Below are 144,179 nucleotides of genomic sequence, written 5' to 3'. Positions count from 1 at the left end.
TTTCAGTGAGAAAAGAACAGTGGGACTTTGGGGAGAGGTAAAACAGCATATCTTCACAAAAGCAGATTTGCTGAACAGTTAAGATTTCCTTGCTCAAATTCCAGCCTTGACACTTACTAACTTTGTGAATCTTGGAAAGCTATTTAAATGCTCCATGTTTCAGTTTTCTCATCTGTAAAAAGGGTATAATATTAGTACCCTAATATGCTGGTTTGAGTCTTTTGTGGAACCCATAAAATTCTGTTCTTAAAGCAAACCTATTCTTGTGCCTGTCAACCCATTGTAGATGGAACCTTTTGATTAGATTCTGTGAAGGGAGCTTTTGATTAGATCACTTTTGGTTAGATTGCTTTAGTGAAGGGACTTTGATTAGATTGTGGGACCCAGGGTGGTCTTAATAAAAGTCCTTTATAAAAGGAGAACTAAAAAGCTGCAGACACAGGAACAAAAGCTACAGAGACAGAGAGAAAGGTCCCTGTGGACAGAGATTGGAATCAGCACAGCACGGAGGCCTAGAAAGAGGTCTCTGACAGGCTGAGAGAGAAGGACAATGGAGAGCAAGAAACTGAAGGCAAAGAATCCTAGAGGAGAGAGAAGAGACAAACAGACCCTGTCATGTGCCCTATCAACCATATCTGAGCTCAGGGAGAAAGTAAGCTTGAAGGAGAAGGCAGAGACTGCAGATCCACCATTGTGCCTTGCCATGTGAAAGGAGTCCAGAATTACCAGTCGCCAATCTTCAGGAAAAAATTTCACTTGTTGCCTTGATTTGGACACATTCATGGCCTCTAAATCATGAACTTTTAACTAAATAAATTATCATTGTAAAAGTCATCCCATATCTGGTGTATTGCTCTCAATATCTTTTAGCTAACCAAAACACCTTTCATAGGAGTATTGTGAAAATTTAATGATCCATATATTTAAAACATTTATATTAGTACCTGGCACATGATAAACCTAAAATCTATTGTGATACAGGGTTTATAGAGATTAGAAAGTGAGGAAAACTATAACCTACCCTCTAATGTGTACCAATACTTGGCATAGAAACATAACTAATCCTACTTCACAATGTCATACCACCAAAACAGGGCTTCATATTGTCTTCATTGGACCCTATGTGTTTTGTCCTTTATGGGTCTCTTCCACCATAAAAAATACAAATATTCTATTTTATTTAATTGTTATCAAGGTAAATATTTTAATGTGTGCACACATATATAAAATTTTTCTTCGACTTAAAACTTTAGCATTTTTTTTCTGATTTTAATAGAAATTAAAACATTTTATTGGTCCCTGAAGGCATCGAGGGCTCTAGGCACTGTGTTTCTTGTGCCTGGTGGGGAAATCAGCCCTGAACCAAAGGCCATTATTCCCACTGAACTATTAAATATCAGATAGATTAAGAAACTTAACCCAGATTCACATATTGAATATGTAGCAGAGCAGCAATTTAAAATCAGATTTAACACCAAAACCTGGACACTTCCCTTCTCACCTCACTGCTTCTCCAGGGCAAGGACTTCTGAACTGGTCCAAGCTCTTTTCTTTGGTACAGTCCCTCAACCCACTCCAAGGCCCACCCTCTCCCTATTGGCTCTCTTCTGCTGGCATTCCTCTCCAATCCCTGACTGCTTCCTTTAACACCTCTCAGGAATTCTTCCATCTTCTAATAGTAAAATAAATAATTTCCTTTCAGTTAGTAGCTACATTAAAAACAATTCAAAAGACTATATCTTCACAAAGATATTAATGAAAATGGCACAAGTTCTCCATTCAAGGATATTCTCATTTTAATAAGAGAAGCCTAAAGTTGAAAGTGTTTAATAACAAGCATAACCTGGATCATACTATAGATTCAAATATAAAAATACCTATTGTGGAGGAAATTTTGATTGAAAGAAATTTTCCAAACTCCCTGATCTTACTTTATTTTAAAAAGTCTCCTTCATCCCCACAGACAACACATTCATTCAAACTCACCCCTTCTTTTCTTCAGTCTGCTACAAAATATGCTTTCTTGTATTTCTTTTTCACTCTGCCACCACCTCTTATAAAGGAGTCAACACATATTAATATTAGTAAGTGAAGAATAATAATGTCTAAATAAAGACTTCTCAGCTTTGGCATTATTGCCATTTGAGCCTGGACATTATCCTCTACCCATCAGATGTCAATAGCACTTCCTACCAGTTGTAACATCAAAAACCTTCTCCAGACATTGCCAAATGTCTCTGGAGTTGGATGGTCAAAATTACACCCAGTTAAGAAATACTGCTCTAAATTGTTGTGACTGAAGTACTTAGAACAACAAGGTATTATCAATCACTTTATAGAAAAATTCTATTAATTAATAGAGATTGTCTCCAAAGAACTTTAAGATCTTTAGAACAAAGCTGTAGTAATTTTGCTTTAAGACAAGGTAGGATCAGAAACAAAGTAGGAGACAGCAACACCTAATAAAAAAGAGAGTCTTTCTGGTAATTACACAAGAAAGTTGGCTGCAATCAATGACCAATAAAATGGGAGTAGTGTCTTACCATTACTCCTTACACTGGGGGCTGGATCATTTGGTCCTTTACATCTCAATGATTGTTCAGAAGCTGCATTCTTCTATGTTGTAAAACACAATTCATTACAATGCACTTGTATTATTATAATTAATATACAGTAATTATGTGTCAAGGAAAAATCACCAGTTTGGAAGTCAAAAGGTCTTAGTTCTCTGACTCCTGTTCCTAACTTGTTATTATTTATAGGATTTATTTATTTTTGCTTGCAGCCCTTTATGTATTCATTCATTCATTTGTCAAATTCTGGTGAGCACATACCAAGCAACAGGTGCTACCTTAGACATCTTTGGAAGCAAAGTCATTACAGATTAAATATTATCAATACATTTGATTAATTCTATTGTCAAGGAAAACACAGGATGCAGTGGGGCTCAGAACTGGGGCAACCTAAAGCCATAATGCCATCCTAATTGGTTAAGGAGGAAATGTAACATGGAATCTGAATGTAGGTCAAGGTTTTTTGTCTCATGATTGGGAGGAGAAAGTTTTTGTTTTTACTGGACATGAATGAAAAAGCGAGTAGCCTTAGTTGCTGTTTGCTGCTGGCAGCTAACCTACACCACAGGGAGCATCAGCCTTAGGTTGAGAAAAACAGGAATTGCGGAACAGAGAGATGAAAGGAAGCTTGGTACTTGATGGCATCATTAAATAACCAGGTAAACTCTCTTTTGAAGCTTGAAAAGCCCCCGTTGTTTTTTTGTTTTATATTAAGTCAATTACCTCTCTATTTAAAAAAAAAAAGCAATACATAGTGTGTTTACAACTTGGCATTAAAAGCATTCTATCCAATTCAGTCCTTCTGAAACAAAGATAGCAACACAGAGGTGGCAGTGTCATTTTCTCCTCCTCCTCCTCCCCTCCTCCAGGGAACTTTATTTTAGGTGGGTTAAATATCTCTCCTTGGTTGATGTGAAGGATGGAAAATTTCCATATGTCCTTTAGAGGAAAAATTACATTGATTTGGGCCAGGCTTCTAACATTCCCTTCTCTTCCGAAAGAATTCTGAGCGCTGCCGAATTGTATCTTATCTCTGCAGAACAAACGTACAGCTCTAAGCTTGCTGAGAGCTTGAGAACCTCCTAATAGGCATGGTATTAAAGACCTAGTCATTCCAATCCATACCTCATTGTTTCCATAGCGCTGACACTTACTCAGACCCCTGCACCCCTGACACCAAGATACAAACCCAAATAAGAATGGTTTTGATTGTCAGTCTCCTTTGTGAGCTGAAGAACAGAAATATCCTTAGGAAAAGAAAATATATGCTTTGGCCTGGAAAATATTGTTTCCTACAAAATAAGAAAGGAGGCTTCTGGGCTTTAAGGAAATTATAATAAAAAAGGATCTCTGCTTTGCCTGTCCTGATGCCCTGTCCTGTTACAGTCAAGGAGTTGACCCTGGTCTGAGCAGGACCCAGTGGGCTGGGTATGGCCTTTTCATCTGTGTGCTCTGCTTCTGTCAATTCACCTCGGGAACTTGGCAAACCATACTCCTGCTGCTTTTCAACCAGGCTGATGACTGACTCTCCAGACATTACTGTAACACCCCCTCTATATCAATTTTTAGGTCAGAAGGCTTTGAAGATGATTTATTTTGATCAAATGTAACAATATAGCATACTGTATTTGATATAAAGTATAAATTGTAAATTCCTAAAAATTAAGCCACATTTGTCATCGATGGTATTAGATGACAAAAGTCAAAATGTCAAATGACAGAAAAATTTATTCTTGGGGTTTGTTTTCATTCTCTTATATGGTGATATATCTTGAGGGTAGGGCCTTCTGGAAGAATCTTCAGTCCCTCAATCATTTACAGCAGTTTGTTTGGTATGTGCAGGGTACCATTTTTATGTGTTGATGAGCCAACTAAAACTATAAGGTATGTTTGTACTGTCAAGAAGCATTGAGAGCATTGAGTCCATTTGCAGGAATAGCAGGTACAATCATTTGTTAAAAAAAAAATCCAATCATCATTTAATAGCCTGCATCTTCCAAAAGATACGGAAGTTAAGAAAAGTTTCATGAAGGAAGACGGATTAGAGGAGGGTCATAAAAAATAGGAGAAATTGAAATGTGTAGAGAATATTAAGTGAGAGAATTACAAATCAGGGTGTAGAAGTGAGAACCAGATCAAAGATGTGAAAATGAGAATAAGTATAAAATATTATAAGGTATTATATAAAATAGCAAAATTAATAATGATAATAAATCACTTAAGTGTGCCTAGATTATGAGAAATAATCTATAAGATAATTTGCATATGTTGTATATAAGCCAGGCAGCTTTTCATTATCCATTTGCTTTACAAAATGATATAGTTGTTTTTTCTTAAATGCAAGTGGTACATACTCATTGTAAAATATTTCTAACATGGATAAAAATATAGGAAAGCAAAACCATGGTAGTTCTCACCAGTGAGATAATTTCTGTTAGTGTGGCCATGGCCATTCTTTCATGAATCTCTTTTGTGAACTCATATAAATAGATAAATGGGATTCTACCAAATCTCTGGTGTAGTAGAGTCTGTGTGTCTGTGTGTCTCTGTGGTGTACCTTTTGTAAAAAGCAATCCTTTCTGGAGGGGAGGTAGACAGAGGGTGATGAGAGGATTTTAATGTACCTGTCCCACACCTGTCCTACCCTACCCCTAAGTAACCTTTGCTAAAAGTCTAGTAGAGGATTGCTTTATAAACTATTTTACATGTCCATAGAAACACACACATACATACACTTCCAAACTCATAAACATACATCCGTAGAAAAGATTAGGGAAGTCATTTTCCTAAAATATAATCATATGTTATACAAATTACAATATCTTGCTTTTCCCATATAATATACACATCTTGAAAATCTCCACGTCACTATCTATATTCCAAATTGATGTCATTAATGGTTGTAGTCAAAGATTTATATAGACCACAATTTTTATAACCATTACCCTACTACTAGGCATTCACACTATTAAGAGTTTCTTTATATTATAAGTACTACTGTTAAAAAAAACTTTTCACTTGAATTCTTACATTTTGGTGACTTCTCTGTATAACATGTAACTTGGTTCTAAGTTGTTTATTGTTGTTTCTGTATATTTCTAAGTTTAGTAGAAAGTTAATTTTACTTATTTATTTAAATATTAAAATATATATTGACATATTTCAAGAATATTGTAGCAATTTGCATTTTTACCAGACAGTAATATACTTTTTTCCCCCTAATATTGAGCAAGATAATGGAAGTAAATGGATATAGAATTGTTACTGTATGTTGAATTTCCCTTTCTAGGGAAGTTCAGAATGTATTTTATTTCTTTGTATACCACCATTTGAAATCTTTTTTTACCTCATTCCCTTGTTTCTTCTTAAAATAGATTTATCTTAGACAAATAGATAGATATAAGAATATATTTTTATTTGAGTTCTTTTTATGTATTTAAAGAGTTATTATATTATATGCTACATGTAATATTCTGGAATTCATTTTTAATGTTATGTTGTAAAAATTCAACAAATTGTAGTATATAGCTAAGATTTGTTCACTTTCAACTGCCCTAAAATATTTTACTGTAGTCATATACCTGACTTTAAAGGGTATGATTCCAATGTTTCTCCAATTAAAGTGATGCTTGTAGGTTTTCCATAAAAACTCTCTATAAGAAAATAAAGTTTCATTATTCTATTTCTAATTTAATATGCAGTTTTAACACTGATTTATGTTGAATTTTATCAAATAGCTTTTTTCAAGTATTAGAATAATTATACATAAAATATTTTAATCTAAGAATTTCTGAATTATATTTTTAGACTATTTATCATTATTTTTATCCATGTTTATCTTGGTTAAATCAAAATTTTTATAGCATAAATTGGTTGTATAATCACTGTTGGGTTTTTATATCTAATACTATGAATTTTCATCAATATTTGTGAGTAATAATAGGACCTATAATTTTCCTTTCTTGCAAGATGTTTGATTAGTTTTGTTATAAGGATTATGTTCATCTGATTGAATGAGTTGGAAATATTTTTTCACTCAGTGTTCAAAGAGAAAATAGAAATGTAGATATTTTAAGTAGAGAGAGTTAATTAAGCAAATTGATGTCAGAAAACTAGAATTACTGGAGTAACAAAAAGAAGAAAGGGGAAGATGCTGGAGAAAAATTACAGGGAGAAGATGATATTAACTAAACGTTAGGAACATCATCTCTGAGCTGAGGCCCTCAAACATACATGTCATGCTGATCTACTGGAGACATTGCAGCAGCTACCACTGCTGTTGGCACTTCACATCCCCCAACTCATTGTTCAAAAGCAATCCAAGAATTCACATCCTTCCACTGCTGCTCAAATTACAGATATTTTTGGACCCACAGTCACCTATGCTAAAGCCCACAATTGCATAATTTGGCTGATGCGGAAAATATTGTCAAGAGCATTCTGACTTCCATTGACAAAACCTAACCAAGTACCAGCCAACGAGGGAGTTGAGAAATGAAACTTGCTGTCATCCATCTCCCTGGCACTTAAACGAGAGCCCGGAAAGGCAGGAAGGCTGCTGACTAGCAATCAGTCAAATAACTGACAGAGTGTATTTCTTCCTTTTCTTTTCTCTGGAAGATATTTTTATAGGTTTCAGATGATCGATTCCTTGGAAATCCTTCAATTTCTGACGCCTTCATTGCTGGAATAATTTTAACTACTCCTTTAACATCTTTACTAGTTTTAGAATTCCACATGCGATTTACCTCTTTTTTTTTTTTGGTAGGATACTTTTTTAAGGAAAATAGCCATTTCATCTAAGTTTTCAAAACCTCAGGCCTAAGTATAACAATATTTGCTGGTATTCCTCTACTTTTTAAATGTCTCTTTCCTATAGCTAAATTCATTTTTCACTAATGTCTTTATTATTTTTTTCTTGATCAATATTAACAGATATGGTCTATTTTGTAAGCTTACCAAATAACTACTCTTTGTCTTTGTTACTCTTCTCCTGTATCTTTTCTATTGAATCTTCACTGATGTGTGTTCTCATTGTGGTTTTGTACATTAAAACTACTGTAACCTGTTCTTATTTCAATTCAAGATTTTATTAGAAAAAAGTTGTTCGCCTTTGTCAAATACCCTTTTAAGCAATTTTCAGTATTATACTTGGTACTTTTTCCCTATGATTATGTGACTAACAATGTTAATAGAATTCCTAGTATTAAACCACACAGGACTAAATCTACAACTTGATCATAGTATTTATCATGTTATTTGACACATTGCTATATTAAAATGACAGGCATTTATTTAGAAATTCTATATCCAAACTTATCAGTGTGTTTATTGTCTGTATTTTATCTTTTGTTCTACATTAAAAGTGTTGATATTAAGAGTATGCTAGATACATAAAGTGGGCTGGATTTCCTTATGTTCCATTTTTTATTCAGCTTGAAAAACATCAGAACTATCTGTTAATATACTTGATCCCATAGAATTGTAAAGTTTCCCTTGGTGTTTTTCTTCAATGTTACCAATCCAAAATCATTTTTCTATAGCCTCTCTATATATTCAAGATATTCATAGTCTTGAGTGAGTTTTATTAGTTTATAATTAGCTAGAATATTAAGCTTTTCATTTGGGTCTTCAAATAGATTCACTTATATTTTCTTATAAGCTGTGAAACTCTTCTCTATCTGTGATTATGTTTTCTTTCTCATTCTGAGTTTTAAAAATCTTCATTTATCTCAAGCATTTTTGTGATATGTATCAAAAACATTCATTTGGTAGTGGGTTTGACTTAGACAGTTGAGCACCTGCTTTCCACATACAAGATTCTGAGTTTGATCACTGGTATCTCCTAAAAAACAACAACAACAACAAACAAATGAAAAAAAACAATTCAGAGGAGCTGATATAGCTCAGTGGTTGAGTGCCCAGCACTGGCTTTTCATGTAGGGGTTCCTGGGTTCAATCCCTGACCCCAATATCTTTAAAAAAAAAAGTATTCATTCATTGGTACTTTCAAAGAATTAGTTTTTAAATTTATTTAATATTTAAAATTATTATTTATTTTTTATATTTAAAAGCATTTCTATTTTCTATTACCAATATTAATCTCTTTGACTTCCTTTTTAGTTGATTATGTATTTGGTTAGTTCCTTAAGAAAAATATTAGTTTTCTTTACTTTTAACCTTTCTTTTTCATAATGAAGGCCATTAAGATTATACTTTTTTGCTAATTACAACTTTTATTATGTTCCATAGAGATTCTTTAAAGCATATCCTTTCAATGGAATTCCAGATAGTTTGTAATTTAAATTATAATCCTTTTTAATCCAATGATTTTATAGGCTCTTTCTAAATTTTTATGTAGTTAAGATTTTAGTGATATTTTATTATTTCATTTTTATATGTTTAGAGAAAATTGTAAAATCCATATTTTAAATTATTTTATTCATTTTTAAGGCTTTATTTCTGGGAAATTTCTGTTTGTTTTAACAAATTTGTTAGTGATGTTATTCACTTCCTTCTAATTCTTACTAATTTTTGTCTCCTTGAAAAGATAAGAAAATACAATATTATTATTGTGATTTTATCAAATTCTTTTTCCATTTCTAAAAATTTGGCTTCCATCATTAAGCTGCTGCTTTGTTTTGTATGAACGAATTTATTACTGCTTTATCTTTATAATAAATTTTGACTTATCACATTAGGCAATGACCCCCTTTATCCTTTCAAGGGCTTCCAATTTAAATTCGATTTAAATTCTACTCAAGTATTAAAGCTTCCTGTTCAGTTTTCTTTTAGGGTGTGCAAATGTGAGTGCGTCTTTGCCTATGTATTTTTTTCACCTTTTATTGATCACTTCTTACTTCTTTTTCTGGAAATAAAATATAGCTTGGTCTTTTTAAAAGCAATGGATCACTTTCTTTAATAGAAGAATTGAGACTATTCTTATATATGTAAAATCTGATAGACTTAATTTTTATCTTACTTCAAATGTGTTCACACTTTATTTACCCTAATTTTCTTCTTTTATTCTTTTGCTCATTTTAAAAATTTGAGCAAGTTATACTTCAATCCAAATTTGCCCTTGTAAATTTAGATGTTTTATTGCATTTTTCAATCTACTAATATGTGCAATTCCTTTAACACTCACAATCACTCATAATCAAACTTTTTTCTGCACTATTATATGAAAACATACTATTTTCCAAACAAAGGCGCTAAATTTATCTACTAATTCTCTATTTTGTCCAATAGAATAAAACCTTTAGCATAGTTATCACTGTTTTAGCTCCAGGTATGACTTTTAGGGCATTTTACTCCCCTTTCAATTAAAAAAAAATTAAACACCAAAAATTAACCTAGTGAGGGGAAACTCATCACCTAGCAAATAGGAACCACTGATAAGTTTGAGAAATATCTTATATAAACTAATGGGAAAAAACTCATGAAACCATGAAGGAAGAGGTAAATGAGAGAGAAACAAGTAGAAGTAGTTACGATCAAATTTAAATAAATTTAATTTAAAAAATAGAATTTGTATTTTGGAATATAGAGTTAAAAGTAATGTATTGAATTCACAGATGGTACAAGCAAGCATTATTGGTATACATGAAAATGTGCAGAGGCCTACAAGCAAGTCTACATCAATCAAGTCTTAATTCTTTCTGTTACTTACTTATTTTGTTTCACTGACCAGAATTACAAAAAGTTACATTTACTCATATTTCTAACTAGGTTCCATGTTAAAAACAAAAACCCAACCTATTAAATGATTCAGTATTTCCATGGTGAGGCTTTATTCTATAATCCTCATCCCTTTTTACCTCAACAGCCACAGTTTTTAGGTTCTACAAACCTTCTCAGGTCTGTCTCAAAATTCCAGGGAGTGTTATAAGTCAAAGGTCTGACAAATTCACTACTGCTTGCTTCTCTGCTATTAGTCCCTGGTTTTATTGTTGCAAAATAGTCAATACGTATATGAAGGTCAAGTGTTTGTTAATGGAAGAAGAGGTTTGTTGGTTCTGATCCTTGAAAAAGCTGTAACTGTGGACCATCCTTATATCATATTTACACTTCCTTTGTTTCATATTGATGGGGTCAACCACGGTATTTTAATACACTACCATGATTCCAAGATGGTCAAATTGAAAAGAATTACACTTCAAGGCATATGGGTTGCAAACCGTTCTCTGATGAGCTATATCTTTGTGCATGCATGTACACACACACTCACTTTTTCACTGCCACCCATACCTGTTCCCCTCCCCCTTCTCTCTTCCTATCCCCTCTCCTAGATCCACCTCCCCAAACTTTCCACAGCCATTTCATACCTTATTACAAGTTCAAATCTCATTTCTTCATTCACTTCACTTTTACATATTAGAAACCCCAGATGATATCATCCCATTTCTTAAAAAAAGTTGTTGATCATAGTGAACCTCAAAAGGAAAAGGTTCAAAGACTGCTTGAACTCCATGTATCCTCCTTATGGATCAGCTCTAACGCTAAGAGTCTTTGGAGATTGACTGACATTAGCCTAAGAACTGTCTGCCAGAGGACACCCACTCTATTACATTCTTATGTTTTCATTTGCATAACCCTGAAGAGTCATTCACAAGTTCTAGAAAGAACAAAGAATCCTAGGTAGGCAACTCATGAGTTCTTGAGAATTGAAGCAGTTGGTATCTTCTCAAGCTATAGCATTTAAAGTCCCACCCCACCAGGGAAAGTGGTGTCAACATACAATGAGCAGTTTTCAGAATACTTACTGAAATCCACACTCATGGAAATATGAAAATACAGCATTCATAAGTAAATTATAGGAATAAGTAACCTATAGCAATTCATCAGTAACCTAGAGGAATGGTTTTTAAAATGGCTTATGATTGCAGACATGCAGTTAAGAACTGGAAATACATCCTAAACCCTGTTATACAGGATTCAATTGACATGATCTTGATTTATATAATACTTGATGTTATACTTTTTTCATAAAATAAAAATGTATAAATGTCTCTTCCTTGAAGTTAGTCCTGAATATGTAGACTAAATGAGGACCAACAACATAGCTAATTTTGGGATATATTTCCAGGGAATTGTGGAGTTATATTTATCACTCCAAAGGAAACTTATTTCTAGAAACCATTAGACATTATGGTTTGAAAACAACTATAGTAGCAAGGAATAAAATTTATCTCTGCATATATCTTTTGTGGGCTGTTTGGTAAAATAAGCTCTGGAGATTTGGTTTGGGGTAAACTTAAATTTAGAGATATTTAGAGGAGTTTACCTAAGATTTTAGAGAAAAATAACTGAATATTCAAGGTGTTTGTATAATCAGACAGGGTGTTCTTCAGGCATATGTGAAATAAAACCAATAAAGATTATTTTACTCTATTGATGAACTAATGGATTATCAGTTTTCTGGAAAGAGGATATAAGACCAGGGTGCCCAGTTCACATGAAACTATTTTTTTATTTATTAACATTTTGCAAATTTTCTCAATGCTGTAGTATATCTAAAGAAAAGAAAATTTGTTTTTATTTAGACAATTCTAGGTCCAAAGCTGTGAAAACCACTTAATAGGTCTAAGCCTCAATTTCCTTATTTGAAAAATAGGAATCATAATACCTGCTTTGCTGTGTGAAAATTAAATTGCATAGATTATGTTCAAGTGCCTAATGAACTCCCTGGCACATAGCTGACACTTCATAAATGATTTTCCAGTCATCCTTTCCTACCATGTAGTTGTATAATTTCAAAATCCCAAAGCCCACTAAATTGGCTCATATTTTCCACTTTAAATGTAAGCAGATTTACCTGAGAAAAAGAAAATTAAACAAATCTAATTTTGCTTGGCTAGAACCTTATCCAAGAATCATCTGATTGAAAGAAATAGAAACTAATTCAAGTTAGCATAAAACGAGAAAGAAGAGTTTATTGGAAGCTTTGGAGCTTTCAAAAGAATAGAAAATGTGGGTCAGACCTGGGAGAAGCTGGTCACAACTAGCATGTCATTGGCTGTGAAGGTAACGGATTTATCTTCGCCATCTCCAGATCAGAGCGCTCTGTGTTGCATATGTTGACTTGGCTGCCCCCAATTAGTCTCATTTTCCAGGGCCCAAAATTTACTTTCTCATATAGAGCCCACATATAATTGATCTAGCTGCTCCTGGTCCAAATTGCCAGGCCTGATTCTGACTCTGCATTAAGTGACCACCTCTGATTCAATATTCCCTGGGTGAATTAGACAGGTGAGGAGGGAAATGGAAAGTAGGTAGCTAAGGATTGCATGGTCCAAGATTCCCTCCTCAAAGAGTGTGAGTTGGGCAAGTTATTTAGGAAGGGGATTGGGGGCAAGGAGGAAATATGTGTATGGGATGCTCAGAGGCCTTAAATGTTGTTACCAAGACCATGCATTAGACAAATTCTATATTTTTCCCAGTCTCTCCATCCATCTCTTTAAAGTTCAGAGCCATTTTATCCATTTCTTCCTTTGATGATTATAAGATGAAAAATATACTGGACATGGTCAATACAAGTTCTCACCTGAACCAAGTGATTTCTCTTGAAAATGATTAAATATAGAAATCTACTCTTATCATATGGAAACTTATTCTACCCTATAATTAAATGTAAATATTTTATCTCTATTTATATTCAAATCAGGGTATTTAAAAATGCATATTATGAGATGGGATAACCAGGACATTCTGTATTGCACAAATCAAACATTTTCTATGTCATTTCAAGTATATTAATTCAAAATCTAACAAAAGCATTTATTTCTCTTGCACCTCAGTGACGAGCTAATCTATGAAAAAAATGCAACATCTGCTAGAGCTATAAAACAAATGAAAAATTAATTAGGTATTTGAAAGTCTTCTTTCGAGACAATAGAATTTAGTCATGTCTTAAATCCTCTTATGGCTTAAACTGTGTGTTCAGTCTGGAAAAGATCTTTCCTTGTTTCCTGATCATTGTGTTTTAGATCATTTTCTTCTTCTTGGCTGGCCTGGGAGTTTTGGTTGGAGGAGTTGCAATGTCCTTCATTAAGTTACAAATGCCTCCTCAGCTTTCAGAAGGGTAACTCACAACATCTCCACTTCTTTAATGACATTCTGATTTTTAGATCCAACACTACTATTCAGTGTTTAGTATCTATTCTGCACCTATTTATGGTCAATATTTAATTCCTATCTTGACTTTTTCTTTTCTACATTAAGACACTTTCTAATTCACAAATACTTTTCAAAATACATATGCTAAATATTTTTAATCACCAGATAATATCATAGAAGGCAGAATTATACAAGTTGAAAAACACACAGCTTCTGGCTTCCACAAAGTTTGGACAATAAACGTTAATATGAAATACAGCGTGTTGAGTAATGTATGGAGGTTTGTGAATGCTATGTCAAGGTTTTCCTCTGATGGGTCATTTAACTCATTTCTTTGGGTTAGAGAAGGTGTCAGTGAGGAAGAGACTCCTGTTATTTGTTTGAAAACATGAGAGGAAAATGATTCTTCATGGGTGGAAGCTATTCCAGGTAGTAAACACCATGCTCAAAAGGCCCATCTTGTGAATGGCATGACATAATTTAGACTATCAAATAATTTTGCATAGTTGGGGCATAAAGTGACTGTGATATGGTAATGGAAAAACAAAACAGAACAAAACAGCAAGAACAGTGGGGTAAAGAAAAGGAAACTTAACTTTATCCTGGAAAACTTTTCAAAATATACTTGTGGACTAGGAGAAAGAGACTTTAATTTCTCTGAGAACTCCTAAGATTTACAGCTTTTTTCCATTTAGGGGTTTCAAGATGTGTTCCTCAAAGTTTGAGGTTCTCTTTTCCTGCCACATATGTGACTACAATTGTGTGTATCTCAGTGACATCTGCCCAACTCCATCACGGTACCTGCCCTGGGTCTAGAATTATATTCAAACAAAGACCCCATGAGCCTTATCATACAAGACAGGTGAGGTAGCTGGCTCCACAGTTTGTAGGTCACAATTCCTAAAGAAAGGTTTAATTATATTTCTTGAGAGCATGGCTGGTTTCATGAAAGAGAAACTTGTCAAAGCACCAAAAGATTGTCATAAAATTCACTTTTGTTGCATTCTCTCCTGTTCCTGGGAACACCCTAATAGTTGTCCTGAGGTAGCATTGTAATCCCTTTCTTGATGTTTTATCAGAAAGTAGTATCTGGGTAGGAAGCTAGAGATTGTTTGATGCTGAGTGCATGAGATAGAATGATTCTGGGTTTTAACTGCCTATTTCTGAATGAAATAGTCTTGCTCTAATGCCTGTTATTTCTTGCCAAGCACAGAAAACATTTGAGATTCAGATTTTGTTCTTTGTAATATTTAGAAAATATTATTTTTTAGGAAAAACTCATATGTTCTCATTATAGGAAATTTAGTAATTACAGAAAATTACACAGAAGTAAATTTTAATCCTGGCGTAACTGTTCAACTTCATGATGATTAGCTACTCTGATCCTTGGGGACTATTTGCGCTAATATTTTCCCTAATTGAGGTCAAAATGCAATTTGGCATTCTGTGTTTTTAGTGAATATTATAAAGAGAGAGCATTTTTGATATTATTAACAGATTTCAAAAAAAGTAAAAATTATGTTTAAAAAACGTTTATGAGGATTTGATGAAACAAGCAAGTTTTAGAATAATATGGTAACATTTAAAATTAAGCATGTGTGTATATATGTGTAGAACTGGGGTGAAATAGGCTTAAGTAGAGCAGGGTAAAAGGTAGGAGAGTGTGAGCAATTCTGACACTAGATGGTTTAGAAGGCAGTTCCTACAAAGTTGGAGGAAATAAATTATTTTTTTGGTCTTTACATTCTTCACAAACAATAGGAAATAAAATGTGAGCTGGAGGGGAACAGAAGGATGTTTTACTTCCTCTAAGATTTTCTATGTTGTTTTGGGAGTTGTGAGATAATCAACATCAAGAGAATGCTCTTAAACCATTTTCAAAACTAATGGACCTGATTAGAGACATTTACCTCCAATCTTGGACACAGTGTTTTCACCAAAGTTTTACTTAAAATTTCTTATCACTTTGGTTCATTATATACAATAGTATGTATATTATTCAGCTTTCTTTAGGTTAAGCTTCAAATAACAACAAAAGCAAAAATAAATTTCAGTGACTTACAACATAAAAGTTTATTTTTCACTTCTCTTATATGTTCTTCATGTTCTTGTAGCCCAGATCCATATTGTCTTTATTTAGAGACCCGTGTTCAAAAATCACCTTCAATCTGGGTGTGCCATTCTTATGGAAGAGTGGAAGAGTATGGAGGTAGCTGACAGTATTTTGTGATATTCTTAAAGCTCTGCTTTAGCATATCACACATTACTTTACTCATGTTGAATTGACCAAAGCAAGTTCATGGCCAAATCTCATGTCAATGGGATGTATAATCATCTTACAGGAAGTACTGCAATTCACATGTATTTAGTTGGAGGTATGTGATCCATTTAACAGGGATGTCAGAAAAATAAATTATCTCCACCAACATCATCACCCCCACTCACTTAAATATAGACTAGTGGGAGAAAGTCATAATAAACACAATTAACACTCCCATTAAGAAGAGGAGATAACAGGACACATACATGAGACTCTGGTCCAAAGCAATTGCAAAATACTCTTGTGCACATATTTGAAGGCCTGTCAACATTGGAGAAAGGGATTGTTTCTCGGTTAGGTTCCAAGTCTCCTTCTTGGTATCATCCTTTAGTCCATCGCACTCCATGGTGCTTTTGTCAGTGTTTTCATCTTCTCCTATGTACCCTTTGGCAAGGGAAGCGTTCCTGCCCTAGAGTTATGGGGACCACATAACCAAGATCTTCATCACTGAACAGGAAAGATTGACAGTAGTTTATTAGTCCCTTATACTCACAATCCAGAGGAGGATATCCCATGCCATGCAGCAACATACAAGTTTGCACTCAGGAGCAAAGCAAGCAATCAGGGGCTGTGGGAGGCAAGCTTTGCAGTATGAGGTGAGTGAGTTAGCATTGTTCCCTTAGGACAATGCAGTTGACTAGTTTGAATAATGTGTACCTTTGCTAGGGACTGAAACCCAGCTACTCAGAGATAAACAGATACTGCATTAGGTCCCTTTGATAGAGAGGATTGTTTGGCTAGGAAATCTCATTAGCAAGAGCAGAGGGAGGAGAGGAACTGGTGGTCAGTGTATTTGTGGCCTTTCTGGTTTGCCCCTGATGATGAGAATGAGTGTAACACTGGACCTTATTTTTTAGTCAAAACACCACATGGAGGGGAAAGAAAATGGCAGAACCATAAGATGACTCTTAAATTTTCTATGTATATCACTTTATTCTCATTGCACTGGCCAAAGCAAGTCAAATGGACAAACCTAGCATTAATGGAACATGAAAATATACTCCTCCCATGCAGAAATTCTGCAAGTCATACAACAATCGTTTGAATGTAAAATCCTCTGGTTTGTATGTATGGTGGGGTGGAGGTAGAGAGGGCACAGAGTGACAGAAAATTCCTGAAAATAATAATGGAATTTATGCCAGTGGGTATTTAATACAGTGTTAGAAAAAGTTTTGCATCTTTCTAAATGAACTAAAAAAAATCTTACTTTTTTTATATTTAAACTTAAAAGTGGAATAATTGACTCCAGAATAGGGAAATAGACAAATCCTCTAGTTTCTGAGCAGTTACTGTGATGCAATCCTTTGGCTTCTTTCTCCTCATATAGGCAAATAATATTAAAGTTCATATTAGAAGGCATATCCATTTAAAAATAACCTTGATCTACTTTCATTTTTACCATTGATGCCAGTTAGTTACTATAAGTTTGACAGTGCTGAATGAAAATCCATCCAATTAGATTTTATGTAGTTTACAAAGCAGTTAACAATAAAATGCTTTAAGGAAAAGGAGACAAGGTACGGTTAAACACTGCAGATACTCTTTCTGGTAACAAGGGTTTTCTAAGTTGTACATCCAGAAGATTGTTGTTTTTTCTTTCATATTTGAATTTGTTCCCCAAATCTAAGACAAATATATAAGAAGGTGGCTGTATATTTGTCTTCAAAACCTATAGCCCTACTTTAAATTTTATTTTATTGTTATTCTGAAAGATAGAGCTGGGTCAATAAAGAATTGAGAAAACTACATTTCCTAGAAGGTTCTGTCTTAAGGACACAAAGTAGTGCTGACACAGAGCATACTGGCTTTTAAAACTATAGAGACTGTTGCTGGTCAGTAATACATCTCAAAGGAAGGTGAGGTCAGAAGGAAAGAAATAGGAGAAACTCTATTATTTGATAGCAATAAAAGATAATCTCTCGAAAGATAGCATTGGTATAAGCCATCATATAAAACCCTTCATGTTCTGAATAGAAATAGCCTTTATCCCAGAGTTTGCTAACCCTTAATCAGAAGTCTGACTATGAAGTAAGAATTCTATCAAATATAGAATCACTTTCTGATATTAATTTCTGCTTTCAAATTCCATAATGGGAACTTTTGAAAGAGGCAATGACAGCATGAAACCATGCCTCACTAACTAAGGTGAATCTAATAGTTAATTGGTAAAATGGAATACATAATGTGTTCCTAGATTCATTCTGTGTAGGCTCAGCTGAGAGAAAATAAAAGAAACATTTGATATTATAAATGTCCCAGTTGATGTTTGCCCAGTGTTATCCACTTTTAAAAAATGTTTTTGTTTGAGATAAAATTCATATAACATAAAATTTACTTGCTTAGGTACATGATTTGTAGTATTTATTATATTCATACAATTGTGCATTCATTACCACAATCTAACTTTAGAACATTTTCATCACCCAAAAAGAAATTCTGTATCCATTAACATGTAATCCTCTCCCCTTTCCTCCAGCAACTCTCCACCAACAGTCCTAAGCAAACACTAATGTACGTTCTGTCTCTATAGATTTGCTTATTCTGGACATTTCATAAAAATGGAATCATAACATATGCAGCCTTTTGGAACTGGTTTCTTTCACATAGCATAATGTTTTGAAAGTTTGATCATATTTTAGATGGTATTAGTACTTCAATCCTTTTAATTGCTAATAATGGACCATTGAATGGATATATCACATTAGTTTATTTATTCACCATTGAGGAACATGTTGGTGTTTCCAACTTTTGAGTTTTAAAAATAATGCTGCTATGAGCTTGTGTACAAGTATTTCCATGACATGTGTTTTCATTTCTCTTAAGTATATAACTAATAGTGGAATTTTTGGATCAATATTAACTCTCTGTTTAAACTTTTAAGGAAATACCAAATATTTTCCAAAGAGACTGTACAAATTTACATTGCTCCTATCCACATTTTGTATCTACAAATTAAATCCTTCATTTTCATAAGCTTAACTTGTAGCAGCTGTGTGGGAATATCAATGAACTACCTACAGATCAGGGTCAAAATGTGTTTGATGGTGTAATAAAGTGAAGGTCAAAACAAATTAGCTTGGAAATCCCATAAGCCTCTTTGAGAGTGTCAGTAAATAATCTCCACAATCGCCATCATAACAATAAACTGTATAATAATAAGCTGATGTCCAGAGAGTTCCTGGTTTTCATTAAGACTTAAAAACCCCACGCTAAGGATGGGGGAAAGTGTACCTTCACCCTTATTACAGTGGGAAAGAGGGAGGCACTGAGAGCTCTTGTGATCTTGAGTCTGTCATTGCAAAATAAAAGGGAATCCCAGGGTAGAGACAAAGTTTATGTGGCAGGGAGTTGCTCAGAATTGTTTTCTGAGTTTTATCACTTTTTAAGGAGAAACTCTTCTCTTTTAAATAATTTGACAGTACAACGATAAGAATGGCATCTCCTGCTGCAGGGTTTACCTAAGATCCTATAAAATTGATTCTATAGTTACTTTTTGTTTTACCTTCCTAGGCAGCTAAAAGTAGATACCATGAAATGGATTGGTTTAAACGATGGAAATTCATTAGCTTATAGTTTTGAGGTTGATAAAATGTCCAGATGAAGGCATCAGCAAGGGGGTACTTTCTTCCCAAAGACTGACTGCCAGTGATCAGTGATCCTTGACTTCTCTGCCACATGCCAAGGCACATGGCAGCATCTGCTGGTTTCTCCCTTCTCCTCCAAGTTTTGTTGATATCAGTTTCTTGATTCTATGGCTTTCTCTCTCTTTCTCTCTATTTCACTTATAAAGAACTGCAGTAATAGGATTAAGTCCCATTCTGAATGAGATGGGTCACATTTTAACTGAAGTAGTCTCATCAAAAGATTCTACTTACAGTGGATTTACACCCACAGGAATGGGTTAGATTTAAGAACATGTTTTACTGTGGTAACTACAGCTTCACACCACCACACTTTCAAAGACGGATCTAAAACTTAGGGATGTTTTTTTATCAAGTTTAGAATTTAAAAGGAACACCTCCTTGAGGAATATCAATTAACTGATATTCAAGGTATAAAATTAACAGATTAACCAATTAAGTATCCCATTTTTTTAAAATATTATATTATTTGTCCAGAGGCTCTATAGAAACTGAAAGGGCTGAGGAGGGAAGAGTAGGGATTTGAGAGACTGACATTTTGCATTTTTAATAGCTCTTTTTAAAACTATGTGTATTTGAACTTCACACATCAACTTAAAATTTTTTTTTAATTTTTATTTAATTTTTTTAAAAGATGCATAGATCACAGAAAATGTTACATTAAAATATATAAGAGGTTCCCATATATCCCGCACCCTACCTCACTCCACTCCTCCCACATCAACAACCTCTTTCATTATAGTGACACATTCATTGCATTTGGTGAATACATTTTGGAGCACTGCTACACTGCATGGATTATAGTTTTCATTGTAGTTTACACTTTCTCCCCATCCATTCACTGGGTTATTGCAGGATATATAATGTCCTGCATCTGTCCCTGCAATATCATTCAGGATGACTCCAAGTCCCCACGTCACACCTCTTCTTCCCTCTCCTTGCCCTTAGCAACTTCTGTGGCCACTGTCTGGAGACAGTGGCCATCAATGATACAATTTCTTCCATTGCTAGAGTCATAATATTTCTATAGTAGAATGCCAGTAAGTTCACTCTAATCCATATTTTATTCCTCCATCATGTGGACCCTGGGATGGTGATGTCCACTCCACCTCTAAATCGAGAGGGGGCTTAGATCCCACATGGCTGATAGATGCAATTCTCCTGCTTGCAGTTGTGGATATTCTCAGTTCCCTAGTGTGGTGGTTGACCATCTTCACCTCCTTGTTAGCTGACCTGGTAAGTCCAATGAACTAGAGAGTAGGTGTTGCAACTCTGTTGAGGCTCAGGGCCCAGCTGGCACAGGGCCAGGCCAGCACACCTCATCTTTTAAGATCTTTGTACAAAATATATCCTCTATCACTTACAAATTATGAAATTGTTCCCAAAATTTTATAGTCATATCTTGCCTTAGTTTCCTACATTTTCCATGACAAAGAACCACAAACTAGGTGACTTAAAACACAGAAATTTATTGTCTCACAATTTTGGAGGCTAAAGTCTGAAATCAATGTGCCAGAAGGGCCATGCTCCCTCTGACCCTGAAGAGGGAATCTTTCCTAGCCTATTCTAGCTTCTGGGGTCTGGCAATTCTTGCCATTCCTTATATTGAAGATGCAGCTGATGTCTTCTCTGTGCCTCTTTTGAGAAGTACACCAGTGATATTGAATTACTGCCCTATCTAATCCAGTTTGGCCTCATTTGTGCTAATCACATCATGAAAGCTATTTCCAAATATTATCACATTTATAGGATAGTGGGTTAAAACTTGAACTTGTGATTTTGGAGGACACAATTTAAGCAATATAAAAGCTTTTGGTTTTGTTCTTTGGTGTTATCTATTTTAATGATTTTGCTTCACCTTACTTGGTTGGGCTGTATTTTTTCTTTATTAGAGAAGTTGTGGGTTTACAGAACAGTCATGCATAAAATATAGATTCCTACATACCTCCCTATTATTATCAACTTACATTGGTGTGGAATATTTGTTACAATTAATGAAAGCATATTTTTAAAATTATTAACTATTATGTATGGTTTAACTTAAATTTAACTGTGCAATGTATTACGGATTTTTAAAAATTTTATACAGTTAACAAATGTACAACCTAACATTTCCCATATTTTTACCATATTCAAATATAAATTTCAGTGCTTTCAGGTTCACAGTGTTGTACTACCATCACCACCATCCATTGGCAAAACATTTCCATCATTCCAAATAGGAACCCTGTGCATTTTAAGCCTTAACTTCTCATTCTCTATACCCACCCCATCCCCAGGTAACTGGCAACAGTTGAAGATTATATATGAATCCCCAAAAGAGAGATTATGTTTGTAAACTAATCTATTCCTCTGGGTGTGATACCCTTTGAATGCATTTGATTTAGCTGACATCTCGATTAAATTACCTGTTAAGATTAAGGCTTTGATTCAACTATGTCAGTAGGGCATGGCTCAGGGTTGAGTCTCCATGCCTTTGGTGGGCTGATATAAATGGACACTCACTCAAGAAGACACATGGAAGAGGAGAGAGCTTGGTTATTTCAGTCCTGCCATGTGACAGAAAGTAGAAGGCTCAAACAGGTATAGACCTGGGAAGAGAGATGAGCCATTTGCCTGATAGTTTGCTGCTGAAGAGAACAAAGCAGCTGAGCAACTGATAAGGCCTGGAAAGAAATGAACCCTATGTCAGACTAATATAGGAAACCCTGAGAGATGAGCCCTATGCCAGCCTACAGCTGAGATTGGAAGAAGCTAGGCCCACTGAGCCTTAAAAGGAAGAAGGAAGGAGACGAGGCACAGATTGCCCACCATCTTGCTTCAACGTGAGGCAACTGACTTTGGAGAGAAATCACCCTTGAGTTGGACTCTTTAGGGCCTTGTAAATGTAAGCTTTTACCCCAGATAAACACTCTTTAAAAAGCCACCAGATTTCTGGTTCTTTCCATCAGTACCCCTTCAACTGACTAATACATAACCTATATCCTCGATTCTGACTCTACGAGTTTGATTATTGTAATTATTTTATATCAGTGAGATCTTACAATATCTCTCTGGCTTACTTCAGTCAACATGATGTCTTTAATGTTCATTCAAGTTGTTGCATGCATCAGATCTTCATTTCCTTTTATGACTGAGTAATATTCCATCATATGGAAGATAGTTTGACAGTTCCTTAGAAAGTTAGGTATAGAATTACCATATGACCCAGCAATCCCACTACTGAGTGTATACCCATAAATTTTGAAAGCAGGGACTGGAGCAGATATTTTCACATTGACATACATAGCAGCATTGTTGACAATTGCCAAAAGATGGAAACAACCCAAGGGTCCATTAACGGATGAATGATAAACAAAATGTGATATATACATACATTGGGCTATATTTTTAAATTATATCTCCCCACCATTAATCATCTTATTTCTCCTCCCACTTAAAAAGAGTGCTACCTGAATGCAAAATTAACTCATCATCACCTTCACTGTAGTTCCTCAGAAATGAAATGTCTTTGCTCAGTATATCTGAGCTGCTTGTTTATGTGTCCACGCCTGCACACCTTTATTCAAGTTCTTTCCTTCCACCCCTGTACTTTTCTCTATGTCACATAACTTAAGGTGTAAATCTAATCCTGCCTATCCTTAAAACACTCAGTGCTGGAGAAGTCACAGACATACATTTAGAGACCACATTTTAGTCCCTGCCTATACACCCCTTCTTTCCTATTGTGTGCAGATGGTTTAATATTTGTCTATTCCATAGCCGAGGGAGATCTTAGGACTAAAGAAAGGTCCTGACCATACCTTAAATCTGGATATTGGGAACAAGCAGCTCCAGATTGTTATCAGGGCAAGAACTTTCAGTGGCAGGACCCCTTACCCCTGAGTCATATAAATATCCCTACCCTTAGCAACAAAGAATTGTCTCTCCCTTCTAACTTGAAGTGGGCAAGCAGAGCTGCCATCCAAACCCTGACCAAGCAGCTTGGCCTCCCTGGGGAGACCGGTCATAGTGGAATCTCTTCCTCTGTGTTTTTGGACACTTTGTGCCATGGAAGTAATAAAGCAATCATTTGCTGAAGGTTTCTGTTGTGTCTGAACTTGTGTTCTTATGAGAGCACCATGAAGCAAATAGTTCCATATTCAATGAAAGCAACAGTTGTTTTTTAGAAACCACCATTAAAAATGTATCAGTTTCACACTCCTGTCAGTTATCAATATCTGTCATGTGATATAGAAATTGAATGGCAGGAGTTGGTGTCTTTTTAAGAGAGTAGTCCTATCATGAATCATGTCCTTGGAATTATGGTAGGAACTCAAAAAATCGTGAATAAATATCTGAATGTGAATTGCATTTATTTTGTTTGAAACATGCACTATAATCAAGAAAGTGTTGGAGGTAACAACAAAGAAATAAATGTTGTTTGAAAAATGAAATATGATGAATATTGCCTTCTTCAACAATCTGCAAATTGTCTAATGGACAGTGATTTGTTTTATATTCAAACCTGTCAGTATAGTTTAGGTTGCTTCACCATAGAGAGTAGTGGAGTCTGGGTTTGTAGTCAGGGGAAGTGCATTTTGTTTCCAGCAGTTCTGCCGCTGATTAACAAAAAACAAAATAAACAAACAAAAACCAAAGCATCTGTGTTTGCATATTCTCATGACTTGTCAATGTTTTAAGATCATCACAAGACTTCAATGACCATTGAACTGCCTCACACAGTCCTGAGTATATGTGCTGGATTGGCAGAGAGAACAAAGTATTTCAATTTCTACAAGAGAATTCCACATCAGGTTCTTGCTCTTCTTTGCCTGGAAAATTGTTGAGAGGATAAAACTAAATATATTTCAGTATATATGAGCTTTTAAAATTTTTATTTTAATGTGAAATATATCTTAAATAGGAAAGTATCTTGAACTATGTGTACATTTAAAATAATATAAAATGATAAACCCAGCTGCCTGACACCCAGCTTAAGAAACTGAAAATTACCAGTAACTCAGATGCACTCTGTGTGATGTCTCAAATTCCATCCTCCTCCTATTCCTCAATTTTTTGCTAAAAATTTCCTTACTTGCATTTATAATATTACTACCAATGTATGCTTCATTTAACTTTGGTGGTTTATTCCATTTAATGAACTATTTTGTGCACATTATTCTGTGACTTGCTTCTTTTGAGCAACATTAGAGTTTTTGAATTTACCTATGTCAATGTATGCATTCACAACTACTGCTTTTAATATACTACAAGGTGTTCATTCTTTCTGTCATTAATGGGCAATTGAATTATGAAAAACACTGCAATGAACATCTTAGTATTTATCATCAAATGCATGTGTGCTAGAATAAGTACATGGTACATCACCTAAATTAAGATGCCATAAATAGTAAGATATAGACCATTATTTTATAAAATCAGTAAAGAAAAAGTCTTCAATGAAACTATATCATAATGCTTTTTTATCATGGCTTGTAAGATTGTGTTTAAATATCAAAATTATTAAACTTAAAATGTGTCTTAGAATCAAAGAAACAGAATACCTGTGAGTGGAATTGCTGAACCATAGACATATATCTTCAAATTTTCTAGGAAACAGTCCAAAAGTTTTCAAATGTGGTTGAGCTTACACACTCCCCAGCAGAGTATTAGGGTCTCTGTTGCTTTACTTTCTCTTTGTCCGTGACCTCTTAAACCATGCCAGTAATGCGCTTTAATTTTTTTTTAATACATTATTATTTCAGTGCTTCAGTGGTGTGGTAGTTTGAGTCTTTCTTGTGTGGACCCCAGAAAGTTTTGTTCTTAAATTAGTCCTTTCGTGTGGGTGTGACCCTGTTGTGGGTGGGGTCATTTGATTGGATTGTTTCAGTGGGGTATGCCTCGGGGTGGGTCTTGGTCCTCTTGCTGGAGTCCTTTATAAATGGGATGAAAAAAACCTCAAAAAAGAGAAAAACCCTCAGAAGCTGAGAAAAAAAGTCCCATTAACGAGAAGCTGAACTCAACAGAATACAAATGGAAAGGAAACCAATGGAGTCTGGAAAAGAAGGCAGAGATTGGCAGAAGCCACCATGCTTCTCACCATGTGTCTTGACAGATGAGAGGGGAATCCAAGATCCCCAGCAGTCAGTCCTCTGGGTCAAAAGCATTCCATGATAAACCTTGATTTGGACATTTTTACAGCCTCAGAACTTTATGTTTTCAAGTTAATAAATCCTCATTCTAAAACCAACCTATTTCTGGGATATGACCTTGACAGCTGTTAGCAAACTAAAACAAGTGGGAAACATCTAATCGGCAATATTGTCAGAAGTAGAAAGCTACACCAGTAATCTTCATGAGATAACATCTGTCTATGTTGCATCTGATGAAATCTTGCTTAATTAATTTTCCATCCTCATATTTCCTCTACCTCTACCACATGACCAAATCCTTTGAGTATTTTAAAATTCAGTCTAAACTTCAACCCTTTTGTGCTTACTTTCCAGAGACTCTCTGACAGAATCAAGCACTAACTCTTCTGGTTTCCAGAAACTTCTATACCTCCATTGGATTGTAATTATAGTGCCCAATAAATTGCAGCTTACATATGGGTTATTACCAAGCCTATTGTAGATATTTAGTGTATGCTTTCTGCATATTAGCTGATAACATGTTTAAGATTGGAAGCTACATTTTCCATTCAAGGGATTCTTGCAAACTGATGGTTAAGCCTATGGTATTAGTCTGAGTTTCCTTTTCATCTTTTGGCTGTATGGCTTGATTGGAATGCAATCTGTTCCTCCTTTCCAGCCTCTTCTGGGTGAAGGAGAGTGTAGTATTTTTATTTCCTATGATAGATATACACAAACCTGTAATTATGTAAATAGGTAAAAAATAAGAGAAAAAATGAGATCACTATGTGTTATAGAGAACACTCACCTTCATCTTGCAATTAATTATTGACTTTGCCTCCTTAAGAACCCTCAAATCAGTACCTTATTGCCCTTATCTTAGTACAAAACCCCAGTGGTTCTTACTGTGGTAGCACCAAACCAGAGACAGATTTTCATGAAGTAGAGCCTCTCATTCTCTTGGGTTCCTTCAAAGGTCCTGAATCGGACTGTTGCATTGTGTTGATGTATTCAAGCAAAATTTGCAAAAGTAGACATTCTGTTAAAAATAATGTCTCTTTTGTCATCAGTTCTCTCATTGCACGTTTATGTGGCTTGGTTTGATATGCTATGGGCATTTTGGAATTCAGCTAGGCAGAGATTAACACTAAGTATATATATGTGTGTGTGTATGTGTATGTATGACATAAAGCTCAGAATACACTAGGATATCAAAGACATCAAAGACAAATACATTAATGAGTAACAATAATTTAAATAGTATTTAACTTTGGGCACTGCACAAGAAAACTTGAAATGCTAGGAAATCTTAGAGTTTGTATGAAAGAAATTTGATAGCCATTTCACCAAACTTTTCATCAAAGCTAAAATATTTTTATGACATTACCAATAATGATTTACTAATCTTAAAGTAACTTGTCTACATCATCAACTTAAAAACAAAACAAAACAAAGTTCAATCATGCTAGAGGAAAGACTAAATTAACTTTCTCTTTTCTTTATTGAGAAATGTCACATAAAATGTCATTCAAAGAAAATGTAGCCAGACTGAAGGGAAAAAATGTTATAGAAGAGTGTTGGTAAGTATGTTCTATAAATAATGTGTTCCTTGTTCCTTTTCTGAATTTTATGATGTTTATAGTATACATCAACTTTTAAAAATTTGTAATTTGTTAGGATTTCTCTTCTTGTATGAAATAAATATTTACATATGGACTTAATATTCCTTTTTTTTTTTCTTAAGGAGTCCCTTCCACTCAATTATATAAGTTTCAGGCCGCATTAAAGTTAAAGGTACCCTTGGGCCTCTGACTGATTTCTCAGCCCAGATTTTCACTGCTATAATACATCCTCTACTGTTCTCCATTGGCAATCTGCAAAACCCAATGCTCCCTAAAAGGTTCATTTTAGGAATTCAGGAAATATTTTTGAAATGCTTGAATGAGTGAATAAAAGAATAACTGAAGGAAATTACATGTCATTCTCCAAATGTTTTGTTGTTGTTCCTCTCCCTTGTTAAGGGCTTTTGGCACAAGTTTTAAATATAGTTTACATTAAGTAGGTGCTAAATATTTGATAAATCAATGAGTCACTCAATGGATTAACAAACCTAAAATCAGTGATTGATCTCTGGGTTTCAGTTGCTTCAGTAAGTTTCCCTCCCATATTAAATTTTTCCTTCTACAATATTGGCAGAAGTCAGTTTCCCCTTTATTGCTTTTCAGTTCTAAATAGTTAAAAATCTTATGTAACATCCCTAACTTGCTTCTGATTGGAACTGAACCTGAAAGCCAAACTAAAAGAGAAAAAATTAAAATGAACCACTATTTCCCTTGTACATTTTTTCCTATAGCAAAAGGACATTATATTCCTTTCTCCTTTTTACCTGTGACAATTTCTTTTACATACAAAAATTAATAAAATTATGTAACAGCTGAAAGTTAGCTATTTCCTTGGTAAAGAAAGGGAAAAATCAGTTCAAAACTTTTGTTTGGATTGTTCCTCACTACAAGAAAGCAAGAGAAAGGATAATAAGTAATGATAAGACAGACAATTCCAGGATACAGAAAAATTTAGATAGCAGAAAGGTGGGTATAATTGCCGTTGCATGTTGAAAGATCAAATAAAAAGGCGTTGAATTCTGTTTTTAGGAGGTTTTTTCTCAGGAGGGTTTTTCTTCCAAGAAATCACTTTTAGACATAGTGTAGTACATAAAGTTAAAAAAAAGAAAAGAAAAATCATAATAATGAAAATGAGGAACTCTATGCTTACATCTATTTCCTTGGTCCTGGATAGACTTTCTCTTCTCAAATAATTTATTAAAGACTCAAGGCTACAGTTAGAATAAATACAATAAACATTTTTTATATATAAAAGAGCCCTTTTCAGAAGTTTTTGGGGTACATGGTTAAAGCCAGAATGAATTTCCTTAAGGAAATTCTGGAAAGCCTGTGGAAAGAGTGGGTCCTCATGAGACCTCAGGGTGAAGAAACCATCATCTTGAGAATGACTTTCAGACTTTAAAATCTAATGAAGTATGCCCTGCAGGTTTTCAGGTTTTCAGAACTGTTCTAGACCTGTGACTTGTGTTTCCATCCCAATAAGATGTTTTGAATATTGTAGCGTCTTTTTGGAATTCAGAGGATAGGGTGGAGCACTTTGATATTGTTTGAGAATTCCAAAAATAGATATTGGATTATACTTCTAAACTGGTCTGTTCCTCTGGTCATATTAGATTGTACTAAATTCAGAAGTTTCACTTTTACTTGATTAATTATGATTTGGGTTTTGATTCAACCACATCGCAAGACGTTGAGTCCCCACCCTCCTGGTGAGCAGGGACTCAGAGAAAATGACATGGCAGAAGAGAGTTTGAGTTTTGATGCTGGAGCCCCAGGAAGTAAATACACAGTAGAAGAACACAGAGGAATAGAGATGGCTCCATAGACATGGCAGAAGCTCTGGGAAGAAAAAGAGCCTGATAGTCTGTAGCTGACCTTGTGGAAAGAACACAACAACTTAGTCTGGAAAGAATTGAATCCTGAGGAAAGACACACAAGCCTTATGCCTACCTACAGCTGAGATAGGAAAAGGTTCTGGGTTCACAGAGCCTTAAGAGGAAAGAGGAAGCTGAACCCTCTCAGACATCACCCACTATCTTGTTTCAACACTTGGCAAAATACTTTGGGTGAGAAAGAACCTCTTATGGCACCTTGAGTTGGTCTCTTCAGGGCACTGCGACTATAAGCTTCTACCCCAAATAAATATCCTTTTAAAAACCCAACAGAGTTCAGGTACTTTGCATCAGCAACCTTTTGGCTGACTAATACACCTAATAAGGAAATTGTCGCATTAAATGATATGGTAATTAGTGCTTTGAAGAAAAGTATCTTATAAGGTTTTGCTCCAGTGTATTACACAACGAACACATGTTAATACACAACTTGAGCAATAATAGTGCCTGGTTGTAATGTAGCAAAAAGAGGGAAAGCATTGAGAGCCAGGGGAAAAAAATAGTTAAGTATGGAAATTCCACTGGCTTCATCCACTTAGCAAATCATAAAGAATTCAGGTGAATAGAATGGAGTCCATTTATTTCTTGTGGATATATACATGAGTTCCTTGTATAAGTACTCCTTTGACCTCCCTCTACCACTCTATCTTTCCTTACCTCTCATATAATAACTCTGGTTCTCTGAGAAAACTATAGAATTATTTAAGAAAAGTCCAAGGAGTCAAGCCATTTTTATAATTTATAACTACAAAGCTCCAGGATGAAACTGAGTATTTCACTTTGTAAAAGTGCTTTTAATATTTGACAATGAATAACTAACTTTATGGAAAGAGATGAAATTAAGAACTGGCAGGGTTATTACTCCTTATTTCATTTTAGAGGAAAAGCTTGTTATCTCTAAGAGTTTCACAACTGAGATGATATATGTGAAGATCAGCTAATTAAACTCTAAGGATATGCAAACATTAGTTATTAGTACTGTCAACCAGTTTAATGCTTAGAAAAATAATGTGAGAAAGTATTATCATTATCCCCATTTTACTCACAATAAAGAAATTACTTGCTTTCAATTATTAAGCTATTAAGTTTGTGAAACTAGAATTGGAATCCAAAGCCTCTTTCTAATATGCCAACCCAATATAAAATACTGGTTAGCAACACAATTAAAGAATAAAGACATTTTTATGATAATGACATAAGTATATTTAAAAGAGGACTTTATATTTTTTCTTTTGTCTAAGAGCTGAGTCTTCCAATTATACTACTATTATGTTTTTTTTCTTTTTCTTGTTTTGATATAGTTTCCTATAGCGATGAATACATCTTTAATTCATCACTACTTGGTAATATTTCTTTAAGGAGAGACTGTCATTGATTTTTTTTTTCCTCTTTGGGACTAATGACCTTTAATCTTATCCTCTTTTCCTGTTTTAGTAGCAAACTGGGGAGGTGATAGTGAAACAAATTTTCACTTGTCTTTCTTCTGCATCCAGTCATTGTAACTCATGCTTGGCAAGTGTCTGTCTTTATCTTAGTAAAAGGGAAAAAGAGGAAAGGAAAGGAAAAAAAGACTTGAGTACATTTTTCACCCTTTAGCTTGCCATTTGACCAAGGAGGATATCAAGTTGGTGCTGATTTCCTCAAGAGTACCTTCCTATTGCAAGATCTTTGTGAAAGCATGTTTCAGACATTGGCCCCAAAAGCTTTTGGGGGTATGGAAGGGCAGAAGAAGAGGCAGTTCCAGTTTCTAAAAGATAATCTTGTCTTTCCACCATTCCCCTTTTCTTACAGATGCTATCCTTTACATGCCATGTCAGAAGCTCCTTCAATACCAAATATAATTCTACCCGGCAATACAGTCTCCTGAATTCACTCTCAGAGAGATGAAGTTCAGACAGAGTCAACTGTGGAGAACCAAAAGACCTTATAGACAGTACAACCCTGTAAACTGAGAGAAAATACAGTAGATATAGAAAAACAAAATAAAAACCAAAGCACACGAAAAAAGTGATTCCTTGATTCTCTGTGTGTGTGTGTGTGCGCACACAGTCACATGTTTATTACTGATGATTGCAGGGACTGCACTGAACAGCTGAATGCATTTGAGTCATCCACATTCATGGAGAAATTATAATAATATTTTTTGAGAATTAGACATCCTAAAATCTCATCTATCCCTGTATGCTAATGAAATGCTTGTATAATATTGGTGATAAAAGGAATATGATTATTTATCCTAGGATAATAAACTATTTCTGATTTATACAGCTAGTTCATATTCATTTGTATACTATAGTTATTCATCATAGCCAATAGTATAAATAGACCTGATCTGGGTATGTTTATTCAAGAAAGGGATTTCTTAGGATGAATCAAATTAATCAGTGCACAATATGTCTGCTAGATTTGACCTGTGCAATACAATAATACAATGCTGTATCAGAGAATAGCAGGAATAAGAAATATATTAAATATTTTTCCGTAATAAATAAAGGTCTGTTGTATTTTTTGCTCAATTTTCAGTCACTACTGGAAATTTAGTGGGCTTTGGAAAAATAGAAATGGAGTGGGGGTGGGGAGGACGGGAAGTAGGTTTGCTCGTTTTCCTGAACCTTGTAACAGAATAAGGAATTGGCCAAGGACAGAAAACTGCAGTTGTTTCATCAACTCTATCCCACACATACTCATTTTGTCTCAAATGAGACAGCATATAAATCAAAAGAAGAAAAATCATGCTCCTATGGAAGAATATTATTCACATAATGAACTGAGTAAGAAATAACTGGGCCTACAGACTTTAGAGATATTGGGAATGAATTTGTAACCAATTCAATCCTTTGAAATTTTTCCTACAATTTTAAGCTGAAATTTTATATACTTTCTCCTGTCTTGTAAAAAAAAAAAATACAGCTACCTAATTTCAATAGGCATCCACTCCCTGTCTAGCACCTGGAAGTTGTAAAAAGCATGGGGGACCTGAGAACTTATTTCACATTTTAGTCACAGATATTAACTCAGCATGTAAACAAACACAAAAGCCCTGACAGCATGCAGCTTCCATGATTCTATGCTAGCTCTTTTTTGAGACTCTCTCTTTTTGGATTACATATATTACAAGCACAGGTATCAAAAGCACTTGGGTTAAGTTAATGAGGTTACTAATAACTTGTCTAAACTTCTGTGTAAGCAGAGCTTGGTATTAGTTAGAATAAGCAATGCTAACTGTGTCTAAGGACAAAATCCACAATCTCAAAGGAATCACACAAAAGAGTTTATTTTTATTTACATCACAGTATAGATAGGTTGGGCAACTTTCTTCCTCTTTTAATTCTACAAACTGGAACCTGTGGCTTTTACGATTGTCTCAGAAGGACAAGTGAGGATGGAGGATTATACTGAGTGCTTTTCATGGCTGGGCCTGAAAGTGGCTTAAACCTTAAAATGATTGCAAAAGGAACCTGATTGCAAAGGAAGCTGGGAAACATGCAGATTGTTGGTGAACAATCTGCCACATTCTGTCCTTGTCATCAAGTTTCCCTTTGTTCCTACGCAAAGTTCATCTAATCTCTGTATTCAGCTCAAGGTCTAGTCTCTGGGTGGATAGTCCTCTCTGACTGGTTTGTATGTGGCTCTTCTTGGTGATGTGACTTATCAAATAATAAGACAAAATTATGTGCTTTTTCCTTAAAATCACAGATATAATATTAACATATGTGAGAGGAATAGGGACAGAATAACTATAATAAAAACTCAAAAAAGAAATAGGAAGAAAGAAAGATACTAAGTATGCATTGGACCGTGATTAGAGGAAAAATCATATGGGGCAGGTATTGAAATGCTTCCCTTCCATGGCAGTGAGGGAAACTTGATTGCTACTTATGGGTACTCCCATTCATTTATTCCAAGTTCCCTAGCTTTATTATCTGGGAGTTTCTTCCTTGTAAATCAACTTCCTTGTGATCTCATCTGAAATGAACTGGAGGAATCGGCCCTCCTTAGATGTTGCAGAGCTCTCTCAGTTCACCTCCTGAGTTTGAAGAAGTCAAAGATCCAAGGGTATTTTAGTTCTTAAACAGTGAGAAACTTATTTGTACTCTGGTGTCATGACTTTTTGGCATTATAATTCTCTCCACAACTTGTCAGTCTTCTACCTATATTCATGCTTTCAGGCAATCTATAGTCCAGTGACATACCCTAAGTTGTCTTTGGGACATATGTGTAAAATTGTACTTCTTTGATTTCTCATCCCCATTCCTGCACTCAGATCCCTCACTCTTTTTCTCCTTCTTAGTTTAAAAGATGCTAATTTCAAGATATCTGGAAAATATGTTCTAAGTCTGCACCTTTAATCCAGTTTTTGCACTAAATCATTATAATCAGCTGAGATGTTTTGTAAGGTAATTGTTGCTCAAAGTCTTTTAATCCCATCTCATGTTTTGGAGTATAGAATCACTAGATTTTCTGTACCCTGCAAGGCCTTATCATTTGAAATCATGGCCAACTTTTATTGCTGCTTGCAAATCAGTTATTTAATTTCAGATTTCATCCATTCTTTATACTACTTTGGCAAACGCAGTTAATGGTAGGCAATAGTAGTATCACAGACTACTAAAGGTCTATTTTTCCATCCCTTTGAATTAATCGTAAATAGGCATGTTGTACACTTTCCAATTTATAGTAGACAATAGATTTTGTGAATGTTTTACAGCTGTATATTATGGATCACTGTCTTTCCTTCCTTTCTCACTGTCCACTGATTGGAACCTAAACTAATGCCTCATAAATTAAATTTTCATTTTGTCATTTCTTCATTGAAGTTGCCAAAATGAAGTATCAGGTAACATTACCTATGTAATAGGCAAATTCTGAGATACCAGTGCTTACCAAAATATTTTCTTTTCACTTCACAGTAAGCTGTGTGTCTGGTGATCTTATATCCATTAATGTAATTGCACCATCTGGACCCAAAGGTCACTTGTGTAAGTGATTAATCTCACTTCCATTCATATCCCATTGGTCAATATCCACTCTTATGGTCTGGAAATAACAGCAAGGCAGGATGGAAAGTGCAGAGGGATAATATAAATGTGATTAATACCAATATGTCTTTGAGATGAATCTCCTTATCAGTGTCCTGAGGACCTGGATGGAACACATGTATTATATGTAAGTGCTCACAGGTCTAAAAGCTCAAAGAAAAATCAATAATCCTAAAAACGCCCAAACCAACTTAAATTGGAAATTATGATTACCTAGCAAGTCTGAGTAGGAGAAAGCAGAAATTTTTTGGGAATCTTTATAACATAATCTCAGTATCCTCAAGAAGTTGCTCCTTCTCACTTCCAATTCTATAACTTATATACAGGACCAGAGACCAAATCAATCATTGGCTTTAGCTGCTCACTTTTAATGAGGGTCTGTCAATCATACATTCCAAAGAGATTTTGGGAAGAAAGGTCACCGTCTTCCTTTATTCAGCCCAGCTATATTGATTTGAAAGTATAGGGGGTTTGCCCAATTTTACCGGAATATGTTTCACTCATTTGAAAAACTGAAGCAGAATTACCCAGAACTAAATAGAGAATTCAAAATTTCCATTGAATTTATTTTACCCACTGATATAACATGTAGAATAAACTAAATTATGCAATGCTACCAAGGGTGTGTGTGTTTTGTTTGTTTTTATGGTTTTATTGTTGTTTTTAATGAAGAATTTGAAATGCTCATTTCCTCTAACCACGCCAACTTTGAGCACAAGTTAAGTTTTAGGCTAGCAATTGCAATTACAGCCATTGTGTCTGTTTCATGGCCTTCTCCAGTTGATCACCTGAGATAATAGTGATAATTCTGGTCATCATGACATATTTCTATCTTCCCAGTGTTTTGCTAAGCATATTACATTTATAATTTCATTCATCCATTACTAGAACCCAGAAAGTTAAGTGTTAGACCCAATGCAAGTCATCCTAGGTGCTTTAGTTTGCAAAACACCCCAGGGAACAATATGCCAGAAATGTGTTGGCTTTTATAATGGGAGTTTATTAGGTTAAAAGCTTACAGTTCTGAGACAATGGAATTGTCCAAATCAATGCATCATCAAGAGATGCTGCCTTACAAAATTGCAGCTATGGGAAATCAGGCACATGAAAGGGCATAATGGAGGCTCTGCCAGTCTCTGCCATCTCCTCCAGGCTTACTTTCTCCCCAAGCTCAGCTGTGGGTGATCAGGCATATGGCTTTTCTCTCTCCTCTCCTCTGGGCCTCATCTGGGACCTCTTTCCTGCCTCTGTGCTCTGTTGATTCCAGCCTCCAGCCTTTGGGACCTCTCTCTCAGGCTCTCAGGGTTTCTCTCTGTCTCTCCAAGTTTTTCTGTGCCTGCAACACTTTACTCCTCCATTATAAAAGAACTCCAATAGGAGAATTAGGACCCACCCTGGGCCACACCCTACTGGAACAACCTAATCAAATGGCCCTTAACCAATCTAATATAATCAAAGTTTCACAATAAGTTCAATTTAAGAACATTATTTTCTGTGGTTCATATAAAAGGCTCAAACCACCACACAAGGACCCCCATTTAGAAAGCAGGGTTTGGACATGATTTATCTAGAAAAGCAGGTACTCTTTCACCCATGAACTACTTCTGTCCTATTGTTTTTCCTGAAACAATAAACACCTTTTTTCCTGGGTTCCTGTGTTACTGTTTTCTCAACAGTCATTGAGAAACAATTAGAAAGAAAAACCTGCCTATTAGTAGACATGTTTACTTTGTTCTCCAGAAAAAAGGCCAAAAATAAAATTTTAAAGGCCCATTAAGCTAAGGCTGCTATATGAAATATAGATCACCAAGCTAAATATGAAATTCCAATAAATGACAAATAATTTCTAGCATAAGTGTGTTACAAATATCACCTGATATATACTAAATACAAAGCAGCAATTTTTTAATATTATATAGAATTCAAATTTTATTGGCCATTTTATATTTTTATTTGCTAAATCTGGCAGTAATACCTTAAGGAGATATTATGCAAGATTATCCCACAAGAGGAGAGAATGAAGGCAAGTGCTTCAGGGGCAAGTTGTAAAGAATGGGAGTGTTTTGATGGTTTCTATACATAGACAATGGGAGGAGATAGATATAGACTTTTAAAAAATGATAGAAAACAGTGTCCCTCTTCCATATACATGACCGGAAGTTAGGTTAAGGGGTTCAAGGGGGTTAAGGAGATTGAAAACCAAGAGCCTTTCCTTGGGAGCTGCAAGGTAGGCTTCCCATGTTCATGCTAGGCACAGAAAGAGCAGAAAACTCTTCAGGCTTGAACAAAGGAGACGAGAGTAGAGTGAAGGCTTTCCTTGACTCTTCTGGAAACATGTGTGTGTACATGTGTGTATGTATATGTGCAGGAGTGTGCATCCTTCTTCGGGAGTTACATAAGACCTTTGAAAATTTTGTGTAATTCAAGAATGAGAAAAAGGAGCATTATAAATCATGATATCCTAGCCAAGCAGATGAATGGGTCTTGGAATATATTAGACATGATGCAAAGAAATGAAAGGACATGTATTTCTTGAATCCTAGTGTGGTCGTCTAACATCCACTGTCAGGTTTTCCTACTGCAGTTCTCCCCTTTGAACTTGCTCCCAGTTGCCCGCTGTGGCAAAATACTCCGACTGTTTCTTTTTGTTGCAGATTTTTTTTTTCCTATTCAGTTAATTTTATACTATATCAAATGACCTGGCATCAATTTTAATGACAATTAGAATAGCTTCCTAATACAAGGATGTCTTCTAATTTTCAATCCCTTATTTTTAGAATGTCGAGTCAATGACTGTAAGTGCTTTTTTTACCCAGAATCACCATATTGCCATCTTTTAAAGGGTCACAGATCCAGCCCATTCACAATACATTCACCTCAGGGCAATTTCTCCACCAGAACTCTCTCCAAATGAGATTGTGACTGTTTGCCTCTACTTTTTTAGAGTTTGATTACAGTGGCCTAGGGCCTCTACACCGTTGTCCAAATCTCTTCTCTGTGTGGTCCAAGGAAATGAAGAATTTGAATCTAAGGATTGTAGTTATCTCAAGAATGTCATAGATATTTTTGTATTGGGCAAAGTGCAGTGTCTCATTGTATTGCAGAGTAAGGATCTAAAGTCAATGCTGAAACAGTTATCATGAATCGTTGAAATTACCTTGAAAAGTCCTTAGCAAATCTTGTTGGAAACTGACATACTATCTTTCAAGGCAGTGAGTCCAACAGAGCAATTTGTCCTTAGGTTTGGATTAGATTAGACCATTGTTTCATTAATTTAATATCAGGTTTACTAGCTAGTTTAACATTAGGATATGTGTTATATAAAATGTATGTATCTTTAAATACTAGAAGTCTGTTCAGCCAGGTAAGATTCTTGCCCAGTGAGAGTGGCGAGGACACTGAGGTAAACCAAGAATAGGAAAACTGGCTAATCTCAACTTATCCTAACTCAGGAAGAGAGAATAGGAGGATAAGATAAGAGCCTCATATTCTACAGCTGACATGATTTAAATTTTTACTCATTCCTCTCTTTCTTTCTCTCTACAAAGCATATATAGTTGAATTTTTGTACGTTAAATGCATATATAATGGGATTTCATCCAGATTAGTTTGCCTGTTTCAGAGCAATTGCTATTCATAGACAATTTTGAGTCATACCATATTCCTTTGAATGCAAATACCATTCAAAATAGAGACTCATCTTGCAATTGCATTCTGATGCACTGCAAAATTTCAGGAAATATGTATAAAGAGTCAAGAAAAAACTTAATGTAACTTATGTAATACATATATATATATAAATGCACACATATATTGCTTGCTATATTTAACCATAAGCTCAGTGGAATTGGAGAATGAGTATATAATGGCTTTATGGAAGAAAAGTGTTATATAAATCAGAGGCAATAAGTGCACTACATATAAAAAGTTCTAGTGCAATGTTAAAATTTAATAACTTTGGACAAACCTATGACAGAAGCAAACGGCAAGCATCATGTGGCAGCATATTTCATAGACTCTAATGTGAATATTTAATGTCCTTTTATTCAGTGCTTACTGGAAAGCACCTTTTATTCGGTGCTTACTCAGAAAGTAATGTATTATTGGCCCATTAGTTTTCATAAAAGTGATGGTCAATGTTAAACTTACCTTCCTATAGTTTTGTAGCATTGCATTTTTCCTGATCTCTGATGATGACAATTTTTCTACTAGCGTTTTTCCAGAAGGATGCTGCTTCTGCTCCTCTATTTTGAATACTTGACAACTGTGGCAATTTGATTTTCAGACTACTTTAGATCTTAACCAATCTCTTGTTATTTTATTCACCTATTTCTATCTATTTGTGCCTCAGGTAAGTTTTGGTTTGCTTATTTGTTTAGTATGTGCTGAATATCTACTATGCCTAGAAACATTTCTAAATGGCAAAACTTAAATTTATTCATCCATATCCCATTACAAATTTTCATAAAGTTACTTTTTTTTGAAATTTAAACTATAATAGGTATTGCTTTATCAATACTTATAACTTTCTGATAATTCATCTGGACTGTTTGGTACAACTGTAGCTCATTTCGCATTAATTAATCTAATTCCTGTGGGCAGAATAAATTCCCATATTATACTCCATTTAGTCTAATATATGAGGGGTTAAGATTTAAATGCATTAGGGAGAGGAAACTAAAGGAAGATTTCTTTCCGGCAGAAAAATTATAGAAACATTAATGAAAGGCTACTTTACAGAGTTATGGGCAATATTAAGGGAACAAACAAAAAGTGTTGAGGCACCAAGGGATTAGCAACATAGGGAAATAATTACCACCCCAAGACTGAAGTGACAAAGGAGGGAAATTGAATTCTCAGAGTCCAGTGAGAGTGGGAAATTGGGAAAATGTAACTGTGGTCATGAGGTAATGCAGCTCTTGCCAGAGATGTGGCCTGATGCAGGAAGGCAACAGGGAAGAAAAACTGCATGTGTTTTTCATTGGCTGATTCCAACTGGAAACCAGTGGCAAGGGCATGTGGAGATGCAGTCTTCTGGGTTCATCCTCCTGGACACTTGACAGGACAGAAAATGGTGGAGAGGGTCTAGTAGGGGCAGAAGGGATAAACGAAGAAGAGGCCTGACAACTAGTTTCAAGGATCCCTGTAGTTATCTCCTTCAGGGGTAAGCTTCACATAGACTATGTCCTTCAGCCCTTCTCCCTTCTGGTTTACAATCATGCAGTGCCTGTAGCACCTGAGCACCTCTATGCCTTCTCAAAATGACCCTCCCAGTCATGGGATGAGGGGCATGAAAGTGGTCTACTTATTAACCCTGTTCAAACAAGGAAATGCAAAACACTTCAAGTAAATGGCACTTAGCCTGGAGACATTCCACTCACTAACATTTTCAAACATTAATTTAAAACAGAGTCTATTTCAGTCTATCCCTCAGTAGTATCCACTTCCTCCTACGTGGCATCTCCAAGGTCATCAATAACAACCATGGACTATTACCTTGGGGACACTATTCCTTCCCAGTTTGAAATATTTTGGATTTTAAAAGACTTGTTCCCATGCTAGATACCGATCAGTCATTCTAATCCTTGAAGTTGACTGGCCATTCCACCCTAAAGAAACTTCTCCCATGCATAGTGTTAGCTATTTGTCTCTGATCTTTTGGTTCACTTCCAGAAATCCATGGTCAGTGCTGGTCTAAACGACTAGCTCACTCTACCAGTATTCAAGGAGGCAAAGGAGGTGAATAACCAAAACACCCATGCACCAGGCCTTCTAGAAGAGCCTTTACTGGGAACAGACATAGAAAAAAGCTGTCATAGATATGCAAATTCTTCATTTAACTTCTCTTAAGCAGTGGCCCAGGATCCTTCTGGGCCAGATATCAGACTTTGGTGAGAGATCCTGCCTTGAGTTGCTCTGTATTTAAGCAGTGTAATGACAAGAAGTATATGAATTCTTCTTCTGCTGTGAATGGCATGTATCAGAGCATAGGTCTATACCCCGAAATCATCCTTATCATGGTTGATAGGACATCAGCCCCTCTCTACCATGATCAAAGGTCAGTTGCAAGTGTACAATACTGCAGAACCAATGGTATAGCTACTAACTCACATTCTACAAGATTGATTATTTTAAGAACTCAGGTGTAACCAGTTTTACAGTAGCTATACAGAAAGCCATCTTCTGTAGAGCCAATAGTGGGAAAATTAACCCTTACCTCTTCTTTCTCTACACTTATTTTTTGGGTGCTTATGTTAAAAAACGTTTAAATTAAATTTTTAAAGGCAATAAAGATTAAAAACTGGTTTTAATATTTTATCAATATTTATATATTACAAATATATAAACAAATTATGTTTATTCTATATTTTAAGAATATTAAATGCTATATAATACTATAATAATCATAGAAACCTAATCTATTTAGATCAGTAATTTCAATGTTCTGTTGTCATTTATTTATGACATCCTTTCTTGTAGGTAAGTAATAATGTGGTTGAATCTTACAACTGTCTATATTTTAGATCATAGTCAATATTTTTATAAAATTTCTGTCAGTCAAAGGATAAACACATTTTATAAGAAATTTTTCTTCATTATAGAATTATAGAGATGACCTGAGTGTGTGAATCTAGTAATTGTTTTTACCCATTCAGAGATACTAGGAGAAGGTAAGTAACAAAGGATACATATTTATATTGTCCCTGACATCCAGGTCTAAGTAAATGTCTCTTACAAGTCACTTGATGATGATTGTGGAAAGCCTGAAATATCCCTTTGTGTCATTGGAAATTTAAGATAAATGTCGAAAACCAGGATAAACATGTAATACACACAAAAAATCGGAGAATGCATCATGTGGTTATAGCTATTCATTTCAGGATGATGATATTATCCTTAAAACAGATTAAATACTCTATGATTTATAAAGTTAAGAAGAGTGCATACTATCAATTCTGTACTTATTCTTTCAACAAATATTTATTGAGTTAGTGTAGCCAACTGTGTCAATTTGCTTGGACCCGAGAGGGTTTCTGGGACATGGAACATTCAATGCTAAAGCTAGACAAGTCTCAAGACACCCTAGGTGCACTTTACAAAGCTCTTATGTGCCAGTCATACAAAAGTTCTATTCTTATGGAGCCATGTGCTAGTGGAAGGAGACAACTAGATAAAGAAATAAAATACTATATGTTGGATTGTGATAAAGGCTAAGGAAAGACAAAATATATATGAAAGAAGGTCCTTTTTTGGGGTAGAGGGGCCAAGAAGGGTTCATTGAGAAGGGGCATTTATATAAAAGCATGAAGGAAGTGAGATATCACTTATGCTGATAGATGGTAGAAGATGCAAGAGGACAAGAACAAACAGCAACTAAGAATTAGTGAGGTAAGAATGTGCTTGGTATGTTCCAAGGACATCAAAGAGGGTACCCGAGCATGAGCTGAATGACTGAGGGATATCTCCCTGAGATAAGGTCAGCGAAGTAACTAGGCCAGAAAACATTGGAGTATATGGATCATTGGAAAGACTTGGGCTTTGGAACCTTTTGAGCAGAGCTATGACATGCTTTGACTGACTTTTGGAAATCATTCTGACTGCTTTGCTAAGAATAGACTATGGAGCTGGGAAAGAATGAAAGAAGAGAAATGTGTTAGAAGGCTACTGCGATAGCACAAGTCAGAGTTGATGATGGCTTAAATCAGGATGGTAAATGTAGAGGTGATGGGGACAGGTCTGATTCTGGACATATACTGAAGGTAAAGGGGACAGATTTGCTAATGAATTAGACATGATATGTAAAAGATATAGAGGAATTGAAGATGGCTCTAATGTTTATAACCTAAGCAACCAAAATAATTGAGTAGATTTTATTGAGATAAGGGAATTTCTTTCATTTTGTATGAGAGAAATAGGGCTGAAGGAGGTCAGGGGAAATCAGAAGTTCAATTTTAGGCATATTAGATACCCTTTAGACCTATTTGTGGAAATGTTGAATAAGCAGGTGGCTATTCAATCTAGAGTTCAAGGGAAAAAGATGAACTTATTAGTGTTAAAAGCCATGAGGTTAGGTGAATATAAATATAAAATAAAAGAGATACGAGGACTGAATCCTAGGGTACTATAACATTTAGAGATATGACAAGACAAAAAGAAAAATAGAAGCAAAGAATTTAGAGAAAAAGTAGAAGAGTATGCTGCTCTGAAAACTAAGGAATTATTTCAAGGAAGAGAAAGCAACAAATTTCATCATATTTTACTGATGGGTGAAGCAAGAAAAGAACTAAAGATGGCTTAACAGTGTGGAAAAAGGCTGAGCAATGTGGAGGGCATTGGGGATTTTAAAGAGATCAGTTTCAGTGGAAAAGCCTGATTGAAATAGATTCAAGATAGAATGGGAGGAGAGAAATTGCAGAGAGTGAGTATATAAAACTACTAGGTGTTAGCTGGAAAAGGAAAGAAGTGATGGAGACAGAAATTTGGAATGAGAGCATGGTTAAAATAGAAGTTTTAAGATGGGAGAAACAATGACATTGGTGTATGCTGTTGAGAAAGACTCAGAAAATTGGAGGGAAGTTGATGGAGAAGCAGAGGGAAGGGAGGATTTCCTTAAGTAATATACTTAAGTTGGCGAGAGAGTGCAGGTGTTAGGACAGTACACTAGTCTTCAAAGCAAATAATAGACTCCTCCTCAGGCTAAGAGAGAAAGGATTTATGAGAGATAAAAGGAGACTCACAGAATTAGTAGGCAAGTCGGTGAAAGAACACCCAAATTAGGTGTTACTGGTCAGCCCCAATAGAGACACCAGTGCTGCTGCTCTGACCTGCAAGTAGCAACTGGAGCTTTGGCCACTGCTACCCATGCAACACTGTGCACATCTGCCACTACCCTTGTGAGAAAGGACTCTACACAGTATCTGCTTCCTTGGACCTTTCTCTAGATCCAAGAACAGTAGGATTAGGTGAGTTAATGTCAAATATAAGTCCAAATAGCTGGAAGAGACATGGGAGAGAGAATGAATGTCTGGCTTCTAACTTGAAAAACTGTGTGCTTAAATGGGGACAATTCCCCAAACAAAGGAAAGATGCTCAAAGGTACTGAGTAGTCAAAAAGGCTTGATGAATGCCTGCTATTGTTTGGTACTAATATTTCAAGGCTGAAAACTTCCTTTAATTTTTGAGTAAGACAAGTTGCAATGTATACCCACAATTACACAAATTCCTAAAACTGGATTGGTTAGCATTAGAGATCTTATTTTTAAACTCAATGATCTGTTCTTCCCGTCCCCTCATTTAAATATACATATATATTCTTATCTCCATAAGGCATGAAATTCAATCAGAACTCACACATGGATGAATAGCAAAAAAACCTTAGCAAAATTTACCCTACCATTCTACATCAACTGGCTTAGGCAATTTAGGTTCAAAGTAAACACAAGATGTTAACCACATTTTCAGATGCAATGTTTGTGCTTGCCTGCTTGCTTTATCTCTGAATGATGATTCCCATTCCTAGAGCAATTGGAAAAATCCCTAGCCATAGGAGACCAATTAATATATATTAACAGGATTTTTTAAAGCCTTTATGCAACCCAAGCAGTATCAAATAGCTCATTATTTTGCTCAGTAATCCCTCCACCTAAAATTCCTTATTTAAACTTTATATATTTCTATTTAAAGTCTCCATACCAGCAACTGAATTAATATATTTGCATAATAGAATGTCTCTCTTTGGGATAATAAAATCTTATGTTTTATACATTCAAAACTTTTAAGCAGTTGTCTATTAATTTTTACTTCCTAACAGAATATAAGACTACAATTAGAATAAAAGGATATTTTCTGGTACAATATTTAAAATACAATATGAGAAGGGGATTTATTAAATTTGGAAATAAAAATTTGCAGAGTCAATTAAGTTGGAACTCTGGGTTCCAACTTAATTGTTAATGACTATTCTGGTATAATAACATTCACTCAGCAGCTTCAGTTAGCTCAAATATTCCCATGGAGAAGTGAGTAGACATTATATGCTCAAACGAGTCATGTTAACCCTGTAAACACTCAGGTACCATTCCATGGATACATTTTTTGCTAATGACTTGGAAGGTTTTAGCTATTCTCCCAGCCAGTCTCCACTGAAGAAAGCTCACTGTTCAAAGACAAAGCAATATCCTCTCTCCCACTACTCATGCCATCAACAACCCCACTTCCCCATTTCCCCATCCCCTGCTTCCTGGGGTCAGTACAGACTGAACATGAGCAGTGATTATACCTCTCAGCAGGATCAGTAAGACACCCTGGGATCAAACCTACTCTCAAATTAACTAGTAGACACAACCCAAATCTCAGCAAAACTAGCAACCAGAGTGAGAATTGGACTAGACTGGGAAAGGAATGACAAAATTATGCACTTGAAGTTTGAGAAATTTTCTAGTGTCAGCTGGTGGGGAAGGAAAATTAGGAAAGGCTAGGAGGGCCAAGGACCACTCAGAACTCTCTGAAACCTCAAGATCTATGAAATCATGGAGATACGTTTGAAGACATCTCTGTTTCTGTTTCTAAGTGGTATGAAGGTCCCTACCATATCAAATTTTATCCAGTTCCAAGCCCCTCATCTTGTACACACACATGCACACATGAGCATGCACAGCCTATGAAATTTAGACATTTATATTTGTTTTGGGTTAATACACACATACACTGTGTGTGTGTATAAGTTCAACTAACTTATGGAAAAGCTGACGCTTTTGGAGCCTGCAGACCTATGTATGAATCATGGCTCTACCAGTTCTTATTTGAGCAAGTGACTTAATTTCTCTGTCTCAAATTTCTCATCTGAAACTCAGAGTGAGCAGAAGACAAAATTGTGTCATGTAGTAAAGCAACTGGCAAGCCATAGAGGCCAAATAGAAAGTTAATTATCCCCCATTCTCCCTGCCATCTGGAATTGAAAACTGTGGGAAGGGTATGAGATATATAAAGAAAGCATTGAACTGCAGGAGGACAATTTTTAGTAGAGAAACATAATGTGGAAGACAAAAGAGCTGCACAGAATTTAGAATGATGAACTTTGAATGGGGAGTGTTTTTAGATATAAACAAAAGTTCATCCGGAGGATCATGCTTTGTCAATATCTTTCCCACCTTAGGGATGGTAGCATGTTTGCTTTTAATGAAGGATTTAAGGTTGAGAAGGGAAAGAAATGACAAAACATTTTCTATCTACCCAGGAGGTGGAGCTGGAGTTGGGAGGAGGTATTCTGTAAATGGACATCAAGACTGACAATGCCTTTGTGCATTCACTCATTCTAAAAGTATTGGGTAAATTCCATGGCTGAGCATGTGGTAAGAGTTGGCGTTATGGGGAGTAGAGACATTAGAACCCTGATATTGTGAGCTTACAGTCTGTGCAATGGCCAAGCTCATGGCCCATCCAAGAGTGGTTATCCATGTAAAATGCTGCATACTTCAGGCAATATGAGGATTAGGAAAATGTCACATCTTATGGTCAATGATGCCTGGAAAATTGAAAATACAGTTTTGGGAAAGAAATAATGTAACAGGTTGACTATTAAAAAAAATACCATCTGGTAAACTCTGTAGTTTAGCTTCTTACAGATGTCTGGGAGCTGGCAAACACTAATCACCCAACAAGTTGCATAGACATAGTAAGGAAATCATAGTAAAGAAAATGTTGTAAAGTTAGAAAAAGAAAATAAAAAATTAGTGAGTAGAAAAGGTAGACCATAGTAATATTTAAGTCACAATTTCGAGGACTGTGACAAACTATAGAAGGGAATAATCAATGGCTAAAATGATTGAAGTTGGAGGCGGACTTGGCCCAGTGGTTAGGGTGTCCGTCTACCACATGGGAGGTCCACAGTTCAAACCCCGGGCCTCCTTGACCCATGTGCAGCTGGCCCATGTGCAGTGTTGATGCACACAAGGAGTGCCCTGCCATGCAGGGGTGTCCCCCGCGTAGGGGAGCCCCATGTGCAAGGAGAGCTGCCCAGTGCGAAAGAAAGTGCAGCCTGCCCAGGAATGGCACTAAACACATGGAGAGCTGACACAACAAGATGACGCAACAAAAAGAAATACAGATTCCCGTGCCGCTCACAACAACAGAAACGGACAAAGAAGAAGCAGCAAATAGACATAGGAAACAGTCAACCGGGGTGGGGGGAAGGGGAGAGAAATAAATAAATAAATAACAATCTTAAAAAAAATGATTGAAGTTCTCTTGATAAAAGGTTTTCTGAGATGGTGGCAATGAAGGAAGTGAATGAATATGGATATTTGAAATAGAAAAGAAAGTCAGAAGAAGAAAGTGAAAATACTAATCAAAGGTGAGAATGAAGAGGGAAGTTGGAAGAATAGCATGAGAAAATTATGAGGCGATTACTTATTCTACATGTTATTTTCTAAGCTATACAAAAGAGGTTAATAAGAATTGGAAAATAAATTGGGAATATTACTTCCACATAATACTATAAAAGTTTCAGGATATGATAATTATTAATTATAATTAACATAACTGCTGATAAGAAGAAAAATTGTGCACCTCGACTTCCATCTGCCACACGACAGATACCCAGACTGATTATTCAGAGTTGGTAGAGGATTGGGTAGGACACAGAAAAAGGACAGTCAATCCGAAGGCGTTTACTTATTACACACAGAACATATCAAATGTACAGAGGAATAGTTAGTATGCCTCCCTACTTCTGAGTAATTAGTGTGTCCTTAATTCAGGAATGGATGCCCAAACTGATTCTATTTATACTTGAATGACGGTGGTTTAGCTCAATCAGAAAGACCCAAAATCTGGTCATGAAACAATATTTTGACAAAGGGAAAAATCTAGTAGAGGATAAGTAAATTGTTTGTGGATGACAGCTGGTATTAATAGCTCACTTTGCTAACTATCAGATCATGTTTTCTTTTAATAAATCTCCAAGTGAGAAACTGGTATTGTACTTTCAGTAGTGTTTTATTCTCTGTGATGGCATTAATGTAACAGTAAAGGGCCAGAGGGTACACAAGTGAATGCTTAAGTGGCAATATAAATTCTTCAATAAAAGAAATAATCCAAAAATAGAAGATTATTGGTTTAGGAAAAGAGGATCAAGTGGTACTTTAGAAAAAGTTAGTCTTCCATAGTTAGTCAGGGATTTTCATTGTCTTTTTGACGTAAAAGGGGAAAAATATGCCCAATATAAATAAGAAACATTACCTTGGTGAATAAACAAATTTGTACCTAAGAGCAAAGTTGCCCATTAGAACTTTCAGCAATGGTATCTATGGCCTGTATTTGTATTGTCCATTACAATAGGTCACTAGCTATATGTGGCTATGGATCAATTTAAATGTGGTTAGTGGACTGTGTGACTAAAATTTTCATTTTATTTAATTCTAATTAATTAAAATATTAATAGCTACCTGTGGCTAATGGCTGCCATTTGGGCTTGATCATCTTGATTGTGTTTTTGTCAGTCTTTGTTTTCTTAGTGAGAAATGGGAATCTGCTAATGAACAAAACTCCACTGGAGCACAGACACAGGAGTAGCTCTTTACCTGCCACATGTATGTTTAAAGAACCCCTGCCCTAATATCATTTGGTCAAATGGAGAAATTGTTATCCTTTGGTATTAACTGAAAGCTAATCACCTCCAGTTATATTTAACTTCCCATATGGAGAAAGCTTAAATATAGACAGTTTAGGCAGAGTGAAAGAATAAAATACAGAAAGGGGTGGTAAATAAGCCTTAAAAAATGCTAAAATTTATGTAGTGATAATTATTTCTCAGACTATTGTTTATCTGGGGATTTGTTTTTTCCATATTTATTTCTGGATTCCTATTTAAGCTTATAATTTGAGTTTTAACAAATAGCATATGGCAATATGTAAAAATATTTTCCACAGGCTATAAAAGGCCATTTTCTTTGCTTTTTTAAGCAAATAATAGCTACATAGTGATTTCATGGGGTTATTCTGCATGTTGTTTAGCTTGTAGTTTTATTGATATTTCAGTATTACAGATGATAAATTCATAAATCTTATTATTATTTTTCTTTTTAGATATTGCCTTGGACTACTTTATCCTTTGCTATTCTTTTATAATATTTGGTATATTTTAAGTCACCTCTCATCTAAATGAAGCTTGAATTAAATTAGGATGACTCAGTAAAAATTAAAGAAAAAAATGAAAGAAACATGCATGGTATAAACTCTCAAATGTTATATAATTAACATTTTAACTGACATTCATTTTCTATATGAAGCTGATATTTATTTCTGGTAATTCTTACTTCCACAAACCCTTCAAAAGCTTTGCTACCCATTCAGTGGTATAGGAAGTGGGTGAAAGAGAAGGTCAATAGAGAATAGAACATTTCTCAGTAGAACCAGAGGTTACCTGCTTACTTTCCAGCCAAGACTGGCATTACACTCCAGAGCAGGGACAGACCATTCACTCTGAAAATCTACTTGTTGACATTCAAGAATGATGTCAACAACTGATTTCTTGCAGAAGGAATTTGAAGATATTTGATTACACCTCAAAGGTTTCAAAGGTCTATGAATTTCCCCTCTAAGTTTCAATAAGCACTGATACAATGCCATATAGACCCATCTCTTAGAGCTGTGAAAAGCCTGGTGTGTTTTCTTAAAAATTCAGTGGAGGGCTGAAGTCTTACTTCAGACCCCTGCCATGCTGGCAACCTAATAAACAACTGCCTGAATCTTAAAGAAAATAGTCAATGGAGTCTGACATTGAAAGGTAAGGCCCACAATCATGAATTTTAAATTCTCAAGATCCTAGAAATAAACAGGTTCATAAAACTAGTTCTCTTGGTGCCCAGTCCTCTAGTTTCCAATAGTTCCCAAATATAGTTATAAGGGAAATGGAGTTGGAAACCAAACCCTTACTTAACATTTCTCATTGTGTTAGGTGATGGCAGGGGAATGTGCTAATGGCACCGTAGGGTCAAACTTCTTAGTTTCAAACTTCAGGCTTGACCATCTACTAACACCTGGGGCTCTGGCAATGACAATTTATAAATGCCTCTGTAAAAAGGGAACGATAATTAGAATGCCTTCCTCACACGGTAAGTGCAATTTAAAATTAACTAATGCATGGAAACACTTAAAAATGCCTGGCATTTATGAAAAAACGTTCTGCACAATACATGCTATTAATGTTCCAAATATATGTCTATGCAAAATCAGGTTTGAATCAGTACTGGTTCCAGAGGTTAATATAGAAGTGTCAAAAAGAAGCATGTTTTACCAATTCCCTGATCACCTCTGATCCCTCATGGATTCTTGATTAATAAAAGTCATGGTACCTATTTAAAATCATCCCAGAAGATGCCATACCCTTGTTTTCCTTACAACTCTATTTGATACTTTGAAGATCATGGACTTGATGGAGTTTTCATTAAGAATGAGTTGCACTGCAGTAATAGAGACTCTGCTAACAAGCTGGATTTCCCATTAACCTTCTGTGCAGCAAAAATCCTTAGGCCAGAATGCTATGAATTGAGTTCACGAGGTTTTCCTTGTTTGTTTTCCTATTCTTCCCAATCATACAAGAATGGACATATATTCCCTAAATTTGTTTGTTAAACAATACTTTTTGGAAAAGATCATTCAGCATCAGGTGAACACAAACATGAAAGGAGAAGATTTAAATAAATAAATAAATATATATATATATATATATATATATATATATATATATATATATATATATATCATCTCTGATATATCATCTGCATTCAGAAAACAGCAGACTGGCAGTGTCATCACCATGAGGGGCAAGACAGTCATTGGGACAGTGAATGTTGTTTTCAGCAGGGCAGAGCTATTTTAAAAGACTTTGTAGAAGGAAATGTCATTTGCAGAAAATCAGGAAAATTTCATAGTTTTTATTTTGCATTCTATTGTTTAAATACAAATGAGGTTAATGGAAGTATTCTCAACAACACTGGAAAAGTTATAACCAAAGATAGCAAATGTTTTCTGTCTTGAACTGAAAATTTTGAGAAAGGATTAAATTCTGGGTATTCCCTTCCTAACCATAGAGCTTTCCCAAGAAGAGTACTAGGGAAAAAGAGAAAACAGTCAATATGTTCATGTGACTTTAAAATATTAATTATAACTTTTACATTACAGAGACATGGTAAAGCTTTACAAATGGAGAAAGTAAAGAAAATAAATAGTCAATGATTTGCCTCAAACCTCAATGTTATTTTATCAATAGAACCAGAACTACACTCTTCTGACATTACTTTAAAACTTTTCATGAAATTTACATTTAATCATTTATCAATTTCATTGCCCATTTTTTTTTAATCCCATGAGTTTCTCATTCTTGATTTTTTATGCATTTCTCAGCTACCAGTTTCTGGTGTGTTTCTCGGGAAGAAAATTAATGGCACATTTTCTGATTGATTATATATCTTTCACCCATTTTGTATATGAACAGCTATTTGTGTATGTATTTCTGTCAGCATCTGTCTTTAAAAATTCTGTAGGTATTTCTGCATGAATTTGTGGTTTTTAGCCATTCCGAACATAATTCGTTTTAGGTATTACTTGTTTGTAAATAGATGCTTGGAAGATTATTTTTTCTTTTCCCTTAAGATTCAAATATTTCTCCAGCCATAGGTAAGAGCTGATAACATTGTATTAATTTTTAAAAGATTTATTTATTTATTTATTTATTTATTTCCACCTCCCTGCTGTTTTTACTGTCTGTGTCCATTCGCTGTGTGATCTTCTGTATCTATTTCTCTTTTTGTCTTCTCTTCTCCTCTTTCTCCTCTAGGATTCACCAGGATTTGATCCCGGGGAACTCTGATGTGGAAAGAGGTTCCCTGTCAATTGTGCCACTTCAGTTCCTTGTCTCTGATACACTTCACCTTGACTCTCCTCTTTGTCTCTCTTTTGTTGTGTCATCATCTTGCTGCATGACTCACATGTGTGGACACTGGCTCATGGTGCAGGCACTCAGCTGGCCATGCAGGCACTGGTTCACCATGGAGGCACTGGTTCACCATGTAGGCACTTGTGCAGGCACTCAACTCACTGCACGGGCACTAGCTCACTGCGCTAGTTCTCATGTAGGCACTCAGCTCGCCCCACAGGCACTCAGCTCATGTCACGGGCACTTGGCTCACCATGCGGGCACTGGCTTACCACACAGGCATGCTTTCTCCTCTTCTTTTTGAAAAGGAGACCCCAAGGATTGAATCTGGGTCCTCCTATATGGTAGGCGGAGACCTTCTCAATTAAGCCACATCCACTTCCCTGTATTAATTTTTAATAATACTCTATGAATTATTTTAAACTGTACTCAAAAGTTTTTTTACAAACTCAGAAAAAAATGTTTTCAGCACATTTTTGAATTATGCGTCTCTGCCAATTGTACTGCTCATCAATCATCATGTTTATTTAATCCCTGTTTTCTTTACATTCTAGGAGACTCTTTATATGTTTTCTTTTACTTCTTTGACCCTTTTCCAGCTTTTTTGTGTCTTTTGCTGTCATGGATGAACATTATAAATCTGTTACTCTTTTTAATTTCCCTTTCATTGTTTTCTTATTTCCTTCAAAAAGTATGCTTTCATTTTGATTTCATTTTGATTCCTTGTTACCTCTTATATATAGCTTTCTTAATTTATTGTGATAATGTACTATTGCACATTTTTCAGGATTCCAGGCATACATCTTCTCAATTTGTCATGTTTCCTTTAGCAAATCATGTTCAGTGATGTGCTCTTCAGAAAAACATTCTTTGGTGGAAAAATACAGAAAATATTTCTTATTTGTTTTCCTTCACTATCATTTCAAATCCCTAATTCAGTCCTTATATTCTGTTTATTCATCCTTGAATGGCATGAGATCTGTACAGCATTTGGCAGTATTCAGGCCAGTAAGTATCCTGAATGTTCCTTGTTTTTTATGTGAAGATGGGAAGCTTCCCCTCCTCATTTTCATCTCTAAATATAAAAATATTATGCCTAATATAGTCATCCATGCAGGTTAGTTACCCTTGGATCTTCTGTAGCCTGAATTTTCCAGTTCTCTGACTTATACTTTAGAGGTAGTATAGGTTTTCAGCATCCAGTTTGCACTGTTTCCATGTTCCTATCTCTACCCCCACTTACAAAAATTTTCATTTAGGTCCCTAGCATAAGAGACTATATTCATCCATTTCTATTTATTAACCTGCATATTGAGAGCTGTAATCTGGGAAAAGGGAGGTGATTTAAGCTTCATGTATGTATGTATGTATGTATGTATGTATGTGTGTGTGTGTGTGTGTATATATATATATATATATATATATATATATATATATAAAATGAGAATAACCTGGAGAACCCTCATACAGATTTTGTTAAAAAGAGTGGTTGTGGTGAAACAGGATCTTAAGGATGAGATTTCTGAGTTGATTCTGGGGATTTTGGAATTGAGCTCTAATATAATTAGGTTAGAATCTAGTAATGACTTTATTTCTAATGATTAAGATGGTACTGATAATCCAGGACATGAATTGGCAATAGAGATATACCAAATATGCTATCAGACACTGCTACTCAGATGCTTATAAGAGTAAGGCTTTGTTTGACAGTGTATTTGATACTTTAACTAGGTTTTGTGTGTGTGTGTGTGTTTTCCTTTTCCTTTTGTTTTTATAAAGTGTATTTATTTGGAGTAGGAGCTTACAGATACCAGGCCATAAAGCATAAGTTACTTACTTCCCTCACCAAAAATCTATTTTCACGTGTTCCTTAACTAGGTTTTGTGGAGTCAAAAGTATAATGATGTTCCCATATATACTGCAAACAGTTATTAAAGAAAAGAATAAGCTCAAGGATTCAAATTCCCAGCTAATGTGCCGCATGAAGGACATGAAAGTTTCTATATGTGCCCTGAAAGAAACTCATTTCTTATAGGTACATAAATGAGATTAATGAAAACCATGCCCAGAGTCTAATTGTGCAAGTGGCTGAATTATAATGTAAATTGAATTCCTAACCTTACAAAGTGTCTGATGCTAATGTTAGGGCACTGATGTGGAAGACATGGAATCCTGAAAATTGTAATGGGAATATGGGCTAATAATATTGTTGTTAGGGGCACTGAAACCCTAGGTTCTACTGAGTCTTCTTTGCCAGATAAACCTATAAAGGTCTACCCTGAAGAATAAATCACCCCAACTCACCTCAAGAGATTAACTCTGTTGTCCCTAAAAAAAATCTTATGCCTGCCTCTCCTAAGGAAACAATCCTAACACATCTGTCTGAAGAGAGTAACCTTTTTATAGCAGATGAAACTGCAATGGAAATGCCCTGTGGTACTTAGCTTACAAGACACTGCCAATTCTTTTCATAACCCACCCTTATGACCCCTCTTTTCTTCCAGACCTATAACTAAACTGAAGTCCCAATAGGCCCCTAAAGGTAAGGTATAAAATATGACCCATGAGGTGGTGCACTACACTCAAAAAGAATGCATGATTAGCCCAATTTATATAGACAGAAATCAGGGAGATATATCTGGGAATAGATATTAAGAGTATGGGATAATGGTGAAGGAAACTGAAAAATGTGTTGATATTGACCCACTAAGCAGAGATTCTGGATTCCATATTATAGTCTGAGGGTTAGAAAGGGCTCTAACAAAATCCCCACATTGGTTCCAGTTATGATGAGGGCTGTTCTGGTAAGAAATGCTAAGTGAAAGCTACTATAACTGCTTCTTCTTAGCAAAATAGTAAATCAAAAGCAATGCCATATTCCTGGAGGGGTTATAGAGATTAATTCTATGATCAAGTACTGGGAAGACACTAGGGTGGTGATTCCTACTACATACCCATTCTCCTATCATATGTGATCTTGTAGGATGTCATCAGATCTTAGTAAATTTCACCAGATAGTGACTGCAATTATAGCTACTGTTTCAGATGTGGTATTATTGTTTGAGCAAAGTTACCTTTTATGCAAGTATTGAGCTGGTAAATGCTTTTGTCTTGAAATCTGTTATTAGGACCACTAGAAACAGTTTACTTTCAGCTGGTAAGGCCAGCAATACATCTTTATTATCCTACCTCATGAGAACATGAATTATCCAGCCTTATGTAATATTCAGGTACCTAAATCACCTTTCCCTTTCAAAAGACATCACACTGGTTCATTATATTGATGACATTATGCTGATTGAACTTAGTGAGCAATAAATAGCAACTACTCTAGAATTATTGGGAAGGTATTTGTGTGTCAGAGGGTGGGAGATAAGTCCTACAAAATTCAGGGTACTTCCAACTTAATAAAATTTCTAGATGTCCAAAGATGTGGGACATGTCATGAAATTTCTTTTAAAGAGAAGGATAAACTTCTGCATCTGGAACCTCTTACATCCAAAAAAGAGGCACAGCATCTAGTTGGCAACATATTCCTCATGTAAGTGTATGACTCTTGCCTCATGTAAGTGTACGACTCTTGCCCATGAAAAGTTCCTGTTTTGAGGGGGGACTGGAATAAGAGGACAATCTGCAACAGGTCCCGGCTACCATGCAGACTGACTTGCCACTTGGGCCATATGGTCCAGCAGATCCAATGGTGCTCAATGTTTCAGTGGCAAATGGAGATTCTGTTTGGAGGTTTTGGTAGGTCCCTATAGGAGGATCACAGCACAGACCCTTAGGATTTTGGAGCAAAGTCCTGACATCCTCTGCAGATAAACTATTTAGGTTGATGCAAAAGGAGTTGCAGTTTCAGACCACGAATTTTTAAATCAATATAACTAGACTCAAACACATCTTTATTAATCAAAGTAGGAATCATTACAATCAACACATTTTTGCCAGTGAGAAATTGTTTGTTTATTTCTAAAGTTTGAGAAAAGTTTGCTTATTCCTGTAGTGTAAAAATCCATGCTTCAGGATTCAACAAACTCTTGAAAAGCATTTTCTGTATCCTGTGGTCATGAAAGTTGTCATGATATTTGAAGAAGTGGTAGTCGGTTGGCGAAAGGTCAGGCGAATATGGCAAATGAGGCAAAACTTCATAGACCAATTTGTTCAACTTTTGAAGCATTAGCTGTGCGACATGCAGTCAAGTGTTGTCATGAGGAAGAATTAAGCCCCTTCTGTTGACCAATGCTGGCTGCAGGCATGCAGTTTTCAGTGCTTCGCATTGATTTGCTGAGCATACTTCTCAGATTTAATGGTTTTGCCAGGATTCAGAAAGCCGGAGTGAATCAGAAAGGCAGCAGACCACCAAACAGTGACCACGACCTTTTTTTGGTGCAAGTTTGGCTTTCCGAAGTGCCTTGAAGCTTCTTCTCAGTCCAGCCACTGAACTCGTCATCACCAGTTGTCCCATAAAATCCACTTCTTATTGCATGTCACGATCTTATTGAGAAATGGTTCATCATTGCATAGAATAGAAGAAGACGACACTTCAAAATGACAAGTTTTCTGATTTTCTTTCAGCTCATGAGGCACCCATTTATCGAGCTTTTTCACCTCTCTAATTTGCTTCAAATGCCAAACGACCGTAGATCATGTTGAGTTCTTCTGCATCTTCTCATGTAATTGCAAGATGATTTCTCTCAGTTTGTCATCAACTTCTAATGGTCAGCCACTACGCTCCTCATTTTCAAAGTTCTCGTCTCCTTTGTAAAACTTCCTGAAGCGCCACTGCACTGCACGTTTCTTAGCAGTTCCTGGCCAAATGCATTGTTGATGTTACTAATTGTCCCCATTGCTTTATGACCCATTTTGAACTCAAATAGTAAATCACAAGAATTTGCTTTTTTGTCTAACATCATTACCATAGTTTAAAATAAATATAAAATAAACAGCAAGTAATAACTCATTAGCAAAAAAAGTAAAGTCAAAAAAGCACATCAAAATGATGTATAACATAACATTTATTCAAGAATGTATGCAAACATCAAACAGCAAATTTCAACATTGCAAAACAGCAATTTGTTTGTACCAACCTAATACCTTCCTTTTATGAAACATCTTTTGTCCTACTGAGTCTTAGGAGAGATTGAATTCTTATATCTTGTGTCAACAAATTATCATGAGACCTGAGTTGCTAATCATAAATTGGATGTTTTCCAATCTACTGTTTTAGTTTCCTAGACTACTCAAACAAATACCATGGAATGGATCAGGTTAAACTGTAGGCATTTATTTGCACAGTTTTGAGGCTAAAAAGTCCACAGCAAGTTAATCAAGGCAATGCTTTCTTCCCAAAGACTGGCATTCTGAGGCTGCCAGCCATCCTTAGTTCTTAGCTTATCACATAGAAAGGCACACGGCGACATCTCCAAGTGTTGGTGTTCTATTCCAGCTTTCATTGAGTTCAGTGTTTTGCTTCCATAGTGTTCTCTCTATATATTCATTTGATTTATAAAGGACTACAGTAATAGAATTAAGTCCCGTCCTGAATGAAGTGGGCCGTATCTTAATTGAAGGGACCTCATCAAAAGATCCTATGTACAATGGGTTTACACAACAGGAATGGAATATATTTAAGAACGTGTTTTTCTTGAGTACATATAGCTTCACACCACCACGCCTACCAAGCCATAAAGATAGGTGTCCACAGCAGTACTACACCATAAAATGGAAGTGGTATATACAAGATTGGGTTTGAGCAAGCCCTGAAGGCACAAGTAAGTTATACGAGGAAATAGGCCCAAATGCCCATGGTCCTTCTTCTGCCACATTACCTTCTCTTTCCCAGCCCATATCTATAGCCTCTTGGGGCGTTCTCTGTAATTAATTGATTGAGGATTAATTGAAGATAATTAATTGAAGAGAAAACTCAGGCCTTGGTTTACAAATGATTTTGCATGATAAAGAGTTGCAACACTAAACACCAATTCTGGGACATCCTTGTAGGACAGTGGTGAAGGGAAATCCTTTGGCCCAGTGGGCAAAACTTTGAGCAGTGCACCTGGTTGTTCACTTTGCTTGGAAGGAGGCATGCTTCATGGGCTGTGACCAATGGTGGGACTGGATGGTCAGGGACTTTGAAAGAATCATGTTTGGAAACTTGGTCACAAAGAGATCTGGAGGAGAGATACATGGATAGACATTTCTGAATGGATGAAAAATCTGAAGACATCTGTATCCCATGCAAATGCTCACCAGTGAATGACTTTAGCAGAGGAGAATTTTAATAACCAAGTGGACAGGATTACCTGTGAGCCTCTTTCTCTAGCCACTCTTACTCTTGCTCAATGGGTTCATTAACAAAGTAGCCATGGCTGTAGGGATGGAGGTTAGCATCGGCCCACAGCAACAACTTCCACTCATCAGGTCTCACCTGGTTATAGCCACTGCAGAATGCCCAATCTACGAGCAGCAGAGAACAACACTCAGAGATGAACACTCGATCCCTGATATTGCACTATTCCCAAAGGTGGTCAGTCTGCTACCAAGTGGCAGGTTGATTGCATTGGACCACTTCCATCATGGAACAGGCAGCATTTTGTTTGTATTAAGATTAAAATAGACACATATACTAAATATGAATTTGGCTTTCTCCACATGCAATGCTTTTGCCAAAACTACCACCCATGGACACATAGAATGCCTTATCCACCCTCATGTTATTCTATACAGTTTTGCTTCTAATAAAAGAATATACTTCACAGCAAATGAAGTGTAGAAAGCCCATGATCATGGAATTCACAGGTTTTACCATGTTTCCCATCATCCTAAAATGGCTAGACATAATAGTCAAATGGCCTTTTGAGGGCTCAATTATGGTGCCAACCGGTGGCAATGCCTGTATGTGTTCTAACTCTATTGTGCTATTTCTCCCATAGCCAGGTATCACAATTCTAGGAATCAAAGAGTGGAAATGGGAATGTTATCATGCATTATTACCCCTACTGATCCACTAGAAAAAGTGTTACTTTCCATATTCACACCCACAACCTTAGATTTTACTGGTCTACAAGTCAAAGTTCCAAAAGAAGTTGTGCTTCCACTAGGAGACATAGCAATGTTTCCACTGAACTGGAAATTATGCCTACCATCTGGCCACTTTGAGTTCTTCATGCCTGTGAATCAACAGGTAAAGAAGGAAATACCATACTGGCTGGGGTGAGTGGTCATGATTATCAAGAAAAAATAAGACTGCAACTACACAATGGAGGTAAAGAGGAGTTTATCTGGAATACAGAAGATCTCTTATGGACTCTCTTATTACTACCATGCCCTGTAGTTAAAGTCAATGGAAAACTTCAACAACCAAATACAGGCAAGACTAATAATGTCTCAGAAATTTCAGGAATGATGTTTTGGTTCACCTAACCAGCAAAGAACTGGAACTAAATGAGATATTTGTTGAGAGTAAAAGGGATATGTAATGGGTAATGAAAGAAAGTAGTTAGAAATATAAGCTATGCCCACATGACCAGTATCAGAAATAAGGCCCGAAATGGTTAAGTCTTTCTTTCTTGTTTTGTTAAGTATATGTTTGTATATATAAAGCAAATATCTTCATTTTATTCCTGGTCTTACTCCCTTATCATATATTGTAAGTTGCAATAACTTTATGCCATAGTTATTTAAGTCACAATATATCAAGTTTAGAGTCAGTATTACCAAGTCCTTGTATCCTTTTCTCAGGGAAAGTGTTAGTACCTTTCTGGTTGTATAGAAAACTGTTGAATTAAGTTGGCTGGAAGTATGACTGGAGTTATTTTTATTTATAAGTTAATAATGGTTTAAAGGTGGCGGACTTGGCCCAGCGGTTAGGGCATCCGTCTACCACATGGGAGGTCCGCGGTTCAAACCCCGGGCCTCCTTGACCTGTGTGGAGCTTGCCCATGAGCAGTGCTGATGTGTGCAAGGAGTGCTGTGCCACGCAGGGGTGTCCCCCGCGTAGGGGAGCCCCATGCACAAGGTGTGCGCCCTGTAAGGATTGCCGCCCAGCACGAAAGAAAGTGCAGCCTGCCCAGGAATGACACTGCACACACGGAGAACTGACACAACAAGATGACGCAACAAAAAGAAACACAGATTTCCATGCTGCTGACAACAAGAGTGGACAAAGAAGACGCAGCAAATAGACACAGAGAACAGACAACTAGGATGGGGGGAAAGGGAGAGAAATAAATAAATAATTATTAAAAAAAAAAAAAAAGAATGGTTTAAGGACCTGTGTTTGAGTAGAAAGGTGGCAAGGGGTGAACTGAGATGGTTAAATTCAAGTGTCACCTTGTCCAGGTGTTTGGTCAAGCAAGCACTGGCCTAGTTACTGTGAGGATATTTTTGTGAATTTAAATCATTAGTCGATTGTTTACATTTATGGCTGTACTACACCTACAATCAACAAAGGATATTGCCTTCAGCATTGACAGAAGCCTCATCTAAATAGCTGAAGGCCTTAAAAGGTGAACTAATGATTTCAGCTGTTAGCTATTTCCTATAATAAATCTCATATTTACATACACATAGCCTGTCAATTCTATTTCCCTAGAGAATCCCAACTGATATGGTCTGGCTTTTAGCACTATACATGTTTCAATATAATTTGATATTTTAATATTCCACCTAACCCAATCTTTATCATTTCACATTGTAAAGATTTACTAGAGCAAAATAACAAATTTAAAATATTTATGAAAACTAAAATCAAAGTTAGCGTAATTTTTCACTTTAAAAATTTCAACCAACAGATGATATCTTTTCACTTATGTAATATTTGTCTTTAAAATAATGTTCTCACTTAAGATTTTTAATAAAAGATCAGAATAGAAACTTTGAACTGAAAGGAAAAAGGCTATTTTTGTAGTTTGCTTGTTTGTTTCAAAAATAATATAGCACAGTGTTGTTGGTGTCTCTTATTAAAAAACCTATAACAAAATAATTTATGGACTTAGGCAATAAAAAATAGGTCCTGCAGAGGAGAATTAACATGGAATCACTACAGAAAAAACTAGTTTCCTATGTCTTCAGAAATATTCGTGAAGTGTAAATCTAAGGAAAATCATATTGAGATTGGAACTGGAATAAATGGGTTCAATTCTGACTCCACCTTGGGCAGGTTACCTGACAGACCCAACCTGCAATCTTCTAATTGACAACAAAAGAGAATTCCAAACTCAGACTTCTTTCCAGCACTTTTGTGAGATTAAATAAAATATTGCACAGGAGAGCTATTTTTAAATTGCAAAATTCTATGCAAATATAAATTACCTCTGCTATTCTTAATGAATAAGCATCAAGACCTTGAAGATAAGAACTGGAATTCTTGGAGTGAAAAGGAGAGGTAGATAACAAGATAATTTTAATAGTATTCCTGTGAAACTCAGTGTCTAGGACTGTGCAGCAGCAATCCCAGGCAGTAAAATTGCTTGTAAGATTGGAGAACGTCAGAAATATGATTCTTTCCTTTCTGTTGCTTCTGTCAGTTCTCTCATTTAGCATGACCTACAATGAGGGACTTTGAACCAGCCAGCCTCTTTGTACACTCACCAATTAGCTTAAACAGTGCTGAGGGAGTTAAATTTCTAAAGCCCAGTATGAACATGCCCTTCCACTGACCAGCAATAACCAATGGCTTCTCATTGCTATTGAAAAATAGTCTCATCTTTTCAGTCTAATGAAACTTTGAAGTCCAACTCAATGTTCCATGTTTACTTTCCACCATTCCATCATGCGAAATCATCCCCTAACCAAGATCAATTTCTCCTTTTTAATGAGCATGCATAGCTTTTGGTTGTTTTTATTTAAGAATGATAGGTAGTATTGACCATGTGTAACCAACAAGTGTTTATTTAACTCTTGCTAAATTGGTACATTGCACATTGTTAATTGCACATGGAAGAAAAGAAAAGGAAATTTGAGGACATATTTTCAAATTACTTAAACTTGGGTTAAGCAGATGAGAATTGCTCAGAAAGAATAAAATATCATAGATAATAATAGATAAAAATATTAGCTTAGATCACCAGGTTTATTGAAATTTTAGAGAAATAAGGTTGATGAGGGGTGACAGGAAGTTTTGGGAGTAAGTAAGACTTGAGTTGGAATTTGAATGATGAGAAAGATATACAGCTGTATTACTAGCATATAAGCAGACATTCTAATTCAAAAGAAAATATAATATGGGCAAGATTATGGTGGGGATGAACAGCCCAAATATATTTCTTTCAGTCTTTTATTTATTCATTAATTCAGCAAATATTTACTGAGTACCTACTATGTGTGTATTAGGGTTCCTTAGGGAAACAAAACTGACAGGAGATAAGCATATATATATATATATATATATATATATATATACACACACACACACACACACATATATTTACAATGTAAATATTATGAGTTTTTCATTAAAATTGGTGCATACAATTGTGGGGATAGGCAAGTGCAAATTCTGTAGGGCAGGCTGCAGGATGGAAAATCTAATGAAGGTTTTTTGATGAATTCCCCAGGAGAAGCTGGCTGACTGAAACAGAGAGGGAAATTTCGCTTCTGGGTTTTGAAACCATGACTTATTTTAAGGACTTCAATTGATTGGATAAGGCTTCTCTCATTGTCGAAGGCAATCTACTCAGGAGATTATAGATGTAATCAGCCATAGATACAGTCAACTTACTGATGATTTAACTCCATGAAATGCCCTCACAGTAACAAGTAGGCCAAAGCTTGCTTGACCAAACAACTGGACACCACAATCTGCCAAGTTGACATGTGAATTTAACCATCACAATGTGCCAGGCATTTTTCTGCCCACTAGGAATTGAACAGCAAATAGAAAAAAGTCCTTGCTTTCAAAGAGCCCATATTTTAGTGTGGGAAGACTGACCAAAGCAAAGAAACAAAAATATGTAATATGTCAGGTAAAGGTAAATGTAATGAAGGAAAATTCAGGGATGACGTTGGAGAGTAATGGGGGTTGGGGGGGCATGGAAGGCCTCTCTGCTACGTGTGTGTTCCAGAGAGAGCTGTGAACATGGGGAGTGGGTCATGTGCATATCTAGGAGAAGGTTGGCCCAGGGATGTGAAATACCAAAGACCTGAGGCAGAAACATGCCTGAAAAGTTCCAGAATAGTTACAAGCCTTCACAAGATGTGGTAGAGAAAGCAAGGGAAAAGAGGATTAGGTGACGAGGTCTGAGAGGTTGCTGAAAACATGATCACTGAGGACCTCAAAGGCCAGTGGATAGACTTTGGATGCTATTCTGGGAGAAATGGGATGTTATTAAATGGCTGGGATGTTATTAAATGGCTGTGAGCACAAAATTGACTGTATCTGACCTGGGATTAAATCAACCACTCTGGCTGCTGTTGAAATAGATCTTAGACAGAACAAGGAAGAAGAAGAGAAAGCACAGAGGAGAGCCCAATATTCAGGTGGGAGGAGCAGAGGGTATAAGAGAGTGATGAGATGGTAAGACATGTCCTCCAGAGGTTTCATGTTGCATTTGTTTTTTTTTTAAGATGTATTTATTTATTTTTTATTTCTCTCCCCTTCCCCCATCCCCACTCCCCATTGTCTGTTCTCTGTGTCCATTAGCTGTGTGTTCTTCTGTGTCGCCTTGCATTCTTGTCAGCGGCACCAGCAATCTGTCTCTTTCTGTTGCATCATCTTGCTGCATCAGCTCTCCCTGTGTGAGCACCCCTCCTGGGAAGACTGCACTTCTTTTGCATGGGGCGGTTCTCCTTGCAGGGTGCACTCCTTTTGTGTGGGCCTCCCCTATGTGGGGGATACCCCTGTGTGGCACAGCACTCCTTGTGTGCATCAGCACTGCGTGTGGGCTATCTTACCACACAGGTCAGAATGACCTGGCTTTGAACACTGGACCTCCCATATGGTAGGCAGATGCTCTATCAGTTGAACAAATCTGATTCCCTCCTGTTGCCTTTCAGTTCAAACAGCACTCCCTTCAGTTGGTGTAAGGCTGAGTAGTTTGATTCTCTCCACCAATGTCACCAACTACATCATATCTTCGCTGCTTCTTGTTCCTGTCACTTTCCACGCTGTGCTTTTTTTCTGTTCAGCCTTCTAATGCAGGACCTCTTTACATGTTATTTCCTTTTCCAAAAATATTTTTCCTATCATTATTCATCTAGTTGAGTCATTCTCATATTTTAAGTTTTGATAATTCAGAGAAGTTCTCTTCAATCTGACAGAATCAAATTCCCCTAATGTAAGGTCTCAATAGTGTGTTGTATTTACACTTCAAAGCAGTTCCCATTATTGTCATTTTGAGTCTATTAATGTGACCCTTTGATTATTAGGTGTCTACCTGGCTAGATTGTGAGCACAAAAAGGGGGAAGAAAGTATGTGTTGTGTTAGCTCACTGTTAACCAAATCAATGCCTGCTGAGAAAGTATGAACAAATTGCAAGTAGGGGCTGAACCAGATCATGCAAAGAGAACTATTTGGCATGAGAATGCATGGATACATATCAGTTTTTCATGTTAAAACTGAAGGATTTTGGTTTCTTGTGGTATAAAATTCAGATTTTGAGGATTAACTGGCATAACAGATTTTAAGTTTTCCTCAGGCTCTAAAATTTAACACAAATAAGTATCATCACTGACAACATTGATGCCCCTTTTGATTATGGCATAATATTTGCATAATTTCAAGAAATTGAGTAATTACAATTACTTCTTTGATTTTAGATTAAGAATGAGGAGTTTGCTCCTAAGAGGAAAAAAAAATGTAAGTATGCACAATAGAAGAAGAGTAGGTTACCAATTAAAATGGGCAAACTATATAAAGAAAATTGATACAAAAACTTGAGAGAAGATGGGGGTCTCTTGAAAAATTTCAGTGGCTCTGCATAAGGCAGAGAGACCTGGTGCCTCCCTGTGGCTATTTAAGGGATATGTGCTCAGGGACCAGGATTTAGTGACCTGGAAACAATTGTTACTGAATGGTGCCTAGATAATATCCAGAAGTCAAGTCGTTGAATAGATGTCCCAAATTTGTGACAAGAACAGTTCTTTTGCAGTTATTTAGCACCAGGCAGGATATCAGGGTGGGGCTTTTTTCCAGAGTAGAGGACAGTGTTCATCTAGTAGTCCTCAGATATCTAGGAGTCGCCCCAAAAATATTTGACTGAAACAATAACAAGGAGAGTAAAATATTCATTGCAAGGGTTAATTCAATTAGCATATTGCAATAGCGTGTTTGTGTATGTTTGGGAGGAGGGATGACAATACTGAGGAAAGGAGCAAATCACTACTTGCTATGAATAAAATTTTGATAGGTAACAGGGTAACAAGGGAATAAGAAGAAAAGTGCTGGAGAATACACAGATGCTGATTTTTTCCTTTTGACCCACATAGGAAACATAATTTCAATTGATACACTTAATTACATTATAACACCATTGTGTGAACACCACATATTTCAACTCTCCTATAGATTTATAAATCCCCCATCTCATCAATGACCTTTCCTCTTACTGCCACTAGAAGGACTTATTGATTATTTTGAGAAATAAATCAGTGAGAGTGTCTGAGGAAAAAGACATAAGGAAATGAGAGCATAATAAGTATGAATATATACATTGGTGTCACAGGAATTTTGATATGCAAAATTCCTTTACCATAATAAGCCATGCAGTGATATATGGTGTACTGTACATGAATGCTATATGGAAAAGCTCATAGCTGTGTGAACAACACTAGAAAATAGTCTGGGAGTAGGAAAACCTGTGTTCATCTAACTAGTACAAATTAAGATAAAATAGAACATAAAGCAAACAAACAAACAAAAACAAAACAAATGATACCCCGAGTCCATTTGCTAGCCATCCTGAGCTTTCTTACCTCAGATTTCATGGTTAGCAGCATCAGACTTCAAACAGATTCACTCACATGGTTTGAATTGGAGTATTTTCTCCAATACTCATTCTTTCTGACTCTTACTATTGGAAATTGAGCAGCATATCCCCCAGAAAGAATATCATGACATTATTTATATCCAGAGAGAAAGAATCCCTTTTGAACAATGCACACGCTCTTTTGACCTGTTCTCTATTTCCTTTCTTCTTTCGGTTTTTACTCATAGAATTATTGCAATTCTACCAAATTTCCTGGGAAATGGAATCTCAATGAAACTTTCCATCTGGCAGGATAACATTTTGAACCATGAGGTAACAAACCACTTTTAGTTTCCAAACATGTACTACTTATTATTGTCATTGATATTTTGCTATTGACAATGATAGTGTTAGCTGCATGAAATATAATATTACCCAGTACAACAATGAAGAAGAAAGGAAGGAAATAACTTTAGTCAGGGGCCAAGGAGGGCTTCCTGTGTGTTTTATAATCCAAGAGAAAGCACATGGCACCCAAATTGTGACTAGCCAAGGGGTCACTTGCATTGATTTCATTCTCTTTATTTTTTCAGAACTTGTTGTTAGCCTATGGCTTGAACTTAAGTCATTTTTGGAATCTTAAAGATCAGGAATTGGTGCAGTAAAAAGTATGGGAAATAGTCCACCTGGAGATCAACCTCATGACAATGAATAGGGGTTCAAAAAAACATCTAAAAGTTATTGGCAAGCTGCATAAGGATCAGATTAGCATAAGGGACTAAAGTTCATTATAACTAGACAGTAATATGTGTAGGGCAGGGATCACCCTTAAATCTAATAGCAATTCTTTTCCAAAAAATCCTTCTGCTTTGAAACATAGAAGGGATAAGTTGGAAACTTTGAAGAGGCGAGATCTCTAAAGTGCTAGGCAGTAAATCATGTCCCATCAAATAGACAGGTTCTTTCTCCAAGCTTGGAACCAGAGGGTATTCAGGAGACCAGGCAGAAGCTCAGGAAGAACTGGACGGAGTTGGGTTTAGAAGAGTATAGCATCTGGTGGTAAGTGGGCTCTCAGGCCCTAAGACTGGAAGACACATTGATTACATTTGATTACATTTACCATGAAGTGTAACATATTCACAGGTTCTGGATACTCAGACTCTGATATTTTCTGGGGATCCTTACTCAGCCTACCAAGCACATATGTCTGCTTTCATCACTTTTGTTCAGCAGAGTATTGGAAGTTCTTGCTTCTGAATTAAGGCAAGTGAAAGAAAGAAACCATAGAGATTGGAAAGGAACAAATAAAACTGAATCTTTTTGCAGGTGCCATGATAATGACTATGTAGAAAATCCCAACATATCTAAAAAACCCCTCCTAGAACAAGTGAGTTTACCAAGGTCAGAGGATAAAAGATCAACACAGAGGATTCAGTTACATTTCTATGTACTAACATCATATTTGTAGGACCTGAACTCAAAGGTACGGTATCATTTATAATAACTCAAAGAAAATGAAATGCCAATGCATAAATTTAACAAAATATGTGCAGGATCTGTAGGCTGAGAATTAAAAAGTATAGAGTAAAAAAATCAAAGAAGGCCTAAACAAATGGAGAGACATATTAGATTCATGAATTGGAAGAATGAACATAGTAAAGATGTCAAATCTACCAATATTTTTCTATAGGTTAAATGCAATTCCTATTAAAATCCCAGCAAAGTTTTTGGGAACACAGACAAGACTATCCCAAAATTTCTGTGGAAATGCACAAGACTTTGAAAGCTAAATAATCATGAAAAAAACAAAAATGTGAAGAATAACTCTGTGATATTAAGATGCGCTATATAGCTACAGTAACCAAGACAATATTGTATTTACAGAGTAATAGGCATATGGATAAATGGAACAGAACAAAAAGAAAAAAACAGAAATAAATCCACAAAGATGCAGAAGCAAATCATTGGGAGAAAGATAACTTTTTCAACAAATGGAAAATGAAACAATTGGACATCCATTGGCAAAAAACAAAACAAAAACAAAACAAATTTCAACCTAATTCTAACACCTTATACAAAAATTAACTCAAAACTGATCGTGGAATTAATGGAAAACATAAAACCTTTAGGAAAAAAATAGGAGGATATTTCTGTGATTTAGAAGTAGGCAGAGTTCTTAAACTAGACAACAAAAGCATAAACCATATAAGGAAGAATTAATAAATTGTATCTTATCAAAATCAATGTTAATAGCAGCTTTATTCATATTAGCCAAAATATATGACTAATACAAATGCCCTTCAAAGGGTAAATTGTTAAACAAACTGTGATATATCCATACCATGAAATACTACTCAGTGATAAAAAGGCATGAACTGTTAGTAGATGCAACAAATTAGATAAATCGCCAGGAAATTACACTGAATGAAAAAGGTCAATCACAAAAAATTACATAGTGTATGACTCCATTTATATAATTATATTTCTAAATGATAAAATTATAGATATAGAAGATAGATTAGTAGTGCTGTGAGTCAGAGACTGTGGCAAAGAGGAAATAAGAAGAAAAAGTGCAACTTCAAAAGGGCAATAGGATGAACCTTTGTGATAATGGAATTGTTACAAATCCTTACTGTATCAGTATCAAAATCCTGGTCATGATGTTGTACTATAGATTTTGTTTTTGTTTTTGATTTTAGGAGGTACCGGGATCGAATCCTGAACCTCATAAAGGGAAGCAGACCCTCAACCACTTTAGCTACATTTGCTCCTAGTTTTGAAAAACAGTTACCATTGGAGAATTGATAAACAAGCACAGTATCTATCTTATTTCTTACAACTGCATGTGAATCTAAATATTTCTTAAAATAAAAAGCTTATTTTAAAAAAATGAGATGTTTATGCTTGATTTTGCACTTTTCTCTCCATGTGCTTATCCTTTTTGTTATCCAGATTCTGTAATCCATTGAAAACTACAGCAATCATGTTTATGTTTTGCACATTCTTGGATTTATTCATGATTTTGTTTCTAATTTCAATGGGATTTTTTCATTATTTATTTCTCATTGATTGTTGTTGCTACTTTATAGCATTATATTTAGTTTACTTCTTTCCTCCTTCCCACTCTCCTGTCCTCCTTTCCTCTCTCAATCCCTCCCCCCTTCCTTTCTTTTATTCCTTTTTAACTGCATGACCAGAGATGTGATTGAAACACTCTTCTCTGTTTAGCGTATTTTAATATGTCCAGATTTATGTAAACCTATTTATGTATACATTTTTATCCACACATCCCACCCCCATTTCTCTGACCCCTACAGGCAACCACTTTAATATCTTTAAAGTTGGTTTTTATGTTTCAATATTGTCTTTTAGGGTCTGTGTGTATTTTAATTGCTTAATAGGTCTTATTATCTTTTCTACTTATGCCCCTTAAGTATTAGTTCATAAAGATCCCTCCATGCATTTAATTATTCTATTACTTTTCATTGCTACAACATAGCCCATGAAGTGCATCCACATTTTATTTGTACAGTCTACCACTGGTGGGCATCAGATTGCTTCCAACTCCTCACCCCTACAGAAAAAGATAAAAGCTACAATCAGCATCCTTGTATGTGTTGTATGTATCTCTTTATGAGCTATTGATATTTTCCTTGGGATACATATGTGGGATCAGAATGGCCAAATAGTAAGACATAGGTACACTAATTTGGCTACATGCTAACAAATTGTTTACCAGAATAACTGTGTTAGTCCACATCTTCCCCCAAATATGGTGGCGCTTTTATCAGCTATAAAAGTAGATACTTTTGTTGTTTTGATTTACATCTTTCTAATTATCAATTGTTTTAAGAATCTGGCCATATTCTTTTTAATTTTGCACAAGAGGGTTTTTTGCACATATCCTATTCATATCTTAGTTCATTTGTCTAATAAGATCAATGTCTTTTTCTTGTTGATTTTATGAGTTCCTTGAATCCTTATCAATTTTGGACATTGCAAATATATTTCCCATTCTGTGTCAGTGATGTTATCCAGCATTTTCTTCAATAGACAGAAATCCTTGTTTAATTAATCAAAATCATCAATTTCTTTATGGCTTGTGATTTTAAAAGCTTATTAAATGTCACTCCTAATTTCTAAGACAATAAGGTATTCTCAAACTATTAATAACAATATAATTTTAAATTTAATGAGCACATATTTAATTCACATAGTATCCATCCTTTTATGTAATCTAGTATTTTTTCCATATCATGAATCAGTGTTCCATTATGTCCTGATTTATTTTTTTTATAATAGTACTCCTCTTGTGCATATTAATCTGTTTCATTGGTTAAGTTGTCTGCTTTTTGTTTAAGATCAAATATTATAAGTTATAAATTGACCTTTATTTCTTCATATAAATAGTTCAGTAAACCTCTCCAGTTACTAAAAAATATCCAAAAGGAACTTTAACTGTGTTTGCAATTAATTTACACATTAACTTGGGGAGAATACTACCATTATAATATTAAATTTTATAGTAAAGACCCTCAAATTATAGTCCAAATCGCCCCTGTTGTCTATTTTTGTGTGTCCAGTTTTTATACTTTTAAATGGTTGAAAAAAATCAAAAGGAAAATACATTGTGATGTGAAATTTATATTAAACTCAAATTTGGTTGCCATAAATGAGTTTTATTGGCATACAGTCGCACCCATTTGTTTATATATTATCTATGACTGCTTTTCTGCTACAAGAGCAAAGTTGAGTTATCCTAACTGATATTATAGACCAAAAGTTTAAGATACTTTTTATCTGGACCTATATATAGCGTATAAAAAGGTTTGATGATACCTGTCCTAGAGTATGACTAGATCTCCTTATATTCAAGTATTTTCCTTTAGTAGAATTTAAAATTTTCACCATTGAGCAAATTCTTAGAGATTTTATAGCTTTTGATGTCATAGCTAAATAGTATATTATTTTTATTATATTTTCTAGATAGCTATTGCTGTTACCAAGAATTGCTATTGATTTTTTCATTTGTTGTTATATATAATAGCATTGTTGAACTATTTAATCATTTCAAATGATTTTTATTCTATTATATTTTGTAGATAGATGATTGTCTTGTTCACATATAATAAAAAAAATTATCTTTCTTCCAATTCTTGACCTCTATTATCTTCTTTTTCTTAAAACATTGTCCAAAACTCAATATTATGCTAAATAGTAACAGCACTTTTTTTGTTTTTGCTTTGTTTTGTTTTTAGTGACAGTGTTGACAGGCATTATTGTCTTGTTGGCTGAATTTAAAGGGATTATATTGAAAGTTTTTCTTCTAAGTCTGCACTAAGATTTGAGAATACAAATTTTATCAATTTAAAGAACCCCCAATCTCTTCCTAGTTTGTCATAAATTTTTATCTTAAACAGGTGTTGAAAGTAATAAAATACTGAATATGCTGTGATCACGCTATTTTAAGTCTATTAATAAGGCAAACACCATTGACCTTCTCATGTTAAAATATCCTTGAACTTATGAGATAAGACAAATTTTTTGTTAGATCTGCTGACTAACCCTCATGGTGCAGTTTCCTCATATTTTTATTGCCTTAACTTTGGTCTTGATTTTTTTGAGATTATTTCTTCTATGTGGGTTGAAGAAGTGTGCCTGGTTTGTACAGATGTACTGACTTAGTGACATTTTTGCAATAGCTTCTTTGCTTAGGATTTCCACTCCCACCAATTTAGATAAATCTAGACTTGACACATAAATGTGACTTTCATTTTATTTCTCATGATTAACTTCTCCCTCTCCTTTCCATCCAGAATCCGAAACCAAGATAAGAATTCTTGTATATTTAATGGCTAAATGGCTGGGTTTTTTTTTTTCATTCCTTATGATAGCAGAGACAATAATTCTATCAGCTTGTGAGTTTACAGATATGGATTTCTATACCTGTTTCTAGTCTGCCCCCTTTGATTACTGTTTTATATCTTGACTGGTTATATATTTAATTTTGTAGTTATATTTTATCTGGCATATCTCTGTTTACATCAGGAAAAAGCAGCTGCGTTTGCTAAGACTGCTTATTGAAGGAACAAGTTCAACTTGAACTTAACCTTGGAAAAGTCACTTACTTCCTTTAGGCCTCATTTTTCTGAGTCTTATGATAAAAGTTTTGAATTAGATATGCTTAGGATTCTTTCTGAAAAATTCTATAAGCCAGTAATTGTCAATGAAATAACTACTGGAAAAAGGAATATATGCCAGATCTTTTAAAAAATCACAAAGTGTATTCAGCAATTAGGAGAATACATATTGTCTCTTGCCCTAAGACCATTTTTATCAGTATTTATAGAAATATGTATCTATTGTCAATAAGTAGATTTGGTGGAAGAAATCATCTAATGAAAGGCATGGAAACAAGGAAAAGAATTTGCAGGAAATGCAATTTGATGGACACATTTGCACCTGGGAAAATCTGCATGGATCTTCTCCCTCCCAGTCTTCGCTCTGATAGATAATGACTTGTAATTTTTTTTTTTTCCTTTTCAACAAAGGTGGATGAAATTAATACCCTGTCAAGTTTTCTCATTCTTAAGTTATTTGAATGCTTCTTCCAAGCAGTCAGGGAGAAGTTTACTTAATCCACATTAATGCCACAGTATTTCTTCCACACATCCTTGTTTTCTTGTGGGTCTATAAAAATAGGTGGAAGCATGGCCTTGCACTGTCTCAAATTATATAAGAAGGTTTTGGCTTCTTATATAATTTGAATCACACCAATATATGGAACAAAATATCCACCATCCCTGCCCTAATGCAATGGCTGCTTCAGACTGGGGGCAAAAACCCTGTGCATTTGAGTACATTGCCAAAGAAGCGCTAGGACATTTATCTCTTTAGATCCTCATAGATCCACATTTTGTACAACAATTGGAAGCATCAGTGTGGTATTTGGTATTGAATTTAATGAGGTAAAAGGATACTGAAATCCTTTGATTGGATCCTGTGTAATTTTTTTTTTAAGCCATTTCCATCATATTGGATGTAAGTGACCCAAATTGCATTCTGACCCAAAGAACAGAAGTAGCACTTAGTCTGACAGGCAATGGTTTAAAGATGGTTAGATTCATAGATGGGAGAAATGAACAATAAGGGTGGTGAGTTAGATCCAAGATGTGGGGCAAGTTTAAAGGTTAGTGCTAAGGAATGGAAACTATTCATCAGGCAGTGAAAAACCATTGAATATTTGCTGTACAAATGAACAACAGGAACTGTACTTTAGAAAGATTAATCTATTGCCAATATACAACATGTATTGGAGAAGATATTAGTCCACATTGTCCATATTGACACAAAACTAAATCTATCAATTAAAAATTATTAGTTTTATTAATGAAACCCTTCCAATTAATTAGCCTATAAGACTCAGATGTTTAAGTCAGAGCTGTGAATCTACTGCTTTCAAATATATAGGTAGAAGTTAGATTCCAGATTTGATTTTATCTGTAAATCTTTTGTTATTTTTGTTTCTGTTCCAAGTGTACAATTTTAATATTTCAGTTATTTGTCTTTCTTGAAACTTGGTTAATATTCTTATCATACATAATTGAAGGATAAATGTCAGAGTTTTTCTTTAAAAACAAATCCCAATTAAAGTGAGAGATGTTGGAAATAGGCACAGGCTCACTTCATTTATTATAACATGTTCTGACCTTTTCATTATTTTGATGGTAATTATTCCAAGTTTTTGCAACAACAAAAAAAACTCAGATCGTTAGTGTTTTCTCAGAGTTCATACTTTATTATTCCTTTTTCTCATATTGAATACTGTTAACTTTCTTATATATATTTCTACTTCTTTTGCTAATAGATAATTTATTGGTTTGCTCATTTAATTTCAGAAGAAAAAGCCAACAATTTTAATTGCTTAAGTTCAATGTATTTCTATTGGCATCAGTTTTAGTATTGATACTGTCAAATTTTTACTGGGTTTTCACTTTTTTTCTAGAACATTATTAAGAGTTACTTAAGAGAAATATGGTGTCTTATTCAATTTTCTGTAGTATATAGAATATCACCTGACACATGACATTATTTTGCTTTATTAAAGAATGTGTACTCATATCTTCATATCTCCATGTAGCTACTTTTATAATGCTGTTGGAGGTTTCTAAAGAGTAGTCAAGGTTTTTCATAGTTTGTATCTCCTGCAGCCCTAGTGAAATATTTTTGCAAACAAATTTGAGTAAAATAGAATCACTTAAACTTTGTTTTATTTTCTGCTTCTGTTTGTTTGGCAATGGATAGTTATATTATTTTGAGGCATGTGAGTATCTAACAGAGCTAGTCAGCATATTTTCTCTTCAAAGCATCAAATAAAAACAAGCAAACTGGGAAGTGGATTTGGCTCAATGGATAGAGTGTCTGCCTTCCACATGGAAGGTCCAGGGTTTAAACCTAGGGCCTCCTGACCTGTGTGATGAACTGGCCCACGTGGAGTGCTGATGTGCACAAGGAGTGCCGTGCCACGCAGGGGTGTCCCCCATGTAGGGAAGCCCCACATGCAAGGAGTGTGTCCTATAAGGAGAGCCACCCAGTGTGAAAAAAGTGCAGCCTGCCCAGGAGTGGCATAACACACACGGAGAGCTGATGCAGCAAGATGATGCAACAAAAAGAGACACAGATTCTTGGTGCCACTAACTAGAATACAAGCAAACACAGAATACACAACGAATGGACACAGAGAGCAGACAACTGGTGGGGTGAGTGGGGAAGGGGAGAGGAATAAATTTAAAAATAATAAATCTTAAAAAAAAACATGCATACCTGAAATACCTCGTAACACAGACAAACAAACCCACAATTCTCTTGTTTCTGTATAGTGATAAACCATTGGTTCAATTTGGTTTGCTGATTTGTTAATAATTGCTCAACTGTACAAAATCTTAGAAATGAGATCAGACTAGTTCCAGGATAATGAAGAAAACTAGTTGAGCAGAGAATTGGTACAAATTTGTGTTTTCTGTATGCACTATTGAAAAAGAGATGACACAGAGATACTCACATCTAAGTCAAATAGAAAGTCAGTATTTCCAGAAGAATATAACACCCTCTAATGAATAGTAAAGTCCTCAAATTAAATAAATAAAGAAATATTAATTCCAGATACAAGAAAGGGGTCAGGAAAGATTGTGTTGGTGGATATAACTGGTATTCAGAAAGAAGAGCCAGATGTACATGACAAAACGATGTAGCAAAGTCTATAGCATACAGAAGCTGGGAGCAATGAGTGGGCAAATGCCTATCTAAAGAGAGTTTTATGCAAATGGTTTACTTAGCCACAGAAGAACCACAAGGACTGAGAAACGGAATCTAAGGAGGAACTGAACTATGGCATACATGTGAAAAGTGCAACTTTGACCAGAGGCTTAGCAGCAAAACACGTGGTGGTTGCCTAGTAAATGATAAATTTCTGAAATCAAAGAAATTGGCCACATTTTCTAGAAAATAACATTGAATGAAAATCTGTACAAAACTGAAAATTTTCTTGGGGGTAAACCTGGAATTATTACACTCAAAGACATGTTTAGAAGCATGTGACCTAAGAGCACCAAGAGGCCCATCCAGAATAAGACTATGTACCACCTGTAGCTGATAGGAGTGAACCCACGTGGGTCTACTGACTCTGTTTGGCTTTTCACATGTCATCACTCTTGCTGATCCTTGGGGAGGTACCTTGGTATGAGACAGAGGCCCAGACATAGAATAAAGGGTTTTGTTGTTCTTTCAATCAGACTGGAGAGTAAACCTTATAACTCATCAAAGGAAACAGTAGTGCTCTATCAGAGATCTCAGTGGAGCATGTACATCCAGGAACTGAATTTTAGTTTTGGCAGCTTCACATCAACTTATTTTGAAGAAATGGATGCAAGGACAAAGTAGGTATTGTTGACTCACTCAGTTTGTTGCCATGTCTTGGGTTAACCCATGAGCATTCTGAAATGAATAACTCATATTTTGTAAACTACTGTCTCCCCTGTAAGTCCAAATTTAAGTGGAAAACAGCCCTCATAGTGATAGTGCCATTAGCTTATGGAACACCTAAGAAATGCCTTTGTTGGAGTAGGCATGTGGAATTATTTGTAAGATTTAATCACGAGCCACATAAATTACTACATATTTCTAATTTTCAAACAATAATTTCGAAGCAATTTGATACATATAACCTACACATCTCTTAAACTGGAGACAAACATTTTCTGTAAAGAGCCTGATAGTATATAGTTTTGTCTTGGTAGCCATATGATCTCAGTCACAACTACTCAACTCTGCTGTTGTAGTGTGAAACAATCACAGAAAAGGTACACATGAATAAGCAAGGCTGTGTGCCCATAAAACTTTATTTATAAAAACAGGCATGGGATGAATTTCACCCACTGGCTATAGTTTGCTGACTCCCTTCCTAAACAATTACCCATGTCTCAAGTCTTGGGAGGAGCATATATCCTATCGTGGAGGAAGAGGGTATAGATATATTTGTTAATGGATCAACATAGTTACAATGAATTATGTTTCTCATATATACACACACATCTATATATATATGCATACATCTATACTTATATGTTCATATACACATATGTACATATACATTTGTGTATGTATGTAATATAGATATTATATAATATATAATACATATGTATTATTTAGATGTATTTGGGTTTTTTACCCCAAAATATCTTTGTGTTGATGAGAGCAGATCAAGGGGCAATGCTAAAATTCCAATGCTTTCAGTAGTGTTGATCAAAAAGCAAGATTTTACAGTTTACTTTGTTTAGTATCAAAATCTCTAAAAACATGAAAATACATAAATAGATCAGCAAGTGAATGTGCCTACATATTATCCTTCAAAATCTGGGCATCTCTGGTCAAAAACACATCTTTTTCTTCCCTGATATAAGTTTCTTATCATTACGGTATAAGAACTCCCTTCTCTGACATTCCATTGACACTATTCTCACTCCAACACCATTTTCCACTTTCCACTTCTCTGAATGTATTTTTAATTGCTCCACTTTGTAAGTGCAACTGAGGGTTGAAGTGCATTCAGGACATGTCCTTATGTAGAACACACATATTTTGAATACTTGTTTCTCACTTTGGTAAGAATTCATGGCATATACAGATATGCAGCTATTAGCTCTCCCCATGTGCAAGAAATTCCTCAAGCCCACATAAGCCACATGTTTTTATTGTACTTATTTGTTAATAATATTTAGGTAACAAACACGTATATGTGTGTGATATGAGAGTTAACTTTACAATAATGGGGTGGTAAAGTTGTGGGAGTTGGGGTGGGAGTATAGCTAACCCTTTCTCCTCACAAAACTTCTGGTAGCTACCATTTTCTGCCAAATGTCATCTAAGAGGTGTGCATTACAAACTGATGTAGATCACTTAACAATACAGTTTGATATCTATGATGACAATGTTCTGCAAACTTAATAACACCTACTTTTTAGTATGAGAAGCCCAAGTTTGGGGGAAAAAAAAAGTCAGTACCTCCATAATCCTTCAGATACTAAGCATTGCAAAACGGTTACTTGTTTTTTCAATTGGAAAAATAAATTATAACAATTCCTGACTTTGGATTTGCAATTTACAGCTTCACAAAAGCCTTTGGTACACATTCCTCTGTTTGATCCTTGCAATGAAGATATGGAATAAACTTCTGGAATTTGGGTAAGGAAGAGCCACGTGCAGGGTTGTGGTAATTTGCCGCTAACTCTACTCTTCTTTCCTTTTCATATCTACTCCCTCAAACCTTGCTTAGAAATAAGGCCTTGAATTAAAAGATGCTTCACTTTTGCCAACAGTATCTGTTGACATCTTGTTTGGTTTGGCCTAAAAATTTTCAGGGGAGACAAGACAGGAAATCTATTGTCACCTTGCTCATTAATAAAGGGAAGGGATAGCTGCTCTAAGGTTAAATGAAGGGCAAACAATGTTGATTTGTTTTCGAAAAATTCAGGCATTGAGAGAATTGTTAATATCCTATTCTATTTGATTCAAACAACTGTGTTTAGTTGCCTTGGATAATGAGGAAAAATGGAGTCTCTTAAATATAGCCCTTTGCTAAAAATAGACAATCCATCTTAAATTTAATTATTGTCATTGTCAAAGCATAGATTCACATAGGCAGTGTGAGTGTTCCTTGACTGGGAGGTTCACACCTGGTTCCAATTGCAGCTCTGGTACTCATTAAGTGTGTGGCTCTGGTTGATTAATTTAACATCTTCAGGTCCCTCTGTTCTCTGGAGTATCAGTTCTCTCTCCTTAATGGTTTTCGATGCATCTCACTTTTCCGCTCTTACTGAGGCTGCCTTTATTCAGAAATTCATGTTTTCTTACTTGGATTATCACAGGAAGCTCCTCTCTGACTGCCATTTTTCCAGTCACATTTCTTTATGCACCTTATTCTCTGCTAAAGGATCACTTAAAGTTACAGTTTCAATTAAAATCTTCCAAGGGTTTCTTGTATTTTCAACGTGAAGGTCTAATTCTTTCACATGGTATAAAGGGAACTGCAGGAATTGGCAATGCCTGTTTACTACCTTTCCTCGGGAAGTTTCCCAACAGTCCATTCATGCCAAAATGAGTACATTTTTCTGAATATGCCCGATTTATTTATTCCTAGAACTTAAAATTCTATATATTATATTCCATCTGCCTTCCATCTCCATAGTCACTTAGCTCATACCTCACTCCCATTTTCCAACAAACTCAGACATCACCTCCTCCTGGCTGTCTGTGCCTGTCTGATGATGCTATACCCTTAGAGCCCTATAAAATTACCATAAAGCTTTTCAGAGGGCATTGATGGGAAATATGCCCTTTCTGCTTTGAAGCACTCCCCCCAATAAACTGTGGGCTTTTTGAGAGGAAGGCCTGTGCTCTCATTTCTATTTTTCTGCAAAGTATCTGATAAATGGTGGCATGCAATAAATAAATATACGATGAATAAACAATAAAATTGGGCTCTAAAATCCCACCCTTCTATGAAAATCTGTGAATGTATACTCATTCAAAAACCATTTTATATTCCAGGTCGGTATTTTATCTCCCCTTTTGTTCCAATAAAGAGAGATGTCATCCACCTAAGTCTTTGCAGAATAGAAAGGAATGCTAAATCTGTACCTGATATCAAGAGGTTGCCAATACCATATTCCCTGCATCAACCCCCCCCCCCCCCACAGTGTCAGTTACACTCAACATCCAGAAGATGCACAGGTATGTAGGTTAATAGATGCCAATACAGTTCATCGAAGATAAAAGGCAGAAATAATGAGCTTAAAAGCAAGAGACAAAATGAGAAACTGATAAATGGAAACTTCTTTGAGGTGACTAGGATTATGTTCATGAAATATTTGCCATTCCATTCAATAAATGGAAAAAATTAAAGAAAGAATGAAGAACGGTTCCATATTTTAAATGATACTTGAGAATCAAGGGATAACATAATGTAATTTGGGATAAGAAAATTTCAGAGTAACATAGAGGAAAGGGTAAGTGGTTTGGAAGTTAAGCAATATGAATTACCTTCCTACATGTGTGGCAACTACTGTGTGACCATGGGTTGATTCCTTAATGTTTCTGTGCTTCACTTTTTTTCTTGGCTTGAACTGAGGGGCTTGATTTATATAATTCTGATTTCTTGGCAGTGTGTCTTTCTATGAACCTACAAAATCATGCAGCACTAAATAATGAATCTAGGACACTACAAAGAATGACTGGTTCTCTCCTGTGAGAAGAGATGGAAAAATGGGATGGAAGACCAGTTAACCCAAGGGCTGTTTGGGGAAGAAGAATAAGAACAGAAACCAAAGTCTTTGTGAGATCCAGACAAACTCCTTATCAGGGAGAGATAGCCAGTTTCCAGACAGAACAGGTTGAGAATTAACAAAGGAAGTCAAGATTGGTACTGAACCCCATCCCCTTTCTGATGTCATGGGTCTGTCTGGGAATCATAAATCTCCCCCTTGCCACAACTTCCTATGATTTTGTAATTAGTAGAGATCTCTTGCCGCCTTCTTGTCCTATTGGCTCTCTGATATTCTGTGGCTATTTCCCTACCCCACACATTCCCACACATCTGTATCTTCACAATACACTGAAAGGAAACATAAGGTCTCTGATCTCTGATACCTTGAATGACAAAGTCAAACTCAGCTTCCCCGCCTTACCTATCCAAATTTGCTTTTCTCTCCTCTTTCTTATTTCTATTACTAGATATAACAATATCTAAATTTACAGCATGACCTTCTTTATCCAGCATCAACAAGGAATGAATTATGTTGAAGAGTTAAGTTTTCTAGCTCTTGACAGCCTGCCTTTTTATTTCTGGAAGCCCTTTAATATATACATGTATTTTAAAGAAAGCAACAGATGGTTTGATCTGATTGTGTTAAAGGATTGATCTTTTTTGTTCCACAAGGATTGTGGATAAAGATTGATTAGCATGTTTAAATCTATATATGATCATGGAAAACTATAGTCCTAGGCGGGATAGCATTATTTTGCCCTTCACTATATTGTCCCAGTTTGTGCTGCGTTTTTCCTTAAATACTTTTCAGCCTACTCTTATAAGCTTGTAAATTATGTGTGCCTTCCCTTAGTGGCCTGCTTTCTCCCTGGTTTCCTGATTTTGAGTATTTGAGTGCTGGAAGAACAAAAAATAAAATAGCTCTGAGTGAAGTACACATGTTTCTGTGTGGTGAGGCTCTTTTTCTTATCACCCATCTTTTAATAAAAATTAAATAAGAGAAAATAAATAACCATAGTCACCTTTTATTAAATCTTTATCATGTTCTAGGCACATTATTGGGAGAAATGCTGTTGATGTGGTCTATATCTGCCTTAGAATAATAAATAAATTGAACATAATGTCTTGAATTGAAGTTTAAGATGAAGCAAACGAACAAAATAAAAATGAAAAGGCAAGGGAAGCAAGAGATTAACATAAAAGTGAATTAAAAAAAACAAAATTTGGACTACTCCCTCACCTACAACCTGCGTAGGTCAGCAATTTTTTTTATTCTGTTTTCCACAAGTTCAAGGAAAAGCAACTTGCTTTATTTCTGCAGTTGCTTAGTTATAGTTGGTTACATCTGTCCATAACTCTGTAGCACTCATTTTAGCTTAACAGTAATAACACCCATAAAGTTAGGAGAAATGATTTGTAATTAAAGACTTAAATATTTTAGCAGGCTACCCCAAAATGCTACTTAAGTGTTAAGTGCAGTAGAATAATCATGTATCAGGCTTTTCATTTTTCATTTGTTAAATAAATTGGCATATGTTACTTTATTTTCTATTACTAAAAATACAATATATCTATTGAAATTGGAAGGTGCATCCATGGGATGGGTTAAGCATTTTTTTAAACTAACTTTATCACATATTTTTTACTAGAACTTTGTCATATTTCATTTTTAGCTGATTCTGAATTGTTTTAATAATAAATTCCTATTTAATGCAAAGCACAAGTTATCATAAACTTTTCTCTAGAGGAAAGAAATCTCAGCTGCTAAATTGATATTGCTCTTACAGAAATTTTGCTGAGAAAGAGAATAACATTGAAGTTTGCACACGGTCTGTGATCATTAAGAAACTTCATTCTCTGGACATCACCACTAAAATCTGAGAGGTTAGATAGGACCAATAAGAAATTCATCCTTTCCGCCTTTCCTGTTGCAAGGGGGGCATTAGAATTCAGTTGAGAAATCAACATTTAAGAGTATAATTAATATATAACTAGTAGTTCTGAATCCATTTTATCAGCTCCATTTATGAAGAGATTGCACAGTTAATAATTTCCTGTTTGTTTCTGTATGCAATTGAAAGTAATATCAATGAGTAATTGTGATATGCTATGGAAGTTTATGAGAATTTTTGTGAAAGAATACAGGAACACCTAAGTTTAAATCTTGGTTTTGTCATTTTCAAGTTATGCTGTCTTTAGCAAGTTACTTAATATCTCTGAGTCCCAGTTGCCATTTATAGAATGAGACCCCAGACAGCTATCTGGTAGGATTTGTTTGAGAATTAGAGTTAATAAATATAAACCTTAGAACAGCGCTTGACGGGTAGTAGATGTTTAATAACCCCGTTTATTATTGCTATCATCCTTTTTGTTCTTTCCCAGTGTATCTAAATTAGCTTGATTTCCATGCATCATAGTTTTGTACTGAATTGTGTTGTTAGAGGGACATTTATTGATGATTTACATTTTATGCTATAATTCACTTTCTGAAATATTTCCTCAAATATCTATGTGAATAATATTAGAATATTATGCTAATACACTTGTGATTTCTTATTTTAATGAGGCAATTTTTTATATTAGAGGACCTAGAAGAATCCCAAGACTGTATTTTCATAAACTGAAATCCTAGTTGCTATGAATGTATTTTTTTAAATTATTGATAAAAATAACTTCAACTGGATGAAAATGTACATTGATTTTTTTTTTTCAGTGTGGGAAAGTATTGCATGGGCATTGAAATCTACCCATCCCCTATGGCAACCATTCTCTCTTAAAGCTTTTCCTTTAGGACTTAGGGGATAGTTAAGAACCCAAGGTGTAACATATAATAGGAGCATAATCATTTTTTAAAAGTTGTTTTAAATTCATTCTGTTTTTTTTGATAATCATTACGCATGCACAAGATTGATCTAGAATTTTTTTCGTGTCAGCAGTTCTCAAATATTTCAGTCTTTAAGCCTGTGTTAATGGGCATAGCAGAAACACTCTTTTCATGTTTCTTCTCTTGAATTAGTTCGCTCTAATTTCAATACACCTTCTAAACCACCAGACTGATTTTAATCACAACCAATGTACACAGAAACATCCACGCAAGCTTTCTCTCTTCACCCAGAATCTACCACTCCTACCAATCAAGCACATGGCAAATCACAAGGAAGGAATGTTACCCTGTTACCAGTCCTCCAAGATGGAAAACATTGACTTAACATTAACCCCACTTTAAATCACCCTCTGTATTCTTCCAAAGGCTAACACACTTATTCCTTCAGACTGGAATCCTGTTTTGGCTTTTGTTAGCAAGATACTCAGAGCAGAGATGATTTTTCAGTGTTTCAAGTGTTTCTCCTAAATACCTGCATCGAAGTTACCTGCGATGCTTATAAGATATTTCAATTTCTTGGCCACACTCCAGTCACCAAAATCAGAATCTCTAAGGCATTTTAATTTGCATATTTGTTGAGCTCACCTTTTTCTTTATGTTCACTAAACTTGGGAACCACTAAGATGTTTGGATGCACTTTGTAGACAAATTTTGATCAGCCATCACAAGTGGAAACCTTCACTCCTATTGCTGGTTCCATGAGAAAAATATCAGAAGCTCTGGCTCATGTGCAAATTCTGCCTGTTGACACATGCCTCCTGGGATAATAACTGCAGAGTTGCAAATAGGCCGGGCTTAATTTCTGAATGTAAATGATTATATTTTGATTATGTTTGTTTGCTCATTAAAATATTACTGTGGTTTTTTCATTCATTAAGCAAATCTTTTGTAAGCAGCTATTTTTTCTTGAGTCTTCAGGATTTGCATTGTAATTACTTATATATGCTTTCTGTACTTTCCATTAATGTTATTAAATACTAATATTTATGGAGCATTTATCATTTATGGACACTATTCTTAGCATTATACATGCTTTGTAACATTTGATTTTTCCAACAAGCCTGCCCAAATTTAACAGATGGGAAGACCAAAATTTGGTTAGATTCAGTAATCATGGCCAATATTCTGTCAGAGCTAAGATTTCTATTCAAAATCTGTATGATTCCAAGTTTCACCTTTCATGATTGTTTGCATTATATTATTATTTCCTCTCCATATTATAATTTTTTAAAAGAGGGAGCTGTAGAAAGAGTTGCTACAACAGGTTCAGGTCAAAACGCAAACTTTCAGCAAATTAGCTCTTTATTAATGGATAACATTAAGAATCCAGAAAGGCAAAGAAATTTTTTATTACTTACATAGCACAGAGTCCAAAAGAGCAGGGGAAGAAATCCTATGGTGACCAGTTTCCCCAGGAGGCCAAAACTTCTTGGGTTGGGATTGATTGATGGCAGTTCCATATATTCTATTTCACATCAGAGAAGAGAGACAAATCTATACTGTCTGTGTGTTAATTTTTATCCACCTTGTGGGGTGGGAATCCTGCCACTGAGAATTTCATCTTGATAAGCACCTGGGGCTACTTGTTCTCAGTTTCTGCATTTAAAATCTGATGAACTTTTCACTGGATTTAACATTTCCCCAGCTGCAGCATGGCACACAATAGAAAAAGAGGTGGGGATAGCTGAAGGGTAGAAGATAACCCTTCTTTAGCTTATGTTTGGTTTGGGATTGCCCCAGGAAGAAGGTGGAGGTAGGTAAGCTCTGGGAAATGGCCACTTAATAAAAATATGTGAATTACCTAACAGACCTGTTTCCAAAGCTTTGTATAACCCTCAAATAGCCTTCTTAACATCACACATTCTGCATAGTAAATTCAAGAAGACAGATATTTACTATCTCTATTCAGCAAAAGTCCCTCCCCACACACACCTTATAAATGTGTTCTGGTGACTGGTTCAGTCAGTATAGTTTGGGGTCTATAGATCCATTCTATGTCATTTCTGATTACTAATCTCAAAGATCCATTTTTTTCCCCATAGTAAATAATCCTACAATAATAGTGACAGTAAGATGAAAGCATATATACTTTTTTTGTCATTTATTCATTATTACATTCAAAAAATATGATGTCCCCATATACTCCCCAACCCCCTCACCCCACTCTTCCCCCCATAGCAACATTCTCCTCCATCATCATGAGGCATTCATTGCATTTGGTGAATACATCTCTGAGCATTGTTGCACCTCACGGTAAATGGTCCACATCATAGCCCGCATTCTCCCACATTCCATCCAGTGGGCCATGGGAGGACATACAATGTCTGGTAATTGTCCCTGCAGCACCACCCAGGACAGCTTCAAGTCCCGAAAATGCCTCCACATCTCATTTCTTCCTCCCATTCCCCACCCCCAGAATCACCATGGCCACTTTCTCCACACCAATGCCATATTTTTTTCGATTACTAATCACAATAGTTCATGAATAGAATATCAGTAAGTCCACTCTCATCTATATTCTATTCCTCCATCCTGTGGACCTTGGAATGGTTGTGTCCACTCTACATCTATATCAAGAGAGGGCTTAGATTCCACATGGATGCTGGATGCAATCCTCCTGCTTTCAGTTGTAGGCACTCTTGGCTCCATGGTGTGGTGGTTGACCTTCTTCACCTCCATGTTAGCTGAGTGCGGTAAGTCCAGTAAACCAGAGTGTAGGAGCTGAAGTCTATTGAGGCTCAGGACCTGGCTATCATATGGTCAGTTCAGAGATTCAGGTCCCCTGGGTATATATTAAACCCCAGCACCAACTACAATTCTGGTAAAGTAACAGGAAAGGCTTGTGAAAAAAGATCACATCTGAGTCCAGCTCCATCACAGAGAAACACAAACTCCAAGGAAAGCATATATACTTAATTCACAAGCTAGCTATTCTGGTTAAATGAAATGTCAAGATAAGTGCTTATAATAAAGTGAAACATAAGTCAATGAATTCAATATGATTTAATTAGTAGCATGGTTAATGCTCAAAATCCTACATGCTTTCTTTCATTATGTCTCTATGTTAATAATATTACATCTAGAACCACATTGTTTCAATAGATAATTGAGTAAAGTGACTAAGTGATTGGAAATGTATAATTAAGAGTAAGACCGAAATATTAGTGAGCTAAATCCACCTCAATTTAACTGATGTGCCTTAAGTGAAATTTGCCTAAAAGCAAGGCTTTGTGTTATTGATTCAGAGTTGGAATGTAATTGTAGAAATTAAAAGATATATCCCCTAGTCTCCCAGAAACCCAAGCCACTAAGACACTTTCAGTTCCAGTGTTCAAGATGATAATTTGATTTGTTCAGGAAATGGTCATTGGAAACTAATAACAGGAATTATTAAAATTTGACTGTTCACTTTTAAAACCTCTTTAGCCCCTGCTCTCTAGTAAGGGCTGTTTTTGGCATTTTTTCTTCCTGGTTTTAACCCAGGTCGAAAATAAGCATTTAATTACCCTTCTACAGAATCTATGTTGGGTGGCCAAATGCAACTATGGCATCAGAAATCTTGGGAAGGATTTTGACCACACCTGACAAAACTCTGTTTTGTCTAAGTAACTTCCTGATTTTAAATTTATAGAAGAAGGCAAAGTGGCAGAAGTCTGGTTTGTAGCCTTGGTAGAATCAGCAACAGGCTGGGGATCCTGGACAATTGACTTCATTTCTGTTTTGCACTGTTAATCATCAGTGAGAGGGGAGAGCAAGAGCAAGGACTCTTTCATCTCAACGAATTTAGAAGGCAGTATGTAGATTTTGAAGTATATGCCACAGAGTCAGGCATTTACAATGAGGCTTTGCACTTTTTAATTATGAAGCTTCAGCTTTTTCATTATCATAATAAGAACAATACATTTTTTTAAAGGACAGTTGAACGACTTAAACACTACTGTCTTTAATGTTGTAAACCTTGGGGTTTTCCAGGGAGCCCTTAATAAACAACATCCCTCTTCCCTACCAGGCTCTGAACATTTTGAGAAATAAGGCGATAATGTGGAGGCCAAAATATTCTTAATGTCCATAGGAAGGAAGTAGCTTGAGAAAGAACCAAATGGGTCTCCTAAGTGACCCCTAGAATTAAGTAAATTTGACCCTCCAGCCAAAGGCAGAGTTGGAGCTGGCCAGGAGTTACCAAGTGAGAGTCAAGGTAACATTTGCTAAGGGTGGAGCAGAGGAAAACTCATGCTTTCTTGATGTCATCTTGCTTCTAAGAGAACTAAAAAGCAAAGCAGAGCCAAACATGCACACTTCACAAATTGCCAATCAGAGAAGTCACTTTATCTTCCCAAGGGCAGGATGAGGAAAACAATGGAGAAGCCAATAATTATAATAATTATAATGAAAAAAAAAGCTCTAGAAGGAGGCAAAAAAAGCATGGCTAACTAATAATTAGTGCCTAGTATCTGATTTTTGTGTTTATTTTTTGAAACGTTTCATTAGTTTATTATTAGTCTTTCATCTATATGAGACAAAATCTTCCTCAGCTTTTAAATTTTCTGATACTTGAAAATTCAAACACAAAAAATAAGTTTTCACATTCACAAAAAGAGAGCATTCAAGATTTGCATTAGTCAGAGTTAAAGTAAAAATTGATATTCCCAAGAAGCCCCAGTAATGTTTTTTTCACATTTTTCCTAAAAAGAAAATTCTAACTAACAGCTTGAATTTACAGATATTTTCATAGATTATAGAAACTCATACTGGACTCCAGACTTAAACTTTTCTTAGTTTCATATTCTATGAAGCTAAGTAGAATTTTTCTTTTCCTACAGTAACAAGGTGTTCAGGAGGATTAAATAAGACAATGGGTAGAAGAGAAGTGCTTCAAAATTGTCAGAAGACTCACAAATATTCAAATATTTGAAGTTACTTATGGATGGATTTCCAGACTTTTTTGGAGCTTATGTTCCAGGATTCCTGTATTCTTCACTCATTCCATCTTCATTTCTTCTTGATAGAAAAGGCACAATTACAAATTCATAAAAAGATAGGAAAATTGTCTATTGTGAATATTGATGGAGAATAGACATGAAACAAATTATGAAGGAATGATCCTATGAGAAAGCGTTGTTACTTTGTCTCCTGGATGTGGAGGGGAGTGGTACTTGACAGAGCGGGGAAAAGAGACACCGATCAATGCTCTAAATGTTTGCCAATCTGATATGATTAGAGAGAGAAAAGTTTATCACCCTTAACCCACATTTTATTCTAGTGAGCTCTATCCAGAAGGGGGATAATGCGGCTCCTCTAAGTCTATGCACGCTCATTTCATCCTCAAACCCTACCACAGCTACCCTAAGAAAGAAAATGAATAATCCAAGTGAAAAGAGAATCGAGTTGTCCCAACAAGAATTCTTTTAGCAAGAATAGGCGAGAACTTCTGAAGAACAGGCTGGGGCTTCTAATCCTCCCACAGAGCTATCACAGTCCCAGGCAGAAGGGGGAAAAAACAAAGATCTTTTCTTCCCTGCTCTACATGAAAGTTACAAAGATGCCTTCTGATTGGAGGACACACTGTAATTTTGTTTTAATGTCTTCAGTAGAATGGTGCCATTTAGTTCAGCTTTTAATGTGGCCTTAAATTGCTGTTTTATTATCCTTGTTGACATTCTGGAAGCATGAAATTAGCAAATCACATTAAAGAAGCAAACAAAAAAAGCAAGAAACCTCAGCCTAGTTAAACAACGCCAGCATAAGCCAAGTATTTGAATAATGCTCTTACCCTAAAACACTGAGCATATATTTATTTGAAGGTTTCTTTTTCCATAACCAATGAATTAGTTTTATGAATAATTGCATATGCCATTATATTGAAAATACGTGCGCCTGTGGTGACCTTGAAACAATGCTTTACCATTGTATTGCATAGAAGAAAGAAGGTAGTTTTGTGATACTTCTGCCTCCTTCTGAGAAATAAGATTCCTCTTGACTCCACTCGATGAAAGCATCCTGTTTTAAAACACTTGTCAATACCTTCACAACTCCACCCAGTACGAGCACTTTCTGTTATGTTACAACACAACAGTGATAATTTTATTTTAGAGAAAAGTAATTTTACAGTTAGAAAGTGAAAACTATTTCAATAAAAATATATTCTGTATTATAATTAAAAATATAGCTAATTATGGATTTTAAACAAACTAAGTGCCTTAGTAAATTGACAAAAAAAATAAGTATGTTTACATTCTCTAGTCTTATTAAATAAAGGAGCTATCTCAAATATTAATTTTAATGAAGTGTGATAAATGGCAGATTTTTATGGTATTCCTTTTTACCTTCGGCTTTCTGACATCTATATCCTCATTCTAACAGTGTCTGAATTTCATCATGAGAAATTTGCTAGGCCAATATGATGAGCCTATCATTGAATTTGAGTCTTGAGGAGATCAAAAGAATCAAAAATTCTTAAAGTTCTGTTATAGCAAGTAACAGTGTTCTAGCATAGCGTAAGTGCCAATCAGGCCGGACTTGAACCTTAACTCTATCACCTACTGGGGTGTCAAGGAAATCAGACACCTGTGAAGCTACTTTGTCCAGACTTTGCCTACCCCCACCTCCTTTTTTACAGAAGTCACAGACATATCCTAAGTGGCCATCCTCTGGCCAACTGCAAATCTCACCTCCTTTTCTACTGTGTGACACAACCCTGGGGGACATGTTAAGTCTGATGAGAAGACCTGGCCCGACCTTAAACCCAGAAAATGGGAACAAGCTGCCCTAGATGCCATCAAAACAGGAATTCTTAATGGCAGACCCCTTCCATGAGGTGGACGAAAACCACACTTAAACAGTATAGATTGTCTCTCTTCTCTGACGCAAAGTGGAGCATTGGGAGCTGCCATCTATTAACCCAGCCACAGTTTTCAGCCAGCCTAGGAGACCCACTATGATGGGACTCCTCCCCTGCTCTTTGTGCTCTTTAATTGACAAGGAGATTACTTGCCCTTTATATTCTTTACTTTGTTCAATTGGTAAAGTGATTCTTTGCTGAAAGCTTTAGTTGGGCCCTGAATCTGTTTTCACACAAGGCACTGTTATAGCAATTCACTCCACCACAAGGGTTGTGAAAGGTTACTTAATCTATTTGCATTAGTGTCCTCATTTATGAATGGGAAGAATAATAGCACCATGTTCACAGATTGTGAAGATAAAATGAGATAACCATGGTAAAACACTTAGTAGTTGATGAATGTTGGTTCTTGGTGTTATTTGTGGTCATTCCAACAGTGATAACCCGACCATTCTGTTTCTCCATGGTACCATTTTTGTGGTTCCTATTCCCTAGCCACTCAACCTGCCTAGATGCCTCCTTATTTCCAAGTCAAGTTCTCCATCTTCCTGTTGAGTCTAGGAACCCCTGGCAAACTTCCAATAAGTTATTTATTGTTTAATTTATTCAGAGTTGTTTTCTGGTGCTTGCAACCAAAGAACTCTTTCTGGTATGCTTTTATGTTTAGAGATTGTAGTTTCTAGACAATTCCAGATTAAAAGATAGCAAACTGAAAAAAATGGGCAGATAATGATACTGAAATTTAAAGCTTCCCAGTAAGTCATATGCAAACGCCATATATTAAAATTTGGAAAATATGCCTTGGTTGAGTTCTCTGCAAAATGACTTGGTTAATTATCAGCTACAGCCAGTCATAATATATATAGTATATAATAAATAAATTTGGATCTGTGAGATATATAAATATATTACTAGGCACTGTTTCTAGAAAAAAGCAATACAACTAAGGTCTTAATTAAAGCATTTCATTTTTTTAGGTCCTGTACTTAAAACAGGAAATGAAGACTCTTTATGGGAGCCCAGAAGACTAAAGGAAAAACAATGTGATTCCAACTGAGGCTCCACTTAGTCAGCTACTTGGTGATGCTTTGGACTGAAATAAATAGGATCACAGGTTTTGATTCTCATGGTCACTTTGAACACTAGGTGTTAAAGGGTGTGAGAATTTTTTTTTAGTTTGTGTTAATTTAAAACGGTTCTGAAGTAGCATGTCTTCCATTGATACTTTTTCATTTCGTAATTTAATTTTCCTTTTATTCATTTTAAGGGAAATACAACAATTTATCAGATTTATAGTAGAAATACATTAAAATGAAGAGAATATAGTTCTTATCTTCATTCTACCACTGAAGAAAAACATTCCTATGGCTTTTGGAGTGGGGTAAGGTGTCTGTGTTAGTTGCTTCCTCTGAAAAAAGGGGATAGTAAAAAAGGCTTCATCAGCATCACTTTCTTTACAGAATTACTGTGACTTATAGGAAAGCAGACAGCTAAGTCTTCTAGTCTCATCTTATAAAGCAACAAAATATCACTGGTAGATAAATAGGATTCTAGACATTTATTTGAATAGGATTATTCTTTGTGCTAATGAAATGATTAATAACACAAAGTCCAGAACAAAGACAGTGTTTTTACTAAGTACTTGTACAGTATTTATGCCAACTGCTCCTCTAGTCACCTTCAAACTATAACTAATTTAATCATACCAACATATAAGGCAAGCACTTTTTATTATCTACATTTTCACAAATGAGGGAATTATGGCCTAGAATATTAAGTAACTTGTCTTAAGAGCAGCTCTTAAGAGGTGGGACCTAGATTTGAATGCAGGAATTCTTGCTGCAGCCTCTGTGCTCCGAACCAATATGTATCCCACTTCCGGAAACATTCACATGGGTAGCATAGCTCCCAAACAAGGGAAGTTAATCCAAAAGATGTAATAAAGTTTTGACCTAGTAGACAACTTCTTAATATTCCTTCCAGACTGTGATTTATGATGCCTTATACTTGATATGGGATATTGAAAATATTATGATGGGTGATTGGTGTGAACAAATCATGTAGGTAAAACTCTTTGAGGGCTTTAACCTCTCAACTCTAAGTACTAACTGTGCTACTTGTACTTCTGTGTCTTGGAAAATAAAAGTCAAGATGGTTGGATATTGGCAGTTTAGTATTTGAACTGTCAAGTTGCAAGTGACAAAAATATGTTCTTTCAGGAAGTCTGTTACAGCTATTGACATTCAAAAAAAAAAAAAAACCAACAAAAACTAAAACCAAATAAACAGAAAACAAGATTGCTGTCCAAAGCATCTAACAGGAGCACGAATCTGAGCTTATAAAGAATGAGCAAGTATGTAGTGGGGATGCAGGAGGCAATTTTTTTAGATTTTTTGGCTCCTCAAGCAAATACGATGAGATAGGTAGCCTTAAATAGTGGGAATTTACTAGCTCACAGTTTTGATGTAGGGAAGAAGTCCAAATCAAGGTGCCATCAATATGATGCTTTCTTTTCAAAGACTGGTGTTCTGGAGCTGGGTACTGGTGATCCTTGCTCCTTGACTCCCTGTCACAAAGCAAGGGACATGAATGCCCTTCCCGGCCTCCCCCTTCTCTACTGGGTTCAATTGACCCTCGGCTTCTTTCTTCCCATCGCTTTCTCTCTCTCTCCATCTGAATTTTGTTCTTTTTATGAAGGACTCAAGTAACAGAATTAAGATGTAGGCCACATCTTAACTGAAGTGAATTCATCAGATACTCCTATATACAATGGGTTCACACCTACAGGAATGGATTAAGTTTAAGAACATGGTTTACTGGGGTACGTACAGCTCCAAACCACTATAGCAATCAATGCAACAGCAACAACAAAAAGGAAAATTAGTCTCATGCACTATGTCTATTTCTAATGGTAGAATATAGACTATGGGCTCTGGGAAAAATAATGGATTGCATAAAATTTAACTGTTAAGTGTACGTAGGTTAAATCACAAAACATTCCTAAACTTTTTGACCAATTCTTAACCACCTGTACTCTGAATAAATGAATGTATACCAAGTTTCAATTTATGAAATTATAAGAAAGGCCAAAGAAGGGCATACTATGTTCTTGGTATAGTCTTCTGAAGTTCTCTCATCTAAGCAGAATGCACACCATGATTTACCAATATAGTTGGTTCTGTAAACATATTTAGACTATCACAGCCCTTCACCCAAGATTTCAGGGGGTAAGTATTTTCAATGAATGTCCCCAGTTCCTGCCCAAAGTCTTTCATGCTTCACAATGCAACAAATATCCATTCAGGACACATGGGCATCCATTTATCATATTTCAAGAAAAATTGACTGAATATCCATCCTAAGTGAAAGACTGTGCTGAAGAATACGAGTTATCAGGAAGCACAAAACAACCCTGGTGGACATTACAATCTAAGTGGAGGCAATTTACATTTTTTAAAAAGTAAAATTTAATTAACAATTTTGAAAATACTATAAATGAAAAAAAAATGTGCTCTACCTAAAGAGTAATTGGGAAAGACAGAGGTCAGAGAAGGCTTCTCTGTAAAAATAACAGCATTCAATTATTGAGGATTTCCTAGCACAAAGACACCCCAACCTTCCAAGTAATTAGGCAACTCAATTTATTTGAAGGAGTACGGGTATTAAAATTAAACAGGAGTTAATCTAAAGAGATTTGCACAAGTCATTTCACCTCCTCGTGCTCAGTTTCCTTATCAGTAAAATGGAATTAATACTACCTTGTAGGATTGGTAAGAGAAGTCAAAAATGTCAAGTACCTTGCATATAGTAGACACTCAAAAAATTACAGAAGTATAGCTGCTATTACTTTCATTACTATCAATGATAACAACAAAAGTACATTTGTTGAGTCTTTGGCTATTTACCTCTTTAAGAATATAAAAATGAATATCTTTATGCTAATATATTGACTTCTACTGGTAAGATCTATTCACAGCCAAATTACCTCAGGAGAAACACAAATATGGAAGCTGTCATTAATATTGTCTCTTCATTGTCAAATATGAAAAAGTCAGCAAGACTGACAGTTTTATTGGGAAGTTAGAAGACAGAGTAAGTAACTCTGATTTCAATGCTTTATTAGTCTCTGTGTTAATTGTCTATGAAAGTGTGGACGTGAAAGATAATGTGCTTGTCATCACATAAGTCCCATATGATTTTGCAAACAATTTCACTGAAATAAAACATTTCAATCAAGTTTTATGAATTGATTCTTGCACAATAGCATCAAATGCAGCTATTCTATTCTTGAAATTTTCCATCAGAGAAAAAATTCTGGCAATTCTCTGTCTGAGCATCATTCAAAAATGAAAATGAGTTTTTAAAAAAAGCCTTCAGTATTTTTAAGGATGAATCTGTAAGTTGCTGCATTCAAATTGTTACCTTTAGGCTTTAGAAAGTAACTGGAAGGATTAAAAGCAGGGTTTCAAGAGTTTTGAATTAGACATAAATAGGAATTACCAACTATGTGAGTGTGCATATTGATGGGACAGACAACCATAAACCAGGTTACAAGTGATCTGGGAACTTGGGTTGGCCACACAGTTTGCAAACTTTTGTGTCCTAACTTGTAAAAATTGTATCTGAGCTCCTTCTCAACTTAGAGGTAGAGAGGACATCGTCCTCAGGATGAAGGAATAAAATATGGATTAGAGTGAGTTTACTGGTATTCCACTGTAGAATTATTGTGACTCTAGCAATGGAAGAAACTGTAACATTGATGTGGAGACAGTGGCTGCTGGAGTTGCTGAGGGCAGGGAATGGGAAGAAAAGTTGTGATATGGGGGCATTTTCCGGACTTGGAGTTGTCCTGGATGATAATGTAGGGACAGATGCAGGACATTATATCCTGCCATAATCCACTGAACAGACTGGGAGAAAGTGTAAACTACAATGTAAACTATAATCCATGTGGTATAGCAGTGCTCCAAAATGTATTCATCAAATGCAATGAATGTGCCGCACTGATGAAAGGTCGTTGATGTGGGAGGAGTGGGGGTATATGGGAACCTCTTTTACTTTTTAACATAACCGTTTGTGTGATCTATGTATCTTTGAAAAAAAAAATGGAGCTGGGAGCTGGCTGAGTTTTCAGAATTTCCAATTCTGCCAGGAAGTCCAAAGGAAGTTGGTCAAAATGTGATCCATGAAAACCTGCTTCAAAACTACTCACAGAGATTCTTAAAAGTTTCTCAACTTCAAGAGTTTTGGAAATAGATTCTCTTAGTAGTTCCCAGCAAGCTGCTTTCTAAACAAATTGACCAGGTCTTTCATATGCATGCTAATCTGGCACTCAGGTAGATAACCCGGAGCTGGGTTACCAAATCCATCCTGTGTGATAAAAGATACCAGAGATCATGCAGTTCCAGTGATCACAGAGAGCACGATTGCAGGGTCTTTTGGGTCAGTTTTAGAAAGGAGAGAGAAGGTAGATGTTCCTGAACTCAAAAGCAAGCAGCTTTCAAGAAATTTAGACTGTTGCATAGTCATGGACACACACCGCAAGGATAAAGGTCACGGCCTGGAAAGGACACCTGTAATCTCTGAAAAACTACTTTCTTAAAATGCCCTTCCTGATCTGGCTTGCACATTAACTTCCATCCAAGGAGGATACATGGAGTAAATAATTTCAGCTATTTGTCCTGCTAATGTGTATGTCTAAAAATGTCTAGTGTAGAAAAATATATGCCCATAATTAAATTCTATGTCTGGCATCTTTACTAACCTGAATAGGTCTTTATTGTAAAACGTAGACTAGGCAATGCACTTTCCCTAAAGGTACATGAATATCTTTCTGTATTCATATTTTTCTGGGACAATTCTTTTTTCAAATTGTATCAGTCATCTTCCCCATTTTATATCCTTATATTTTTCAAACAGAAAACCAAATTTTTACTTCCCATTCTCTCTGTTCCTTGGCATTAGATGTTAATCAGACTGTTTGATTTTCTGATTTCCAGTTACTCCTTATTTTGTTACTCTTTTCTTTTCTTTGTCCTTTTTCTCTTCTCTCTCTCCATCCTCCTCTCCCTTTCCTCCAACTTGCCTTTCTCCTTCCTCTCCCACCTCCACTGCCTCTCCCACACTTTTCCTTATTCTTCCCCAGGACTCGAATTCCCTGCCCTGTCTTCTGAAGAAGGGAAACTTTGTGGGAGGGCTCAGTTTCAACACGGATGAGCAGGCATTGGAAGACCACTTCAGCAGCTTCCGGCCTATCTCGGAAGCGGTTGTCATTAAGGACTGTGAGTCTCAGCCGTCTAGGGGTTTTGGCTTCATCACCTTCACCAACCCGGAGCATGCCTCAGATGCCATGCAGGCCGTGAATGAAGAGTCCCCGGATGGCCGCGAGATCCGTGTGGACCACGCGGGCAAGTCAGCCAGGGGAACCAGAGGGGGCGCCTTTGGGCGTCGTGGGCGTGGTCGCAGCTACTCTGGAGGTGGTGGGGACCAAGGACATGGGAGCAGCCGGTATGGCAGTCGGCCTGGAGGATACGCATGTGGATATGGAAAGTCCAGAGACTATGGTGACGGAAACCAGGGTGGTTATAACTGCTACTCTGGAGGAAATTACAGAAACAGTTACAACTGAGATGAGGCATGCACACATAATGTAGATGCACAAGGAATAAAAATGCTTCTGATCCAGCATCGTCCTTCCAAATGGCTGTACTTATAAAGATATTTGGAGCTGCACTGAAACATCTTTGTTTTAGTACATTAACTTCTCTTTTTGAATTGAGCTCCCAGGGTAGCCTGTCAAAGACCTTTTAAAAAGCTCCATATGTTTCAAAAGATTTTCCTTCCATTTAAAGACAAATTCTGGGACATTGTTAAGGTCTGGGTGTTTTTCTTTTGCTAGTTTTTAGTCTGGGCTCTCAGGATTATTGGTTCCAGCAAAAAAAGTTTGGTCAGGAAGATATTTTTTAAAAATTAATGCACATCTAGGGACATTTTAAAAATTTGTGCACAATGTTTTCTTAACAGTTAGGAAGCAGTTTCTGAACGTACCTACAAGAAATCTCCATCAAGAACATGATTGCTAAAAGATGCTTTTTGACTCTGTCATAAGACTACCACCCTGATTATATATAGAAGAGCTTCCTTAAAATGTTCGTGAATGTCTTTTTTAATACCGGAAGAAAGAAATATTCTGTTGTGTCTCATAGTGTTTAGGATGCCCTTCATGGAGCTGATTAAAACGATGGAATTTGAAAAAAAGAAAAGAAAACCAAATATTTGTTTCAGAAACTCTGACCACCATTTTATATCAGACATATGGAAATACTTTATTTACAATCAGTACTTCATTTTTATCCAAAATGGTTAATTATGGAGATCAAACCTGAATTATCCAGTCATTTTGATGTTCAAATACTACATATATTTAGCTTTGTATGGACTTGGGATTGAAGTTTTCCATTTTTATCCGGAATTTGGGTAGGATATGTACACAACTGATCTTTTCCGTGGATTTATGGGCAATGATATGTTAAAGCAGATTCTCAGTCTTGGCTTGTGTTGAGAGCTTAGTATCTCTAATAAGATGTGGGGGACACTTTTGTAGTAGAAAACCGTAGCTCGGGGCTACGTTTTCTTAGCTGCGGTTTTCTACTACATCTAATGTATCAGATTAGCCTTGAGAAGGGGGCGGGCAGGGGCGGCGGAGGTGCGCCTGCCGCCGCTGGGCTCCGCGGGGGGCGACGCGCACAGAGACGGCCTGTGGCTCCGCTGGCGTCGGCGATGCTGCGCGCCCAGCCGAGGAGCGCGGCCGCCCCAGCCTGAGCCGCGAGGGCTGCGGACTCGATGACTCCTTGCAAGGGACCCGGAAAACCTTCGGCGGTTTGTAGGTTTTGCCGCTGAACAGGCAATCACCTGAAAGAAAACCCTACCACCCACAGACACCTACATGGGGACCTTTCGGCGGTAAAGACGTAGTGACCCACCGTCATCTCAGGGTGGGGACCAGACCTGTGGCTTCAGTGCGTCTCCGGGGCCGCCTGGACCAGAAGCCTGGAAAGTGACTTCAGGCAAGGCCTTCCCCTCTCTGGCCCTCGAGCTCCTTTCTTGTGAAACCGGGAGAGGAAGGCTGACTTAGACGGCTGTTGCCAGCGCGTGGTTATGGGACGGGTCGTCCTGTCCACGCTTCTAATTACTAACACCCGGTCCCTCATGAAAGGGCCAGTTACACCGCACCTCTAAGAGGGACGGCGGGAATGAAGGAAAGGAAGACAAAGCGCAGACTCTCACATCCTCCCCTGCTCAAGTGGGTAAAAGAACCCTGTCACCCGCCCGCAGCTGCGACTTCCCACTTGGGGCCATCGGTTTTCACCCTGAGCCCGCCGCGCTGTCTGCGGGGGCCTCCCCTCGTACTGAGCCCCGGGACTGTCTGGATGGCTCGCCCCGCCGGGCCCCACTTGCCCGGGAGGCGGGGTCCAGAGTCCAGGCTTCTCCAGAGTCCTCAGACCAGGGCGCGGGGAGCCGCCCCCGCCCACCGCGGGGGCTCCCTTGCTGATGCGCAGCTCCTGGGACTCCTCACCGTCTGCCCGAGCTGCCGCCTGCTACCGCGCTGGGCATGAGGTCATCCCCGCCCGGGGCTGCGACACCAGGTGTGCTTCCACCCGATTCCCCGCGAGGGCTGGGAGCCCGAAGGCCCCAGAGATGTGGCAGGTACTCGGGGGCTTCCTTGCTGGTCTCATTTAGTTGCCTTAGCAACCCTCTGATGAAGGGTGTATTGTTCCCGGTGGCAAGTGAAGCAACAGGAACTCAGCGAGACCAAGCCACACTCGCTCAGGGGCCAGGGGTAGTCAGTTCAGATGTTGGACCCATTCTCATGCACAGACATGGCCATTTTAGGGAGAGGAGCAGGACACCTGCAGCTTCGCCAGGCTCCTCTAGGAGAAAGGCAGCCCCACCACCCCACAACGAAGAGAAGAGGTCCCTGGGAGAGGAGCATCTCTGAGGAGAAAGTCGCCTAGCAGAAGGCAGGGAGTAGAGCCACGGGGAATTGAGACCCAGCAGGTGAGAGAAGGGGCCACCTGGGGGTGGGGTGCGGTGTGCCTTGTGTTTGTCTAATCTCCAGAGGGAATGGGGCTAGGAGATCTTGGAGGCAGAAGAGTGGAAGGGGCTGAACTGTCCAAGGTGCCCTGCTGTGAGCTGGGTACTGGATCGTAGCCATGAAAGAGACAAGCACAGTCCCTTTGTCATGGGCTCACTGTGAGTGGGCTGGCACTGGCTGGGTGCCTGATTCAGCCAGCAGGGAGTGAAGAAATGAATGACTGAATGAAGTCACATGGCCTTGAGTTCCTCTCTCCATTGATGGGAGGATGTGGATGGAATTGGTGGGCTCTGAGCATCTCTTCACACACTGGCCCAGGGCTCTAGGATTCTGTGTTGCCTCATGCTGTGTGGCACACTGGAGTGGAGGGAGGAGGTGGGATTTATTTGTTTATTTTCTTTTTCATCATAGTAGATTTTGTTTGTTTTTCATTTTAAAGACCTTGTGGATTTAGTCCCAATTACTTATATAATCTTTTATTTAAAAAAAAAGAAAACTTCCTTTCTCCTATCCCCATCCCCCAGTAACCTCTAATTTTTCTTATCTCTGCAAATTTGCTATTTCTAGTCATCTCTTATAAGTATCCTTATGTGCCTTGTTTATTTCAATGACCATAATGTCTTCAAGGCCCTTCTATCTTGCAGCATATCTCATTATTTAATTTTTTATGGCTATATACTCCATTGTGTGATGTGCCACTTTTTTTTTTTTTTTTTATCCAGTCATCTGATGAACACTTTGGTTGTTTCCACCTTTTGGCTATTGCACTTATCACTGCTCTAAATATTGGTGTACAATATCTGAAACCTTGTTTTCACTCTCCTAGATATATACCTAGAAGTGGGAGTGGTGCATCATATGGTAATTCTATATTTAACCTTTTGAGGAATTGCCATGTTGCTTTTGAGAGTGGATGCACTGTTTTACATTCCCACCAATAATACACTAGAGTTCCAATTTTTTTACATCCTCTCCAACATCAGTTATTTTACATTTTTTAAGTAATAGACATTCTTGTGGTCATGAAGTACTATTTCATTGAGGTTTTAACTTACATTTCCCTAATGGCTAATGATGTTGACATCTTTTCATGTATTTATTGGCCATGCATGTATCATTTTTGGAGAATTGTCTATTCAAGTCCTTTGCCCATATTTTTTTAAACAACAAAAGCAATGTTAATTTTAATGCTTAATACCTACAGTTAAAATGCACTTCAAAATTTCCTCTCTCAAATAGCAGAATGCTGTAATTAAAATACCATTAAAAAATGAAAGATATGCCTTAAATCCAAGCTCATCTTGCTTTAGTAAGAATAAAAATATGAGTCTCAGCAGCATCTTTTCTTTCTCCTATTTTCTGTTAGTACATTGTTTCTCCCACACTGCTTATGAATATCCTGTCATGCTCTGCTTTTTCAAGTGTTTGTGTGTAACAACATCCTTGCCACTTAGTGTGAAGTACTGTCAGTTCTATAAGGTGCTCTATGTCTGTTCCCAGTTTCCACAACATCCTTTAGAAATCAATACAAAGCCGCCAGTTGTGTTAATAAATCTGCAATTAAAAGGTAATGAATTTTGAATGAGAAATGATTTCTTTTAAGTGTGACTGAGGACTACGCATTAATAGTGAAATGAGAGAAGGACAGTAAAACTTGACTTCAAGTTTCAACTCTTGACTTTGTCCTATGGTTGCCATGATCTTGCAATTTATTTTTAATGAGTCTATACATTTTTCATATCCAGGTATATCTAGGCAAGAAATACCTGGTGAATTAAATGCAGCATGAAGTTTATGGAAATTGTTAAGGTCAAAAGGTCAATTTAGTTAATAAAAATATTTTGGCATAGATTATAAATTTAAAGATTAGGGTGTCCCCATCTTAGACAAGTTCTAATTGGGGTAATTTTATTCTTGAGTTCCTATAGTAATTTTTCTAGGAACAAAATTCCTAGTCCAGGCTTTAAATAAGGCATCACATATTACTGATTATTTTCTCATACTATTAAATAGTGCTTAACATTTATATCTTTTCATATAGAAGACAGGAGATACTTTTCATGTCTATATATAATTTTCTTTGTCCAAGAGCAACTTTTGTTCCTCTTAGCCTCTCCCAAATGAGTTAAATATAACCCATTTTAAGGGTCATGTGGCACTTTCCCTGATCTTCCACTTCACCTCACTCCACACCAGTCACCAGCCTTTAAAGTAATGGAGTTCTGGAATATTAGAACATCTACCAGTCATCTCCTGTACTCCCTCAGTCCCTCCTAGTTTTGTGAAGCATAGACTATTCCTTCAATCTCCTCTTTAGCATTTTACCTTTTAGTCCACCCAAATACCAACAAACCATGACGGTCATCTTCTTAGAGTATATTTTCCTTAATTCTCTCTACTCAAAATGTTCAGTAGCTTCCTATCATCCAATTGAAGTATTGTCATCAAAACCTCTGTAAAAATACCAACTATCTCCACAGCTTCTCCTGCCATTCCCTTTAATTAAAACAAGTAATGAGTGGAAAAAAGCTGCTCACTTTCATTCCCTTCACTGGCATCTCCAAGAATTTTATCATTCTTTTCAGGTCTAACTCACAGCCGTGCTTTAAGTTTCTTCCCAAAGCAATAACCCCTGCACATTCTCTGATGCCTCCAATATGCCATGCTTATCTCAGCTAAAAGACATCTTTGCTTCCTTTGAACCCCTGCATAATTTTAACTGTCAGTTAATTAATGGCACTAGCATTTTGTATTATTGTGAGGCATGCTTTATCTTCATAAACTATAAGCCCCATGAAGGAAAGACCATGCCAGATTTGTTTTTTTTGTTTTGTTTTGTTTTGCTTTATTTTTTTTGTATTTAACAAAGTCCTGGGCACAGCATCTTCCACATAGAAGGACTTCAATACATTCGAACAATTCTCTAGTGAAGTACTGATAATAAACAAAGCAATTATAATAAACATCTGTGTTTTTTTTACTAGAAGTTAATCTGTCTATACTTGTTCATTTTACTTATACATTAACCCTAACAAGGAATGACTTCTTTTTTATTGAAGTACATGTCATAATTGAATCAAATTAAGTTTCCTTAATGTATAAAGGATTTTTTATTCCTATTACCCTTAGACCTAAAGGCTTATTTTCCTGAGGAATTTTCAAACAAATTAACTTTCAAGAATAAAATATTGAAACTGCATCACACGTCATGAATGACAATACAATTTTAAAGCAGTAGCATTCAATATTGTTCTTGCCACAATTATATCTATTTGTGAGACCTATAGAAAGACTTCATCATTCCCAGAGTAGATATCTGCTCACATAACTCAGAACATTGACTTCTATCATTCAAAATGCTTCCTGTTACATAAATAATGAATATTCCATTCGGGGGGGGGGGGGGAACAAAGAATATTATACTCAGGTTCCCAGCCGTTCAAAGGAAAATGTCAGTTTCTTCCGTCTGTGATAGAATGAGGAAATAAAAAATAGATGATTTATACTGTCAATCGTGCAACCATATTGAATAATTTCTAGAATATAATAAACTGTAGTTAGGGCAAATCTGTAGATGCTGACCTTTTTATTACCTGATTCATTGTGCTACACACAATTTGAAGGGAAAATGAGCTCATCAATCAGATGATAATGTTTACCAGCCTATAGCTTTCTTCTGAGATAATGATTTTAAGTAGCAAAACTGCATGAATAGTTTTGTAGGTATCACTTGGATAAGGAGTTTGCCTTTACTATGTGACTCACTCACAGGCAAACAGACTTTCATACTAAACACTGACATTTTCAGCTTCCCCAGTCTGCCCAATCACAAATGCAGAGGGGCTTGAAAAATTCAAAGTCTCCACAGTGATTTGAAGTCAAAAGCTTTTGTTTAGGAATTCACTGGCTTCTATGTGGGAAGCATGCTCCACTGAGATGTGTAATAGTGTTTTTAAGAGTGTGAATTAAAGTAAAGACATGTCTTTGATTTGGAATATTGTAATTTTGCTATATCTGAAAACAAAATTGTCTCTCATGAAAAGATATCCAAGCATTGGCTATCCTCAATTCAGCAACTCTCCACTAGACCATAACTATCTGGTAAGAATCTGGTTCTAGCCTTCCCATCTCTTTCCCTGCCTTTTCTTGCCTTCCAATGTTTCTCTACAAAACAACAACAACAACAAAAAACAGCTACTAGTCTAGTATTTGTATTACATTATTTTTAATGTAGCTTCTTTACTTCCTCACTCTTGATCAAAAACACTAATAGTCTCCTATTGTTCAAAAAAGTCCATATTTTCACTCAGGACATCTAACAAGGAGATGATGATATACAACACCCATACCAAGGAACATAGAGTGTCTGCAACTCTAGCAAGTTGGATGGAACTGCAAGCGAGACAGTTCCATCCATCTGGCCCATGTGATCTAAGCCCCCTCTCAATTAGAAACAGAGCGGGCATCGCCATCCCCAAATCCTCAAGATTGGGAAAGAACAATTGACTAAAATAGACTTATTATTATTCTATTATAGACATTATTATTCTAGCAATGGAAAAACTTTTACCTTTGATATAAAGGCAGTGGCTACCAGAGGTTCTGAGAAGAGAGAGGGAAAGGGAAGAATAGATGTAATATAGAGGCATTTTTGAGACATTGGAGTTTTCCTGCATGACAGATACAGGCCATTATGTATTTTGTCATAACCTACAAAATTGTGCGGGACAGAGTGTAAACTATAATGTAAACTATAGTCCATGGTTAGTAGCAATGTTTCAATATGTGCTCATCAATTATAACAAATGTACCACACTAAGAAGGATGTTGTTAATGTGGGAAAGTGTGGGAGAGGGAGGGAGTAGGGTATTTGGGAATCTCCTATATTTTTATGTAACAATTATGTAATCTAAAACCTTCTTTAAAAATAAAAAAAATAAATAAAAAGTCCATGTTACATATCTTGGCATTCTAGTTCCATTAGACCTTGTACTCAAACCCTCTGCTGCAATAACCTGAGCTTTTCCTCACGTTAGTCCTCCTAAATAATTTTCACCTACCACCATTCTTCCAAACATGCTCCTAGCATTTTTTTTATCCTTGTTGTGTCTGCCTTCTCTTCATGTGCAGGACCTGCTGCTCCCGGTAGACTGTAAGGCAAGACTTACATCCTTCAGAGCCTCAGCAATGGGCTGAGGGACGCTCAATAAATAATCAAGACCATGATAATGGTGTTTTAAGGTCAATTCCTACGCTAGGAAATGCAAAATGAAGTAGCCATTTGGTAATCCATTAATTTTAGGTCCCAGTGTGGAGTGTTGGGCAGTTATATTAGTCCCCACTCCCAAGAGCTCTTTTGAAGACAAGTGCCTAGGTACAAAATTTGTTAGCACAGGGCCTAGTATTTGGGAGAAATTCAAAATATGTTGGAGCCAACAATGTAGTTTGATCTCTTGCTGCCTTCCAAATAGATAAAAAACATAAAAAACTGACTTTTCCCAAGTATTTTGATAGTGTTCGGAGAATATCTGAAAAACTTTTGCTTTCTTGATAAAAAAGATAAACATAACTGACTCCTCCTTTCTTTTCCTTCCTGTCTGAATACAGATCTTACAGAGCTGGGAAGGCTATCTTGTGAATATGTTTAGAGAGGCCAAGAGAATCACAGAGACTGGCACCTATGCAGGCATTAATTTAGATATGTTAAGGGTGTTTTTTTTTCCCTCACATGTAAACAAAAAATACCTACTGATACAAAACATAGCCATTATTTTTAGCTATTTTTCATTTATTGCCTGTGTCAAAGCTAATGAGCTATATACAGAGCAAAGAAGAATAATTAATAGAAGAATGTATCATGGATCCATTAATACCAGGAGAAACTACATGAAGTGTATATATCCATAGCAAATGAAAATCATTTTCACAAAGTTTTTGAATATCAGAAATATGGGCTTTCCAAGTATTTTAATGTGTGAAAATAAATTACCAAGTTGACAAACATGACCTTATAGGGATTTGGCCTACATATATCAGGAACTGATATTAATGAGCATTGATATGGTGGGTCAAAAACTTGTACACAACCACATTTAATCCTTTCAAATATACCATCTGGTCAGTACTACAAACCACTATACAAAAGAGAAAACAGGCTTATAAAAGTTTAGTGAAATTATCAAGAACAAATAGATTGCTGCAGAAGTGAGAATCAAACCTGTGTCTAATTTTAAATCTATGACCTTAAATAATTTTTATGTATATTCATACTTCAGAGAGTGCAGTTTACTTCAGGCAATAAAAAATTCATACAATTATTGTTAATACTTCAAAACCTGTTTTGGCTTATATTGTTAGCTCTAACCTAAGATTTTCCCAGGTGTGTTCATTTATTCAATCAATATTTATCTGGTAAATATGCATATGTTAGATCCTGGCAATACAATATTGAACAAGAAAGGCATTTTGCCCTCAACATATTGAAAACTTACAAAGAAAAGCAGACACTAAATGATCCATTAAAATAAACAAAGACAGTTAATCTGGGTCTTATATGAGAGATTGGAGGTCAATTACGCCCATTTTATAGCTGAGAGTTGCTTCCCAGCAGCATCTTAGTTGAGATTTGAAGAAAAGCAATGCAACCTAAAGGAAGAAGGGAAGATCATTTCTGGTAAATAATGTGCACTACACGTGTAAAAGAAAGAATCATTATAGATAAAATTTAGGAATCAAATTGTAGTAGGGACTTCTGGTCAATCAAGATATAAAAAATGCTCCGAGGCACTGTCCCCACCCCAGAGTCTTTGAACAACTAACAAAAACTTGCAGAGCCTTCTTTGTCAAAACTCTGGAAAACTGTTAAATAGTTTCAGTAACCAAGAAAAGTGGTTTGAAAAATGGTAGGTAAATCTCATGCTGCCCTTGCTGGCCTCTTCCTCACCCTTTATCTTGAATGAAGTGGAGTTAGTCTGAGCTCCCACTGTGGGTCCCTGGTCCTGTTCCAGATTGATCAGAGTAACCCACATGTGCATTCTGAGGTACCTGTACATCAGTGTCAATCTATCAGGTGAAAGACTGAGAGAGTGAAATAGGAAAATTGTCCCAGACTCACCCTCCCAGTATTTGTCCTAAAGGCTGAGAAGCAACTTAAAATAGTTAAAACAGTGAACGAACTAAGTTGAAGCAGCCTAGGGCAAAGGAATACCTGCATTAAGTCATAAAATAAAGCACACATGGTGGGGTGAAAGTATATTCCAACAAGAGTAGAGTGTATTCAAATTCTTATAAACTGGAAATTCCTAAGGCCATGAGAAAGTATAAACCTAGAATAAAGAAGTAGGTTCTACTCAGTCTCTGACAAAATAGAGAGGACCCTGTGCTTTTTTTGTTTTGTTAACTTTTGACATTAAAGGAAATTTGTCATGCCATTAGCTGGATACGAACTTAAGGATCAGACAACTCAGAACTGGCACTTTAAAATATTAAAGGGTACAGTGTGCAACTGCTTTGGATGTTATATGAAAGTTCTCTTGATGATGAGGCACAAACACAGATAGCCAGCCAGCAGAGGATATATCTGATCTGACTTAGCTTCACCACTGGAAGATCTATTAAAAGAAGAAGAAGAACAACAACAACAACAAAAATCCAAAGCAAGAAGAAAGGAAAAAGAAATAACAGATTATAGAGTAGAAATAAATGAAATAGAAAATTTGAAAAACAACAACAACAGAGAATCAACAAAACCAAAAGTTGGTCCTTTGAAAAAATGAATTAAAAAAAAAAAACTTTAGTTATATTGACAAAAAAAAGAGAGGGCACAAATAACGAAAATAAACAACAAAAGGGGAGAAACTACTACTAAACCTACAGATTTGAAGGGGATACTATGAGCAACTGAAAGCCAACAAGTTAGATAACCTAAATAAAATGGGAAAATTCTTAGTAATACACAAACTGCCTGCACTGATTCTAGAAGAAATAGACTATCTTAATAGACCAATAAATAGCAAAAAGATAGAATCAATAATCAAAAACCTCCCAACAAAGAAATTCCAGGACCTGGAGACTTTACTGGTAAATTCTACCAAACCCCTGAAAAGAATTAACACTAATCTTGCTCAAACTCCTCAAAAAATGAACAGGAGAAAACATCTCCTAACCTACTCTATGAGCCTAACATCACCCTAAAACTTAAGCCAGAAGAATACACCGTGCGATATAAATAAATTACAAACCAAAATCTCATCTGAGTATAAAGGTGAATATTCTCAATAAAATAATAGCAACTCAAATACCAAATGACATTTAAAAAGTGTACACCATTATCAAGTGGGATTTATTCCAGGTATGCAATAATGGTTCTACATTAAAAAAAATCATATTAATAGTACAATTGAAAAAAAAGACATGATCATCTCAATTAATACAGAAAATATATTTGACAAAATCCAGCACCTCTTCTTTTTTCTACCTTTCTAATATGCATTTATTTATTTTTATGAAATGCTTTTTTCCAATATAAGTAAGCCAAATAAGAAATTAGTTGGTTAAAACTTTGAACCTGAGCAGGAGAGGTAGATGAGTAAGTCACATTACCTTTTGAGAGACTGAGCAATATAGGTTTCCATTAGGTGAAGACATCTTTTACTGGGAGCAGAAACTAAGAGCTGAAGTACACCTTAACAATTGGTTCTTTACAACTTCAATATCATTCTAGTTGTTAGTCAATGCTGTTAAATAAAAACTACAGAGGCTAAAAACTGAGCCAAAATGATAAACCAGGGATCAAGCCAGTTGTAATAAATGTGAACACAAGGAAATATGCCAGTGGGAGCCAGGAAGTAAATTACATGAATTGGTGATGTAAAGAACAGCTTGATGGGACTTTCGATCCTATCAGTTTTCTTTTAGTTTAGTAAAAGCTGCTGGGAGCAATATGCCAGAAATGGGCTGGCTTTTACAATGGGAATTTATTAGGTCAAAAGCTTATATTTTTAAGGCTGTGAAAATGTACAAATTAAGGAATCATTAGAAATACTGTGTCACCAAAGGTCAGCTGCTGGGGATCTTACCACATGGTAACATAGGCAGGTCTGAGTTTCTGCCTTCCTCAGAGCCTAATTGCTAGTTCTGCTTGGGCTGCTCGCTATGTGGTTTTTCTCTCTCTCTCCTGGGTTCCTTTTTCCCATCACTGTAGCTTTTCGTCTGTGTCCTTTGCTTTTAGTCCTCCATTTTATAGGACTCCAGTAAGAGGATTAAGACCCACCCTGGGTCGCAAAATCTAATCCAAGGATCACTGGAGAAGTAATGTAATCAAGAATTCCCATATACAATAGGTTTATATATATAGGAATGGGTTAGCTCTAAGGACATGATCTTTTCTCGAATCCACAGAAAGTTTCAAACTGTAATGGTCTCTGATCTTTAAGTTACATTGAGAACATGTAGTTGCATTTAAGTAAATTCAATAGCTTTTATTTTGCTCCTAAAATTAGTGGCATGAAAATACAGCGTAATGGAGCTCTTCTCCAGAACCTGTCATTCTCTATTGTTTGAAAACTCAATGGTTTATTTTTTCATGGTGGAAATGGAAGATAACTTAATCTCCTAAATGTAATTAGCTCACAACCTGCACAAACTTCACATGTACACACCTACCCCACATCTTCTGAAATTTTATTTACACTCCTCAAATACTGTTCAACTATAAGTCATCAAAAACAATGAGGAATCTTTTTGAGGGGAAAAATGAGTTTTCTTTTAAACATGCAAAGCAATAGCTTTAAAAATTATCCTTTACTTTTCTGCCATGTATATATATTACAGATTACTCTATTAACACAAGATAATGTATATCATATATATAATATAATATGTATAATTACAATATATCTGCTTTATTCCATGGTTACACTCCCCACTTTTGTTCATTCCTCCATATTGAAGGATGTTGAATGATTTCTACTTGCATCGCTTCAGGCTGAGATGGACTTAGATATTATGCGGCAGAGGAAAGGAATTGTTTTGCTTGCAATTGATGATACTCCTTGTTTGGTGGATGGGACTTGTCCATTATCATCATTTTGTTAGTTGTCCAGGACAAGCCAGAAGAATTGGAGAGTAGGAGATGGCCACAGCTCTGCTAGGATTCAGAGCTCAGCTGTCATGTGAACAACCCAAAGGTTTAAGTCTCTGAGAAATATACTTAAAATCTATATATTGAAAATTATAGGTTGAAATAAAAGGAGTAGAAGAATCATGATTAGGGGAATTATAAATGAGTATATATTATATTGAGTAAATAAATTTTCATATATTCCCAAATAGGACTTGCCAAGGGAGTGCTGATTTCAAGAAATTGTATGACTTTCTATGGTGTCCAGATATTCCTAGAGCCTTCGTGAACATTTTAGTTTGAAGCTTTGTTTACTAAGGCAGCTTGTGAAATCTTCTGCAACCTGTGTAACTGTAACCTCCGGACTGACCTCCCAACTCACTTTGAAATCTCTTAGCCATAAAAATTCTGTTTTATTTAATATTTCCCCTTAGGACCAAGGTCTTTTTCCAAATGCTTGTTAATAATCCCTCAGTGCCAGGGAGTCTCATCCCTGAGAGTCATGTCCCATGTTGGCAGAAAGGTAGTGAATTTGTGGAATTTGTCTTAGAGAAAGACCAGATTTGAGTAGCAAATAGGATTTCAGGAGGTAATTCTATGGCATTAATTATAATTAGGCTTAACTTCCTTGTTACAGGAATAAGGTTCGTAAGTGCAAGCATTAAGACTGAGGACCTGCATATTGGTATGTTTTCTTTTATTGTATTATATATTCCAGAAATTTTTACCATTTTATTTGAGAAAGTTGCAGGACTGCCCCAGGATGGAAGTTTAATATTTTGTTAGCTCTCCATAAAATATACCTATGACAACAAAAATGCATTTATACCCCATAGAGGTACACTTTAGGTGCATTTCCTCCCATATACTACCCCACTATCAACACACTATATGAATGACATAACTTTGTTATGATCCTGAAATAATTTTCTTATATTTATACTATTAATCACAATCTTCGGCCACCCCAGAACTCAGTGTGTTATACAGCTGTCTGTTTTATCGTCTAACTTTCCTTTTTTTTTTTTTTGTCTTTATTTTTTTAATGTTACATTCAAAAAATATGAGGTTCCCATATACCCCCCACCCCCCTCACCCCACTCCTCCCCCCATAGCTACAATCTCCTCCATCATCATGAGACATTCATTGCATTTGGTGAATACACCTCTGAGCACCGCTGCACCTCATGGTCAATGGTTCACATCATAGCCCACACTCTCCCACGTTCCACCCAGTGGGCCATGGGAGGACATACAATGTCTGGTAACTGTCCCTGCAGCATCACCCAGGACAACTCCAAGTCCCAAAAACACCTCCACATCTCATCTCTTCCTCCCATTCCTCACCCCCACCAATGCCACATTTTCTTCGAATACTAATCACAATAGTTCATGAATAGAATATCAGTAAGTCCACTCTAATCCATATTCTATTCCTCCATCCTGTGGACCTTGGAATGGTTGTGTCCACGCCACATCTATATCAAGAAGGGGCTTAGATTCCACATGGATGCTGGATGCAATCCTCCTGCTTTCAGTTGTAGGCACTCTTGACCACTTGGTGTGGTGGTTGACCTTCTTCAACTCCATGTTAACTGAGTGAGGTAAGTCCAATTTACCCCGAGTGCAGGAGCTGAAGTCTGTTGACTCAGAGCCTGGCTATCATATGGTCAGTCCAGAGATTCAGGTCCCCTGGGTATATATTAAACCCCAGCACCAACTACAGTTCTGGTAAAAGTAACAGGAGAGGCTTGTGAAAAAAGATCACATCTGAGTCTAGCTCCATCACACAGAAATACAAACTCCAATCTAACTTTCCTTTTAGCAAAATGTATGGCCCAAAACTTTCCCTTTTAACCACTTTCACATACATGATTCAATGCTGTTAATTACAATCACATTGTTATATCACCATCACCTACATTCATTTCCAAAACACTACAATTATTCTAACTTTAAATTCTGCACAGATTAAGCATTGGCTTACCGTTCTCTATTTCCTTTCTATCTCCTGGTAACCTATCTTCCAGATTTTATCTTCATGGGTATGCTCACTATACTTAGTTTATATCAGTGGGAGCATGCCATATTTGTTCTTTCCTGTCACTCAAAATAAGGTTCTCAAGATTTATCTATGTTGTCATATGTGTCAGTATTTCATTCCTTCTTACACCTGAATGATATTCTATCATACGTATATGCCATTTATTGTTTACTCATTTATCTGTTGATGGACACTTGGGTTCTTCCATCTTTTGGCAATTGTGAATAATGCTGCTATGAATATTAGTTTGCATATATCTGTTCATGTTCCTTCTTTCAGTTCATCTAGGTATATAGCTAGCAGCAGGATTGCAGGATTATATGGCAGTTCTACACTTTATTTCCTGAGTACCAGATAAATGGTACTTCACAAGGCAGCACCATTTTATAATCTCATCAGCAGTATATACTGTTTGTATTTCTCTACATCCTCTCCAGCACTTATAGTTTTCTTTTTTTTTAAATAGTAGACAATCTATTAAGTGTGATTTAATATCTCCTTGTAGTTTTCATTTGCATTTCCCTGATAGCTAGTGATGTTGAAAATATTTTCATGTGCTTTTTAGCCATTTGTACTTCCTCTTTAGAAAAATGCCTGTTCAAGCATTTTGCTTATTTTTAATTAGGTTGTTTGTCTTTTTATTATTGACTTGTAGGATTATTTTATATAAGGTGGATATTAGACCCTTATCAGATATGTGGTTTCCAAATATTTTCCTCATTTAGCAGGCTGTCTTTTCACTTTCTTGACAAATTTCTTTGAAGCACAAAAGTTTTTAATTTGGAGAAAGTCCCATTTATCTATTTTTTCCTTTGGTGCTCATGCTTTTTGTAAAGTTTATGAAACCATTACCTACCACAAGACCTCATAGATGTTTCTCTATATTATCTGGAGCTTTATGGCCCTGGTCCTTATATTTAGGTTTTTCATCTATCTTGAGTTAGTTTTTGTATAGGGTATGAGATAGGGATCCTCTTTCATTCTTCTGAAAACAGATATCTAGGTTTCCCAACACCATTTGTTGAAGAGACTATTCTGTCCCATTTGAATGGACTTGGTGGTCTTATTGTGTAACAAAGCCAGACACTGTATCATTGGATTAGGAAAAAGTTGAAAAAAGAATGTGCTGATGAAAAAGTTTTAAAGAAATAATGGCTGAAAACTTCCCAGATTTAGAGTGCTATAAATGCAGAGATCCAAGAAGCTCAGCAAATCCAAAACAAGAAAAAGCCACATACCCATGCCCCCCACAATCATAATCGAAACACAGAGATCTAAAGACAAAAATGTTTCTTTAAGTAACTAGAGAGAAATAAGGCATTACTTATATAGGAAACATTTTGTTTTGAAAAAATGTTAGATTAATGGGAGAGTTCAGTGATAGCACAGAAGGTTCTCACATACTCTTCATCTAGCTCCCTTTAATGTTAACCTGAATGGACCACAGGAATACTTTGAACAACTAAGTACTAGAAGAAAGAAAAGGAACAGGCTGAGCTATCCTGGGGATCCAGAGTGGGTGCCCAGCATAGATGAGGCAGTGAGGAGGTGCTCACCTGACCCCACCAAGTTCAGGACAACAAGAGAAAGGCCGCTCCATTTGTCCATAATACAGATGAGGCCATTATTCCATAAATGCAAGGCAGAACTTGTCCAATGCTTCTTGTGCTGGCAGATGCTGAACTTTCCCACCTGCATGAGAAAAATGGGCCTGGGCTCTGTAGCTTCATGCAATTCTCCCTTCAGAGATCAGATATTGTAGAGAAGACACCCTGTCCTTCCATCCCTTCTGGAAAGTAAAAGCCAACCTTCCCAGAAACCAGAAATCTTCTCCACCAACTGAATTCCCTGGCCCAGCATATCCAAAATGTCTTTATATTAAGGGCTGGGTTCAATCTTCTGCCTACACAATAGAAAACAAAAATGCATCACCTTCCAAGGTAATCTTCCAATGAGTATACTTCTGAAAATACAGCAAGGTGCTTTTTTTCCTTTTTACTAAAGTAATTTTTTCTCTTTTAGTTTTATTGCTACTAGTTAAGAGATGATATAGTAACTCAAATAGGAGCTTGGTATAACAATAACCCTAATAATAATGATATACATAGGTTATTTAAATGTGAATCTTATAATTAATCAATTCCATTTTATTCCAAATTTACATACTATAGTCATAATTTGTTTTTGTTTACAAAACTAATATAATAATGCAAAAAAAAGTTTGAGGGGATGAGGGTGTTGGTAATTGTAGAAAATGGGTTCCTTTGATTATATGTAATGGTAAAGGTACAAAAGTGGGAAAAGAGAGAAGCCCAGTAGAGGATGAGTCAGATTAAAACAAAAAATAACCAAACAAACAAAGAAAGTACACAACATTTTGGGAATGAGAGTCTACAATTGTACTGACAATTGAAGAAATTTAGAATTTTGACTATGACTCTAGGAATTAGGGATGAACTTCATGATGGTTTGATTTAAAAGAATTTGAGAGTGGTAAGACAACATATTCAATAGAACCTTCTTGGGTGGATGGCACTTGGGTTATCAAAAGCCTCTCTGTGCCTTACTTAGTAGAACTGCCCCCCCCCCCCCCCAGAGGCTGCAGTGTTGTGTGAGTTCTGATATCCTCTTGTTCCCTGGGATGGTCCACTTCTGCAATATATACAAGGCTGGTAGGTGCAGAGAAGAAAAAATAAATGGATAAAGAGAATAGTTATGATCACAGGTTGTCCCTCCTATGAGTTTACAATGGAATTTGATAGGTTTGGTGTAATAGTTATAAAAAAATGATAAATTTCGGGTGAATGATTGCCTTCTACCCCCCAAAATTCACACCCATCCCATAGGAAAATGCATTCTCCCCACCCCAACTGTTGGGAGCTGTCAATACGAGTATACACTGAGTTCAGCAATGCCGGCAACATGGCCACCAGAGCAGAGCCCACTTCCTTGTTCTTCTCCCTCCCTGCTCCTTTGTTCTCCATTTCCCGCCACTGCCCAGACTGATAAGATAGTGCAAGGAGGGAAACTAAGGTCTGCCTCCCACCCCGGCGACAGCAACAACCAATCCTTAGCCTCTACTACCTCACTCCCTGCTCCTCCCCCACCCGAGGGCATATATACTTTGCCCCTTTAATAAAGTTGCAGTTTGATCAGAACCCTGTCTTGCTGTCATTCTTCATGTCTCTTGTCCCACCATTCTTTCTCGGCAGGTTTCGAGCCCTCGTTGCAGTCACGCGGGCCGGGGTGCCCAACAACCCAAATATCTTAACTTACCTTGGCATTAACTTTAAATCCACTCTCAGCTAAATATGATTAATTTTGAAAGTTCCAAATCTTATCATCTAAATTATCTAAGGTAGTTATGGATAACACTTTTGGTATGACCCATCCTGGGGCAAAATTTCTGCCCGTCTGTGGGCCTGTAAAACCAAAAATCACGTTATCTTCCTCCAACATACAGAGGTAGTATAGCCACAGGCATTTCCATTTTGAAAGAGAGAAAATGGAAGGAATTATTGATCCAAAGAAGCCTGTAATTCAGAAGTGAAAGTTCCATTAGGTTTCAAAGTTTGAGAATAATTTTCTATGTGTTGATCCACCCTTTGGCTCTATAGAGGCCTCATTGACCACTGCCTTGGGGTCTGCCTTTTTGGCCTTTCCCTCTGTTTTCTTGGTTCTTCCCTAGGAGCCACTCCTTTTTATTTTCTTGATGGGTAACAGATGTTTTTAGCTGTGCCATTCTATCAGTCCATTTCCTGCCTGTATAATCCCATTAATCCAACATCCTTCCTTTATTTTGTCACGTTCCTATCTTATCCAGTCCAAACTGATAATATTTCTGATCAAATAACATTCTCAAAACTGGTATCAGTCTTTGGGAATTCATGGGTATACAACATTTGATAAGAGGGTCCTTAACAGGTCTTTCCTGGATAACTCCATCTCTATTCCTGTTTTGTGCTGAGTTGCCTAATCTCTTTAGCAAAAGGTTATGCAGGTACACCCTTAGTTCTCTCCAGAGAATGCTTTAGCATCTTTCATCATAAGAATAAGCTGAAAACTTTCCAACTTTCCAAGTCTAGTTCCTTTTTGCTTAACAGTTCCTTTCTGAATTTATCTCTTTTCTTTCACATTTTACTGTAAACAGCAAGGAAAAATCAGGCTGTGTCTTCGACACTTTGCTTGGAAAGTTCCTCAGTTAAATATCCAAGTTCATTGCTTACAAGTTCTACTTTCCACCCAACACTAGAATAAATTCAACCAAGTTGATGCCACTTTATAATAAGGATTGCCTTTCTTCCATTGTTCAATAACATTTTCATTTCCTTCTGAAGGTTCACTGAAATTACCTTTAATATTCATATTAATGCCAATGTTCTATTCATGACAATATATATATTCTCTAAGAGACAGAAGCTTTGAAACCATTACCAGTATTGCCTTTAGCTTAAGTATTTCTACCAACAGTATATTCAATTTAATCTAGTCTTTTTCTATCATATACCTCAAAATTCTTCCAGCCTTGACCCATTTCCCAATTGCAGAGCCAATTCTACATATGTGTTTGTTACTACACCATTCACTTCCAGTATCAGGAGTTTTCTTAGTTTCCTAGGGCTACTGTAACAAATTAGCACTGGCTGAGTTTTTTGCAACAACAGAAATATATTATCTCACAGTTCAGTAGATCAGAAATACTAAATCAAAGTGTTGGCAGGGTTGGTTTTCTTTCTGGAGATTCTGTTGGAAAATCTGTTCTGTGAATATGCTCTAGTTACTAATGGTTACCAGAAAACCTTGGTGTGTCTTGGCAATATTACTCCACTTTCTGCCTTCATCATCACATGGTCTTCTTCCCTATATGTCATTGTATATCTATGTCCAAATTTCTCTCACCTTTCTCTACCAATGACACCCATTCTAAACCATTACGACCTCATCTTAACTAATTACATCTGCAAAGACCCTATTTCCACATAAGTTCTGTGGTTCCCAGTAGACATGAATTTTGGGATAACATTATTTAACCTATTTCACTGAGAATTTTTTAAAAATTATTTACTTGTCACCTATAAACAGTGTTATGACCCATTTTCTCATTTTGTCTCATTGCTGATTAGTTTGATTTTTTTTTCTTCTTTTAAATTTATGCCCTGGAAGCAAATATATTGTGCTCCAAAGTAGGACCAAAGCATGCTCTGTCTGAGGTAGTGTGGTAGATTAAATTATGTTCTCCAGTGCTTAAACTTAATCAAATGGTGTAAACCCATTGCATAAAGGACCTCTTGAAGATGTTATTTTTTATTTAAGGTGGGGTCTAAATCAATGAGGGTGACCTTTAATTCATATTATTAGAAGCCTTATAAGGAGAAACTCAAAGTCACGAAGACAGAAAGAAGAAGACATCACCATGTGATGGAAAGCAGAGATCAACCAAGAAACCACAAGAATTTTCAGAAGCCAGCTCCAGAATGCTACAGTTTCTGAGATGAAAGCAAGTCTTGACTTCTAATCTCAAAACTATGAGCCATTGAGTTTTTAAGCCAACACATTGTATGGTATTTGTGATAGCAGTACTGGCAAACTAAGACAGGAAGACAAGATACCTTGATCTCTAAACTTGTTTGGAATGTAAAAGTTTTACAAATGAAAACTAGAAGCAGAGTGAAACCTGGAGAATATATTATTTCAATTAATTTTGCATATTTCTTTTTTAACTTTTTAAAATATATCTACTTGAAAATGTAAAATGGCATGTGTATTATATTTCTGACTCACAAGATATTTCTACCGGATGGCAGTGATCTAGAGCATTCTGCATATCAGAGTTATGCAGGCCTCCAGATTGTGACATTTTACCTTTGCAATTTATAGTCCTAGCATATATTTCTATATAATATAGAAATTCAATGTGAGCCAGAAATGCAAGCAACATATGCCTTATAAATTTTCTAGTAGCCACATTAAAAAAAGTAAAATCAAGAAACAAACAAAATTGATTGTAATAATAAATTTTATTTAATCCAATATATGTAAAATATTATCCTTTCAATGTGTAATCAATATAAACAATAATTATGGAGATAGTTTACATTATTTCTTATTTTATACCAGATCTTTGGAATCTGGTGGGTATTTTACACTTAAAGCACATCTCAATTTGGACTAGGCACATTTCAAGTGATCAATTGTTACCATATTGAACAATGCAGTTCTAGATATCTTGTTTTGTATAGGTAGTTACAGTTCTAAACCAGGATATGGTTTATTGCCTTTTTAGTGTTTTTAAAAAGACTTATAAATACACTTATTTTGCTGCATTATTTAAATCAAAAAGCACTGTAACCTTTTCCTAAGACATTCCTGAAGGACAATGGAGATGGTAAATCCTCCCAGTGGGCATAACATCAAACAGTGTACCTGTTGTTCATTTTGCTTGGAAGAAGAAATGGCCAGAGGTGCATTTGTACACTGATTCATGGGCTGTTGCCAATGGTTTGGCTGGATGATTAGGAATGAGGATGGAACACGATTGGAAAATTGATGACAAAGACATCTGGGAAAGAGGTATGTGGATAGACCTTTTTGAGTGGGAGAAAACAACAACCATGAAAATATTTGTATCCCTTGGAATGCTCACCAGAGGTGACTTCAGTGGAGGAAGATTTTAGTAATCAAGTGGATAAGATGGCCTACTCTGAGGCTAGTACTCAGCCTCTTTCGTCAGCACTCTTGTCATTGCCCAATAGGCTCATGAATAAAGTGGTTATGGTGGTAGGAATGGAGGATATGTATGAGCTCAGCAACATGTACTTCCATTCACCAAGGCTGACTTGGCTACACTGCTGAGTGCCCAATCTGCCAGTAGCAGAGACCACTCAGGCCCCTATATAACACTGAGGTGATCTGCCTGCTACCTAGTGGCAGGCTGATTACACTGGACCACTTCCATCATGGAAAGGGCAACAATTTGTTTTAACTAGAATAGACACATGCTCCAGATATGGGTTTGACTTCCTTGCATACAATGCTTCTTCCAAAACCACCATTCATGGACATACCAAACATCTTACCCATCACCACTGCACTCCACATAGCACTGTTTCTGATTAAAGAACCCACACCACAGCAAATGTTTATGGAATTCACTGGTTTTCCCATGTTCCCCATCATGCTGAAACAGCTGAACTGATAGAACAGTGGAATGGAATTTTGAAGACTCAATTACAGTGCCAACTAGGTGGCAATACCTTGCAGGACTAGGGCAATGCTCTCCAGGAGGCGAAGCTCTAAATCAGCATCCACTCTATGGTACTATTTCTCTCATAAACGAGATTCACAGGTCTAGGAATCAAGGGGTGGAAATAGGAATGGCATCACTCACTATTACCCCTAATAATCCACTAGGAAAATTTTTGCTTCTTCTTTCTGCAACCTTAAGCTCTGCTGGTCTACAGATTTTAGTTCCAAAAGGAGAAGTGCTTCCACCAAGGAACACAACAGTGATTCCATGGAACTGGAAGTTAAGACTGCCACCTGGCCAATTTGGGCTCCTTGCACCTTTAAATCATCAGACAAAAAAGGGAATTACTGTACTAGTTGGGGTGATTGATGCTGACTACGAAGGGGATATAGGACTACCCTTACATTATGGAAGTAAAGAAGAGTTTTCCTGGAATAACCTGGAATAGTACTACCATGTCCTGTGATTAAATTCAACCCAATTCAAGCAGGACTAAAAATGGCCCAGAATCTTCAGGAATGAAGGTCTGAATTACCCTATCAGGCAAAGAACCACAGCCAGATGAGTGGCTTGCTGAGGGTAAAGGAAGTCATGGAATGGGTAGTAGAAGAAGATAGTAATAGATATGAACTTTGACCTCATGGCCAGTTATAGAAATGAGGAATGTAATGGTCATGAATATTTCTTCCTTGTTCTGAGTATGATTGTATATGTACATATGAATATCTTTGTTTTCTTCCCTTTTCTTATTGTCATATGACATAAGTTGTATTAGGTTCATGTCAACATTTAAGGATGTCAAATTTAAGAATGAATATTACCCAAGGACTTGAACCCTATTCTGGAGAGAATTAGGGCATTTCCAGTTGTATGTAGGACAGTTGAATATTAGGCAGAAATATATACATATATATCTATATGTTATTGATTTTTTTAAGAGACTAAGTATGGTTTAAGTTGATATGTGTAGGTGCTATCACTGTGATGCTTAGGCTAATGTGTCAATTTGGCTTGGTAATTGTGCCCAGTTTTTTATTCAAGCAAGCACTGAGCTAAATGTAATAAATTTCATGGACTTTAATAATCACTGAATTCATTGCATAGAAGGCTGATTACATCTGCAATCAACCAAAGAGATTGCCCCCAGTAATGAGTGACATCTGTCCAATCAGCTGAAGGCCTCAAAAGGGGAAGTGATTTCAGCAATTGCAGAGAGAGAATTTCCAGCTCTACTTTCAACTGCCATTATCACCGGGAACTCATCAAGGACTTTCATCGGAGCCCCTGGTTTGAAGTCTGCCCTGCAGAATTTGGACTTCTGCATCCCCAAGGTTGTGTGAGAGAATTTTATAAAATCCCTTACTATTTACATATATCTCCTGTTAATTCTGTTTCCCTAGAGAACACTGACTAATCCAATACACACATGAGGGAAACAAAAAAGAGGCAAGGCTCAGAAAGGGACAAGATGTTGGATGTGAAAATTCACTTGTTATTATTGATTTACATTTTCTGTAACTGGGACCTAATTATCACATATCACATCTACTTCCAAAGCTATTAGCATCATAAACTTTTGTCAAACAGAGGTCTTATTTACAGATAGGAGAAAGGGCAAATAGACAAATGGCTAAATTTAAAGAGTGTCTTATGTGGTTTTATGAGCATTATATTGTATAAACATTTGCATATGCTATCAGGAGAAGTTTATTTAAAAAAAGCAATTGAACGAAGGAATGCTTTCTCATTTCAGTCTGCTAACCAGAATAAAGGTGTGGTTGTAAAGGGAATTGAACAGCAGCATCAGGAGGAGCTGCTGAAGGTCATTCTAACCTCTCTGGACCTCTACTTGCTCAAATTAAAAATGAGAAGTGAGAGATAACTTCCAGCTCTAAAATGCTCTTTAATTTCTTGAAGAAAATTATCCAAATGCAATTTATGGAGGAACTGCCACTTCGAAGAAATTCTTGCATATTGAAGCCAAATGGACTAGAGATTAAAAGATCATCAGGAATGTCTTTGCCCAAATCCTTCCTTTGGAAATGTGCAATTTCAAGAATAGAAAATTTAATATGTATCCAAATCAAATAATTAGCAAGATAAATAAGCTTCCTAGAGCATTTAAAAGCCAGAGTTCCTTCCACAATGGATTTTTTTTTGAGAAATACCTTCATTCATTTATTTAATTCTTCCAAAATCATTTTTGAGCACTGTAAGCATTATCCCAACACCAACTAAATATTCTTAAGTAATTGATTTTATAGAGGACCACCAGAATTTTGACACTCTTGGTAGTCACACTATCACATCTGACATGGCAAACCAGTAAGAATCACTTGTAAAACTGTTAAATCAAATTTGGCACAGACAAGACTATCAATTTCCATATGCATATGAACCTACATCTGAGAAATAATCTTTCAGGTTACATTGTTTCTTGTTAAGATTTCTCCTTCTATGCTATTTTCCATTTAAAAATATATTCAACTAGTCTTTGGCTGGTCAAATTTCTTTTAAGAAAAGAAAAAATAACCAAAAGCCTGGGTCTCAAGGTTTAATCCATAGTTCAGAGAGAGTGATGAGATTTTTTCCAATGTTATAAGCAAATGTAATATAGAGTTTCTGTGTTATAATGCTTAATATAATTAAAAGCTCTTAAACTTGCTACTGTTAGTTCTTTATAGACTTCTATTTCAGAGTAAATATTCCTTTATATTAGACTTAAGTTACCCATCTATCAACTTATAATACTAGTTGTTCATGCCTTTTTTCCTGTGGTTTTGAATAATTACTTGAAGGTACCATGTAAGAAGTCACATATTATAAGGAAGAGATGAACAAGAGGATATGAAAGCTATAGCAGCACCAATGTACACCTCTAATCACTTTTATATTTTTTCCCATACGCCTCCAAAAACTCTGATGGAGGTTGAAACCATGAAAGAGAATCTGCAAAACACTGAGTAAAATGTTAAGTCAAAAGACATAGATATACATACAGAGGCAGAACTCTGTAGAAAGACTGGAAGAGAAAGCTAGAAAGAAGGCATTCATTCATTTATTCATTCATTTATCCAATATCTATTAAGTAATTAATATATTATAATTACTACCCACAAAATGTTGTAGTAGAAATATAGCATTGGGCATTTGTTGAAGGGAAAATCCATGTCATTGTAGTCATAAGAGTAGGATTCACAAGAGACAGCACATGGACATACGGTTGATAAGATAAAAGTAGAAGAAGAAAGAGAAGAACTTGAAGTTTAAGGATCCTGAAAGATTAATAGTGGTATTATGTGTCTTCAAACAAAGCTAAGTATCTATTGCAATTTCTTTAAAAAAAAAATAGTGGTATTATGCAAGGAAAGAGGATTGTTTAAGAGGCATATGCTATTTATTTAAGAATGAATACCACAAACCGGGTCATTAGTTGTGGGGGTCAAGCTCCTAGGCAGTGGAGAGAGCAGCTATGGAATAGGCAAGTGATGGAGACCAGATAAAAGGGTTTTGCAATAATCCAAGAATGAATTATTAAAGACTTTAACCAAGTATTGGCTATGAGCATTGCATGGGGGTAAAGCTTTGGGAAGTAGAATAAACTACTTCTCAGGTGGTATCACACATCCTATTTTTGTGTCATATTGTGCTATTGTACCATAATTGAATATTCAGCATAACTAACACTTCCCTGAATGGCATTATTTTCTCTAACATAGTCCCTCCTTCTTGAAACTCATGTGGCTAATAGAAAAGTAAGAAACCTAGGAGAGAATATAGTAACGGGTGATACTATTTTCATGAATTCAAATTCAGAGAATGTCCTTGAATAAGAAGGCTACTCCTCCACCTCTTTTCCAGTTTATTTGTTTGGTTATTGTTTATGTTGAATTCCTCAATAAACATTTATTAATTGAACCTCTGCCACTATCTTTTACACCTTTATCTTTGGTTTCTATGAATGTGGGTAGTTTGCAAAATGTCTTCAGTTTATCTTATCCTTCTAACTATGAATTTTTTCTTCTTAAAATGATAAAAAGGAAAATTTTGATATATCTAAATGTTTTTCCAATTTCAGGGAATCCAAATACTAGTTCACATTCTTAGGCTGAATTACATCATGGATTTGAAGTACTAGTTTCAGATAAATTCAAGAATTGTTTGGTTTTTTTACCATGTTGAATTTTACTTGAGTCTTGAGACCTGGGAAAATAGTAAAGGTTAAAATAAAGCCCCATATACCTTTTTTTTTGTTGTTCCAGGAAAGGCTACTACAAAGAACTACTCTTTGCCTATACGACCTAGCTGGATGCCCTGGATGGCCTATTCTTTCTCTATGACAAGGCCAGGCACTGAACCTCCAAATTCCATTTTTAGCTGAAATGTTCACACCCACTGAGCAATATGAGCAAAGTACCTGACTTGACCAAATTCCATGTGAGCTACTCTCCATTCCACAACCATCTTTAGACTGAGCCATTGTACAGGCCCTCATTAATGACCACTCCTGAGAAGTAACTAATTTCAGGAAAAAACATTTGTTGATCCTACTGCTCAGCTCTCTCTCCTCTCACTTCTTTCTTCCTCCTTCCATACTGTTCTTCTCTACCAGACATATTTGAGAAAATACCTTTCTACCTGACATCTACAAGATTCTATGGTCAAAGAGTTCTCTCTGTTGCAATAGTTCCTTTCCCCCTATTGTGCACTCTTTTTATTAATCTTTTTTATATAAAGTCTCTTCTTACCTAAGTTTTGTTTTTATTTAACCATTTACTGTTTCTTAGTTGTCCAGATTTGAAATTTCTCTCTTTGGTGTGCTATATATTATGGCTCTATAATGTGGACTTACTTTTAGGAAAATATTTCTTTTAGTATCTATTTAAAATATCAACATTTACAAACAGTATATCCATATCAAAACAGAAATTGCAAAGGTAAATGAGATGATACATGTAAAACACTTAGTACAGGGCCTGGCCGCGAGTATACCTAAAATAACTCTTGGCTAGTTGATGATGTTATCACTATTTTAAATATTATTATATAATGAAAGTCTTCACTTATCATTTTCTCTAATGAAATGTTCTCTTTGGCTTCCAATGTCAAAGATAAAATCTAAATTCCCTTATATAACTCATGTGGCCTTGTGTGATCATGACCCTATTGGCTTTTAGCCTCATTGCTGGAATGAATGTTTATGCTTCATTTCATACCGGGTCCTCCTACTCTTGTACAAGGTATTTCAACTGCCTCAAAGACCTTATCATCCCATCTTAAAATTAATATGTAAAATAATTCTTGATTATCAATATCTTTAAACTCTAATAACATGTCAAGAACAAGTCTAAAATGACCATATATAGAAATATTCTTCTTTATATCTTTATTCAGTATTTATGTACTGAGATAATTTTATCCCGTTTTATTACAAATGTGTTGATATTGAATAAGCATGTTTTATGTTATTAAAAGGTTTTATAAACATAGTTTTCAGTGTTTGCAAGATAATTGATTTTATGTATAATCTAGCATTTGTGTGAGTAATACTGTTTAGCTTTTTGTGTTTTATCTTTCCTATTATGCATGAGTTTATCTTTCCTATTATGCATAGATGCACATGTACATTTATAAACATTTTACATAATTGCTCACAGTTTCATGAAGCTCACAGAATCAATTGACAGACTCCAGATGACTAGATTGAAGTATTTATAAGTAATTTAAAAGTTCATACTTCCAGAAGTGTATGAGAATTCTGCTTGCATTATGCACCCACCAAAATGGAAGGACTCTACACTTCTGCAGCACCACAGCAGCAAGGGTGTTTATTTGCCATCTAAGGGTTTCTAAGTCACAGCTAGTTTCTTCTATGCTGTTGGTTAACTCTAAGGAGAGATAATGGTAGACCTGCTGGGTTTGGTTTAAACTGCCAACCCCAGTTCCCACAGTAGTGATTATGCCTAAGACAGCTAGGAGGGGGATAAGGAGGGGCAGTGCCTTTTAGTTATTGTATGGTGAGAAAATACAGGAAATGTCATGGTGAGGTTTTCAGGACCATAGTAGATAGAGGGGTTGATCATAAGCCAATCCAAAGGAGAGGCAAGAAGACTGTATTAGTCAGCCAAAGGGGTGCTGATTCAAAATACCAGAAATTGGTTGGTTTTTAGAAAGGGTTTTTATTTGGGGTAGGAGTTTACAGATACCAGGCCATAACGCATAAGTTACTTCCCTCACCAAAGTCTATTTGGAGCAAGATGGCTGCCGACATCTGCAAAGGTTCTGGCTTCCTAGGTTCCTACATTCCTGGGGCTTTCTTTACTCTGGTTTCAAGATTCCTTCCTTCCTGGGGCTGGCTTCTCTTTCCTCTGTGTGCTGACTTCCCAGGGCTCCAGTTTAAGTCTTCAGCATTAAACTTCAAAATCAAAACTCCAATATTAAGAATCCTCAACTCTGTTCTTTGCCATGCCTTTTATCTGTGAGTTCCCACCCACCAAGGCATGGGGACACAATGCTCTAATCATAATTTAATCATGCCCAGGTATAGATCAGATTACAAGCATAATCCAATATTTCTTTTTGGAATTCATCAATTATATCAAATTGCTACAGAGACATAGGCCTTGTCTCCACCAGAAAAGACAAATCTATCTTAATAGTTGAAAGTAGATGCAAATGTGGATTGGTTATTGGTGAGCTGGAACCTTCTTCAGAGTTTATACTTACCAGCTCACTGGTTAACCTGCCAGTAGACAGTACTTACATACACCTGTTGGGGCCTTAATCCTGAAACACAATGCTTCTCTAGGTGTCCTGGACAAGGTTGTTTTCTCCTCCCAGGTAACAGGTGTTTAGTTTATGACATGCTCGTGTCATCATTGGTTAGATATTTCAGTCAGCATAATTTGTCTTTAGAAGCATAGAATCACAAGAACTGGCAGGGAGTCCCCAACAGTACTGGGTAGTGTTTGAATCCCTTACTATTCATCTTCTAGTTTACCCAGACTTGAGTGGATCTTTGGTGCTGATAAGTATTGCAGCATTGACCGGGTACTGTGTTAGGGAGATGACTGGTCCCCAAATTTGTGGGCAAGTGGTCAGCAAACGTAAGTGTTTGACCAGCTGGGGGGCCAGCCAGAAGGTTTTGTTTCAGGAGGTAAAATTAAGTTTGTCCAGGAAAGGAGGGAAGGAAGAATGTTGGGGGTGTTGGCATAGATACAGATGGGGAAGGTAGTATTCTTAGGTATGTGGCCTGAAGTGTATAAAGGTCCCAAAAGAGGAAGAGAGGAAGGTTCTAAGGTGGTGTTGCTAGCTCAGAGTGTTGTAAGATGATTAATGATTTCATTTTGTAGGTTGGTTAATTTATTATAACTCTATCTACTACTAAAATAATAATAGCAATGTATTTTCAGCAACAACTGTGTGTGAAACTCAGTAGATAATAACGTTTTATTTAGTTATTTAAATACCATTAATTTGATATTTTGAAAATCAATGTTTCAAATCATTATTCAATTCTTATATTGACTCTCTTTTTAATATTAGCAGTACATATAATTTCCTCTATTCACTGGTTGGGTCCCAGTTTTGTTCCTGGCATTTTGTAAGAGCTCTTTAAATAGTAAGATATTTATCTTTTGTTTTCCAGCATATTGTTGGCATTTTAATGTGTTTTGCATCCTTTGAGCTTTCTTTCTTTTTACAATAAAAGCAACAGTTCCTCATTTTAGAAAATTTCTAATGGATATATAAAATTACTAGTAACAATTAAAATTATCTATAATCCTGTATACAAAAATTAATAATTTAATATTTAGAAACTATTATTTAATCATCTAACATAGGTATTTGGTGTATTGTTTAGATTTCCCTTATAGAAATAGTATATACATATCACCTATTTTTTTCAAAATATTATTGTGAAAAGCTACATGAATAGATAAATGAATGTATCTTCATTTCATTTTGAAGAGCTAAATGAATGTGACTTTGCTCATAGAGATAACAACTATCCTATTATTAGACATTTTTCTCCATTTGTTTTTTTATATTTTTTATAATGTCATGAGCATATTTGTATGAAAACATTTGTGTTAACTTATGATTATTTCTTTAGGTAAAATTTCTAAATACTGTTTGCTAAATTTACATGGAAGGTTTTGCTATAGGAATTTGGTCTTAAACAATTGTGGAAGTCAGTGAAGCAGTCTCTGTAAAGCAACTCATGCTTTACACTGCACGTATAAAAACTGCATGTCTGATGCTTAAGGTCCACAGAAGAGGCAATTAAGAAAGGAAGATGGAAATCAAGTAGAAAAGAGAAAGAACAAGCTGGAATCCACAAGCACAATCCGGGGATTATATAAACATTCTCCTAAATTGTCTGCATCTCTGATTGAGTTGTTACTGATAGAGAGTACCATAGAAAACACAAATATAATAAATATAATGACAATAGTGGTAAGTAATGTTTGCATAGCATATGACATGTCTCATGTACTCTCGTAAATATTTAAAAATTTTTTTTTCCTTTTTTTTTTTATTGACTTTGTAATAATATTACATCAAAAATATATATGTGAGGTCCCATTCAACCCCGCTCCCCCCACCCCCCCCTCTCCCCCCCCAACAACACTCGTTCCCATCATCATGACACATCCATTGGATTTGGTAAGTACATCTTTGGGCACCTCTGCACCTCATAGTCAATGGTCCACATCATGGCCCATACTCTCCTCCATTCCATCCAGTGGGCCCTGTGAGGATTTAAAATTTTAATTGTCACACTTGTTCTATGGGAAATCTTCTACTATTCTTTTGTGTCAGTGAGAAAAAAAATAGAGATGCCGAGTAACTACTGAAGAATTCTTAGATAATATGCTTGAATACTAGAAAAAATTGGAAGAAAAAAATTATATTACCTTCATTCATTTCTATATTTTTGGTTTTTTGACTATTTCTTTCTTTATAGCCCTTATTGTTTATTGAACTATGTCCCCAATACAGAAATGTTCAAATCCTAACCCCTAGTCTCATGAATGTGATCTTTTTTTGAAAATAGTGTCTTCAAAGAAGTTATTAATTAAGGTAAGGCCAAAGTGGTTTAGGATGAGTTCTAATCCAATATGACTGGTATTCTTTTCTTCTAAGAGAGGAAAATTTGACATAGACAGAAATAGAAAGAGAATGGTCATGTGACAGAGGCAGAGAATGAGTTAAGCCACAGCCAAAACCCTACAGACTTCAGAGGAAACATGGCCTTGCCAACACCTTGATTTCAAACTTCTAGCCCCCAGATCTGAGACCATAAATTCCTCTTATTGTAGGTCAACCAGTCTGTACTACTTTGTTACCACAGCTCTAGGAAATTGACAATCCCTGTTGTCGAAACCTATCATAGATGAACCATTGCTGTCAGGCAATCTGACCAGGATCAGAAGTTAGAGGTGGGGAATATTTATAGTCAATTTCTAATGTGGCATTGAGCAGGTCTTCTTTTCTGAGCTTCATTTTCCTTATTGCTAAAATATTGAGTGATTTGACTTATTGGTTCCATAGAATATTCATTGTCTATGGTTGTTGATTTAAAATATTTTGAGTCTAATTTCAATTTCTGGAATTTGCTTCTATGTTGAAGAAAGCTAAGTGATTAGGATGGAAAATTTGAAAGGATGAGGATGAGGGCAAAGAAGAAAGTCTCTTTTTGATATGCCTAAAAGTAGTCATTAAACTTTATTTGATACATTTGACAATGATTTTTCTATATATAGGTAATCAGTAGAGAAAAGAGCTAAAATAATGAAAAAACAATTTGTTTTCCCTTAACACAGGGTAATAAAATAATTCTCTTGAATACAGGGAAGCAGCCAGAATAGAATGGACAATAGATATCCAAGGTGATGCCTACAAATTCTGATGCAATTGTTTCCAGTCAGGTAGGAACTCCGTATTTTCAATGTACCCTGTTATATCTCCTGTGTATCTTTGTTAGAAACTATGCTCTAGGTGTCAATGAGGCTCACTGAAATTTTTTAATCAGTGATATAAAAAGATGAAATATGTGTTTCAAAACGACCTCTTTGTTTCCATATCAGGGAATGGACTGGAGTGAAAAACAAGAGTCTGAGTGACTCTATAAGTTAAAGATTTAAAATAGTTTTCAGAAAAAAGATGCAATATATTAAACTCTACAAAAATATTTTAAAATGTCAAACATTTTAAACTTTCAGAGAGATTCCATTTATATTACAGTTGCCTCTCAAAAAGTTGCCAAGTAGATGTTTACATTATAACCCTAATTTACAAATGAAGTAGCCTAGGCTTGCTACTTCTGTGACTCACCTTTCCTATAGTAGATATCTGGCTTCTTCCTTAGGAGCAGGAACTTTGTAGTCAGAAAAATTCAAGTTCATAAACTGCGATTGGCACTTTTAGATTTGTGTTCCAGAATGAGACATTTAACCCCTCAAGTTCACAGTTTCTGTTTTATAACATAAGAGATAGTAAAAGAATACCTTTTCAATTAGATTATGAAGAGTAACACAACAGGGAACATGGTTAACAGGTTTTAGATATATGTGAAGAATTATTGCTATAATTTATATTGAATCAGATTGTCATAAAAAGAAACTAATACAATTTTTATTGAGCATAAGATTAATCTTTTTTTTTCTCTTTATATTCAAGAAACAGAAAATGTTCTAGAATTTTTTTTTTAGGGTAAAAGAGATGGAGGAAGCCCAAACTTCATTCCCAGTCAATTTGTATCTATTCATAATCATGGCATCTGGGAGTTTACCTGGAGCCCTGCTTTCCAAACTTTAATGTGAATACAAATCTCTTGGAGATTTGTTCCAATGGGGATTCTGATGCGGTTGGTCAGGGTAGTAACCCTGCTTATCTAACAACCACTGACACCAGCACTACTACCCTTCACCACTCACCTTGTAGCAAGAATCTAAACTGCTTTTTGTATTACAAACTAGGTAGATGGGTCCACCTGGATGAACAGTCCTAGAACTGCATAGGAGCTGAGTCAAGATTGAATCCTGTGCTTCCCATAACTTCCAGTATCACTAACACCCTGGCTTCCACTTGAACCGAAAGGTACTTCCGCATTTGGACTTTGCACATGGTCCTTTCTGGTCACATCTGTGAAGTAGGAAAATATAGATGTGAATCTGCTCTATGGCTTACTAAATTTACAACTTTGGGAAACTCACTTCGCTTGGGAACTAGGAATCAAATTGCTAGTAATTTTTATTTCCAGAGATCATGAGAGAAATAAGGAAGCTAACATATTATAAGTATTTTATAAATACTTGAGTGTTTCCTTGGGGGACCCTTAAACATTGTGACAATGATTTATTACTTCTGGTCCTATTCATTCCCAACACTTAGCAAAATAGTAGGTATTTTAGTTTCCTGGGTACTAAAACCCATACAATGGGTTGGTTTAAACAATGTGTTAGTATTATGGTTTTGAGACCATTAGGAATCTAAAATCAAAGCATTAGCAATACATCATTTTCTCTCAGAAGACTGTGGTATTCTGGGGTGACTGTAGGTGGTCCTTGATCTTTAGCTTTTCTATCATGTGGCTAGCGGTGGTGTCTTCTTTCTTTTCCAGGTTCCATTGACTTACAGCTTCTAGTTACTTCATGGAGCTCCTCTCTCCATCTGGCTTGCACTCAGTTTATAAAGGACTGCAAGAATCCAGATTAAAGCCAACCTGATTGCATGGTGCAACACCTTAACTAAAGTAATGTAGTAAAGATATCTTCTTTACAATGTATATATATCCACCAGAATGGAGATGAAGATCATCAAAGTGCCCAAACTGGTGTACACAATCCAACCCACCACAGTAGATAAATAAATATTTATTTAAATATTTGTGTAACCTCTGACTCTCGTCATAGACCATAAGCTTTCTGAGGCAGGAATCATGCTTGTCTCATATAGTTAAGTCTTCTGTATCTTAATAAAAGCTTTTGATTTTTTTTGATGGAAACTTGCCAGAAGATAGTTTCATTTCTATTAATTTTGTTTTCTATATAAAGAAAATGCTGAAACACACATTAAAATGATATCACAACATAATATTCAGTCATGGTCAGCAGTTAGACAAGCATAAGAGAAGATTAATAAATATTTGGTGAACAAAAGACACTCTTCATTTCTTTCTGTACATTCTCATTTCCTTCTGATACAGTCCTGCATGCAGAACTTCATTTAATATTTCTTTTTAAAAAATACTTATTTTTTTTAGACAAGTAGGTTTATAGAAAAATTATGCAGAAAATACAGAATTCTCACAGACCCACACACACGCAAGTACAATTTTTCCTAGTATTAACACTTTGCAACATGGATAAATTTTTATTGCTTTTTCTTCTTTATATTTAATAAGCTATATTTAAAGAGATTTTAGATTACATAAGTTACGTTGAAAGAATAAGGGAATCCCATTTATCACACCCCATCCCTCTCCCAAGTCTTCCTTCCATTATTAATAACATCCTACAATTTTGTGGTCATTTGTTACAATTGATGAATACTGAAGCATTGCTACTAGCCAAGCTCTATAGTTTATATTGTAGTTTATACTTAATTCAAATTCCCTAAAAATGTGATATATTACACCTATTCTCCGCTATCCCTCTCCTCAGAACCTCTGGTAACCACTATATGCCAATGCATTTAACATTTCCTGTATTAGTAATATAGATCTGCTGCCAATGATTCTCTTCAGCTTTTGTTTGTATAGAAATGTTCTTATTTCGCTTTCATGTTTGAAAGGTATTTCTAGTATGGATAAAATTCTGTGTTCACAATTTTTTTTAATCACCTTTAAGATGTTGATCTATTTTCTTCTGACTTTCACAATTTCTGACAAGAATTCTGTGATTATTTCCTTTCTTCTTATTGATCTAAAGAATTTCCTTATCCTTGATTTCCATCAAATTGACTATGATGTTTCTAGGATCACTCATTTTAATTTTGCATGTATTATCTCTATTGTATTTTTTTTAAGTTCATTAAGGTTCTTGGATCTGTGGCTTGTTCTCTTTAGTTAATTTTGGAAGCCTCTTCATTGTTAATTTTTCAAATATTACTTCTGCCTTATCACATTTCCTTCTCTTTCTGAAAAATCATTTGCATGTAATTAGATCATTGGATATATTCTCATACCTCTTGGATGCTCTACTTTAATATTTTAATTGAAAATTTTATTGAGATAATTTTAGATTCACATTTCAGTATAATAAATAATACAGAGAGATTCCAGGTATCCCTTACTACATTTCCCCAGTGATGACATCTTGCAAAATTATAGTACAATTTCACAGCCAGGATGTTGACATGTAACTCACTAACCCACCAATCATATTCACATTTCCCTCATTTTACTTGTACTCATTTGTGTATGTGTGGCTCTCAGTTCAATAAAACTTATCACATATTGTGGTTTGTGTTTCAACCACAATAGTGAAGATACGGAGAATTCCATTACCACAAAGAATCCCCACGTTGCCCTTTAATAACCCACCCACATTCCTACCTCCATTCTAAACACATGGCAATCACTAATATGTGTTCTGTTTCTAAAATTTTGTCATTTTGAATGTTGCAGAAATGCAGCCATACATTATGCAACCTTTGGGGGATTGTCTTTTTTTTCACTCTGCATAATTCCCTAGAGATAAAACCAGGTTGTGGAGGGTATCAATATTTTTCCCATTTTAATTAAAAGAACCAAGTAATAATAAAAGGAATTGAATAAAGGGAATATTGAGTAGCTTGTCATGCTTTGTGTTTACCAGTTTTATTAACCATTCACCTGATAAAAGACATCTGGATTGTTTTTAGTTTGAGGAAATTACAAATAAAGCTGCTGTAAAAATTAAAGTACAGGCTTTTTTCTGAACATGAGTTTTCATTTCTATGAGGTAAATGCCCAAGAGTGAAACAGCTGGGTCTTATGGTAGTTGCACATTTAGATATTTAAGAAACTGCTAAACTCTCTTTGACATTTTACATTCCCACCAGCAATGTATGAGTGAGCCAGTTTCTCTACATATTCATCATCATTTGGTGTTTTTGATATTTTTCCCCTTTACTTTCTTTCTTTTTTTTTTCTTTCCCATTATGGCAGGTTTTAGTTGATTTTTCTTTAATGGATAAAGATACTGAACATCATTTTGCTTGCTTATTTGTGTTCTATATATCTTCTTTGTTGAAATGTCTTTACAATATCTTTTGCTCATTTTCTTATTGGTTGGTTGTTTAGTTAATTTTAAGTTTTTAGATTTCTTTATATATTCTAGATTCTAGTTCTTCATTTTATTTGTGATTAGCAAACATTTCTCCCAGTCAGAATCGCATCTATTCATTCCATAAACAGGGTCTTTCATGTGGCAAAGGTTTTAAAATTTGGTGTAGTCCAATTTACCAGTTTTTCCTTTTATGGATCTTGCTTATGGTGTTAAATTGTAGAACTCTTTGTCTATCTCTAGATTCCAAAGATTTTCTCTATTTTTTTCCCTAAAGCTTTTATAGTTTTGCATCTTATAATTAAGTCTGTCATTTATTTTGCAAATTTTTATGTAGGATGTGAGAGTTAGGTTTGAAGTTCTTAAAATTAATTAATTTTAAAGAAACTTTAGATTACATAGTTACAGAAAAAATAAAGGGAAATTATAAAGAAAGAAAAATATATATGGGGGATTCCCATATGCCCCCTTCCCTCCCCCTCCCACTCTTTCCCACATTAACAGCATCCTTCAATATTGTGGTACGCTTGTTACAATTGATAAACACATATTGAAGCATTGCCAGTAACTGTGGATTATAGTTTACATTATAGTTTACACAATTTTGTAAGTTATGACAAAATATATAATGGCCTGTATGTGTCATTGCGACGTCATTCTGGACAATGCCAATGTCCCAAAAATGCATCCATATTACACCTATTTTTACCTCTCCCTTCCCTCACCATTTGTTTAATAGATAATTTTTCTCCTTTTAATTGTTTTTGCAATTCAAAATAAGTTTTTTGAGTTTTTTTACTTATAAACCTCTGATGTTTGCAAGTCAACAATCAGTTGTGAATATTTGTATAGATATATTTCTGGTCTTCTATCTTGTCTCATTGAGCTATGTATCTATCCAAACCATATTGTCTAGGGAACTGTAACTTTATAATAAGTCATGAGGTGGATTGATGACACCCATAGATCTAATGCACTTGGCTTTATTTATTGTTTAAAATGTTTGGCAGATTTCTAAATGAAATCATTTAAGCCTAGAGATATATTTCATTTTTTTTAATTAGAGAAAATAAAAGGGTCCTCTTTCAACCTTTTGTATATGATACCCATTTTCTGAACAGACTACTCTTAACCCATTGCGTAGACTCAGCTGCCTGTCGAAAACCAATTGGACATAGAAGTGAGTGTCTATTTCTGATCTCTTATTTCAATTTCATTGTTTATTCCTTGTGGTCAGTATCATGCTATTTTGACCACTGTACCTTTGTAATATGCTCTAAAGCCAGGAATTTTTATTCCTTCAATGTCATTCTTCTTTTTCAAGATTGTTTTGGCTATTCAGGGGCCCTTACCCTTCAAAATAAATTTGATAATTGGCTTTTCCACTTCTTAGTAGGCTATAAGAATTTTCATTTGGATTATGTTAAAGTAGTAAACCATTTTGGGTAGAATTGACATCTTAACAATATTTAATCTTCTAATCCATGAACATGTTATTCCTTTCCATTTATACATATAAAGTTTTATAGTTTTCCACATATAAATCCTATATATCCTTGGATATTTGCATTTATATTCATGGGAGAAATTGACTTGTAATTTTCTTTTCTTGTAGGGTCTTTACCTGACTTTGGTATTAAGGTGATGTTGGCCTCATAGAATGAGTTAAGTAATGTTCCCTCTTCTTCAATTTTTTGAAAGAGTTTGAACAGCATTGGTATTAATTGTTCTTGGGAAGTCTGATAGAATTAACTTATGAAGCCATCTGGTCCTGAGTTTTTCATTGTTAGGATGAACAATTCAAAATCTTTTTGAATTGTTTTTTTGATGACTGATTCAAATTCTTTCCTTGTAGTTGGTCTGCTGAGATCTTCTGTTTCCCCTAGAATCAATGTAGGTTGTTTGTGTGTTTGAGTTCGCTAAAAGCTCCTGAAAGCAATAAATCAGAAATGGGTTGGTTTTTATAATGAGGATTTACAGTTCTAGAGGTTGTCAAGGTGTCCAAATTAAGGCATCATCAGGTGATGCTTTCTCCCTGAAGACTTGCACATGGAGGCAAAGGCTGGTTTCTCTCTTCCCATCCATGTTTCATTGTTTCAGTTTCTGGCTTCCTCTCTCCCTGGTTCTGTTGATTTAGACTCCTTGCTCATGGCTTTCTTTCTCTGCCCCTATGACTTTTTCTTCCTGCTTCTGTGGGCTCCTCTCTGAACTCCTGTGTCTCAGTGTCTCAGTGTCTCAGTTTCCATGTCTTATCTCTCCATATTCACCCAAATCATAAAAAACTCCAATAAGAGGATTAAGATAACTGAAGTTATATAATCAAAGGCCCTTAACAGAAGTGATCAAATCTGAAAGGAGGGAGAGGTAAGAATAGGTGTAACATGGGGCATTTTGGGGACATTGGAATTGTCCTGCATGATATTGCAATGATAGTCACAGGCCATTATACATTTTGTCAAATTTATAAAATTATGCAGTAGACAGTTTAAACTATAATGTAAGTCATAAATCATGGTTAGTAGCTATGCTTTGATATGTGTTCATCAATTGTAACAAATGTACTACACTAATGAAAAATGTTGATTATGGGGGAAATTGTAGGATGCAGAGGAGGTAGGGTACATGGGAATCCCTGATATTTTTGATGTAACATTTATGTAATTGAACACTTCTTTAAAAATAAAAAAAAGGTAAAACAACAAAAAAAAATAACTCCTACCTACAATAGGTTCACATCCACAGAAATGGTTTAGTTCTAAGTCCATGCTCTTTTCTGGGGTCCATAAAAGCCTCAAACTACCACAGTCTGTTTCTAGGAATTTGTCAATTTCATCTAGGTTCTCTACTTTGTTCGTATACCATTGTTCATAATATCCCCATGAGGCAGGGTCAGTAATAATGTCTCCATCTCATTTCTGATTTTAATTATTTGTAATTTTTCTCTTTCATTGTCAATCTCACTAAGGAATTGTCAATTTTAATGATCTTTTCAAAGAAAAAACTTTGGGTTCTGTTAATGTTATTATTTTTTTATTTACCATTTCATTTATTTCTGCTCTAATCTTTGTTAGTTCTTTCCTTCTGTTTCCTTTGCAATTAGTTTCTTCTTTTTTTAGTTCCTCCAAGTGCCAGTTAATTCTTTAAACTTAGATCTTCTTTTTTTAATGTATGCATTTAGGGCTATAAATTTCCCTCTCGGCAGTGCCTTTGAAGCATCCCATAAGTTTTGATGTGTTGTGTCTCATCGTCATTCATCTCAAAATATTTTCTGATATTTATTACTTATTGGCTTCGTATTAATGACTATTCCTTAATACTTGGTCCAACTTATTCCGGACCTTTTGAGGAGTCTATGTTTAACTTCTCCAGTTTTTCTTAGCTCTCTTCATATGTTTCTTTCCTGGGTATGTAGTACACTTTTTGAGAAAGTACTTTTTGTGCAATTGTTTCATCTTTCGTAGATAGTTTCCTTTCCTCTCTTTATTCTCTAATAATCTTGATCTATTCTGTTTGGTTTTGCACAAAATTTTCTCCCAGGCTCCTGTGATTTTTAAAAATTCTTTCCCTCACTCTGTGACCCCTTTTCCTTATACTTTTCAGTTCTGAGACCCATACCTCCCTACAGCAGTTCATTTCCCACACCCTCTTTTTCTGTAAGTTTCTTCTCAGTTAGGGTATCCCACCCCGGGAACCAGTTGGTGACAATCCAGAAAAGTGGATCCAATCCAGAAAGATTCTTTCCGCATTTATGTGGTCCAGCAGATAGAGACTGTATTGAGAGAGCACATCTCTTGCCAACAGTTCTGCTACAGTCTCTTCTCCTCCCCCAGGGGTCTTTTCATATGTGACACTCTTCAGTGGTTTATGCTCTGTCCTGATCCTTGAAGACTTTGATTTGGGGAAGAAAGCATTTCTTTCAATACTGTTTTATCTCTGTTGATATTCTCTTCCTCTTAGGAGTCTCTAATAATACCAATATTGGATATTTTGCTGTTTTCCCAAAGTACTCAGAAGCTCTGCTTTTCCCCTTATATTATTTTTTCTCTGTTGTTCAGTTGGATAAATTTCACTGATCTATCTATCTATTCAGTGACTCTATCACCCCTCACCTCCACTTCACTATTGAGCCCATTCAGTGACTTTTCTGTTATTGTATTTTTCAGCTATGTAATTTCCATTTTATTATTTTATTTAATTTTTATTTCTTTCCTGAGATTTTCATGGTTGCCTAAAAATTCCTGGTAAGTAATTTTATCGTTTGATTCAACTTGCTGTTGATGACGCTTGTTTTGGTTTTTTTTCTCATTCATGTTGTGATTTTGCTCATTCTTAGTATGACAGGTGACTTTCTGTTGTATCCTGGAGATTTTGCCTATTATGTTAGGAGATTGAGTCCCATTTATATCTTTTATTTTAGCAGGCAATCACTCTGTATAGATTTATCAGGCAGATCGTGGTCTGCTTTTGTGGACTGTGGTCTTTTTGGTGTTATGTTGGTCTGTTAGCTTTATTGGGTGCTACTGAAGAGGCAAAAGGAGTTTTCCCAGGCTCAGACACCTAGTGTCTTTGATTGTGGAGGGTCTTAGGCCTGCAAGAACAAAGTTTCCTTGGCTGAGTGCTTGTTGTGATGTGATCTTCCTTACCTGTGATAGAAGAGATCGCTTACCACACTGGATGATTATTGTGTCTTAATTGCTCCAGTCCATGCTCCCCAGCAGCTTATGTGTTTCAGGAACACAGGGAAAAATAGGGTCTCTAGCTGGACTTCTTGTTATGATGAAATCCCTGTTGTCAGTACTGTCCAGATATTCTGGTATCTTTCAGAGGGAGAGGGAAGCCTCAAAGCCTAGGGGGAAGAAGAATCACTTATTTTACTGGTGCTGTTTTTTGGTTCCCTGTGCTGATAGTGTTGTCAGAGAGGAAAGAATGAACCTATATGGGCTGCTTTCTTTGCTAGGTTGGAGGTTGGGGAACACTGGCTTTGTCTTCATTGTGTGGAGAGACATAGACATGCTACTTCTCTGTTCTTCCTCTGGTCTTGGGGTCTTAAACCATTTCAGCTCACTCTTAGGAACTGCCAGTGTTCTCCTTTGGTTACTCTTACACTTTTGTCAGGGTTTATAGTTGTCCTGAGAAAGTAGGAGTAGAGAGAACAAGTCTACGACATCTTGTCTGGACCAGCTGCATGTTTTGTTTTTAAAATTTTTATTTTTTCTTTCTGCTTCATTTTAGCTAATTTCTATAGACCTCACCTCAAGTTCACTTACTCTTTCTTCCTCTGCATCTAGACAGAATAATACTTTTTATACTCCTAATCTTTCTGCATATGTTGTTTAATATGTTAATGCATGTTTTCTATCTTTTATGTGAGATCATTCTCCATATTCATCATAGTTGTTTTAAGTTTCCTATCTGATAATTTCAACATCTGGATCATTAATCCTCTGTTTATCTCTTAACTGAGCATATTTTTTTCCTGGCTTTATGTATAATTCATGATTTTTTATTGAATTCCAGCTATCAAATATAGACATGCAGTAAAGATTGATATAAATATTTACATCCATAAATTAATAAACCTATTCTTCTGTCAGGCCATTGCTATGGGAAGTTGAGGCAATCTAGCTAGTAGGTTAGCTGTGCTCTGGTTTTGTTGTTACAATTTCTACCCTCCATGTGCTATGGGGCTTCACATTTCTCAAACTATCTATTATCTTGTGCTTAGTTGATTTATGATCTCTACTCTGAAAATTTATGATTCCATACATCACCCAGATTTTATTTGTTATAGAATGGAAGCAACATTCACATTTGGCTTTCTATATCCCAAGTACAATTAAAACTCTCTGGATATATTTTGAAGATAGAGCTGGCAGAATTTGCTGATGAATTGAATGCAAGATTTATAAGACAGAATTATCGTTAAAATTTTTGGAATAAGCAACTGGCTATATGGTGCCATAACTTACTAAGTAGAAGAAAAATGAGTGAAGAGCACACTTAAGGGTGATAATCAAGGACATGGTATAGAACAAGTAAATTTTGCTATTTTAATTAAGATTTTACTTTAAAGATATTAGATTAGAAGTTTTTAAATATAATCTGGGAAGCAGTTTTGAATTAGGGTATATGATTTAGGAACTATCAGCACATGGGTGGAATTTAAAGGCAGGGAATTCTATGATATCTCCTGTAGTGTGACTACAGTGAAAATAAAATAAAATTGGGGAGTGATGATATACTGCAACATTTAGAAGTCTCTAGAGCATCAAAAATATAAAAGAGGAACTGACAATTAGAAAGGGGAAAACCAGAAAAGAATAGAATCCTGGAAGCAAAGGGAAGAAAATATTTCAGTAATAAGGAAGTGTTAAATTTTACCTGATTCACACAAAAACAGACATATAGAGCAATGGAATCAAAATGAAAGTTCACAAATCAACACTCACATGTATGGCCAATTGATTTTTTGACAAGTTGGCCAAATATACTAAATGGGGAAATAATAGTCTCTTCAATGAAAGGTGATGGGAAAACTTGTTAACTATATGCATAGAATAATGTAGACCCTTATTTCGTATTATATGTAAATATTAGTTCAAAATAGATCAAAGACTTAAAACTTTCAAAATTATAAAACTCCTGGAAGAAAACAAAGAGACACAACTTCAGGATCTATTATTAGGCAATGGTTTCTTAGATTTTACACCAAAAGCACAAGCAACAAAAGAAAAATTAGTAATGGTAGCACAACATTGTGAATGTAATTAGCACCGTTGAATTGTGTATTTGAAAATGGCTAGAATAGAAAACTATAACTTATATATATGTTACCAGAATAAATATTAAAAAGGAAATGTAGAACTATACAACACAAACAGTAAACCATAACTACAGTTAATAGTATAATTATAATAATTATTAAATAATTTGCTAATGCAAAGTGTTAATAATGGGAAAAAACTGCATGTAAGAGGGATATACAAGGACTCTGTACTTTCTGCATGATTTTTCTGTAATCTATAGAATCTCTAAAAAATAATATTCTGCTTGATTCAAATACTATTAATACCAGTCATTTTATTTTGATAGAATGCTCAAAGCTGATACCATAAAATGGGTTGGCTTTAACAATGGGAATTTATTAGCTTATGAGCTTTCTGTTTTGAGACCCTGAGAATGTCCAAATCAAGGCATCATTAAGGTGATGCTTTCGTCCTGAAGACTGACTGCTGGTGATCCTTATGTCCTCTGCAACATGGCAAGGCACATGGCAGCATCTGCTGATCTTTCCCTTCTTTTCCAGGTATTGTTGATTTCAGCTTCTTGCTTCCTTGGCTTTCTCTTTCTCTTTTTCTTCATTCATCTCATTTATAAAGAACTCCAGTAAGAGGATTAACCATGGACCACGCCTTAACTGAAATAACCTCATCAAAAGATCTTGTTTATAATATGTTTAGATGCACAGGAATGGATTAAATTTAAGAATATAAATTTTCTGTTCCAAACAACCACACCAAACCACACCAAAATTCCAGTAGAATTACTCTTGCTATAGCAGACTATAATACTTTGAGTATAACTTTTATCACATGTTCCATAATAACTTTCTTGATACTGCCTTTCTCATTTATATTGAGGGTCTTCATTGCTTGAAGTCAAGGGACATAAGGGACTTGATATACTGAAACAAAAGGGGAAAAGAGTGTATAGTTAGATGATAGATAGATAGATAGATAGATAGATAGATAGATAGATAGATAAATAGATAGATAGATAGATAGATAGATGGATAGATAGATAGATCCTCTACACAGCTCCCATAAAATCATGTGGAAGACTATACATTATAAATATATAATAGCCATAGACCTCAAGGAAGGACAATAAGAGTAGTCCAGAGAGATTGAAGAAGGATTGAAAATTAGAATGCAGATGGAATCTTCAAATTATTCTTCTAAATATTTTCAAAGGACTTAAAGACCTACTAATATTTAGAAGTGGCATATAGATAAGGCCTTATAAGCTATTTCTAACAAATCTTCCAGATAGAAGATTGACCCAAAAATGTATAGACAGTCTGATTTATGGAGCTAATTATCAATATCATAAATCTTAGACATTAGAATTACTACAATCACACGTTAAATGGCCAGTAATGATCAAACAGAGTTTTCCTCAGGTTTTCAGGACTAGTCCAACATTAGGAATGCTAGCAAGTCATCCAAAATATAGTATAAATATTGATAAGGTAGATAAAACTAATGATATATAAAGTCAATATAAAAAATCTGCCTAGGTTATCCAAATAAATTAACTGAAATTTGTTAAAAACTAATGAGGAGGTTCAATATATATAAAATATACATAAAAAGAAAGTAAAATTTACCTAGAAAATAGAATCTGAGAATACATTCAATTCATATAGACACAGAAAAACAAACTTTGCTTGGAAGTTAATCTCAAAAAGAATATTATACAAGGCCTATTTGAAGAAAATTAAAATTTCAGTAAAAGGCAACATATCTAGTGATTCCTAAGAAGGGAGATATGTCATTTTTGTGAATAGGAAAACCTGATATTATAACAATATAAGTTCTTCCTAAATAATCTACATGTCTATACCATTAGAATTATAAGCCTAACATTATTTTTAAATAAAACTTGAGAAAGCGTTTCTTAAGTTTGTAGGTAAGACAAAAATCTATAAGGAATAATCAAGGAAAATTTGAATAAAGAAATGTTAATAGAAAACTTGCTCACACATATAAAACTATAAGATAACAAAGCATTTATTACAGTGGTTGACTGGTGCTAAATTGTACCACTGGAGTTATAAAATGCAATACTCTTAAAGCAGATAGAACCATGCAGAAATACAAATTTAGGTTATTACAGAAGTAGAATTTCAACTCAGTGACAGAATGATCACTCATTCAGTAATTGGAAGAGATGAAGTTAGGTTCATACTTATCAATACAAAAATTAACACACATACACAAATTCCAAATGGTTTTAAACAAAATTACAAAAGTAATGTAAGTAAACCAAGAGGAAGTCTTTGGTTGTTTGGAAGCACATGATCAAGAACATTATGTTCTTATGTGTCTAATATAAGACACAATACCAAGAATCTATAAGAAAAGCACAGGTAAATTTAACTACAAATAAACTATATTTCCTACTGCATAAAATAAAAATTGAATATAAAAGACATATGATAGACTGTGAAAAATATTTGGAACATGTATTACAGAAAAAAAAATGTATTAAGATCCAGAGTATAAAATCTTAGAAATTAAAAAGAAACAAATACTCTGGTAAACATAAGAGCAACAGAAATGGGCAGCAATTCACAACAGAAATGCAAATGACCAATGTTCATATGGAAATATGTGCAACTCTACAACCAGAGAAATGCAAAATAAAACAATGGTATACCATTTCTTTCTCACTAATCATACTGTCACACATTTTACAAGTTTGTTTTTAAACCCACATGAGGTTTCAAAACACTGCACTATCACACACTGAATGATGAGTATGTGTTGTGATCATTTCTGGTAGGCTTTTTTAACATTATCAAAATTTCAATAATTCATAGTTTTTGACTGAGCAATTTTGCTTTAAAAATCTATCATACATGCTTATTTGCACAATTGCACACAATTCTGCATACAAGAATGGTCATTACAATATTGTTTGTTGTAGGTGACATCAATATTTCTCAGTGAGGGCTGGAAAAAAACAAAAAGAAGAATGCAATCTATAAAATATTAAGAATTCTGATAAAAAGAATGAGAAAGACCAATGTGTATTGCAATGAAAATAGCTAGACATATTGTTAAATTAATAACAGAGAGGAAGAGGTATAGAGACAGAGTGAAAAATAGAGTAAAGAATGGGTATGTTGAAAAACGGATAGGAGAGATATACTGTGTGTGTGTTAGTAGTGTATGTGTATACATGTGTGTCTATAGATAATGAATAAACTTCCAGAATCTGTAGAAAACAACAAAAGTATCACTTATTTAAAATAAGTCAGGTCATTCACTCAATCTCTCTGACAGAATTTCTGATGGCAAGTAAGCTACCTTTGCTTTTACTGTCCAGAGACTGGAAATGAATTATAAGCCATTGTATATTCTTGTATTGCTTTCGTTTGTGTTAGGAAATTCTTGCTTAATGCAAGACAAAATCAATAAATTAAAGAATGTCCAAATGTGGGTTTTGTTTTGTTTTGTTTTGTTTTGTTTTCTAGTGGCGCATTGAACAATTGCTGATGGTTTTTCCAGTATTCAGTTTTGGAGCAATTCAAGGGGAAAGATAAATTAGGGTGGAGAAAGAAGTGGGAGGAACCCGAGAAAGAACAGGGAGGAAGTATGGAATGACGTGGGTGTGAGTGGGGATAAGGGATGATATAGAAAATGATTTGGAACCTAATCTTGAAAGAAAGAACCACAAACAAGTTTACCTTGTCTCCATTTTGGCCGTGATTCATAATGGCTTTTATTTGCAAACACACTCTTGGTGGATATTATTCATCATGATATATAATGAAAACAGATATTGGTGACAGATGCTGTTGCATCAAAAATATTTTTGAGCATAATGGATGCCCATTAGACTGAAAGTAAGACAAATCCAAAATCACAGTAAGACTATGCTTTGAAAATATGGAAAAATATGCATGATTCAAATTAATCACATAAACATTGGAACATCCTTAATTCAAGATACTTCAGTGCCTTTGATAATGTAAGCCTACATCTTAGCCTTGTAATCCTGAAAAGTTGGAAAGACGTAGTAATCACCATATCTTGTGTGAGTGTGTGTGTGTGTGTGTGTGCGTGTGTGTCCATGTATGTGTCTAACCACAAAGGACCACACTGCTCTCTCATATTTTGAGATATAAGTTACCTCCACACTTCTTCAAGAACTGGAAAGGAAATAAGTCTCTTAGCTTTATATTTGCTGGAACTCTTTACCACTATTTACCACTATTTGCCACTTCAAAGCTGCTCTTTTTAGGGGGGTAGCAGTTTGTTCTATTTATATTTGTTCTACTATTTACATGATTTCAGTATGCACATTCATCTGTCTCCCCTAATAGAATCTGAACTTCCCTATTTCAGGAACTAATGGTACTTTTCCTATTTGAAAACAATTATAGTACCAAACACATTGTAGGTATTTTATAAGTGACTAAATAAATGCATGTATGCAAGACTGAATGACTGATTAAATGAATGAATGAAATGGGACAATCTGTTTGGCTGACATGAAAACATTTGGCAAGAAGGCATGATTTTTGAATTATCCCTGGGAAGACTTGGTTAATTGCAGAAGAACTTGTTGCCCAAACATATCTCATTGATGAATTTTAATGAAAACTATTTTTAAGTGATGTCAGTTACTTTAGATAATAATTGCAGTTGTCTTCCAGCTCTATTAAATTGGTCATAAATAAAAGCAGACAGACTTAAACCATGCCACACTTTCATGTAACAGTTACCTGTTGTTGTGTTATGAGCTATCCCAAAACTTAATGGCTTAAAAAAAAAAAAAGCTGATTTGGCACAGGCACCTGCGAGTCTATGGGACAGTTCTTTTTCTCATACATAAACGCTCCCATGTGTCTGTGATGAACTGGAGGTCAACCCAGCAGTTCTGCTGACCTTGATTGGGCTTTGCTGGGAAGTTTCCCTGGCTTCTCCTGGAACTCACTCATATTTTTGATGGCTGGCTGGCTGCCAACCTGGTGTGACTAGCAGGTCCACCATCCTTCAGCAGGGTAGCTTTGTCTTATATCATGGAAGGAGTGCAAAAGAAATAACAGAAATACATGGATCTACTGACTCCTAAGCTTGGAAGTAGGACATGAATGCATGTTATTGGCTAGAAAAAGTCAGAAGGTAAGACAAATTCAAGGGTAGGAAAAGGGACATCAACTCTTGCTGGGAGGAACTGAGAACTCACATTGCACAGGATGTGAATCCAGAGAGGAGTGAGCATTAGATTGGAGAAGCATTTCTGCAATCAATCTACAACACATCATCTGTGTAAAACTGAGCAATTTTACTCTCCAGTGGGATAAGTAAATAAAAAGTCAATACTAGGGAATAGTTTGACCCAGAAGATGTTTTAAGATCACAAGGGAGCCTGTAAAAAGAAGAAAATGAACATTAACTTTTCGATTACCTACTTTGTATGAGATACAGTGTGTTCAGCACATCTGATTTATTAGGCCATAAGATTTCCACTACAAAGTCCCCCAAAAGAAGATATTATCCTCATTATTTTTTAAATGAAGGAACTGAAATAAGAGAATACTAAATAATTTTCTCAATCTCACACTGCTAATAAGAAACTGAACAACAATTCGAATCCAATTCCACAATTCATGTTCTTTGATTTACCAAAACCGGCCTGTGAAGAGCTGCTCTTCTGTCTTTTTGTTTGTTTACCTAGTTCCCCAACAGAGCAATAAGCCCACAAAGTCATAGACCTTGCATCTTTTTCAATCATCCATTAGCGCTAATAGAAGTGTGCCATTGGTTTATAATACAGGTATGTTCAAATGGCTTATTATTAAAAGAACAAAATCTCAATTAATTGGACTCTGAATAGAAAATAGGAAAGCCCATGTGAATGGAACTAAAATAAATGTTCTTGGAATCAAAAAGGACACAGGGACAA

The 144,179-nt window shown here is 35.8% G+C and overlaps 1 pseudogene; it reads left to right on the top strand.

The window, feature by feature from the left end:
• The first annotated feature begins 57,618 nt into the window (after positions 1-57,618).
• LOC101422708 (RNA-binding protein 3 pseudogene) lies at positions 57,619-95,328 on the top strand (annotated as a pseudogene).
• Positions 95,329-144,179: the final 48,851 nt, after the last annotated feature.

The sequence above is a fragment of the Dasypus novemcinctus genome, chromosome 3, assembly GCF_030445035.2.
Source record: "Dasypus novemcinctus isolate mDasNov1 chromosome 3, mDasNov1.1.hap2, whole genome shotgun sequence".
Lineage (NCBI taxonomy): Eukaryota > Metazoa > Chordata > Mammalia > Cingulata > Dasypodidae > Dasypus > Dasypus novemcinctus.
Note: the sequence above shows the minus strand (reverse complement) of the source record. Positions and strands in the feature narration are given on the sequence as shown.